General features: G+C 45.9%; 2 protein-coding genes and 1 long non-coding RNA gene across 6 annotated transcripts; 2 read left to right on the top strand and 1 right to left on the bottom strand.

Annotated features, from left to right (window-relative positions):
- Positions 1 to 2,410: 2,410 nt before the first annotated feature.
- LOC105488954 (aph-1 homolog B, gamma-secretase subunit) lies at positions 2,411 to 28,131 on the top strand. Of its 2 annotated transcripts, XM_011753500.3 has the most exons (6): positions 2,411 to 2,543; positions 3,972 to 4,142; positions 11,342 to 11,412; positions 12,207 to 12,329; positions 25,749 to 25,876; positions 27,842 to 28,131. In XM_011753500.3, the coding sequence occupies exons 1-6, from the start codon at positions 2,431 to 2,433 to the stop codon at positions 28,007 to 28,009; spliced, it is 774 nt and encodes a 257-aa protein (XP_011751802.1). In that variant the 5' UTR covers positions 2,411 to 2,430; the 3' UTR covers positions 28,010 to 28,131. The 2 variants fall into 2 exon arrangements, with proteins under 2 accessions (XP_011751802.1, XP_011751810.2); XM_011753508.3 differs by lacking the exon at positions 25,749 to 25,876.
- A 17,438-nt stretch (positions 28,132 to 45,569) lies between these two features.
- Positions 45,570 to 105,366, bottom strand: LOC105488928 (carbonic anhydrase 12). 2 transcript variants are annotated; one of them, XM_011753450.2, is made up of 11 exons: positions 105,204 to 105,362; positions 99,198 to 99,218; positions 69,304 to 69,483; positions 68,252 to 68,394; positions 64,198 to 64,293; positions 62,943 to 63,006; positions 62,511 to 62,668; positions 61,046 to 61,172; positions 50,109 to 50,141; positions 49,154 to 49,238; positions 45,570 to 48,352 (listed from the first exon to the last, which is right to left on the bottom strand). In XM_011753450.2, the coding sequence occupies exons 1-11, from the start codon at positions 105,286 to 105,288 to the stop codon at positions 48,280 to 48,282; spliced, it is 1,065 nt and encodes a 354-aa protein (XP_011751752.2). In that variant the 5' UTR covers positions 105,289 to 105,362; the 3' UTR covers positions 45,570 to 48,279. The 2 variants fall into 2 exon arrangements, with proteins under 2 accessions (XP_011751752.2, XP_011751758.2); XM_011753456.2 differs by lacking the exon at positions 50,109 to 50,141 and having other exon boundaries at positions 105,204 to 105,366.
- Positions 102,743 to 116,697, top strand: LOC105488941 (uncharacterized). Of its 2 annotated transcripts, none has more exons than XR_011626453.1 (3): positions 102,743 to 102,852; positions 111,587 to 111,765; positions 116,449 to 116,697. It is a non-coding gene; the product is annotated as an uncharacterized lncRNA (long non-coding RNA). The 2 variants fall into 2 exon arrangements; XR_011626452.1 differs by lacking the exon at positions 102,743 to 102,852 and adding an exon at positions 110,275 to 110,726.
- Positions 116,698 to 129,370: the final 12,673 nt, after the last annotated feature.

The following is a 129,370-nucleotide window of genomic DNA, read 5'->3' as shown; positions in this document are numbered from 1 at the left end:
CTTGGCTTCCACAGCACCACATTCCCCCAGTTTTCTTGTTACCCTCTTGGCCACTCCTTTTCAGTTTCTTATGAAGCTCCTCTTCTCCTCATACCTTTAATGTTGGTATTCTGGCATAGGCCTTGTTCTGGCTTTACTAGCTATCTAGGAGATTCTATGTACTCTCACAGCTTCAGGTATTCTGGTCTCAGCTCTGATGTTCAGTCCATTTCTCTCCTGATTCTGTTTATGTAGTTGCCTACTGAACACCTCCATTTGGAGTGCTACAAGTATCTCAATCTTAAGGCATCCAAAATGAAGGCCGGGCACGATGGCTTACACCTGTAATCCCAGCACTTTGGGAGGCTGAGGTGGGCAGATCACTTGAGGCCAGGAGTTTGAGACTGGCCTGGCCAACATTGTGAAACCCTGTCTCTACTAAAATATAAAAATAACCCAGGCATGGTGGCATGTGCCTATAGTCCCAGCTACTTGGGAGGCTGAGGCAGGAGAACTGCTTGAACCTGGGGGGCAGAGGTTGCAGTGAGCTGAGATCACGCCACTGCACTCTAGCTTGGGCGACGGCGACAGAGTTAGACTCCATCTCCAAAACAACAACAAAATAACAAAATGGTACCCATTATCTGTCTACTTTGCCATATTCTCTCCTCCTATCTCCACAGCATCCACTTAAGCCCGAAATCTCTAGAAGCCCTCATCCTTGACTCTTCCCCCATCTCACTCTGTGTAGCTCATTAGTCACTAAATTCTGTTTGTACAATTCCTAAACTTCTATTAAATTTGTCTGCTTCCCTCCAGAGTCCTGCTAATTCCCTGATTCAGGCCATTACCATTTCATGCCTGCGTTATGCTGAGGACCTCCCGTCTGGAATCTCATTTTCCGTACCTTTACAAAGCAGATCTATCACTCTGAACTGTTGCCTCAGCCTGAGTTTTGATAGGTGTGCTGGGATCCGACCATTCAAAATACAGTCACTGGAATCTGAAGAAGTATTCTGTGGGAGTGAATGGAAATATATATGACTTTTAAACGGGCAAAGGTAATGTTTTTCTGTAAGAATTAAATATCTGCAGTTGTATTATTTTAAGGACCATTTTGAGAGGTGAGCTGCAAAACACCGGTCAGGTCCCAACATCTGTCTGCTGGTGTTTTTTAAAATGTGGATTGCCAAAATCTTTATTCATGATGGGCATTACGTAGGAGTGGTTAACACTTACACAGCACTTACCTGTGTCAGGCACATTGATCAAAACAACCGATGAAGCATTATTCTTATTCAACATAAAAGAAAAATCTAACTTGGATGTGAATGATCAGAGAACTTTTAATTTTTAAACCTTTCAGAAATTAATACAGGTGTTTATAACTTCCACTTTTTAAATTATTTCACTTACTGAACAGATATTAGTGAACTTCTAGGTGCTGAGGAAGCAACAAAGAGCAAAGCAAACTCCCTGTCCCCCAGGAGTTCGCATTTTAACGGGGAAGAAAAATAAGCAAGTGAAATGAACGACAGTGAGAAGACGGAGCAGGGAGATGTTACTATTGCTTGTAGGGTGGTCACAGAATGCCTGAAAAAACAACTTTTTTGAAGATTTGAGAAAAAAATAAAAACCATTTGGCCAAAACAGCCCTGAGGAGGGCAGCTTCTTCCACCACTCTTTCATCATTTTACCATCTGTGGGTTTTCGCCGGGGTCACTGCCATCGCAGCCTAGGTTTTATACAGGATGGAGTACGAAGTTCCCGCAACTATCCAAACGTGCTAAACAAACAAACAAACAAACACTATTTAAAAAGGAATCCTGCTTGTGCCTGCGCTACGTTTTTCTTTAGTCTCTTTAGTTGACTTGGAATCTCTGCCTGTTCTCGGTGCATGCGGCTCGAAGGTGGGCTGGGGAGCTCCCTTTCTCTTAGCCACCTCGCGGCCGGCACTGGAACCCGATCGGGGTGTATCTGCGGGGGTGCGGCGATGGTTCGGGCCCTAACGTCGCCAAGGACGCCCGCTTCGGCAGCAGGAGCTGCGGCGTGCCCTGGCGCTACTGAACACCCGGTAGGACGGAGGGCCCAACGGTGGGGGTCCGCACTCACAGCCTTGAGCCCGCCCCTGCGCCCGGCACCCTCAGCCCACGCTCCGCCCTGTCCCCACGGCGCTAGCGTTTAACCCCACGCCCCGCCTCGCCCCGCGACCCACGTGCCCCGCCCCCGCCCCCACGTGCCCCGCCCCCGCCCCCACGTGCCCCGCCCCCGAGCCCCGCTCAGCCCCGCCCCCGTCCCCTGTCCGCCCCCGTCCCCTGTCCGCCCCCGAGCCCCGCCCCGCCCCCCGCGTCCGGCTCAGCCCCCCACCCCGAGCCCCACCCACCGAACCCCGCCCGCGCCGGGAGCATCTTGCGTACCCAGCGGGCCCCCGGGTCGGTTTCCGCGGTGGCCATGACGGCGGCCGTGTTCTTCGGCTGCGCCTTCATTGCCTTCGGGCCTGCGCTCGCCCTCTATGTCTTCACCATCGCCACCGATCCATTGCGTGTCATCTTCCTCATCGCTGGGTGAGGCGGTCGCGTCGGGAAACCCGGACGCCGGGGCTCCCCTCCCCCGCCGGGGTTACCCGCGACCCTCGGCGCCCCCACCGCGCGGCTCGACCTTGTTGCGTTTCGGACGGGAGGAGGGTTGAGAGGGGGAGAGCGGAGATCCCGCTCCCCAAAGGCGCCTCGCCCTCTTAGGAAGAAGCGCACACTGGGGGTCTGGGCCTTTTGCCTGGGGCCCATGGCTAGGGTTTAGTGATCCGTGAAGCCACTAAAGTTGTATAAAAAAATTATGGATAAGTTCATATATGCATCGTCAGCATCCTTCATTTTCTGGAGAGGGAGTCCCTAATTTCCCTCAGATTCTCAAAAGCATCTGTAATCCCCAAAGGGTTAAGAACCATTGGCGTCTAGGATAGTAGTGCGCGACCTCTGCCAATTAGAATCACCTGTGGCCAGGTGCTTTAAAACATGCCGATGCCCACCCCCACCCCGATCCGTTGAATCAGAATGTCTAGGGGATGGGATTCGGGCTTCAGAAAAAAATTTTTTAAAGCTCCTTTTGAATGGTTCCGTTGTGCAGCCGAAGGTTGGAAACCTGTAAAAACACCGAAGCACCTGACTGTACATCTCCTTGTGGGAGCTTGATAAATACCGGACTGTGTTGTCCCATCCCAGTCATCACCTGGCTCTTCCTTGCACATACCACATCCCCCTCCCCTGATGAGTCTCTCTTGGCACCGCACTAGGCCAGTGATTCCCACTTTTCTGCGTTTCTTCACCTCCCACAAACGAAAGTGGTTCGTTGCATGTCATTTAAAAAACAATAGAGACTTGGGGAAAGGTCTGTAAAGCTTGCTATAATCATTAGAATCCCCAGGGGTGCTGTAAGACCTGGAGGGCTTGGATACTGATCCAGACCAGAACACAGGTTTTCAAGTTGAATTTTATACCAATCACTTTAATAGAGATGTAGATATTTTTCTGGAAAAGATACTCATCTTTGCAGATATCTGACCCGTAAATCCATAATTTCTTGTAAGTTTTTAGAATATGAAAATTGCAGTAATCAGTTGTATATTTTCTTGTTTTGGCTCTTCAGTGGGCAGAGCATTGATTAGAAAGAATAACAAATAACCAAGTTTCTAGCTAGACAGCCCTTGGCAGATAGAGTCTGCAAATGTACTTGCAAATAGCAGGGTCACTGAAAAAAGAGTAATTGTTGGGAAACCTCAACATTCCTCCTGGACATGTCTGTCTCACCAAGGAAAATGCACCGTTAAGAACAACTGATCAGAGCATCACTATGAGGACTTTTTTTTTTTTTTTCCTTATTAAAACGTCAAGAAACCTCTTCCTTCTTAAGCAGGTTTTTTTTTTTTTTTCCTGCTTTTAAACATTATTAATCCTGTACTGATGTTCACTTGTAACATTTTTTCCCCTGTTTTTCAGAGCTTTCTTCTGGTTGGTGTCTCTACTGATTTCATCCCTTGTTTGGTTCATGGCAAGAGTCATTACTGACAACAAAGATGGACCCACACAGAAATATCTGCTCATCTTTGGAGCGTTTGTCTCTGTCTATATCCAAGAAATGTTCCGATTTGCATATTATAGACTCTTAAAGTAAGTTAAATACCTGCGTTACCTTTTTTTTCCCTAGTTAGATTTTAGTTATGATTTGGTCATTTGAAACATGAATATAAGTATTGTATTTGTGCCCTCGTACATAGTACTAAGCCAAGAGATTGGTACATTTCCAGCCTGAAAATATTGAGTGTTCTTTTATCTTGTGGAAATTTCTTCTTTCCTTCCTTTCTTTGTTTATTCAAAAAAATATTCCTTGAGAATCAATCCCGGACACTATCCTAGGTACTGGGGATACATCAGTGATTAAAAGACCGGGTCTCTGGCTTCATGGAGCTTATATTATAGTAGGAGGAGACAGACAATAAATGAATGAACAAGAAATACACCGTTAGGGTAGATAAGTGTCATGGAGACAAACAAGCTAGGGAAGCATTAAAACAACTACATAAATCATTCCAGTTTAGAGTGTATATATTCTATGTTCTCCTCTTTGCCACCACCTAAGATAATTCTTTTTTTTTTTTTTTTTTTTTTTCCGGAGACGGAGTTTTCATTCCTGTTGCCCAGGCTGGAGTGCAATGGCGCAATCTCGGCTCATGGCAACCTCCACCTCCCGGGTTCAAGGGATTCCCCTGCCTCAGCCTCCCAAGTAGCTGGAGTTACAGGCGTGTGCCATCACGCCCTGCTAATTTTTATAATTTTAGTAGAGATGGGGTTTCACCATGTTGGCCAGGCTGGTTTTGAACTCCTGACCTCAAGTGATCTGCCCAACTTGGCCTCCCAAAGTGTTAGGATTACAGGCGTGAGCCACCACGCCCGGCCAAGATAAATAATTCTTATGGAGACCATGCCTTCCATTATTTTGACTGTAGTAGGGGAAAACCGGAGTTCATTTTGTGATATTTCCGGTAGTTTTAAATCTATAATAGAAAATTACATTTTAAAAAACGCCTTGGGCTCCCTTGTTGGGCCAGAAAGTAGGTCTTCTCTAGGACTCATGAGGACCTCACATGAAACTGCTGGTTTGAAACACAGCTGGAACTTGGAACCATATTTCCTTTCAGGCAGTCATGAGATTGGCTTTGATTATGTAGTAAGACTTAGTAGAGTGATAAATGTGCTGTCTTTTTTCATTTCTACAAATGAAGTAATTAAGACTGTCCATGAATTTCATGGATATAACCAAGAGTAACCTCAACAACAACTCTTTTTCACAGGCTTCTGAGAACTTGTTCTTGCCAATATGCTAGGTTTTCTGTATTTGTTACTCTTTGCTTTTAATACCAGATACTGAATTCCCTTTTCATAATGAAGGAATTTAAATTAGAAATTGAAAACCAGGAAGCCATTGCTTAGAAGCAAAAATCATAGAAAAGTTTCAAAAATGAAATTCCCATTAGTACCTGGAAATATTACACGGGAGCAAATAAATATCAAAGGTAACATCGAAATTTCCATGTAATACAACATCCCTAACAGATGGACATCTAACTGTGTTTGTTTCTGGTATGTGGCAGTTACTACCATTCTATGATTTTAAGCTTAACCGTAGAATATTAATAAGGTAATCAAATCTACTTCCGCTGGGCTTGGTGGCTCATGCCTGTAACCCTAACACTTTGGGAAGGCAAGGTGGGACAATCGCTCGAGCTGAGGATTTCGAGACCAGCCTGGGCAATATGGCAAAACCCTGTGTTTACAACAAATATAAAGATTAACTGGGCATAGTGGTCCCAGCTCCTTGGGAGGTTGAGGTGGGAGGATCACTTGAACCCAGGAGGTGGAGGCTGCAGTGAGTTGTGATTGCACCACTGTGCTCCAGCCTGGGCAACAGACCCAGACCCTGTCTAAAAACAAAACCAAAACCTCCCCTCTTGTGACCTCTGCCCTACTCGAGTACCAAGTAAATGAAGCCTCTGCTGCATGGTTATCATTACCTCCTTTTCAGGGTTGAACAGTCCTCATTTCTTCCCCTGGACCTCAGCAGGCATGGTTGTGGCTTCCAAACCTTTCCAAAAGAAAGGCTGTTTGTTCTTTTGGATCAGTGAACGTGACACTTTTTGTCAGCGCCTGGTTTCTGCCTGTGCTCAGGACCCAGCATGGTGTTCTGCAGTGCGGTCTGAGTAGTGCCCCTGACTGGGCGCTGCAGTCTTCACAGCTCAACCTTACATTGCACCGGGTTTTCCTGTCAGTGACATCACTGGCTCATATGCATTTTCATACCATGGGTCTAATTTTGGGGGGGGAAAAAAAAAAACAGAAACAAACAAACAAAAACCCTTAATTTCTAATACAGAATTAAAGTTTAGGACTTGTATGTTCTAAAACCTGAATTACCAGAGTGACAAAATGAGTATGGGCTGTTCGTCACTCCCTTGCATCTTCATGGTTTCCACCTGAAATGGCAACATTTTCCTAGCACTAGCTTAGCGCTCCAAAGGTCTGTAGCTGAACATAGATCCACATTTTTGTTCCTCTTTTTTTTTTTAATTTTAATTTTTAAAATTTTCTTTTCACAGTGAGGAGCAAGGGTCCACTTTTTAACGAGGGCAGGAAAGGAGTAGGGCCACATGAGGAAGAAATTACAGCTGTCAGTCCTTAGGCTCGAATGCCAGGAAGTTCAGAGAAGCCTCTTTAGCCTCCTAGGGAAACCATGTTTGCTTTTCTGAAAGGACCTTTGGAAATTTGCAAATGGTAGGACAGACTTGTACTGACAGGTACGTTTGTTTCCATTTGCAAAATGCATCTTTTACAAGCCTTTAGAATATTCAAAATTTTCCCAGCAAATTTGAGCAATGTAGGATGTTATGTAGTTGTATTAAAACAATTTAAGAATTATGATGCTTTATTTATGACTGACATTTGTATGGATACGTTTACATTGCCCTTTTATGCTATATTACTTTCAAATATAGGGACTTTGGTTTAATCAATACTTTATCTCCATTGCCAAAGTAGGTCTTGAACTTTTAAATTTAAAGTGCTACCTCAGACTTTTGCTATCAGAATTTGGTGCCAAGATTAAAATGCAGAGAGTTTATACCAGTTTTTAGAAATATATGGAATTGTATCAAAATATTCATTGCAATCTAATAATAATTTTATTTCATGAGTTAGGCCTTAGTCACTTAATCTTACTAATCTTATTCTTACATGAATGAATAGAAACTTTCAGCCTGGAAAAGCCTGGCATAATGAGAAACTGGCATGTGTGGCAGCCCTTTCTACAGTAATTTCTTTTTAAATCCAAGTTATGTTGCTTAAAACATAATCATATTTTGCCAAAAACATACAGTTTAGGCAACTCAATGTTGCTTGAAGCTCCTGTATGTTGTCTAAAACAGACATTAGGATTTTTTCTGTTTGGATGGAAACTTTTGTAATTTAATTCAATTTTGTCTTAAAATGTTGATACCATAAATATTTTGTAATTTTAGAAAATCTTCCATGTATAGAAAAAACATTAGGATAACCATTGCTACAACTTTTAAGCAGCATGTCTATTTTCAAAACTTCCAAAAATGGTGTATTTAACTTGTATTCATACTCCTTTCTTTCTCTCATACACACATTCAAAAAAAGGATAGAATAGAAAAGAAAGATGGTATGATTTAGCAATAGTTTTTCAAAGTTTATATTTTTGAAATTTGAATTGTTTCTTTTTTGTTCTTGGGAACACAATAATAAATGCAAACAAAGAATTTTCCACTTCAGTAAAATGGAAGTGAACCCAGAAACTGATGATGTTTTGTGCTTTCTCACTTCCTGATGTTGACATTGAGAACTCTTAGTGCTGTTACTTTTCCTCCCACGTACTTCCCCAATATAGAATTAGGAAGTTTATTAAACTTTTGAATTTATTTATTTAATATATTTGTGATAGTAGTACTTTGCTATATCAAATAGCTGAAATCTTTGATTGATTCACTGATTGACACAGTCTCACTCTGTCACCCAGGCTAGAGTGCAGTGGCGCAATAATGGCTCACTGCAACTTCCGCCTCCGGGGCTCAATCTGTCCTCCCGCCCTCAGCCTCCTGAGTAGCTAGGACTATAAGTGCATGCCACCACACCCAGCTAATTGTATTTTTTTGGTAGAGACATAGTCTCCCTCTGTCACCCAGGCTGGTCTCAAACTCCTGAGCTCAAGCAACCCGCCCACCTCGGCCTCCCAAAATGCAGGTATTGCAGGTGTGAGGCACCATGCCCAGACAATTTATCTCTTAAATCGGGTTATTTGTCTTTTTATTATTGAGTTGTAAGAGTTCTGTAGATATAAGTCCTTTTTCAAATATGATTTGCAAGTATTTTCTCCCATCTGTGTTGTCTTTTCACTTTCTTGATAGTGTCCTTTATAGTATCAAAGTTTTTAATTTTGATGAGGTTCATCTGTTTACTTTTCCTTTTGTTGCTTGTGGTTTAGGTGTTTGTATTTGAGAAATCATTACTCAACCCATGGTCATGAAGACTTAACACCTATGTATTCTTCTAACAGTTTTATAGTTTTAGCTCTTACAGCTGGACTTTTCACTCATTTTAGTTTTTATATATGGTGTAAGTTAAGGGTCCACCCTCATTCTTTTGTATGTGATTATCTGGTTGTTCCATCACCATTTATTAAAAAGACCATCTTTCTTTCCTTGTTGAATCATCTTGCACTCTTGTTGAAAATCAATTGACTGTAAATATAAAGGTTTATTTCTGGACTGTCAATTTTATTCTGTTAATCTGTGTGTCTGCCCTTACACCAGTATCAGATGGTCTTGAATACTTTACTTTTGTAGTAAGTTTTGAAATAGAGAAGTGTAAGTCTTTTAACTTTGTTGTTGTTTTTTTTACAAAAAGCATTAGCAGTTGTTTGTGATCATTATGAAGGATTATATACTGTACATAATTGAATGTGCTATGTGTTTTTTTTTTTTTTAGACAGGGCCTCTCTCTCTGTTGCCCAGGCTAGAGTGCAGTGGTGCAGTCTCAGCTCACTGCAGCCTCCACCTCCTTGGTTCAAGCCATCCTCCCACCTCAGCCTCCCAGGTAGCTAGGACTATAGGCACACGCCACCACACCTGGCTCATTTTTGTATTTTTTATAGAGATGGGGATTCACCATGTTGCCCAGGCTGGTCTCAAACTCCTGGGCTCAAGTGACTTGTTTGCTTTCATCTCCCGAAATGCTAGGATTATAGGCGTGGACCACTGCACCTGGCCAGTATGTGCTATGCTTTTTTATGACTGGCAGTGCAGTAGGTTTGTTTACACCAATATCACCACAAACACAGGAGTGATGCGTTATGCTACGACATTATGACGTCCCTAGGCAATAGGGATTGTTTAGCTCCGTTAGAATGACGACTACCATCGTATGTGCAGAGATCATTGTTGACTGAAATGTTGCTATGCAACACGTAACTGTATTTTATTTTATTAACTTTTAGGTTGAAGGGTACACGTGCAGGTTTGTTACCTGGGTCCCTCCTCCCACTCTAGTCTCCACTAGGCCCCAGTGTCTGTGGTTCCCTTCTTCGTGTCCACATGGACACAAGTCTTTTATTTATTATTGAGGAATTTATAGAAAACAGAAATCCTCCCAAATTTTTTGATTCTACTCTATTGATATATTTGTTGACAGAGATTTTTACTATGTGTCCCATAAGCTTTAATTCGCTTTTAACAATATCACTATGAGGGGTAAGTTTATTTTATTTAGGAAAATTGGACATTTTAGTTGGTTACTGCTTCAGAGAAAGAAGATGGTCACTTAAATTTCTGGCTCATGTCCTCACTTCCAAACACTTCCGGATGGAGAGCACCAAAATGGCAGATGGTTTCTTTTGAGTCTAGAAAAGTACCCTCTTCCCCAGGCTTATTCCTATTTTGGTTGAATTCTATATTGCCTTAATGTAATCAATGATATTTATATTTTTGTAATGAATAAGCTGACTATAATGAATATCCATACCCTGAATTTAAAATAACATAATGCCCAGAAAATAAGTATGTTCTGGTTAATTTGTCTATTCTTAGAGTTAACCTGTCTTGTTTCAACATTTGCTAAAAAGTCATTTTCAAAATGTTTTGGTTCTTTTGTTGCCTTAAATATACTTTATAGTAAATATAATTTAAATATTCTTTGAGTCAGGATCTTACATTATTGCAGTTTTCTCACCAACAAGAATTGGTAATAGGGATGCTGGTAGAATTGACCAGCCACACCTAGCATGCCTAACATATCTGCGTGGCACTCATGGTAAGTTTATAAATTGGCCACAACAGAAGCATGCATAAGAGCACTCTGAAGATCATTTCTTTATTTTATTTTATTTTTTATAGAGACAGGGTCTCGCTGTGTAGCCCAGGCTGGTCTCGAACTCCTGGATGCAAGTGATCCTCCTACCTTGGCCTCCCAAAGTGCTGAGCCACCATGCTCAGCTGAAGATTATTTTCTCTTGAGCAGTATTCTGTTCTTTCATTCAAGGGTTCATTTATCTCCTATTCTGAGGGTAGCATTGTATTCTGCAAGATACAAAGAAAGTATAAGATCACTTTCTCCCTTGAAGCCTTATTTACATATTTGTGATAAAAAACAAATATGTAAAATGTTTTAGAATCAGAAGATCATATGATTAAATACTCATGTGAGAGTTCAGACCATCGGTATTATAGGATTTAAGAATAAAGAGAGATTAGTGATTACCAACCATTGGTAGAGGCAGCTTCTTTAACAAATTGCTGCCTGAAGTGGACTCTGAAGGATGAGTGTAGTTTAGGTTCTACAGAGTGGAAGGTACAAGGGAGGGTGGCGGAGCAAGTATAGTCCTGGTAGAAGATAGAACAAAGTGCCAAGAAAGCAGGAATAATGATAGAGTACTTTGGGAAGGGAAAAAAAAATCAGAGTGGTAGATCCCACAGGATATTGAATTAAATATTTGCCGAGTTCAGAAAGCAGTTGAAAGTGTTGTGGTTTTTATCTTTTTAAATTCAATTCCTGATGGCTTGTTTACTTATATTTTTCTTATTCTTTTATGCGAATGTCAAAAGGTAAAAATTAGTTGTTTATTTTGGTTGATTTTAGTTCATTGAAAATTTGCTGGGTTTTGTTTAAATAAATTATAGATTTAGAGTATAACCTGATGCAAAGCCTCAGTGAGTATCTGGGTTTGAAGTATCTTATTGGACTTTTCTGATATATTGCCCCCTTTTTTTTTCTTCTTAATTACATATGTGGTTTTATTTTAGAAAAGCCAGTGAGGGTTTGAAGAGTATAAACCCAGGTGAGACAGCGCCCTCTATGCGACTGCTGGCCTATGGTAAGTTAGAAACACATGGTTTCATTAAGGAAAACAAATCAGACTTGGCATAAAAGTCATTTGTATCTTTTGTATCTTTGTAGATTTCAAGTAGTTTTGTTATTACTGCCTTGGCCTATTGGTGTACAGAATTGCTTATTATCCCTGCCTTCCAGGTTCCTTTTGTAAATGAAAGTGATTACAAGTGACCCTTACCTGTATGTCCATTATATATTAACCAGGTTTGAAAGTTAGATTTTTAATGTGTATGTACCCTAACTAAGATTTTCTAAGTGATGAAACTGTTACTTTCTCCGAATCTTACTTTGGCTGTTCTAGGAGTAGTCTTCATATTAAAGCAGTTAATATCTCTGCATATTATACTTGGAGAATTATGTTTAAGATTGGATCCAGGTTCCCCAGTTGGACTCAGGAATACATCGTTCCCCTTTACACTCAATTTCGGTTCTAAGCCATCAAACTTGACTCTGAAGGCTCTGTTATCATTAAGTAAAGCCAGAGTTTTGGTGTTGTATCCTCTGTCTCAACTATTTCTTCTGTGCCTTTCTAGACCCTTTTCTCCCCTTTTTCATGACTCTGCTGCATTCAGCCATTCATTGCCTTTCCTCTTCCCCCTTCCCTCTCCGATTTGTCATTTAGCCAAGCACATGCCTTTCCAGAGCCAGCTGTCTGCTGCTTCAGGCAGAACATAAGCACCCTTTCCCCTCCAACACACTTTATATTAACTAGTCCTTGGAAATTTGACTTGAAATCTTGGCAGGAAAAGAGTTAACAGTGTTTTTCTTCCTGTTTAGTTTCTGGCTTGGGCTTTGGAATCATGAGTGGAGTATTTTCCTTTGTGAATACCCTATCTGACTCCTTGGGGCCAGGCACAGTCGGCATTCATGGAGATTCTCCTCAGTTCTTCCTTTATTCAGGTATGTCTCTCATAGCTGTCAACATTCAGGCTTCTAGTCTAAATGATCATTCTTATTGGGGTTCACTGGCTTAGGAATTCCAGTGAATAGGAATTTATGTTATGTCTTTTAAAGGCGAAATACCCTGAGGCACTGTGAAGTAAAAGACTTAATTTGGAAAATAAAAATTTTGGTTAGAGTGTTTTAGAATTTTAGAGTGGAATTTAGCTTGCGTTAAATTTATTTTTATTTTGCTGTACTAACAATGTTGCCGTATAGTTGAAATGTTAGAAGTGGATTTTTAAAGGCCATGTGCTCTTTTTGGTTTTTATGATTTTATGTTATCTTCAGTAGAAGCCCTAATCTGTAATTGTCATTGTGGTGCCTTTTGTGGGAATAGGCAGTATAATGTAATCTCGAAATTGAGAGGAAAAATGGGATAATAGATGATCATTTCATCCGAACGATGCAGCGAAAAGGACCGACTCATTTCAAATTGCTTTTTCATCCACGAGCTAAAAATTGTCATCATGATGCAGTGATCACAAATTTGAGAGTTGGCAGTGTACATAATTAATGTAGATTTCTTCTAAGTTCCACAAGAAGACTCTTTTAAAAATAGGGGGGAAACACCCACTGTATTTTTAGTCATTTCCACAACAGTTACGCCATTGAAATAACTGATTCACATCATGATTTGTACATTCTTTTAATAGTATCTATGCTAAAACTCCTCAGGGAGTTTACCCTGTAATACGGGAATAAGAGAAAAAAAAATGTGAGTAAGCATTCCAGTAACAGTTTAAGGTAATAATAGAAAAGATATAAAGAGGTATGACCGATTTTTAAAAAATTTCTCCAATAGTTTAGAGGCATGCTGAATGTCATAGTGATCCCCAAGCCCAATGCATGCTCATTCACCGTTCTCAGTAGACCTTTTGTTTCCATTTCAGTTCAGGCCTTGACATCTCCTCTCTGGCTTACCACCATCTGCCCTCAACTGGTTAGTCTTTCCTTAACACACTTTCCATGTGAATCCTGTATGCAACTACCAAACTAATCCTCCCTGTTACAAAAATGGTTTGCCTTTTCAGGACCTACAGGATAAAGTCAAGGCCCTTTAAATCTGGCTGCAAGTTAGAGGACAAGAAAGTGTGTTAATAGGTCGTACTTACTTAATGATGCTTCCAACATAGCAAATTATCTTTGTTTTGAACATTTCATCATTGGAATACTTCTGGCAAATGTGTTAAGGATTGATTATAGTGAGTGTTAGGTCTTTAAAACAAATGTAATATTAGTAAAGTCTGTTAGAACCAGATATACATTAATAAAACATAATTGTAAGGGATGTTAGTGCTACTATTTTGTTTTCTTTTTTCTTTCTTTTTCTTTTTTTTTTTTTTTTGAGGCAGAGTCTCACTCTCTTGCCCAGGCTGGAGTGCAGTGGCCAGATCTCAGCTCACTGCAAGCTCCGCCTCCCGGGTTCACGCCATTCTCTTGCCTCAGCCTCCCGAGTAGCTGGGACTACAGGCGCCCGCCACCTCGCCCGGCTGGTTTTTTGTATTTTTTAGTAGAGACGGGGTTTCACCGTGTTAGCCAGGATGGTCTCGAACTCCTGACCTCGTGATCCGCCTGTCTCGGCCTCCCAAAGTGCTGGGATTACAGGCTTGAGCCACCGCGCCCGGCTGTTTTCTGTGTTCTTATGCAGTTAACACACGGCTCTCCCTGCTACAGTTTTCTTTTGATATACAAGTTTTGCCAGCTTTGTTCGCTAGATGGTGCTAATTCCCTTTAGTGACCTAGGCTGTTTTCGTAAGACATTTGAAATGATTCTTTTGGTAGTAAAAGAAAGATTTGGTACCAGTTTGGGGACTGTATTTGTAATTTCTAGGAATTAAAGGAAAAATTCAATATTCAATAAGCTATCTTAATGTCTTTAGCCAAGTTAGGATGGCAGACTGGCTATGTTATAAATTTGTATCTATAGAATGAAAGAACAGTGTTTTTTATCATGTGCGAGTTTCTTACTGTTACAACATCATTCTTTGAAGCATAAACTTTGAAGAAATTAATTTGTATTACATTTAAAAATAAGATCCCCAAATTTATATTTATTGTATTTATGTTGTTTGTAACTACTTGTAATTACCATTTATTTAGATACAAGTCATTTTTGCCAGGTAAATCTGTAACTTTATATGTTTAGCATACTCCATTACAAATGCCTAAATGATACTCAGAATAAATAAGGAATATAGGGTCACTATTTACAGATTGAGCATTTTTAATCCCAAACTCCAAAATCCAAAAATGCTCCAATGTCCAAAACTTCCTTCACCGACACGAAGCCACAAGTAGGAAATTTCATACCTGATCTTATGCGCTGGATCACGGTCAGAACAAGAAAAAACTGTTCCATGCAGAAAATTATTTAAAATATTGTGTAAAATTATCTTCAGCCTATGTATATCAGGTATATATAAATGTAAATGAATTTCATGTTTTGGCCAGGTGTGGTGGCTCATGCCTGTAATCGCAACACTTTGGGAAGCCAAGGCAGGAGAATCATTTGAGCTCAGGAGTTTGAGACCAGCCTGGGCAATATAGCCAGACCTTGTCTCTACTAAAAATTAAAAAATTTAGCTGGGTGTGGTGGCGCACACCCGTAGTCCCAGCTACTCAGGAGGCCGAGGTGGGAGAATCACTTGAGCCCGAGAGGTTGAGACTGCAGTGAGCTGTGATCATCCCACTGCAATCCAGCCTGAGTAACAGAGGGACACCCTGTTTCAAGAGGAAAAAAGAAAAAAGAATTTTATGTTTAAACTTGAGTCTTATCCCCTAAATATCTTGTTATATATCTATATACACACAAATATTTGAAAATTTGAAACACTTCTGGTCCCAAACATTTCAGATGAGGGATATTCAATCTGTAGTATGTATCTATCTGTACTAGTGTGTGTTAATAAGATCCATACTGTATGAAACCTGTATGTACATAGGCTCTTATGTTACAAATAGGCATAGTTTATAAATAATGTTTATGTATAGGTTACTTCTTTTTTTTATTTGTGGTTATGTTGTAGGCTAGCATTACATTTTACTAGAATCATTACCATTTCTTGGTAATTTTGTATAGAGACAAAAGTATGGGAATTGGAATCCTAGGTTTGAATCTTATCCTGGCTCATTAATTTAGTACTTTGGGCAAGCCCGTTTGATTATTGAATCACTCATTCCATAAATCATTATTAAGTGTTTTTAGTCTAAAGGAGTTACACCAAGCTATGAAAATAGAGCCCAGTTACCATGCATAACGTCCATTCATAATGGGGAATAAAGACCAACAGCTCATTACAATAAAGCATGATCAATGCTACAGTGAAATGAGGAAGAGCCATGGGGCACAAAGGACAGGCTCTAACCCATGCTCCTAGGCCACAGTACCTTGCCTTTGCAGCATTTATCACAGGCGTGATTAAGTACTGGTATAGTTATTTGTTGAATGTCTTTTCTCTCCAGTCAGGTGCTAAGCCATGCAAGTGCAAGGACGACATCTGTATTGTTTACTGCTGTGTCCCCGGCATCTTGTGGAGTCCTTTGTTTCTAGATGGCACTCAATAAATAACTTACAGAAAAATGAAGGCCAGGCGCAGCTTATGGAGGAAGTGCCATAATGAGTAGAGATTTACTTAAAGGGTGAATAATAGCTAGGCAGGCAAAGAAAGGGGTTGTCAGGAAAAGATGTTCCAGGCAGAGGGACGAGGCCTCTTTGCTCCAGGCTGGGAGGTAAGAGCAGTGTTGTTCACAGGGCAAAGGAAGTCTTGTCCTGCCATCTAATCTTCAATTTCCTGATCTTTCAGGAAGGGCAGAAATAATGCCTAGCTCAGAGTTGTTGAGAATTAAATGAAATTAATTTAGAGAATATGTATTTAAGTGCTTTATAAACTCTAAAGTGGCCTAAGGATATTATTAAGGTGGAGAATTTAGCACTTGAGATGAGAAAACAGAATTCAGAGAAAAGATAATGTTTCTAGTATTATATAGAATCTGGGTTTTTCATTCTGAATTACCTCCCTTATGCTTTAGAAGAAAAAATGTCTTTAGCTAGTACCCCCGTCTCTACTAAAAAATACAAAAAACTAGCCGGGCGAGGTGGCGGGCGCCTGTAGTCCCAGCTACTGGGGAGGCTGAGGCAGGAGAATGGTGTAAACCCGGGAGGCGGAGCTTGCAGTGAGCTGAGATCCGGCCACTGCACTCCAGCCTGGGCGGCAGAGCGAGACTCCGTCTCAAAAAAAAAAAAAAAAAAAAAAAAAGAAAAAGAACAGCTGACCATTTTATTTTTAAAAATTCCCCAGACCATTTCATTTCTATTATATTTTCTAGATAGTGCACTTAAAACCTAGGCAAGGTTTTAAACTTTTTAGCCACTAAACCTTTCACTAGGGAAAACCAATACGGGTCAGACTACGTGTGGAGTGTTGTATTGTTCCATGCATTGTGATTTAACCGGAATACTGAAGAAGTAAAATTCATATAGAAAGAATGTTGTCAGTGTGGTAGAAGATCTAGAAGCCACAGCCTATGGGATATGATTGAAGAAAGAAAAATACTGAGCTTGAAGAAAATAAAAGAGGAACGTGGGAGATTGTTTTTGTCCCTGTTTGTCGTTTTCTGTGATAATACATCCACACACATGCCTGGTCTCATGGTGGCTGGAGTGTGTTCTTTTCCACCCCTTGACTTTGAGCTCAGTCATGTGACTGGAATTGGCCAATTAGTGGATATGATGTAAGTTAGAGGCTTAAAAAGTATTTGCATGATTGGACCTTCCTTCTTGGACTCTGGTGCCATGAGAAGAACATACCTTGGAAAGTTTATGTCCGCTTAGCCTGGACCCTTGAATGAATACACCCAGAGCCACACAGGGCCCAACCCAGGAGCTTGCAGCGGAGTTTTCCAGCTGAGCCCAGCCTTTATCAGCAATGCACAGTCAGCCTTTAGACCTGGGAGCATGAGAATAAATTTTTGTTATTGTAACCCAATGCAATTTTTACTTTTTGTTCACTGTTCTATTCATAATATTTTAAGAATAATCTCTACAGGGTGGCAGTTTGTGAAAGTTTAGACTCTTGACTGAAAGCTCTTTGTAAGCAAGGCTATCTCAATACGTACATTTCCAAATTCCAAAGTGGTAGAGAAAGTATAACATCTCTTAATGATACAGAAAAAATGATTAACAGTAGATTGTAACCTGCAATTCTTATCCTTTTATGATTTCATTAGAATCTTAATGTCTTATAAGTTGTCACAGCTAACTGCTACTGTTTATGATATAGTGATACTCGATATGCTGTATATATCATCGAATATGTATTTTTCATTATCTGCTTTCTCTTCTCTCTCTCTCTCTTTTTTCTAAGAGACAAGGTCTTGCTCTGTCACTCAGGCTGGAATGCAGTGTTAATGACCTTGGCTCACTATAGCCTTGAACTCCTGGGCTCAAGTGTTCCTCCCACTCAGCCTCCCAAGTAGCTAGGACCACAGGCATGTGCTGCTATGCCCAGCTAATTTTTGTATTTTTTGTGGAGATGAGGGTCTCCTTATGTTGCTCAGGCAAGTCCCAAACTCCTGGCCTCAAGCAGTCCTCCTGCCTCAGCCTCCCAAAGTGCTGGGATTATAGGGTGTGAGCCACCACGCCTGGCTTGTTTGCTTTATATCAATAGTGTAAGTCTTTCCTTCAAGCTGCTCAAATAACTAAGAATAGAAAATTGTACTTTTTGGAATGCACTTTCGTTAAATAGATATGACCTATCATAGACTCTAGCAGCTTGTGATACATCATGAAATGTGCACACCACAGGCGTCGGTCTTCAGGCAGTGTGGAAGCAGGCAGCTCGGTGTATTGCTTCACAGCCTCTGGCTGAAAGAATGACATGGGCTGGGGCTGTAAGACTTGATGGCTCTCCTAGGTATATTTCAGGCCACCCGAAATCACTGATCTCTCTTTCCACGGATGAATGGCTAGGCTCTGCTGACTCCCTTTTGGTGCAGTTGAATGACTTGCCCTTCTCCATTCTCTGTAGACCTTGTTTCTTCTTCATGGGTAAAATGGCCCTTATTTTCATCAGCCACTGCTGCCTTTACTTTTATTTATTTATTTTGTTTTATTTTACTTTTTTTTTTTACTGAGACCGAGTCTCACTCTGTCACCCAGGCTGGAGTGCAGTGGTGTGGTCTCGGCTCACTGCAACCTCTGTCACCCAGGTTCAAGTGATTCTCATGCCCCAGCCTCCCCAGTAGCTGGGATTACAGGTGCCTGCCACCACACCTGGCTAATTTTTTGTATTTTTAGTAGAGACGGGGTTTCACCATGTTGGCCAGGCTGTTCTTGAACTCCTGACCTCAGGTGATCCTCCTGCCTCAGCCTCCCAAAGTGCTGAGATTACAGGCGTGAGCCACCGCACCTGGCCTATTTGTTTTTCTTCTTTTTTTTTTTTTTTTTTTGAGACGGAGTCTTGTTCTGTTGCCCAGGCTAGAGTGCAGTGGCGCGATCTTGGCTCACCACAACCTCCGTCTCCTGGGTTCAAGCAATTCTCCTGCCTCAGCCTTCTGAATAGCTGGGATTACAGGTGCATGCCACCTTGCGCAGCTAATTTTTATATTTTTAGTAGAGACGGGGTTTCGCCATGTTGGCCAGGCTGTTCTTGAACTCCTGACCTCAGGTGATCCTCCTGCCTCAGCCTCCCAAAGTGCTGAGATTACAGGTGTGAGCCACCGCACCTGGCCTATTTTTTTTTTCTTCTTCTTTTTTTTTTTTTTTTTTTTGAGACGGAGTCTTGTTCTATTGCCCAACCTAGAGTGCAGTGGCGCGATCTTGGCTCACCACAATCTCCGTCTCCTGGGTTCAAAAATTCTCCTGCCTCAGCCTTCTGAGTAGCTGGGATTACAGGTGCATGCCACCTTGCACAGCTAATTTTTGTATTTTTAGTAGAGACAGGGTTTCGCCATGTTGGTCAGGCTTTTCTCGAACTCCTGACCTCATGATCCACTCGCCTCGGCCTTCCAAAGTGCGGCCTATTTATTTATGTTTTGAGACAGGGTCTTGCTCTGTCGCCCAGGCTGGAGTCAGGTGGTATGATCATGGCTCACTGCAGCCTCGACCTCTGAGACTCAAACAATCCTTCCACTTCAGCCTCCCAAGTAGCTGGGACCACAGGCACGTGCCACTAAACTCAGCTAATTTTTTTTTTCCTGTAGAGATGGGGTCTCACTATGTTGTCCAGGCTGGTCTTGAACTCCTGGGCTCAAGTGATCCTCCTGCCTCAACCTCCCGAAATGCTGTACCTAGCCACTGCTGCTTTTAATTTTTGGTGTTTTGGAGGTTTTGTTTCTTATTCTTCAATGAATTTCACAGACTTTTTTTTTTTTTTGTAGCCATGATGAGCAGGATACTGTATTACAGGTTACTGTCCTGTAAATATGATTGCATGAGACAAAAGTCACATTTTAAAAACATCATCCAGTATGATATCACTCTTCATTCAGCCTCACAGGAATATATATTTTATTCATTACATCTAACATTTATAATTTGAAAGGGAAAAAAAACCCACTATTTCCAACTTTATTGCTCAGTCTGGCCCTCCCCAGCAACCTCAGCTTGATCCCCTGCAGCTCCATGGCTATGCTGAGAAGTTGGGCTGGGAATCCCAGCATTTATCAACTTACTCCATGCCCACTTCTTACCGAAGATGCTCTTTAGTACCGGGACCACTTGTACCAGTTCCCTTTTCTACCTTTCCACAGCTCTGCTAAAGAGAGTCATTCTGCATTGCCCCGCTTCTAGGGGAATCATTCATACTATAACATATTTCACTTACTGTGCAGTGTTCTAACACTATTTCCTGGAAACAAACTTATTTGCATAAATGTTTGGAAATCTCTTATTTCTTTGGAGGAATTAATCAACTTTGAGGTTTACTTTTAATGGGTAGATTTATTGGATTTTACTGCCTTTTATCGTTATTCTAAACCCTCACCAAAGACTTACACTTGAATATTTTTCTTGAGATCAAAGTCCTTTGTTTCAGGTGGTAAGCTACCTTTTCACCTCTAGTGGGACTTTTTCCCTACATTCAAAGGAACAACAATTTTTTTTTTTTGGGGGGATGGAGTCTTACTGTGTCACTCAGGCTGGAGTGCAGTGGCACGATCTTGGCTCACTGCCAGCTCCGCCTCCTGGGTTCACGCCATTCTCTCGCCTCAGCCTCCTGAGCAGCTGGGACTACAGGCGCCCACCACCACGCCCAGCTAATTTTTTGTATTTTTCAGTAGAGACAGGGTTTCACCGTGCTAGCCAGGATGGTCTCTTATCTCCTGACTTCGTGATCCGCCCGCCTCGGCCTCCCAGAGTGCTGGGATTACAGGCATGAGCCATGGAACAACAATTTTAAATACTGCTGACTTCTTATCAGAAGTTCTGGAAGGCAGTGGAATAAGATCTTTAAAATGGTACACTCCTGCACCCTTCCTCATCTCAGTTGATGGAATTCCATCCTTCCAGGTGCTCAGTTATTTCTTAGAATATTTCCTGATTCTTCACCTTTCCTCTCATAACTCGCATCCAATCCGACTATAAACCTTACCTGCAATTTCCATTTAAATCTTCATCCAAGGTCTTATGGGCTTAGTTTTGCTTTATAAATGGCATAGATCAGGTTTGAGAGCTTGTTTGGAGCAAACATTTAAAGAAATGGTAAATCTGATTTTGCTGAAACTATTCTAGGCCAGAGACAAACATAGAAATTAATTAGTTTTGTGAAGTCAATGAAGCATTAATAGAAAGTAATAGAATCCCGAGAGCCTGTATGCATTGCCGGCTGCCTGAAGGCAGGTCCCCCATTAGGGGGTTATACTCCAGGCTGCCTTGGACCTCATGATCCCAATGGCAGCTCTAGCCTATGAGTTTAGGCCTGTTTGTTGTTGTTGTTGTTGTTGTTGTTTTGCAGCATTTTTGTGACAGTAGCTGGCTGCTGCAGGGAGTTTCAAATGTTTTTTAATGTGCTACGTATAGGAAAAAAGAGTTGACTTGTGTTTCTTCAAAGAGCCTTCTCAGGATCAGTGAGCAGGGGTTAGAGCAGGGTTTCTCAACCTCACCACTATTGACATCTGGGGTCAGATGATTCTTGGTTGGGAGCTGACGTGTGTTGTGGGGTGTTTAACAGCATCCCTGGCCTCTGTCCACTAGATGCCAGAAGCACCCCGTCCCCGAGTGGTGATAACCCAAAATGTCTACAGACGTTGACATATTCCCCCTATGGGCCAAATCATCCCAGTTGAAAATCACTACTGAGTTAAAGCAGATTTGGGTTCAGTTTAAGAAGGAACTTTCTCATAGTGGCCATTTAATGAAGCGAGATTGGAAGTATTTAAAGTGGCCCATGTGGGTTTTCTTCATTGCGTAGAGGACGAGATCAGACAACTTCTAGCAAACCTCCCAAGGCGGACTCCACAGTGATGAGCTAATTTGAGGCGTGTTTCATCATTCTCCAGCATTTTCTAGGGGGACTTTAACATTAAAATAGTATCTTAGAGAAGGTTATTTGATTAGTAGTCTATATCTATATTACAATAAATCAGGCCACAGAATTCTCTTACATTCTTTAAAACAAAAATGTTAAATCCCCATTAGGGAAAGTCATTTTCTTTTTTTTTTTTTTTTTTTTTTTTTTTTTTGAGATGGAGTCTCGCTCTGTCACCCAGGCTGGAGTGCGGTGGCCGGACCTCTGCTCACTGCAAGCTCCGCCTCCTGGGTTTACGCCATTCTCCTGCCTCAGCCTCCCGAGTAGCTGGGACTACAGGCGCTCGCCACCTCACCCGGCTAGTTTTTTGTATTTTTTTTTAGTAGAGACGGGGTTTCACTGTGTTAGCCAGGATGGTCTCGATCTCCTGACCTCGTGATCCGCCCGTCTCGGCCTCCCAAAGTGCTGGGATTACAGGCTTGAGCCACCGCGCCCGGCCGGAAAGTCATTTTCAAAAGCATTGGTTCAGCCCTGGGGCCCGACTCCCACTCGTGCCAGCTGACTGGGGGATCTCTCAAGCGTTTAGCGAGTTTCTGTGGCCAGGATGGATGGAGGAGCGTCTCCTGCTTCACGGAACCCTGAAGCCCCTGACCTTTCTCCTACTTAGAAAAAGAAGCCAAAAGCCCGTTGATCTTCGCATCCTGCCTCTGGGCAGCTGCGGCTGAGCTTTGGCCTGGGAAGTCCTCCTTTGTCTGTGGCTGCCACCACCCAGCAGCAGCCTTTGGCTGGCTTTGACCTAGGTAGAGATCCCCTGCCCGTGTTAGGGAAGCCAGGTGATGGCAATTTCTGTGCTGGCAGGAAGCCGGTATTAGACGCAATTGCTGTCGTAGGCCATTAGCTTTGCAAGGACAGAAAAATAGGTATCAGGAATGAGGGAAAGGAACACGTGCGAAAATGAAGGTACTTATGAATCTGTGTGTTAGAGCATTTGGGGTATATTCAGGAAGGGTGAAGGAGCCAAATAGTGTTGTTTCTTTTTTTTTTTTTTTTTTGAGACAGAGTCTCTCTGTCGCCCAGGCTGGAATGCAGTGGTGCCATCTCGGCTCACTGCAACCTCTGCCTCCTGGCTCAAGCGATTCTCCAGCCTCAGCATCCCAAGTAGCTGGGACTACAGGCGTGTGCCACTACGCCTGGCTAACTTTTTGTATTTATAGGAGAGATGGCGTTTCACCATGTTAGCCAGGATGGTCTCGATCCACCCGCCTCAGCCTCTCAAAGTGCTGGGATTACAGGCGTGAGCCACCCCGCCTGGCCCGTGAGAGGATTTTTAAATGAACTGTAGGCCTTGACTATAGGAGCATACACTTCTCTCCCCACTCTGTATTGGTCACAAAGAAAGAACATCCAATTGGAAAAGGCAATCAGGTTTTATTCCCTGGCCAGAGAACAGAGAAGGTGAGCTCTTGTGCTAAATGTACTTTCTCCCCCAAGCAATGGAAGTCATAGGGGGACTAGATGTGGGGCGGGAAAGGAATGTTAGCATGTGCGGGATGGGACTCCGGACGTTCAAGACTATTCATGAACATACGCCTTCATATGTTACATGTACACGAAATGGCAGGGATTTTCTTTCAGGGGAGGGAGTTTTAGCATTGCAAAGATATGCTGATAATCTAAAGGCAAATAGGAGTCACCTGTTCCAGTTTGTGCTGGTTTTGCGAGGTCTTCCTCTGGTATCTGGTCAGGGGTCAAGAAGCTCTGGTGCCATCTCGCGCCATCTCGTTTCTTTAAGCAGCTAAGCCTATAGATGAAGGAACTAAAGAAAAACAGTTAAAAAAAAGAAAACAATAACAAAAACTAAGGACCTTTCCCGGTTATTTCATCAGGGCTGCCCTGGTAACATCAATATTCAGAAAGAATGGCAAACATAAGCTGCCAAACAGATGACACCTTAATGGTGTCATTGCTTTCTCTTGACATTTGTCATCTAGATTCTGAAAAACCCTTAGAGTATGAATACTTTATGATTTTTTAAAAAATCAGTGTTTCCATTTGTGTCAGTTTCTGCCTTGATCTTTTCTGACACAAAAACTTTAAAACCTAAACTGTACTCCTGGGCGTCTTCAGTGGTCTCAGCTCCCCGCCATCACCAAGCATCTGTCTCCAGGAAGCCTTCCCTTTCCAGGGTCACCACCGGGATTAAAATACATCGCTTTAGCTTCATCTGCCGTAGCGTCAAAACTTTGGAAACTATTTCTCTTCTACTTTAGTTAAAATATCTACCACCGTTTACTGAAATGATTACACTTTTACACCAGATATAACAGCTTTCTTTCCTCTAATCACAAGTTACGTCTTTAAATATTGTTTTGCATGTTTTAGAATTCCTATCAATGAAATAATACACATTTTTCCCACAATACGGTTTTCTTTTCTACATAACATTAGATTCTTGAGATCATTTATATTGTAGACCATATAGTATTCCACTGTGTGACTAGAGCATGATTTATTTATCCATTCTAGTAATGATGGACATATTTCATTATTACAGACAGTGCTGACTTAAACATATATATGCTTCTTGTGCAGATGTGTACGTGTCTGTAGAGCAATGCCTCTGAAACAACCATGTCTCAGAATCATCTGCAGGGCTGTTTAAACACGGATTGCTGGGCTCCCACCCCATTGTTTCTGATTCAGGAAGTATGGGGTGGGTCCCCATAATTTGGAGTTCTCACAAGTTCCCAGGTGCAGGTGATCTATTAATTTCAGAACTAATTGCTTCAGAGTGTAGCTCTAGCTGCAGAATTGCTGGAGTGAAATAGGGAATGCAAATTCCACTTTAATTTGTGATGCTAGACTGTTTTCCTATCAGCAGTATGAAACAGAGTGTCAGACTTGAATTTTTGCCAACCTGGTGGGTGTTAATGGTTTCTTATTATGTGGCTGAAAGAGGAAATCTAGGTGCCTTTTTGTTTTCCATGTTAAACTTCGCAGAATATATAGGGCTTGCCCACTTTAAATAAAGACTGTTATCCAGCACACAGGATACACAAACGACACACACACAGAGATAGTGTTCCCCAGAAAAACCTGGTGGTGCTGATCAAGTTCAGTGCCAGTTGCTTAAGAAACATCGTAGATAATTACTGTGATTTTAAATATTTTTCTTTTCTTTCTTTTTTTTTTTTTTTTTTTGCTCTGTTGCCCAGGCTGGAGTACAGTGGCATGATTTCAGCTCACTGCAACCTCCGCCTCCCAGGTTCAAGTAATTCTCCTGCCTCAGCCTCCCTAGTAGCTGGGATTACAGGCATGTGCCACCACGCCTGGCTAATTTTTGTATTTTTAGTAGAGATGGGGTTTCACCATGTTGGCCAGGCTGGTCTCGAACTCCTGACCTCAAGTGATCTGCCTGCCTCGGCCTCCCAAAGTGCTGGGATTACAGACTTGAGCCACAGCGCCTGGCCATGATTTTAATATTTTTCCATTGGCCTTTTTCAAAAGGATCCGAGGGAAAATTCCACTTTAGTGAGGAGTCTTGTTTAAACAGAAGATACTCCTTTTCATTCATGTCTCTCTTTACTCATGCAGAAGGCTCATTGGGAAAAAGCGGGCTGGACATCACAATCATTTTATTGCATTCCTCGGGGAAGCTGCCTGAAAGCCAGATCTCAGTTGACCTTTTATTGAACAGGTTTACATTCTAGACAAGAAGCTGTAGCAGTCAGTCCCCTGTTCCGCAGTGTTGCTTTTTGAGTGGGCAAACGCGTGTCAAGGCCCTGTTTCCGTCAGGAGGTGTTAAACTCTCTCGCTGAGGTGTGGTGGACACCCTGAGAGTCCGTGCACATGCCAGGGCCCTCCGTGGCTCTGCTGTCCGCAGAAGTGACACTCATGGTCGGCTGTCTTTCAGCTTTCATGACGCTGGTCATCATCTTGCTGCACGTGTTCTGGGGCATTGTATTTTTTGACGGCTGTGAGAAGAAAAAGTGGTGCCTCCTCCTCATAGTTCTCCTGACCCATCTGCTGGTGTCAGCCCAGGTGAGTGTTGCCGCCGTGCTCAGACTGTACTTCGGAACTCAAGTCTGTGTATCTAAAATGGTAAATTCTGCTCTAGATGAAGTGCACGCTCATGAGAACATGAGGAAATTCAGAAAAGCTGTTTAAGGGAATGAATGAGTCATCTCGGTCTTACCACAGAAAGACCACCACTGTTCATTTTTTGGTAGGTCTTATTAAAAGATTTTTTTCCCCTGCTGTTTATTTGCAGTGATTCGTCTCTCCCTAACCTAGGTCAGTGTGGAAACTGTTCATTCTCTGTGACAGCTGCATGGAAAAGCTGCGTATTCCAGACTCGGCACCATCACCGGACCTTATTCCTAGCTCTCGTATAACACATGTCCTTGGCTAGCATATTTTATTTAATAGAGTTTTTCTCTCTCTCTCTTTCTAATTAGTGTTTGATAATCAAGGATAGGGCCTTATCTTATCAGTCTTTGTATCCTCAATTCGTGGCACCTAGTAGGTGGCCAGTAAATGTTGGTGAATATTGAAGAGTTGATACTATTCTTTTTAATGATCAAAAGGAAGGAACCTAGTGGTGGTGTAAGTCAGCATCGTGGTCACCCTTAGTGGGGACAGTGACTGGTGGTGGAACAGGGAGGCTGCTGGGGGCTGAGAATGTTTTGCTTTTCATCGAGGTGCTAGTTACACAGGTGTGTTCACACCATGAAAATAAGGTTGAGCAAGTCTTCAGATGTTTATTGGTCATTCGGATAATTCTTTTGAAGTGCCTGTTCGAATCCTATGTCTATCTATTGGATTAGCTTTTTCTTTTTGATTTTTATGAGTTCTTTATGTTTTCTGTAAAAAAAAAAATCTTTGGTCAGATGTGTGTATTGCAAATAACTTCTATGACGTGGTTTGTCTTTACATTCTCTTAATGTCTTTTGATGAACAAAAGTTCTTAATTTTATATAGTCTAATCAATTTTTCTCTTTATGGTTTCGCTTTTTGAGCTTTTTAATAACTATTAACTTAGCTGAATTTTAAGTTTTAAAATTTGTTCTATTTTTCTCATTTTGGGGTTGTAATTTTCTACAACAATCATGTACTGCTTTTGTAATTGTTTAAAACAGGAAAATGTTTTCTAAAGAAGAAAAGAACAATACAAAAGAGTGTAGCAGTCTGTAAAGTGAATTACAATTCAGTGGATTTGAGGTGTAGAATTATTGTGAAGAATAATCTAGAAAATGCTCAATGCCTGCCTTTCCCAAGAGGCGTCTTGAGAAGAGCAGTCTTTCTGCATAAGGTGCTACCTGTAAAATCTACCACTTTCTTGGGGCCTCGTTTGACTGCCCTAAAGAGATCACCTCGTTTTTATCCATCCTAGCCTCATCTCAATTATAATTATGCTGTCCTCGCATTCATCACAATTTGTAACTAATTCTTTCTTCATTTGTTTCCTGCCTCCCTTACTAGTACAGAACCTCCATTAGGATAGAGACTTGGGTCTCCCCAAGTTGTACCCAGTACCTCTCAGCATTCCATTAGTGTTCTTTAGATGAATACGCTTTTGGAACCCACAGCAATTGTGCAACTGAAAAAGACTCTATTTCCTCATGTTCCCTTGAATACTAAGGATTCATATTAAAGTAATTTGAACTTGTCTCACTTGTCTTGCAAATTCTAAGAACCAATTTCACACAAAAACGAATAGAAACTAGTTATATGACATGCATCTTGTATTGTATACTCCATTAGGTTCTGCCTAATGACTGACTTCTAGGGTTACCGTTTGAATACAGCAAAGCACGGGACCTGCAGTGTCTGTTGACCAGCTTAGTTCTACATGCCTTGGGGCCTTAACACATGACACACATCATATGTTTGGTGAAACCCACCCAAGTTCTTGAAAGTATTCCATGCTTCCCTTTATCTTTGGTTATTCCACATGTTTAATAAGCTTGCTGTTATTACCCCAGCTGATTTATTTTTCTTTTGCAGACCTTCATAAGTTCTTATTATGGAATAAACCTGGTGTCGGCATTTATAATCCTGGTGCTCATGGGCACCTGGGCATTCTTTGTTGCGGGAGGCAGCTGCCGAAGCCTGAAACTCTGCCTCCTCTGCCAAGACAAGGACTTTCTTCTTTACAACCAGCGCTCCAGATAACCTCTGGGAACCAGCACTTCCCACACTGCAGACTCCATCTTTAGAGGAAGCACAACTGTGCCTTTTTCTAAAAATCCCTTTTTTCTGGTGGAATTGAGAAAGAAATAAAACTATCCAGATGCAAGTTCCATTCCCTTGGCTTTGCCGCAACTGCTCTCCGAAAGGGATGCCTCAGCGGTGTGCGTCCTGGCTGCATGAGAATCACCTGGGACAACGTAAAGCCTACTGATTCTGGGCTCCACCTTCTGGAGCTAATTGGCCTGGGCACGTGGTGAGTTTTAAAAGCTTCCCAGGTGATTCTGATGTGCAGCCAGGTAGAGACCCACTGGTTTGGTATCCAAATAGGAGCTTCCTGAGAACACTATAAGTGAATGAGAATCTGGTGTTTAACTGTCTCCTAACTCAACTTGTGCTGAGCAAGTAAGTATCAGGATGTCAAATCCTGGCTATCTTTTGTCTTTCTAAGTTCCGAAGTCACAGAAGGCTGAAGGGCTATAACCCCTGTTCACCGTTTTCGTGTACTTCACCATCTTAGGAGAACACGGTAGGCTGGGCTTCTAAATGCAATAATAAATTACATTAACTATGATAATTTAGCCAAAGTAAGATACTGATTAAGCCGTATTTTTCTGAAGTTCTTCCATTCTAGGTTTTGCTTTCTGAGGCATTACATTGTTTGTGAGTATAGATTGCGTTTTATTAACTAAAAATGACTGTTTTCTGACTTCCTTGGGAAGGTATTTTAAAATCAGGAAGTTTTATACAATGTCTGTAAGCCTGTTTAAAGCTTTCCATGGGCTCTGCCCCAAGGCCGTTGGCTGCAGCGTTCACCATCTGAGTGCCAGTTGCTGGGCTAGTTGAGGTGAAGTGCATTGTTTTATCTCTGAGCAGCTGTGCAGGGAGCTGAGCGATGTGCCCTGGGACAGGCGTCGCTGGAGCTGGTGGAAGTACAACCAGAAGCACGAGGAAATGAGCCAAAAGGGTGTCGTTGACACTTTTCATTTGCTCCTGTGATACTAACAGCACTTTCACCCAAATGCTTTAATGTAAAATTGGAACTAGATCTTAAACTGCCAGATCTCACACTATTGCATAATCCGTATGGTCTTTAGATCTAGTCAATGTCTCTGGGTTTTGGTAGCAGATACAGCGTTCCCTTTTCAGGAATACCTAAGGTGTTCTTTCAGCTTCCAAACAGGCCCTTTGATTTCCTTTATAAAGGGAAAATGTGGGCAAATCATGCCTTTACAATTAGAAATTGTTCCCAGTTGATGTCTTTTGGGGAACTGGTGGCGTGAAATGCAAATGACCTGTACATTAAAGTCATGTCTCAGTGAATACCATACATGCAGTACAACATTCAAAAGAGAGGAGCAGCAATCCTGAGGGGCTGGGGGAGTGACAGCGGCAGGACAGATGGGTGGGTTTGACAGATTGTGATGGCAAGAAGAATGATCATGTTTAAAACAAACATGGCCAGTGTTTTGGGCTAGCCACACATCATTCCAGAGACCAAAACCTTACGAGCTAGACCTTTATCAATATCAGTGAACCCCCATGTTTAAAATATTAGAATGTTTAGAGAAAAAATAGAGATAATGGAGAGAAAAGAAGAGGAGGGCTCCTAGCAATGTTGTAAACAGTCTGATAGGCAATTGTGGTTATTCCCCTAAAGTTTACTTCAGCACTAACACTAGTGCTTCCGCTGGAGTTTGCATTTTTCCAGCTTTATACAAGATTTTCCTTTGACTGGAAGAGTCAAGGATATACAGACTCAACAGTGACATTTATTGTGCACCATCAAGAGGAATAAGATACTCATCAAACCGGGATTATTCTTATCAAAACATGGTCTTCTTTGAATAAGAAAAATACATAGTTGGTTATTATGGACTTAAAACTGTTAAATGGATATTCTGATAAAATATTTACTGATTCGTAGAGTGTGGAAGATCTGAGAATATTGGCTTCACTCGTCTGGAGCTTTGAGGATGCCTGTACGCTGATAGTTTCATATTGACTAAAACTGGATATTGTAAAATCTCATTTATAAAAACTCAGCTGAGAAGAAAATTTTCTTCGATGGTGAGACTGTTGTCTTAGTTCAGGAAATTATTTAATAATCCTTTATTACCTGTGAATGAAGGAACTCTGTAATTCTGATTTCTCCTAAAACATGAGCCTTTCCAGAGTCAGCTTAGACACTGTTGTTGCAAATAGCCATGCTTTGCCTTATGCCAAGGAGGCCCAGAGGGAGGGTGTAGTCTTCCTCTGTTGCTGTGTGTATATTGAAATGCTTTTTTTTTTCTTTCTTTCTTTTTTTTTTTTTTTTTTTTTTGGCATTTGTTATCTATAATGAGCTTTCTGAGCCCTGATAATAAGTGAGACAAACAGGGGGTATTGATGTTATACACTCCCTTCCATTCAGGATTTTCTGCTCGGAGGGAAATGTGGATATAGTTAAAGTTGACCTTGGAGAATTGTGAATATTGTTGCAATTCTTGAATATATTACCATGTGAATAATAGAAACTGTGTTGCTCTCTAGTATAAGCTATATTTATTTTTAATGCATTTGAATTACTAGTTATAACTGGAGAAGTTTTTTTTACCTCTATCCGGGCCTGCCTGACTGGCAGGATAATAGCAGCAGCCTCTTTTAGAGCATCTTAATGAAAACATGGCTGAAAGGAATCAATGATGATATCTGCAGACTACATAGAAAATGGCTTTCGTTCCCAGTGTTAACATTTTATTCTCGATCACATTTCAATGCTTGCGGAGGGTGGCAGATTCATACCAGAAACATTAGGTGTCCATATCCATAGCGTGGATGCAGAATAAGCAGTTGTGACAGAAGCTTCTTCCTACTTGGTACTCCTCCCATTCACCTCAACCCAGCCCCAGACAGGCATTAGCATTCAGTGTGGGCCCTGGGGCAGCCCTGAAGCCTGGCTGGGCCCCCACACGGGGGCAGCCTGTGACGGGCACCAGTGGCCTAATTCCGGGGAAGAGTTCCTGGAGGGTGTTGGCCGTTTTCGTTAGCTCAGTTTTTTTCTGGGCTCCACCATTCCTAACCCCAGGTAGACAAGATAGACGTCACACACAACAATTTTTAAAGTATTTTGCTTAGTGCATTTTGTTCATGATTGAAATGTTTGTTTCTTATTTAATAGGCTTTTTACATCATTCTATTAAATGTTAGTGTTTAGAAGAGGCAGGTACTGTCACTATGTAAAATATGTAATATTTTATATGTTATACTATGTCATATATACTTGCAATATCAGACCTTGCATTCAGTACACAATGCAATTGACTCTTTGCAGACCTGCATTTTTCAGTGAACAATAAAGATTGTCTGGCACTCTTCATTTCCTGTGTTTCCTGCTCTGTGGAATGGTGTATCCTTTAGTATCTGTTACTACCGTGTTTTGTCTCCTTATGAAACTTGGATGTACATTCTGTTGTTTATGACTGATCAGAGACATTTTTAAAAGAGGAATTCTTGATCTGATTTAAAACTCCTAAGGCTAATTTCATATCTGTGTGTTTAGGAACAGTTTGGTGCAGAGCATTTCCTTGAGGTATCTTAAACTAAGTCGGGGGAATCCTCAAATATCCTGGAAGCTTGCTTTGCAAAATCTCCTAATTGTAAAATGGTGAATTTAAAGATTGTTGCATAATAGTGGCTGAGGATTGGAATCCGGTGAAGAGGAGAGTACAATTTAGCTTTTACCTGGTGATTCTGAGTAGCCTAGAGAGTCCTTTTCTGTTTCTTTCCCTTGGTGAGGAGGCAGTACAGCTAAAGGGCTGAGCTTGGCCCTCACCATCAGACAGGATACATAGGGGATTATGATACGAAACTCAAAACCATTTGATGCTGGTTCACTCTGACTTGAAATGAGGCTGTTGCAAGCTATGTTGATGATATTATTGGATGAAATGTTCTCAGGGCTCTTTGCTTCTAACCTGTAAACCAGTGGAAGAGGTGGGCATTCCTCAGGTATCAGCCCAGATTCCTGTACAATTTCATTGGCCCTTAAACAGTGAATTTTGGTTCTAACTTAATTGTTACTTGTTTGGCATTTCGTTGGAATGGAGATTTCCCTGTGACCAGCCTCAACACATGAGAAACCTCTAGTGGAAAGAAGTGCATATTTTACTTTCACCTCTTTGAAAATGCCGAATAGAAGGAACCGCTGGACAGGTTGTGGTCCCAGTCTCAATAAAAGAATTAGATACATTCTAAGGTGACTATAATAGATTATGAGCCCCAAGCAGATCATGGCTTTAATGCTCAATTAATTTATAAGTGGTACTTTTTGCCTCAGTGTGGATCACTGTAAATCCTTCTACCTACTAGTAAAATTACACATTTTTTAGAGCTTGCACAAAATCAGTTGGAGTTTACAGTGCTTATTCGGGGCTTACCATGCACAGAATACTGCTTAGACACTTCAAAAGGAAGGAAAAGAACAAGACGGTGGGGATCTTTGTCCTTGGAAAACATATAATCTAACTGCACAGATTAAAACACCTAAGTATTATTTTAAGGCAACTACAAAATGCACTACAAATTATGGAATAATATAGAATAGCTTGACTACTAAGATGATGCTTAAAATTTAGAAGTGGATGAAGGGCACTGGGTAGTGGATATAGATAGGTGATAGCTGAGGAGTGAACCCTGGGGGCAGTCAGTTGAAAGGTTGGAAAGGAGAGAAGAAGGAAGGAAAACCAGAGGCGTGCAGTGGCTTGACAGCCGGTGGGGAAAGGATGTCAAATGCTACTGGATAATGGATAAGAAGAGGAGAGAGAATTGATTGTTGTGTATGGAGAGATGGAACTTGCTGGTGACCTTGATAAAAACAAGATGGAAATCAGAGTGAACACCTGAATGGAATGGATTGTACGGAACAGGAGATAAGGAAGTAGACACAGCATCAAGAACACAGATGTTGTACAGCAGTGGGGTGATAACCTAAGGAGGATGTGAGGGAAAGAGAGTGTGTTTTTCTCTTTTTTTTTTCCTTATGATATAGACTGTAACTGCATGTTTATATTAAGATAAGAGTGACTCCATAGAAAGGAAAAAATTAATGACATAGGAGAAGGATAGGATAGTTGCCAAAGCAAAGACCTGGAGGAGGGAATAGAGAGGGAAATTCTTTTTTTTTTTTAATTTTTTTGAAACAGAGTCTTGCTCTGTCACCAGGCCGGAATGCAGTGGCATGATCTCGGCTCACTGCAACCCCTGCCTTCCAGGTTCAAGCGATTCTCTTGCCTCAGCCTACCAAGTAGCTGGGACTACAGGTACGTACCACCATGCCCACCTAATTTTTGTATTTTTAGTAGAGATGGGGTTTCACCATGTTGGCCAGGCTGGTCTTGAACTTCTGACCTCAAGTGATCTGCCCACCTCAGCCCCCAAAAGTGCTGGGATTACAGGCATGAGCCACCGCGCCTGGCCAAGAGAGGGAAATTCTTAACATTAAATGCTTATATTGGGTAAGTAAAAATATTCAAAATAAATGACCTAAGCCTCTAATTAAGAAACTCAATAAAGAAGAGCAACTGAAGCTAATATAAGGAGAAGAAATGAAATAATAAAAGAACAGGAACCAAAGAAATAACATTAAACAATGGGGAAAAATGAAACAAAAATCTGGTTCTTTGAAAAAACCAATAAAACTGGTAAAGCTCTGGCCAGATGGAAAAAAGAGAAGGCACAAATATCAGTAATGACAGGAGACATCACTGTAGGCCCTACATTAATAAATAATAAAGGATATTATGGATAACTTTAATGCCAATAAATGTAAAAACTTAAATGGACAAATTCCTTTTTAAAACCCACAAAATTCACTCAAGAGAGGCCGAGGTGGGTGGATCACCTGAGGTTAGGAGTTCGAAACCAGCCTGGCCAACATGGTGAAACCCCATCTCTACTAAAAATACAAAAAATAAGCCAGGCATGGTGATGGGCACCTGAAATCCCAGCTACTTGGGAGGTTGAGACAGGAGAATCACTTGAACCCAGAAGGCAGAGGTTGTGGTGAGCTGAGATCGCACCATTGCACTCCAGCCTGGGCAACAAGAGTGAAACTCCATCTCAAAAAAAAAAAAAAAATTAGAAAATCTCCATATCCTTCTATGTCTTCAGACTTTGTTTTTTCTTGCCTCTTAATATGCCTTGTAATTATTTGTTGAAAGCTAGACATCGCCTCTTGGGTAATAGGATCTGAATTTTAAAAGCCTTGAGTGTAAATTTTATGTTAATCTAGGTAGGAGTTGGACTATATTTAATGTTTGCTGTGGCTGTGAGTGCCAGAGGCTTCGAATTCCTCTGGTGGTCTTGTTTTTGTCTCCCCTTTTGACTGTGGAGTTCCCTCAGTGCCCCTTTTCAGAGAAACCCTGTGTCTTGCAACTCGTTCAGCTGTAATCCACTGTAAATTACACTAGAGCCCTGTTGGTATGGCAGTGAGATGTGGAGGAGGGGACATGCATAATAATAAAATTATAATAATAAAATCTAAATCTCAGTATTTTCATGGGCCTGGATCCCTGGGCTGAGTGTTTCTTAACTTTTTCCCCCTTAGATAAGACAGGAAGCTAGAAGGTGGCTGGAGAAGAAAGGTACCTTTCCTCAGCTGGGACAAGGCTTTGGTAAAGTCTTTTTCCTTTGTTATGGAGAACACTCTGGATGTATTTTACAATGAAGACAGTATTTCCCACCCTTGCACTAGTCCATACTCAGACTCCAGCAATTTGTCAACATTAGCATTTAAGTGTCACTACCAGTTTATGGCTCCAGCAGCTTGCATTCCAGGTGAGCAAATCTCAGCTATGACTCTGGATTCACCTCTCTCTCCAGATTTCAGAGTGGTGGTTTACCCTGAGACCTCAGTTCTCTGATGGGTTCAAAAGAGTTGTTGATTTTTCCATTTGCTTAGCTTTTTCTTGTAAGGACGAGAGTGATGATTTCCAAGCTCTTTATATGATAGAGCTAACTGGACATCCACTATATCTTAAATAAATTGAATTTGTAGTTTTTATAAAGAAAACAATTATTAAAATGTACATGTTTATAGGCAATATGGAATCACTATTACACATAACTTTTTGTTCTGTAAGACAACAAAATGTCACGATTGAAATTGCAATTCTCCATATTAAATGGCTATATATACACTTTGACAGAATTCTTGGTATATTTAAATGTTTTGATAATTTATCAAAGGGATAACTGAACTTGTGTCCTGTTAATTTACTTAATCTAGATCACATTGATAACAGTGCCACTCTCAGGGAATAAAATTGTGTGAAATGTTTCTGTTTATCCTACTAGATAACAACGTGTATCACAAATCTATAGTCATGGATATGAATGGAGAGTTTCACAACAGGCCTGGGTATATGTGGGAATTTCATATATGGTAAAATTGGCATTTTAAATCAGTGGGGAAAGCATAAGTTATTCAATAAATGTGTCTGTTTGATTATTTGATTATATTTGGGGAAAAAAAGAGCAAAGCTAAGTTTTCACTTTCAGTTATTTAAACATATTAAAGATTCAAATGCAAAAAATCATAAAATCTTTTAAAATTAGAATAGTTTTATCATCTAAAGGAGGAGAGTTTTTCTTGACATTTCACTGAGGCTGCAAACCACAAAGAGAGAAGAAAAAACAGATTTGGCTACATACAACTTTAAAACTGCAGTGCAAAAGACATTCTAAACAAAGAAGATGGGGAGAAACATTTTTGACAAATATAGAGTTGTCACCTATAATACATAAAAAGCTTCTATAATTAAAAAAATTAATGATACAGTAAAGAGATCAAAGCATATAAACAGGTAATTCACAGAAAAAATGCAAATAGTCAATAAACATAAAACAAAATGCTAAACCACTAATAAAAGCAAAACAAGCAAATAATTTTGGACTATTGGATTATCAAAGGTGAAAAGGATTGATAATAACAAGGATTGTTGAGCATATGGTAGAAACGACATATTATGAAAAAGGAAATTAGTACAACCCTCTTGGGTGGTAATTTAGCAAAATCTGTTATATTTATACAGTTTTGAGATGTGCATATTTTGAACCAGCAAATTCCTCTTCTAGGAATTTGTCCCATAGAAATGGTGTGTCAGAGGAAAAAGACCACCAACTCACAGTTTTTTCTGTTCTCTCACTCAACAAGCGATCAGTTCTGCTGCAGACACCAGCTGGCTGTCCTCTAGTTCAATTCCAATGCTGTCTACCTGGAGATAGCATCAGATCCCACAGGTTCAGGGCTCAGTCCCCAAAACCACGCCCCCTTCAGACACCAGTTGCAAATCCAGGCCTCCTGAACTTCAGACTGACCCACTTCAAGTTGGGGTTCCCACAACCCCACTTTGGGGCTCAGTTAATTTGCTGGAGTGGCTCACAGAACTCAGGGAAACACATTTATTGGTTTATTATGAAGTATATTACAAAGGATACAGATGAAGGGATTCACAAGGCGGAATCCGACACAGAGCTTCCCTGTCCTCCCCGGGTGTGCCACCCTCCAAGAACCTCCACACATTCCCCTATTGAGAAGCTTCCCAAACTCTGTCCTCTTGCACGTTTTATGGAGACTTCATTACATAGGCATGATTGATTAATCCTTTGGCCGCTGGCTATCAACTTCATCTTGAGCCTCCTCTCCTCCCCAGAGGTTAGGGGTAGTGCTCAAAGACCCAACCCTGTAATCCTGCCTCGGGCTTTCTGGACACCGGCCCTATCCTGAAGCTGCCTAGGGACTGCTAGCTTTCAGTCAGTCATCACATACAAAAAGACATCAGTTTAGAGATTCTAAGGTTTTAGGAATTGTTTGCCAGGAAACAGAGATGAAGATCAAATATATATTTCGCCATATCACAGAAATACATCCAAGTACATGTGGATCTGGTAATAGTCTCGTAACAGTAAGGAATTTGCGGCAAGTGTCTACCAATAGGGCATTGCATCAAGCAGCGGAACACTGTATCGCCACTGAAAAGAATGAGGATATCCAGGGTGTGCTAGAAAACAAAAGCAAGAATAAAAGATCAGTCTTTCGTCCGACAGATATTCCTTATGCCAGACATTGTGCTAGATACTGAAAATAGGCATGATGCTGTCCCTTCTAGAGCATATAATATAGAATCCTATTAAACCATTTTATTAAAAATTTAAAAATGAGTGTAAAATACATACGAACAAACATAACATCTGGAAAATTGTTAGATAAAGATAATTGTTTAGCAACACTAAATTGTGAAAAGTGACTATTTTGAGAGTTAGGATTATGGGGGACTTTCTGCTTTATACACAAATTCATTGTTTGCATTTTTCAAAAAAATGGGCATGCATTATTTATGTTATCAGGCAAAACCATAATCTAAGCACTTTCACGGTTTCTCTTTGTCCTTGGTAGAAAGTAGATGTTACTCAAGGTCTTTTGTAATCTGATCCCAACCATTTTTTTCTGTCTCCCACCTGTAAACCAAAGAAAAATGACCGAGGCAAGCCTCAATTTAGAAGTTTATTTTGTCAAGGTCGAGGACGCACCTGGGAAAAAGGAACACAAATCACAGGAAGTCTGTGATCCATGCTTTTTCCAAAGAGGGCTTTAGGACTTCAGTATTTAAAGGCAAAGAAGAGACTGGAGGGGAAAGAGGAAAGAAAAAAAAGGAGGAGGGGGACTGGGAAAAAAGGAGGAGGGGGACTGGGCGTGGTGGCTCACTCCTGTAATCCCAACACTTTGGGAGGCTGAGGTGGGCAGATCACGAGGTCAGGAGATCGAGACCATCCTGGCTAACACGGTGAAACCCCGTCTCTACTAAAAATACAAAAATTCACTGGGCGTAGTGGTGTGTGCCTGTAATCCCAGCTACTTGGGAGGCTGCAGCAGAAGAATTGCTTGAACCCGGGAAGCGGAGGTTGCAGTGAGCTGAGATCGCGCCACTGCACTCCAGCCTGGGTGACAGAGTGAGACTCTGTCTCAGAAAAAAAGGAGGGCAGATAAAACAGGCAAGAGGTTACATTCTCTCAAGACTTAGATTAGGCTTTGGTTAATGCTCACTAAATTCACATTTTACTCATGAAAGGAGGGGCTAGAGGAACAGTCAATTACGCATTCATCTTGTGCTCAGAGCATCTGCACTTTTATGTAATATAAACACCGAGTAGAGGAAGCAGTCAAATATGTATTTGTCTCAGGTGAGTGAAGGGATGACTTCTGTCCGTCTTTCTCCCATACCTGTGAAGATATGCTGTTAATTTACATTGTCAGCGGGAAATTGAACAGAATTGTTTTAGGGTAAAATTCTTGGGGCGTACAAGGAATTTCCTTGTAAGCAAATTATGTGGAGGGGGGCTCTTCCTGGGGAGGTACGTGGCCTTCTATTTATGCAGCTAGCTATTTAGAAACAAAGTGGCAGGCAGTTTTTGCATGACTCGGTTCCCAAACTGAACTTTTCCCTTTGGCACAGTAAGTTTAGGGTCCCAAGATTTTTATTTTCCTTGCACACACCATCCCCAACCTTCCTTTCTCAGACATTCTCAAACACATCCGTGAGGTCTCCTCTACTGAGATGCACGTCAACTCTCATACCTCCACATTTTTAGTTCTGTTTTTAGCTCCAACCAGAAAACCTCCTATTCCACCTTCAAGATCCTGCTCAAATGTCACTTCCTTTGGGAAGTCTTTCCTGATTAGTCCCAGAAAAGCAAATAGCTTTCTCCACTGTGGTCTCTTTACACTTTCCTTTAAAATCAAGGAAAAATTTATATACAACAAAATGCGCAGATTCAAAGTATACAGCTAGATGAATTTTGCCAAATGTGTACACCTTTGTAAGCTCCACCTCAATCAAGATATAGAACATTTCCTTCCCTGCTGGTTCCATCTCCCTTCCAGTCCATCCACAGGGGCAACCGCTAGTTCCCACTTCTGTTGCCATAGATTAGTTTCACTTGTTGTGTGTTTCTGTTTTGTTTTGTTTTTTAAACGGAGTCTTTGCCACCCAGGCTGGAGTGCAGTGGCACAATCTCAGCTCACTGCAAACTCTGCCTCCCAGGTTCAGGCAATTCCTTGGCCTCAGCCTCCCAGGCTCAGCTGGGACTACAGGCGTGCGCCACCACACCTGGCTAATTTTTGTACTTTTAGTAGATACGGGGTTTCACCATGTTGGCCAGCTGGTCTCAAACTCCTGACCTCAGGTGATCTCCCTGCCTTGATCTCCTAAAGTGCTAGGATTACAGGCATGAGCCACTGCACCCAGCCAGTTTCACTTGTTTTTGAACTTCATTTACATTGAGTAACACAAAATGTACTCTTTTGTGTCTGGTATCTTTCACTCAACATAATTTTCTGAGATATCGTCTATATTTTTGTATATATCAAGAAATTTGCAATTTGTATTGCTGAATAGTATTCTATTTTACAGAGATACTGCAGTTTGTTTAGTCACTCTTCTTTTGGTGTACACGTAGCATTCTGTACATACTGCTCTTCTGTATAGTGGGGCTGGCAATTTGTTTGTGTTTCGGGAAAAGCTCTCTCAAACCGTGTTTTTCCTCTGCTCTCATACCACCACAGTAATCATCAACGCAGAAGAAGACTTCCGTGACCAGAGGTGTAGGTTTTTTCACCACACACCAAGCAGCAGACATGGGCTGGGTGCCCTCCAGTTCAATTCCAACGTGATCTACCTGGAGATAGTGTCAGATCCCACAGGTTGGGGATTCAGTCACTTGAGTCTATCTAACCTGCCCCCTTTTTTCTTCTCTCTCTCTCTTTTGATGGAGTCTTGCTCTGTTGCCCAAGCTGGAGTGCAGTGGCACAATCTCAGCTCATGGCAATGTCCACGGGTTCAAGCAGTTCTGCCTCAGCCTCCTGAGTAGCTGGGACTACAGGCACCCACCACCATGCCCAGCCAATTTTTGTATTTTTAGTAGAGATGGGATTTCACCATCTTTCCCAGGCTGGTCTCAAACTCCTGATCTCAGGTGATCCACCCGCCTGGGCCTCCCAAAGTGCTGGGATTACAGGCATGAGCCACTGCTCCCAGCCCCTGCCCCCTTTTTTTCATTCCTCTTTTCCAGTAATTTAGTCCTTGTATCTAAATTATGCTTGAATCCCGACCACTTAATCTGTGTTTAGCAGACAGTAGTAGTTCTTTAAATCTTTACTTTTGAATAAGGAGGTATGAGAAAACAGTTAGTTGGAAATTAGTTTGAATAATAGAAGGGGGTTAATCCAAATTTTGCCCATTGATTAAGGAGTGATAAGCTCCTGGACTGCGCTGCTTAGTGGCTGTGTGCTCCTCCATGGAAAGGATGTACCATATTGAGGAACACTTTTCAAATGGTTATGTGTTGAGTGGTTGAGGGGAGACACTAGATGCATGACATCTTTGTTGGATATCCAGGTAGCTTCAGAAACTAGTTTCAGCAGATGAAGGAACTGGTTATGTTACCTATGTCACTAGAAAGGTCTTTGTTTCTTCCAGAGAAGGCCAGTTGACTATGTCATCATCAACGAAATTGCTATAGGTCTCAGTCTGCCCTTGACCCCATGGACCCTGTGTTTGTTGTCTTCATTGCTGGTCATTCAAAGTTAATATTTGAAATGAGTGAATCCAAGCAGAAATAATGACTTTGACTTACAATACTGAGAGGTCATAGCCAACCATGTGAATAGAGCATGGTCCTTTCTGGCCTCCCACCCACAGTGTGAGTCCAAGGGAAGTATGGACTTGCCCTATGGCTGGGAGCCCAGGAAGGTGCATTATACCAGCCTTTGCTGAGCTTCTTCTCTAGAGGGGCCAGGAGGAGGTAAGCTCTCAGTGGAAATTCCAGGATGGGACTGAGTATCATTTGGCTGTGTGTGGGGTGGAGGTGGTGGTGGGAGGGAGTTTTTTTTTTTTTTTTTAACAGATTTATTGAGGTATAATTGATATAAGATAAATGGCACATATTTAAAGTATAACATTGGAATTGTTTTCACGTGTGGAGAAACCACTGCATCAAGATAATGAACATATGGATCACCTTAACCATTTCTTACACACTTTTGTAATCCCTCCATTCCCCACTCCACCTCATCCCTAGGTGAGGTGATCTGCTTTCTGTCATTAGCACTGATCTGCTTTCTGTCATTAGACTGTACATTTTTAAGGAATTTGTATTAAATGGAATACAGTCATGTACCGCATAACAACATTTTAGTCAGTGATGGATGGCATATACAACAGTGGTCTCATAGATTATAATGAAGCTGAAAAATTCCTATTGCCTAGTTATGTCATAGCCATTGTAAAATCTAGTGCAGTGCGTTACTCAGATGTTTGTGGTGATGCTGATGTAAACAAACCTACCGCACTGCCAGTTATATAAAAGTTTATAGCATATACAATTATACTATATAATTTATAAATGTATATGCTATACAATTATATAGTATAATTGTATATGCTATAAACTTTTATATGCTAAAACAACTCTGTTATGGTTTATGCATTTACTACACTGTACTTTTTATTGGTATTTTAGAGTGTATTCCTACTTATAAAAAAAAAAGTTAACCCTAAAACAGCCTCATGCAGGTCCTTCAGGAGGTGTTCCAGAAGAAGGCATTGCTATCATAGGAGAGAACAGCTCCATGCGTGTTATTGGCCCTGAAGACCTGCCAGTGGGACAAGATGTGCAGGAGGAAGACAGTGATGCTGATGATCCTGACCCTGAGTAGGCCTAGGCTCATGTGTATATTTGTGTCTTAGTTTTCAACAAAAAAGTTTAAAAGTAAAAAAAAAATTTTAAAGCTTATAGAAAAAGGATGTCAAGACAGAAAATACTTTTGTACTGCTGTACAATGTGTTCAAAGAGTTCAAAAGTCAAAAAACTTGACACTTTATGAAGTAAAAATGTTAGAGTAAATTTATTATTGAAGAAAGAAAAGTTGGCCGGGCGCGGTGGCTCACGCCTGTAATCCCAGCACTTTGGGAGGCCGAGGCGGGCGGATCACAAGGTCAGGAGATCGAGACCACGGTGAAACCCCGTCTCTACTAAAAATACAAAAAATTAGCCGGGCGCGGTTGTGGGCGCCTGTAGTCCCAGCTACTCGGGAGGCTGAGGCAGGAGAATGGCGTGAACCCGGGAGGCGGAGCTTGCAGTGAGCCGAGATCGCGCCACTGCACTCCGGCCTGGGTGACAGAGCGAGACTCCGTCTCAAAAAAAAAAAAAAAAAAGAAAAGTGTTCAGTCAATGTAGTGTAGCATAAGTGTACAGCGTTTATAGAGTCTACAGTAGTGTGCAGTAATATCCTAGGCCTCATACTCCCTTCACTTATTCACCCACAGCAACTTCCAGTCCTGCAAGCTCCATTCATGGTGGACCATTTTTAATCTTTATAACATTTTTACTGTAATTTTTTCTGTGTTTAGGTACACAGATACCATTGTGTTGCAATGGCCTATAGTATTCAGCGCAGTAACATGCTGTACAGCTTTGTAACCTAGGAGCAATAGCTATACCATCTAGCCTAGGTGTGTAGCAGGCTGTACTACGCGGGTTTGGTCACACGACGACGAAATCTAATGATGAATTTTCCAGAAAGTATCCCTATTGTTAAGTGGTGTGTGACTGTATATATATGTATATATGTACTATATATATATACACTATATATAGAGACACACTATTTTGTGTGTGTCTGTGTGTGTGCATGTGTGTGTATTATTCCTTCTCTCTAGTTCAGCCTTAGGAAAAGGGAAAGCTTGTGAACGTGTCTTCGGGAACTTGGTTTGCTGAATTAAGAGGTGAAGGTAACGTCTCAGGAGCTCAGTAGACTCCTCTGCCCAAATGCACTTGGCAGTCCTTGGTCAGGCTTAACCCGAGTGGAGGCCAGGGGTTAGAACTACCATACAGATTGCAGGTGGGAGGTTGTGGTTGACTTTTTGGAAGTCATTAGTATAAATGCTTTTAGTGCCTTTAGCCCGTGGGGGTTTTACGAGGTCAAGTCATTAGTACAAATGCTTTTAGTGCCTTTAGCCGTGGGGGTTTTATGAGGTCACGGCATGATTGGGATAAGCATGGCAAACTTTACCACCAGAAGGCGTTTCCATGTCACTGGGGCTGTGCAGGGTGGCCCTAGCACTGTCACTGAAGATCCTAGGGCTGTGGGAGCTCTGGGAGCTCTGGGAGCTTGGCTTAGCCAGAGCCAGCTCCTCTTTCCCACTTGGAAGCTAGGGGCAATGCTGCGCCTGTCCCTGGGCTGTGCAATGGAGTGAAGGGGACTTGGGTCAGTCAAGAGTGAGAGGCATTGCCACATCCCTGGGTGGCTTGCAGTCCTCGTGATACACTGACCTGGTTGCAATCATTTTTATGGTGAATTATTCAAAAGCAGTACTCTGGCCCTTATCTCTGCCCAGTCATTCTATAATGAAGAGGCATGGGGTGGAGCCCGGGGACACCTTTGGTGGCATTGTCGGGCCACACACCTTTCCCCTCACATCCTGCGACAGCTGAATCCGAGCCCGAGGACCACGTGCGGGGCCGTCTCCAGTGTGGATGGCAGCCCGGCTGGAACGCACTGGCAGGTGGTCCCTGCTCCCCAGAGGCCCTGTTTCCTTCCGGAGGCGAGGCTGGAACTGCTCCAGATACCCAGCAGGAAGGCCACGTGACAACGGGAGGGGCGTTCGTGTGTGTGTGTGTGTGTGTGTGTGTGTGTGTGTGTGTGTGTGTGTGTGTGTAGGGGCGAGAGGGTAGGGGTGCCAGGGTCCTGCCGTTCACCAGGCGCCCACGTGCCTGCCACCGAGCGCCATTCACTCCGGACCGCGGGACCTGGGGCACGGCCGGGCCCCCTGCGGCGAGGCGAGGAGGTGGCGGGAGAGGAAGAGCGGCGCCCACGATGTGCTCCTTTGGGCTTGATGTTCCTCCTGCCCTCCCGTCTCCCTTCCTGGCTTCACCAGCAAGGCTTTCTTCCCGGCTAATTTCTGTGGGACCTCTCTAGGCAGAACCCTCAGAGCCTCTGAAAGGCGGCTTCGTCGTCTTGGTCTGCGCAGGGCGTGGATTTTGAGCGCTTGGAATGTGCCTCAACTGAGAAACGCTATTTTAATAAGTTTACATCCAAAAGCCGATCATTGATTCCATTATTTGGAAAACGACTTTTCAGTGTGTTTGGAACAACTCGGATATTGGAATCTTTTAAACTGTAAATTTTATGAAATCTAAATAACGACCAAATATCTGCAAGCAAAATCTAGCATCTGAATCGAGTGTGCTGTCAGTGTAAAACACACACCGGATTTCAAAGATTTTACTGCAGAAAAAACACATGAAAATACTGGTTACATGTGGAAATGACAGTGTTTTAGATCTGTTGGATTATCTAAAATTAAATTTAAATTAATGTTACTGGTTTCTTTTACATTTTCTAGTGTGGCTACTGGGAAGTTTAAATTTCATATGTGTCTCATGTTATATTTTATTACATTTCTCTCGGCCCTTGTGCTCTAGGTGGTTGATTTAGGGGGATTGAGATGAGGTAATGGCCAACCTAAAGAGGGCCTGAGTTCCCTCTGCCGACCTATGGCTCTCACTGCTACCCCTCCCTGATTATCCACCCAGTGGATGTGGAAGTCAGGGAGACGTATTCAGAGATGCTCACTGCCTGCTCCGGGAAGTGCTGTCCCTAGTGGGGTGGGAGCAAGTCCGAAGAGTGAGTGCTTCATGGGAACTCTGGCTTCCTGGCTGTCTTCATGCCTGTGCGTCGCCATGACACCTGGCAGGATGCCAGAGGGGGAGGGCCGAAGTGTCCTGTATTCTAGCAGAGTACAGACCATCAGAAATGTTTCAATTCCAAAGCCGGGCCAGGTGCTGTCACCTACTGGAGCCAAAGTACCCTTGAACAGTTCACCTCGCTCAGGCTTAGGGTGATTAGTGAAAATTGGATGCTTTTCTAAATAACTCAAACAATGATGGTCTCTATTTACAACCTTTACTAGACCGCCTCTTTTCGCCCCAATCAGAATGTGAAGTCTGGATTTAGACAAAAGATTATTTGGAGGGGGTGATAGTATCTTTTGCAAAAAGAATTCAAAATAAGGAAACCGGCAACCAAGAGGGGCTGCCCACCTGCTAGGTTTAATACTCTCAGGAGTAAAGAGACATAGGACCTGTTCCCTGTGTCATGTCCCCTTGGTTGGGAACATCTACCTCTTTTCCATCCATCTGTTCAAATCTGAATTATTTGTTCAAGGTGCAGCTCTGATCCCACCTCCTCCAGCGTCTTTCTTGGATTCCTCTAGGCTTCCCAGCACCATTAAGCAGTGTCATGACCTGCAGCCACACATGCCATAGGCCTCCATCCTCAGGAAAGTGATTGAGTCCACCGGCATACTTGCCTTTGAAACCAGGTTCTAAGACGTGGATGCGAGTGACATTATTATTCTGATTAGTTACCTATCCCCATAACGGGGAGCTACAGAGTGCTTTGCAAATAGTAATGCTTTAACCTCACCTCCAAGAAAACAGAACAGTCTGATGTGAAAAACATTTATAATTTCTTGTATTTATAGTGTGTATCTTCATTATAATCATTCTTACAATAAATACAGAAGTGCTAGACCATTATCACAGTGGCCTACGGGCTGAGGCACAGGAACTGAGGATTGTGCCTATGGGCTGAGGCACGGGAACTTGAGACCCCAGTGCTTCTCAAGGGCTGGCCAGGACGCTTTCAGAGAGGCTAGTGAAGAGGAGAGGAATGTAGGGTGAACTTGAAATGTGATTAATAGACTCAATGCAGCACACGCTAGAAACAGATACAGAGTTTTTGGTTTTTGTTAAAAACTTTTACCAGATGATACTACAGAAACAGAACAAAGAAAGAGATTCAAGATCCCACATGAGTGAGAATCTAGGGCCTTCCCCCATGGCCCTGGCCCCAGCCTGTGCCTTGTTTTTGCTATTTCCACCTAGGCATCTGCCATGCAGCAGAGTTAGGAGCGTGTGGGCGGCCGCTGAGCATCCTTCAGGGGCAGCTGGCGTCAGTGGAATGAGTGCGGATCTGAAGAAAGGTTTCCCAGTTCCAAAGCTGGACCCACAGGAATCCTGTGAGGATTTGCAGACATTGACAGTGTTGGTTCTTGGAGCATCTTTCTGCCTCCCTGGCTTTGTCTAGTCTCAGCCTGGGGGCTGCAAGCCAGGTCTGTGCTGAGCAGGAAGAGGAGAGGAGAAATGCCACTGTCTCGCACCTCCCAGTAAGTCTCCCTTTTCATGAACAGCCCTTATGCCAGGTACAATGGTCTCTCTGTTCTCTCACAAAACTCATCCACAAAAGATATACAGAGTCTTTTGACAGACAGTCCCACTGCTCTGGAGCCCTTTCTGTTAGTTTCTGATTGACAATTTTGAACCAAGGCCAAGAGACCCCCTAATTCATGTTGCTTCATCATGAGGGTTGTCCTTGTCATCTGATGATGCATGAGGCATGCTAATGGCACGGCCGGGATGCCACCCCAGGCTTCAAGGCTGTTAGAGGTCTTGAGTGCACACACACGTCTGAGCCTCCATTAGGTCACTTGAAACTTTGCCTAGCAAAACAGGCTCCCGAGACATAAGGCTTGCCATCATTACGAAAAGTTGTGATGGTACAGAAGAGAGAATTTTTTTTTTTTTTTTGAGAGAGTCTTGCTCTGTCACCCAGGCTGGAGTGCAGTGGCATGATCTTGGCCCACTGCAACCTCTGCTTCCTGGGTTCAAGCAATTCCAGAAGAGAGAATTCTTAGAGTCAGAGGGAGGAGTAGAAGGAAAAAGATATTTAAAAAGCTATGCTTCAAGGGGACATTGTGTGCTGTCAAAATGAGACTGTGAATCAGAAAGTTCTCGGGGAACTGCAAGGTGCTGTCAACTAGGGGTCAGTTACTTCTCAGTTATGGCACTGAGTCATCACCTGCGGGAGGAAAATGGAGGAGCTGCACCTGTCAGAAACTGTCTGTGTGACTCAGGGGGAAGAATATGGAGTATCTTAGTAGCGTTCCATTATTACTGGCCCCTGAATACCATGATGATGCCAACCCCTGCACAGATAACCTCCTGCTTTTATAGCTTGAAATATATTTGATCTAAACCATGATTTGACATCCACAGAGAGAGAGAGAGGAGTAGATAAGTCCCCATTCCAGGTTGGCAGTAGGGATCCTGCAGAAGTGGCTGAAATGAAATTTGGCCAAAAGAGATGACGTTCTACAGTCATTTTGTTTCTGCCTATTTCCTCCAGATTCAAAGGCAGATTGGGTCATCTCGGAACTCATGTCTCCTCCAGGACCCAGCAACAACAGATTTTCGAGGAATAGCCTTGTTATTTGTAAAATCTGTAGAGTGTAAAACATAACTGCCCCACTGACAGGAGGTTAGATTTGGACTTAGTATTGTATTGTTCTGTCCTTACATTGTGGCTTGATAAACAGAATGGGATTCCAATTCTGATTCCAAAGTGAGACTCTTCCAAGATCATCCATGTCTTCTCATTTTCTCCCTCCCTCTAGCTGCCTCTCCCTTCTCATCCCCACCAAGAAGTGGAACTTGAACCTGCCTTTCCCTAAGGTCTGTGCAGTGTCTGTGATCCCAAGGACAGGACTGTGAAAGTGTCCCTAATATATCACAATGTATAGCTCTTGTTTTCTTTTTCTCTCTACAACTTGATCCTTCCTGTCCCCATTCGTCCCCGAGTTGTAAGGTGCAGATTAAAGGTTTTGTCATAGCAGAAGGAAATCAGAGGGAGATGCCCCGTCTCCAGAGGAAAGAAGTTGAATTTCCCAAACAAAACCTAAGCAGAGAGTGCACATTCTTGTCTAAAAGCTTGGAAAAGCAGCAGGATTTCCAGGACACTTGAAAGCATGCTCTGGCAAAGCCCTGGATGAAAGCGTTTTCCAACCATTAATGGTCCACCAGCATGGCTTGGTTTGTGATCCCAGAATTCAGACCACTTCACAATCTCACACAGATACAGCGAGTGGCTTAGAGTTCCTGCTGCTTGGTCTGAGAGTGTATCCCATCCATAGATTGGATGGTGCTGGGGTGGCCATGGTCCCAAGGCAAGGAGGCACCCAGCAGAGGATCCCCTGAGGCCTGTCATGTTTGCTTGAGCTACAGAGAACACCTTGAGGTGTTGCAAGTGTCCAGTGAGCTGAAGTGTGTAGGGTCCAAAGTGAGGTCCTTCCTGGATGTGCCCAGGAGCTCCAGGGACCTCAAGCGTGGGCCTCAGTCTCCTCCTTGATGGCTGGCTTGTAAATGACTCCCTTGTTATCACCTTTCTTGATACTAGAACAAAAAGAACACATAAGTCTTGTTAGAGAGGAGAGCGAGCAAGCCAGAGAACAGACTGACTCAGGTAGGGAATGAGGCCGTTTTTAAAAGTTGGATTCCTCTCTTTGGGACCTTTCCCCAATTCTGTTGGTCTTGGGAGGGAATGTCACCAAATAAAGCTTTAACCAAAACAGGACGTGTTCGTTTTCCAACTGTTCTCTTCCACACCTAACAATACTAGACCTGTATTTTGAAAGAGGTCTCATTGTCACCCCCGCTCTCCAAACCCTGATTCCATAACAGGGTTCCCAGAAACCTTTTTATTTTTCATACCCCCAAAATAAATTAGGTTTTAGGAAAAGCCAAATGTGACAATAAAAACATGGGCAAAGGGCATGAAGAGTTAGTGTGAGTGGGAGATCAGGTTTTCCTTCATCTTCCTTTTTGGATTCATAGATGAAAACGTATATGTAAAGATCTTGATAAGAAGACAGCTTTGCTGCTTAGCTCTAGGCACAAGAGACTCATCTAGGCCCAAGTCAAGAGACTCATCCAAGGCTGTACAATAGCAGTAAGCAAGGCACACACGCTTCCAAATCTGAGCACAGTGGCCCTTGAACCCCTTGAAAGACCAGGGTCACGTGTGTATCTCATGCAAAGGAGGCCAGGGCATGGGTGCTTTGGGGACAGCACTCCTAGGGTAACTTTTGGTCCAGGTGACTGCGGCTCTTCATGCCACAAAGCTGCCTTCCCAGGCAGACTAATCATCATGGACACATGGCTGCCCATTCCCATTTTGGGCCCAAACCAGCTCACCTCTTCCTTCTGAAAAGCCAAATGGACACTGCCATCACAATACAGATGCCAAGAACGCCAGCCAGGGCCAGCGAGAGGATGATGCCTGGTGAAGAGGCAGAGGGCACACATTACACTCCTTCCTTCCCCTCCATCTTAGCTCATGGCCCCTGGGTGTGAAATCACGGCCCAGCTGCATAATCATCCACAAAAAGGAATAATTTCCCCATCCCTGTTCTCAGATTCTGGTCTTTGACTTAGTGGGACTGGCTAGAGTATTTTGAGGGGGCCATTTGCAAATTCTAATGGTTTTCCAGCAGGGGCTCAAATTTGCACAAGGGTCAGCTGAAGAGCTTGTTTAAAATGTAGGGTTGTTTTTTTTTTTTTTCTTAGCCCAACCCCCAGAGATTCAAATTCAATCTGTTTGGTGTAGGGCCCAGGAATCTGCATTTTACCAAATACTTGCAGCTGATACTAATGCACGTGGTCCAAGAACCACACTTTGATAAGCCCTGGGCTACACAAATAATACTCTGTCTTTGCCTGCTGGATTTAAGGCCCATTGGCTGTCTCTATCAGTTTTGCCCCCAAGTTCCATTGCACAGTCCTAAGCAGTCCCAGACGACCAGTAGTCCATTGCCAAGGTCATACGGCCTGTCAGCTGACCTCCACACTGGGCTCTGGCATGTTTTCAGCAACAGCCTCCCACCACGACCAAAAGAAAGTCTTAGATAGGTTCTTTGAATACACACATGCTGCAGAGTGATTGGATCTTTCATTAGAGGAACATTGATTAGCAGTTCATCTTTGAATCAGAGAGCGACTTGAGGGTAAGACCCATAGCAAGGAGAGGGCCAGGAGCCAGAGCAATAGTACAGAGAAGCAGAGGATGGGCTGGATCACAGACCCAGATCACACCAAGAATCACAGTGATCACCCAGCTGCAACATGCATGGCCGGCTGCCCAGCCACATACCCAGACTCAGTCCTGCCGCAGTATAGGCTTGCACTTAAAAGGGGAGAGGAAAAGACTGGAGGTTACTCTAGAGTCAAACCACACTGGATTTGAGCAATGTCTTGCGAGATGCTTGCTCTACCTTTTGTTTGGTTGGCAGTACGGGTCTTAGGCAGACACATCTCTAGGGGTGTTCACCCTTGGCTCAGGGATTACCTGATGAAGTAGAGGAAATTGCCTATCTAGGGAATTCATACTGCAATCCCTCCTTCCCATGCTTTTTTTTTTTTTTTTTTTTTTTTGAGATGGAGTCTCACTCTGCTGCCCAGGCTGGAGTGCAGTGGCACGATCTCGGCTCACTGCAACCTCCGCCTCCCAGGTTCAAGTAAATCTCTGCCTCAGTCTCCCGAGTAGCTGGGATTACACACACCCGCCACCACACCCGGCTAATTTTTGGATTTTCAGTAGAGACAGGGTTTCACCATCTTGGCTAGGCTGATCTTGAACTCCTGACCTCATTATCCACCTGCGTCAGCCTTCCAAAGTGCTGGGATTACAGGCATGAGCCACCGTGCCCGGCCCTGATGCTCCTTTATCACAGCAGTTTCCTGGCTAGGGCAAGACTTCACTTCAGGCTTTTTTTTTTTTTTTTGAGACAGAGTCTCGCTCTGTCACACATGCTGGAGTGCAGTGGCACAATCTTGGCTCACTGCAACCTCCACCTCCTGGGTTCAAGCAATCCTCATGCCTCCGCCTCCCAAGTAGCTGGGATTGCAGGCGTGCGTCACCACACTTGGCTAATTTTTGTATTTTTAGTAGAGATGGGGTTTTGCCATGTTGGCCAGGCTGGTCTCGAACTCCTGACCTCAAGTGATCCACCTGCCTCCGCCTCCCAAACTATGGGGATTACAGGTGTGAGCCACCACACCCAGCCAAGACTTCAGTTTTTAATACAACATGGCCAAAGAGGAAAGGTGAAGAAAGGTAGGGATCCAAGCCTGCTTGGGCAGGCACCTGTCCAAGTCCCTGGTACCTGCCTCTCTTTCTAGGCAAGGGATCCATCACCAGACTTCTCCCCCAGCCCATCCAGCTTGTGGTCATGGTTTGGTTCTATGTTTGCTTTGTCCCTCCTGGACAAACTCCTTCACCATACCAGCCCCACTTCTCTGCTCCATGGAACCAGGGAATTATGGCTTCAACCAGCAAGTTACTGTTGGGGATAAATAAGGTGAGAGAGAAGTCTCAGTGGGGCTGAACCTGTGCCCAGTTACCTAAGTCTCACAGTCGGCCTACTAGGTACCTCCTGGGGGGAAAATCACATAAGAATCCATTGTCTTGAGTGAGCAGAGGATCCCAGTCATGAAGTCTCCCCAGGAAACCCCCAATCTGTTTTTTCCAAGGTTCCCACAGCCGTTCCCCATTCTCCCAATCAGGTCCTCTATCTAAAGAAAGTGTAGATTTACACATACCCTGTCTGGTGGTTTTCTCATCTCAATGGAAACTTCTGGCATGTGTGTGTGTCTTGGAGAAAGAAGGGGTATTTGTTCTAACTCACATTGGGAGCCACAGTTGTACAGATGGTGGCCACCCAGCCTGACACAGAAGATCCTGTGCCCATAGAGCCCACAGTGGTGGCTAAGGCCCTGGGAGAGCCCTGGTCAAGTGTAAGATGCCAACAGGGGGCCAAGGACTCTCCCTTGGTGCCCTTGACACCCTGGGGAACCAGATCTGAGGCTGCAGCGTGAGGTTTTGCTTATGGCCCCTTCTCCTGTCCTACGGCCCAAGTCTAGCTGATTCCCCAGGAGCCATCAGCCGCGTGCTTTTCCTATTGCCTTTTTCTGCAATTTCACATTGAACCTGCAGAGCTTCCCTGGTCCAAGGCTGGGCCCTGGAGGTTCCTGATCTGGCTTCCCCAGGTGGCACCGGGCTCTGCACCCTCACAGAGGGTTAGCAGAGCAGGCAGGGAGAAGAGCTGTCCCCAAGGACAGGAAGGCCTATTCCCCCTGCTCTGCTGGCCACCACCAGGAGCTCATGACCTCCCAAGTGGCAGAGAGTGGCTCCACTGGCCAGACTCCCTGCCCCGGGCCTCTTCATGTAATCTGAACACAAGGACCAGCCTGTGGCTTGCGGGGGGTGCTCAGGACATGAGTCTCCACCTGGAGGGAGCTTCCAGTGTTTGCACAGCACAGGCTCTATTTCCTGCAGGGCCTGTGACCTCTGCACAGTGGAACTTGGCATTATGGCTGGTTGTTTCTTTGTAAAATGTAACCAGAGACCATGGTCCCTGGAATCTTAAAAAAACAAACATAACAAACCTAGCCGTGGTTTTTCTTCCCAACCCTTTGATGAAATACACTCTCGTTCTTTGTTCCTGAAGCTCCAGATGCTTGTGGTGCCAAACCAGTTCTCACCACCTGAAGACTATTACTAGGAAGCCTCGCCACCTGGCTGAGCCATCCAGGCTGGATGGTTTCTAAGGTCGTCTCTTTCACAGTCACCTCAAACATTCTGAGAGCCACACAGGCCCCAGACCACTGAGCAGCCCAGTCTGTGGCTGGCAGAAGTACCCTTCATGCCTGGTCTTGGGGAGCTGAGCAAAGTTATGGACAGCAAGGCCCCAGCAAGGGTGGGGCTTTTCTCAGGGCACATGCCCTGCATGGCGGCTTCTCGGGAGGGCGAGTCTGGCTTCCCCCAGTTATTATGCAGGGCTCCTGTTGCAGGCCCTGTAAGCAACAGCATAGTTTAACCCAGTGCTCTGACCCGGGATCCTTGCTCCTCGATGACCACCTGTCAAGGCCTAAATGGACTCTCCTTGGAAACAATGAAATGAGACCAAACAGGCATGAAGACAAAGAAAGCCCCAGAGCCTGGGACAGACACTTTTCAGGCAAGACTTTGATACAGCAAAAACGAAGCAGCTTGACTGAGCCAACATCATAAGCTGCTAAGGAAGAGGAATGCCGGCAAGGGTGTCGCCTGATAATTCCACCACCTCAGGAAGCCCAGGGCAGGAAGGTGTCGTTGGAACGCTGTCCCCGCCAATGGAGACAGCACCAACCATCATGGAGGTTCAGCTTTTTTGCAGAAATGGGCTTGATTCCCATTGGAGGCAGATGCCAAAACATCTGTTATCTGATGGGAGGGAGAAAGTGAGCGAGACTTTGAGGACACAGGGAGAACTGTCAGGGCAACCAGAGAACCAGAGCCTGAGAGCGAAGCCAAAGCCTGTTTCCCAGCAGAGCCTCGGCTGGGTGAGAGCCCAGCCTCTAGGATGCTGTAGAGAACAGGCATCAAAGATGGTACAGGGAGGGGCAGAACTAGAGAAATTCACTTTCAGGTTAAAGAAATGGTTTGTTTCTGAATAGGAAAGAAGGCAGGCAATTCCCATGGAAGAACAATGGGACAGACAGCAGAAATGGAGACACGCTGGGTCACAGAGGTGGCCTACAAGAGGCATCGAGTGACAGCCCGATAGAAGGAGCTCTCAGGCTGACTGGTAAGAAGGTGCACACTATGAAGACGTGGGAGAGCTGCCTGTTCACAAAGTGCTTGGATATGAGTCAGGGCGAGCAGAGAGACGGCAGTGTGACACACACGCGGAAACCACACAGATATAGAAAAGCTCGATGGTCACACGCCTTGCCCAGGAAGGTACAGATACCCAGAGAAGGTTGGTGAGCTGCTTGCCACAAGGGCCTTGCTACCTGTTCTGGCGGGCCCAGGAGCTGCGTCTTCCACTGGCATCTTGCTGGACCGAGGGATGCTGGTTAAGGGCTTTTGAGGTCTTCTGAAGCCTCAAGCATAAACACAGAAAAGTCCAGCAGGAGGAACAAGCACCTCACTTTCACATCTGGAGGTTCCTGGAACAACAGTCTAGTATTTTCTAGCTCTATTTACAATTCTGTTTGACTGTAATAATCAATCATCCTTTTCAAATATTAAAGTACGCACTGTTTACATAGATGGCATGTTATGTAGTGATATCCTTAGCCGTCTCCAGCCTTGTAAAAGAGGTCAGAAGAGTTTAGATTTGTCAGGGGTTTAATAGCTTAAATATACAAAATCTGTTTTAGACAGGTAAAAACTCCCATTATTACACTTTAAAAATCATAGAGTCAAGAAACTGCAATGCCAGTGCTATTTTCACATGATGCTTTGCTAAGACAAGCAAGAAGCCCTCACCACAGAGTGAAGCCATCTTCAGAGGACACATTTAACTGGGGAGTTTTCCTTATGAACACTATGCAATCCAAAAAAGAATTTCTACAAAGAAATCTGCCAACAAGGCCGGGCGCGGTGGCTCAAGCCTGTAATCCCAGCACTTTGGGAGGCCGAGACGGGTGGATCACGAGGTCAGGAGATCGAGACCATCATGGCTAACATGGTGAAACCCCATCTCTACTAAAAAATACAAAAAACTAGCCGGGCAAGGTGGCGGGCGCCTGTAGTCCCAGCTACTCGGGAGGCTGAGGCAGGAGAATGGCGTAAACCCGGGAGGCGGAGCTTGCAGTGAGCTGAGATCCGGCCACTGCACTCCAACCTGGGCGAGAGAGCAAGACTCCGTCTCAAAAGAAAAAAAAAAAAAGAAAGAAAGAAAGAAAGAAATCTGCCAACAAGATAGTACCGGAATACATGGGGGAACTGGTTTTATACAACCATGGCTTTGCCTGTAGATTGCAGGAATGCAGGCCCTGCAGATAGCACATTGATCTGAAGGGCCTAAATCCCAGAGCCTCAGGGGCAGGTTACAATGCTGGCACTGGGTGCTTGGCACTCTAAGCTGCCTTCACTGTCCCTGCTGAAGGAATGGGTGGCAGGACGGGGGCCTTTGATCCCTATCAAGCCAGAGCAGAGAAGGTACAACAGCATCTCTAGGCAACTTCCTCCCAGACCTTCAAAACTGACAGCTAAGTTCTGATCTTTAATTTTTCTTAAACAAATGGGTTGATTTTTAACACTGTTAACAAATGGAGACCATAGGAAAATAAGACAACAAAACTAAAAGGCGACAACTGGCCAGGCTCATGTGTCAATCATTCTGCAGAGAAGACACTGGCGAGGGGAGGGAACTGGAGATGGGTCAGGGACGTTCTTTCAACAAGTTTATAATGAGCGCCAGGCACCATGCCAGGCATAAAAATGAGTAACACGTCAATCATCCCTGGCCTTAAGGAGCTTGTAGTATGAGTATAATATATACATATTGTTATTTTTCTGTTTGTCTTCGCTGTGTGGTAATAATTACTCTATGGTGTGTCAAGTAACATCACAGTGATGGAGAAGTGGTTCTGGCTGCACTGAGGGAGATTAAGTCACCTTTGGGGGAATGGAGAGGACTTCCAGGAGGACATGATTACAGTTGGGTCCTGAAAGAATTTTCCAGGTGGAGGAGGGAGGGGGCATCTCAGACATCAAGTGTGTGTGCTTGAAAGCATCTGCCCTATAGTTTTGGGGGCTGAGGCCAAGAGAGCAGGGATGGGGCTGTGGGGAGATGATGTGGAAGGACCAGCTAGGGCCCCGTCACCAAGGGTGGGTCCAGCCTTCTGCCCGGCCCCTTTCCCCATTGTCTTTCCTGAACATAGTCTGCCCTGTGCCACGGGCTGTGTTTACCAGCAAGATGACACCCACCATGGGGTTTTCTGTGCCCCATAGCGCATAACTCGGGCTGTGCTCAGGAAACATGTGGTATGTTAAAGGGACTAGTACCTCACTTCTTAGCACCTTGGACCAATGCTCCTGACTGCCCTGACCCAGGCCAGCAATCAAAGGTGGAAACGATGCTGGCTAATCATTTGGATCCTTTGGGAGAATCGATGACATTCTTCCAGCTAATAGCTTTTATTTATAAATAGAAACTTTAAGAAATACAAGGTCAATAATGACAACACATGCATTCTAGCCTCAAAAAATTAGATAATTAGCCATCTTAGCCATGTACGATTTCTTTCTCCCTCCTTTTAAGGTTCCATAAAACTGCCCAGGTCTATGCTTAAGCAGATCCTAATTGCACGACTATAGATTTGCCCTTGCAGTTGACCACCTGGCACCCTCGTCTGAGTGTGCCTCAGCTGGCTCTGGTGGGTGACATGCAGTTGCTCAGAGCAAGCCCACTAATGATGTGATTATAGAAACTTCTTGGCTTCCTTTCGTCCCTCAAGTTTCCATGGCCCTGACGCGTTGAACACAGGGCTAGATGGTGTTAGCATTTCTGTCTGATGGGCTCTTGCTTTATTACCCAGCATCTGGGCCCAGTGTTGGTGCCACTGGCTAGGAGGAGGTGAACTCAAAGGAACCAAGAACTAGGCCAAAGCCCTAAGCCTGAGGCCCTGTGATGTCCACCTGCCTCTGCCATCTTTCCCCTTCTCCGCTAAGAGCACCCGACTTGAAACCCGAACTGACCCCAGGACGTGTCCCCTCCCAGGGGCCCACCTTGAGGACAACACGTCTTGCTTTCTCCTTCAGCTCAAATCTTCCATCTGTTACTTGGAAGAGGCCCTTTTTTTTTTTTTTTTTGAGATGGAGTCTCGCTGTGTCGCCCAGGCTGGAGCGCAGTGGTTCGATCTCGGCTCACTGCAAGCTCTGCCTTCAAGGTTCAAGTGATTCTGCTGCCTCAGTTTCCACAGTAGATGTGACAGGCAGGCACTACCACGCCTGGCTGATTTTTTTTGTACTTTTCTTTTTTCTTTTTTTTTTTTTTTAGTAGAGATGGGGTTTCACCATGTTGGCCAGGCTGGTCTTGAACTCCCGACCTCAGGTGATCCACCTGCCTTGGCCTCCCAAAGTGCTGGGATTACAGGCATGAACCACCACACCTGGCCACTGGAAGAGGCACTTTTTAAGAATGGAAAAAAGTGCCTGGCATGACTTTCACTTTCCCATACAGAGTGGATGTTTTAACTAAAGACAACAAGAAACATAGCATACAAAAGAGAAAAACTCATACAAAAGGGAGAGAGAAAAAGAATGAAGGGGGGATCCTGAAGAAGTTGCTACTTCAGAGGCATCTGTGCCCAGATAAAGGATTTGTACACTCCTAAGGGTGCACTGTTCTCTCTCATGCCACGTCTCTTGGTCTTACCCAATCATGTGAAAAGAATCTATACTTGAATTCTAAAGGAAGATGGGGAACAAGGTCTCTCTTGGGTTGGTTTGTTCTGCCTCAGTAACTTCAGCCTTCCTGTTTCAGGGATAACCATCATCACACTGAAATGCTCATGCCATAAAAGAATGAAGACCAGGGCATGTGATATAAAACTGTAGACTCCTATGACATGAGCAAAAACAATGAGTTCTGGGCCACAGAAACCCTGAGGCAGTGGTTTTCCATCAGGGGAAACCTTGCCCCTCCTCCCCGCACAGAGTTGGCAATGTCTGGAAACACTTGTGGCTGTTACAACTGGGCAGGTGCAGCTGGCATCTACTGGGTAGAGACCAATGGTACTGCCAATGCTACAACACACAGGACACCCCCCACGTAAGAATTATCCTGCCCAAGTTGTCAATAGTGCCAAGGTTGAGAAGCTCTGACCCCAGGCTAAGGTATAACTGGACCATAAACCTCTTAAGACAGAAACCAGGTCCTGTACCCCTTTTCTAAGCACAGTCAAGGAAAATAGCCGGGTTAAGTTAAATGATTCAGTCCCAATTGTCCCAACCTGGCTAAACTTCAAATCTTTCCCCAAAGTCCATGTAATTTCTCTCATAGGGAATTGTTTTCATTTTTACATTTTAATTATTTAAGAGGCAGGGTCTCACTGTGTCACCCAAGCTGGAGTGCAGTGGTGTGATCGTGGCTCACTGCAGCCGCAAACTCTTGGGCTAATGCGATCCTCCCGCCTCAGCCTCCCAAAGTGCTGGGATTACAAGCATGAGCCACCACACCCGGCCATCCTAGACGGCCATCCTGACGCCTAGAGTTTTTAAGCGTCAGTTTTCTCCTGGCAGAATTTTCTGACTCTATAGTTGTTATCTTCCAGAGAAAGCCCTGAGTAAGCCAGACCCTATTTACAAACATGCCTCAGTGGATGAGGCTACAATTTGAGTCCAAACTGCTCATGGTTCACACGGACAAAGTCTCACACCATAAACCTGAAACATCATGTTACGGTCTGAGGCCCGCTCCGAGCTGGGTGAGAGGGGCCTCGGGAATGCAGCCCCCTGGGCAGATGAGGTTCGGGCCTCCACCCCTGTGGGGCTGCCTCCTCATTTCTCCTTGGAAAGCAGCCCTACTTGCTGCCTGTGCCTTTGGGAAGCGAGAGGGAGGGGAGAATTCTGGCCAAGCTTCTATAATCAGCCTCTAAATGGACAGGTTTTCCTTGGACTGCCACAGAGTCTCACTCAGAGGAGAAAGCTGGTCCCAGCCTGAGCCTGTGGAAGCACCAGCTCTGGGCAAGCCATGCAGGAAAAGCAGGGGCAACGCTGCATTTGGGCTTTGATCTTGATGTCCTAAGCTGGGAGCTGGTCTCCAGACTTCTTCTTAGAGGCCCCTCAAGCTCCCCCATCCAGACTGGGAGAATCTACTGAAGCGCTTGGCTACAAACCTGCCCGAACTGTCCCACTACCAGCAGCTGCTTAGACACAAGCTGGTCTAAGAAGATGGCTAATTATCCCCAGTGCCACAGTCCATCATTACAAGTGGGGGTTACTTTTGGATGTCAGAGTCAAGTTCCTGCCCGGTTTCTTCCGATCCTCTGTAACTGCCCTCAAACACTGTCCCTGCAATGTAAAGTCAGGATGGGCAGTTGTTAGTGTCCACTTAACCATCACAACATATTAGCACCGAAAGGACATTAGATCACCTAATCCAACCTGGCTTGCTTTTTTTTTTTTTTTTTTTTTTTTTTTTTGAGATGGAGTCTCACTCTGTCACCCAGGCTGGAGTACAGTGGCATGATCTTGGCTCACTGCAACCTCCACCTCCCGGTTTCAAGCGAGTCTCCTGCCTCAGCCTCCTGAGTCGCTGGGATTGCCTGGCAACTTATGGCTGAGGAAACCAAGGCCAAAGAAGGGACATGATTTGTCCACAGCATGCAGCCAGGAGGAAACAAAGCCAGACCTTGAACCTAGGCCTCCTGACTATAAGGAGAGTTTGCGTTCCCCCTTCCCTGGGTGTGCATAGCTGAGCTCAGAGAACAGAACCAGCAATGGGGTCCTGGGATCACAAGCAAAATTCTACCTGATCTATGTGGGCAAAGTTCCTAATCTCCTGGCAGAGTTTTTATGTTTTTGGTTTTAAGAGTTGAAGTAGTTCCATTTCACCCTTGGATACTACATTCTCCACTCAGAAGAATGAGAAAAGATAGCGTTGTATCCAGAACAGATACACAGGGATAATTCCATGCACTCAGTTCATTTCATAGAAAGGAAACTGTTAGTTATCATGACATGGATTCTGAATTTTCAGGAAGGCCATTGTTCACAGATTCTGTTTTCCAACCGAGAAACTGAGGTAAGAGGGAAATGATCTTAACTAGTGGTACCTGGAGAGGAGGAAACACAAAAAACAGATTCTTGGGCAGTTCTTCATGAAAAAACAGAGAATGACATAATCCTGACCGTAAGGATGGGTCAGTTTCTCAAGCTTCCTGGAAAGGGCTTCCAAATACAGTCTCCATATGTTCAACTAAGTTTAGGAGGTGATAGTTATAACCTCATATAATAAGAAAGGAACCCCAAAAAAAGTGCACCAGTGAGACGAAGAGAGCAGATTCTAACAAGTGTGTTAACAGGTTATCTTTTTTTTTTTTTTTTGGGACGGAGTCTCACTCTGTTGCTCAGGCTGTAATGCAGTGGTGTGATCTCGGCTTACTGCAACCTCCGCCTCCTGGGTTCAAGCGATTCTCCTGCCTCAGCCTCCCGAGTAGCTGGGATTACAGGCACCCGCCACCACGCCCGGCTAATTTTTGTATTTTTAGTAGAGACGGGGTTTCACCATGTTGGTCAGGCTGGACTTGAACTCCTGACCTCAGGTGATCCGCTTGCCTTGGCCTCCTAAAGTGCTGGGATTGCAGGTGTGAACGGGTTATCTTTAAATATGAACACCTGGCCCTGCTTGGGCCACACGTGATGCTGGGGATGAAGTGGAACTGCACAGACCAGCCATGAAGATTCCCAAGTTGGGAACCAGTTGAGAATCTACAGTAAGAAAGTGAGCCTGAAAGTGAACTCAGAGATCTGACGAGAGTGCTCCCTCGCCCCTTTCCCCTGACGCCCAGTTTCCAGCAGTGTTGATGTAGGCAGTGAGCAAGGAAAAAGGTTAACGTCCTACTGGGGAGTTATTGGTTACAGCTGTAAAAGGGAGACCTGAGCCCTAGTAGCATTAGGAAGAAACCAAGCTATTAAGCTTTGTTCAATTGGGAACTTATGTGCTTGTGCTTATGCAAGCTCCAAGGAGGTCAGACAAAAATGCAGTGCACAAGGGTGCTTCCTTGTCTAACGGGCCCTGCTACATTAGTCATGGATGTGGGTTACACCCACTGTTTTACCTCTAACATAGGAACATTCCTGCTCATTCGGTGGTGGTGTGCGAATCACCCGGCCAGGCCTAAGATAGGCTGGCTGCAGCCTTTGATGCCAAGAAAGCCTAGGGAGGGAAGTTAGAAGTCTGATCTCATGGAAAGGGTCCTATCCTGTGTCTTAGGAGAAGGGATCATTGTCTGGAACAGAGAAGTCCCCAAGGAATTCTCTCTTCCCCATCTGTGCAAGACTCCCAGGCTTAAAGAGGGCTCTGGTCCATCTGCCTGGGGGCCACGGCTTTTTGCTTCTCTGCAAAGACTCAGTGAAGGGGGACCCCAGTGAGCCCCGCACCTAGTCTCACAAGGCACCTGGCTCCCGTGGCAGCCAGGAGCTCTCAGCCAACTTCTTGAGGGCATCAGTGCCAGAGCTGAATTCACACAGAAGAGTCCAATGTCTTGGCACCACACTCCCACACCCCCTCCCCCAGCACTACCTCTCCTCACCTTGGGAGAAGGAGGTGTATACCAGCCTCTCATCGAACTTCTGGACCTGCCGGAAATTGTTGATCATTTCTCTGGGGGAAGGGTCGTCCATGTGTGTGCAGTACAGGGCTGTCTCCAAAGCCAGCAGCTGAGGGCAAGAGCAGAAATAGCCCGCAGGCAGAATGACCTCCTCGCCTGACCCCCTGGGAAGAGGCTAGCTCTCACCTCTTGCACCTGGAAGAAGCCTCGGGAACCAGCTTCTGTGGGGCTGGGTGGGAGATATTAGAAAGCAGCGGGAAAGCCGGACAACTGCTTCCCTCCACAGTAGGTGACTGGGAGCTGCGCGGCGCTGGGTTTGCCTTCCCAGCACCCGAGACTCCAGGGAAGGGCAGTGCTGTTAGTTCCCAGTTATACCCGGAATCTGCCCTGCATGGAGGGAAACCCGGGGTGATGGAGTGCTCCTTAGCCTCCCACGGAGACTGCGTTCCTCTCATGAACTTAAATTAGAGCCCAGCTCTCAACCAGAGGGTCGCAGGGCTTGTTCTGATGGTCACATCAGAAGGAATAAAGGAAGGAGGTAAGCGTTTCAGAGGTCATCTGACTACAGGTTCCATGGCATTTTCATGCACCTGCATAGATTACATAACCCGTTCCCAAGGCAGTTTCTGGGGTAGGATGTTGCTGCTTCCCCACATGTTTCATCCATCTCTTGGTTCATCACGTCCCCATTCCTGTCCACCCACCTGCTGCCATTTACCAGGTGAGTCAGAGCAGAAGCTGATTGTAAAGGAAAGAAGCAGCTGTGAGGCTGCCTTGGCCGCATGAAGCTGGGGTGGGGCTGTGAGCCAGGATGCAGTGCTGGCCCCAGCCCCGTCTCCTGGGGAGCCATTTTTCTTCTCATGAATTTAGGTTGTGGAGTACAGGTACGAGCAGTGACATGGAACTCAGATGACCTAACTTTGGGGCTCAGCTTTGTCACTAACCCGCAGGTCATCCCACAAACTTCTACTCTTCTCTCCCATCTCCTATCAAATAAGAAGCTTTAGCGACGATGGCTAAGGATTTTGTTCCCCAGTTTGCATTAGACCTTGAGCTTCTTGGGGGGCAGGGACCCTCACTTAGTCATTGCTGCAATCCCATTTGTTAAATGATTTCATCTGATCCTGTCTTTATTCTACCCTGTAAAGGAACCAGACTCTCTCCTGCCTGGGAAGAGAATGCCACCTCAGCCACTGAGGATATATTAGCAAATGCAGCTTTATAGCTCTTTTTTTAAAAAGAATTAGGAGACATGTATTCATTTGCCTAGCCTGACTTCTTTTGAATCTCAGCCTGGAATTTCGGCAGTGCTTTCAGACAACTGTGATATTTGGAGAGGTTTTGAAGAGCTGCCAATGAAACTAAATCAAGTCGTTGATTATGATATAGGGGATGATGGGGACTGAGGTGCCGTGTGGACTCTGGCTGAGTTTGGCACGACAGTTACCTGCTCCTGGGAAATCTGCACGGGGTTTCGGAAAACTGTCCAGAGCACAGTAGGGTTGCAAGGGGGCGTGGTCAGGGACCCCCGGTAGCGGTAATATTCAGCCGTCCTCTCCGGAAGCAGCTCTTCAATGTTGAATCCCGGAATGAATGCTTCCTGACCTAGAGAGACACGTTGCAGAGGTGATGCTGTCAGTCTCCCTCCCTAGGGCACAAGTGCAGCTGAACAGGGTGACTGAGCCTAGAAACATGAACTAGCCCCTTTCAGGGTCATCTAACCCCAGGACCTGGTTGCAACATCGTTCAACAACTTGCTCCTCTTAACCTGGTGAACACAGACAACTCCTGCCCCTTGCATTTGTTTTTCTTAAAGTCACCCAGGGCTGACTACCTCCTTCTCCAGCAGAGAGTGAATATACACGCAAGGACCCCTCACCTTTGTACTTTACATGTTGAAGGTGACTGAAGATCTTGTCGTAGGACGGATTGAAGGGGCCCATCTGGAACAGAGACAGGGCAGGTTACACTGGGACAGAACAGGACAGGCTGAGCCGGGATTGATGGGCAAGGCTGTGGGTATGTTGCCACCACTGCCTGAAGGATCCACTTTACTGGACAATTAGGATGGATCACTAGGCTCTTGGGAGTTAGTGTAATGGTCCTGCCTTCTTGCATCTCAGGATGTCCTGTTTTCAGCTTAAGGCATTGGGCTTGAATGTCCTGGGATATGGGGTACAGTATGTGCTCTTGATGATCCAGAGGTGAGCCTGAAGTCTGTGACTAACATCCATGTCACCCAGAACTTAAGGAGCTCTGAGTTCACAAAAGCCACGTCAGACCAATGAGCATGTTGGGAAATGAGGTACATGCTGCCTCATTCGGACATAAAACATGCAAGTCAATCAGAAGACATTCCTGTTTCTTGGGATAAACAAAGAATTCATTCCAGGGTCCATATAGAGCAGGGGTCCCCAACCGCCAGGCTGTGGACCGGTACCAGTCTGCGGCCTGTTAGGAACCGGGCCGCACAGTAGGAGGTGAGCAGCGGGCAAGCAAGCATTATAGCCTGAGCTCCGCCCCCTGTCAAATCAGCAGAGGCCTCCCATTCTCATAGGAGCACAAACTCTACTGTGAACTGCGCACGCAAGGGATCTAGGCTGTGTGTTCCTTGTGGAATCTAACTAATGCTTGATGATCTGAGGTGGAACAGTTTCATCCCAAAACCATCTCCCTCCCTGCTCCCTGGTCCGTGGAAAAAATGTCTTCTATGAAACTGGTCCCTGGTGCCAAAAAGATTGGGGACTGCTGATCTAGAGGATGGAGCTTGGATAGCAGGAGTTGTATCAAGAGTTCAGGCATCTGATGGGTCAGATGGAGTATCATGACCCTTTTCCAGCACCGGTGCTCCCCAACCGGGCAATTCCATGCCTTATGCAACAGAGCTAGACGTTGGGGCCCGTGTTTCCAATGGACCAAAGAACATTCCCCATTTCTGCTGCCCAGGCACAGAAGGTGCTGCCTCCAGGCCAAGAGAAAAGGTGCACTACAGGAGGATACCCCCTGCTCTGGAGTTGACACAGAGCCGATACAGGAACAGCTGATTGTCAACAGGTATGCATGGAACAAAAGGTGGAATCCCAGTCTCATCCCTGCTTCAAATTTCACCTGAGAACTTTTTAAATAGCTCTTACCTCAATGAGAACAGCTAGGACAGCGAGGCCTTCTGACTTGTTGCTAGCAGTGCTGGCGTCAGGATAAAGGTCTGAGTTATAATGGACAATGTGCAGCTGCAGTAGGGGAGAAGCCACCCATTAGGGGATAAGTGACTCATGGGAGCCTGTCGCTTCTGCAGAAGACTTGAATCCAGCTGTGAGGACAGAACCCCAGCCCCCACAGCCCCCCAGACTAGGTTAGGTATCTCAGACCCTCCCCTTATTTTGCCAAGGATAAGGACATGTGCCCAAGGTGGTCAGGGTACGGCTTGTTTTGATACATTTTAGAGACATAATACATCAATCAATACGTGCAAGATACACTGGTTTGCCGGGCGCGGTGGCTCACGCCTGTAATCCCAGCACTTTGGGATGCCGAGACGGGTGGATCACGAGGTCAGGAGATCGAGACCATCCTAGCTAACATGGTGAAACCCCACTTGGGAGGCTGAGGCAGGAGAATGGCGTGAACCCAGGAGGCGGAGCTTGCAGTGAGCCGAGATCATGCCACTGCCCTCCAGCCTGGGCGACAGAGCGAGACTCCGTCTCAAAAAAAAAAAAAAAAAGATACACTGGTTTGATCTAGAAGGGCAGGACAACTCAAAATGGCGGCTTCCGGGACACAGGTAGATTTAACTTCTTTCTGACTGGCAATCAGCTGAGAGTTATCAATAGAAAGGAATGTCTGGGTTCCAGTAAGGGGTTGTAGAGAACAAGATTTTATCATGCAGATGAAGCCTCCACGTAGCAGGCTTCAGAGAGAATAGACTGTAAATATTTCTGATCGGACCTAAGGTCTGTGTTGATGTTAATGAAGGTGGGCTTTTCCTGAATTAAAAGGGAGGAGGGTATAATGGGTCATGTCCAACTCCCTCTTCCCAGCATGGCCTGAACTAGTTTTCATGTTAACTTTGGAATGCCGTTGGCCAAGAGGAGGGGTCCATTCAGATGGCAGGGAGGTGGGGTGGGGGGCTTAGAATTTATTTTTGGTTTATACAACCCACGCATTTTTGTTGGTTTTTTGTCCTTGAGACTATGACATATGGAGATTTTATCTCTATTTCTTTTCTCTTTTCATTCATCCTTTTCCATCTCATGTGTTTATAAATATAATTCAACATATATTATTGAATACAGCTTAATTCCCCCATTTTGAACTTTAAGTGGCTCCTTCTAATTTAAAAAAATTATGTATCAAATTATTTCTTCTTTTAAGTGGTCCTCTATTAAGGATTTCTTAAGAGCTCCTGCTTCACCATCTTCCCCTCAAAGGACTTAGTCTGCCACACTGCCCACACCATCTCAGCCTGGCATCACTTTGAGAAACAGAGCTGAATTCTATATGATTAAAACCTCTGAGGTCCTAAGTCCCTATTTCCTTTTACAGCTGACCTTTCAGCTTGTGGTTTGTCTGTACTTTCCTTACTGTGTTCAGAGGAAGTGAAGACTAATCCAAGCATAAAGGAGCTCCCTGTTGAGGAGATTAAGATAGAAAGAATCTCTTTCTTTTTTTTTTTTTTTTTTTTTTTTTTGAGTTGGAGTTTCGCTCTTGTTGCCCAGGCTGGAGTGCAATGGCATGATCTCAACTCACCGCAACCTCCGCCTCCCAGGTTCAAGCGATTCTCCTGACTCAGCCTCCCGAGTAGCTAGGATTACAGGCATGTGCCACCAAGCCTGGCTAATTTTGCATTTTTAGTAGAGATAGGGTTTCACCATGTTGGTCAGGCTGGTCTCGAACTCCCAATCTCAGGTGATTCACCCGCCTTAGCCTCCAAAAGTGCTGGGATTATAGGCGTGAGCCACCGTGCCCTGCCAGAATCTTCTTCTATGGACTCCATCCAAAAGAACCACTACACTTTCAAGGTCCTTCCTTAGAGGACCCACCTGAGGGACACCTTGATGTCTTTTCTCTAGTATTGGCATTTATGGTTCATCTTAACCAGACCCTTGGTCTGATGATGTGACTTAAGAGCAGAAAATACAAGAAGTAGAAATATTTTTAGGCTGCGAGCAGTGCCTCACGCCTGTAATCCCAGCACTCTGGGAGGCCGAGGCGGGTGAATCAAGAGGTCAGAAGATCGAGACCATTCTGGCGAACACAGTGAAACCCCGTCTCTACTAAAAAATACAAAAAATTAGGTGGGCGTGGTGGCAGGCACCTGTACTCCCAGCTACTCGGGAGGCTGAGGCAGGAGAATGACATCAACCAAGGAGGTGGAGCTTGCAGTGAGCCAAGATCGCGCCACTGCACTCCAGCCTGGGCCACAGAGCGAGACTCCATCTCAAAAAAAAAAAAAAAGGAAATATTTTTAAATACATAAACCCTGCCAATCTACACCCTAACCTCCTTTGTGAAAGGAAAATAAATCTCGAGACCCCCAAATCACTAAGCCAAAGGGAAAAGTCAAGCTGGGAGCTGCATCAGGCAAACCTGCCTCTCATTCTATTCCTAAATAAGATGGCTACAAAGATAAAAAAAGCTACACATCTCACATTTTGCCCACTAGGAAATTCACTGTGGGCCGCAAGGTCTTTACCCGAAAGCAGTTCTGTTGAATTTCACCCTGACAGTGTCAATGGGTAACTTATCTTCACGGATTCAGGACAAAGGACAGAACTCAAAGTCATCCCTCTGCTCACCTGAGACAAATGCATATCTAATTGCTTCCTCTGCCCATGTCTATTTCATCTTGTAAGAATGCAGATTCGCTGAGCTACATGAATGCACAAGTGACTATTCCTCTACCCCGTCTCACATGTGAATGGCCGATCAAAAACTCAGAAGACTGCGACCTCTTGCCTTTTACCTCCCCACACCTTTTAAACATTTCTCCCTCTTTCCCCAGTATCTGCCCTTTCCCCTTTAAATATTGAAGCCCTCAAGATCATCTTTGGCGAAAGGCACAGACTTGTGCCCCTGTTTCCCAGGCATGCGTCCTTAACCTTGGCAAAATAAACTTCTAAATGGATTGAGTCTCAGACACTTTTTGGTTTACACCTTCTTTATTCCCCATGGGGGAAGCAGAAGTCTCAACACTGCAATTAGCCTGGAGGAAATTTCAGTTCTTGAGCTTCAGGGAAGGGCCTGCTCTGAAATATGTGAACCTCCAGTGGTGCCATCCTTTTGAGCCAGATCCAATCCCTTCCATGCTTGCAAGTAGACCTATGATTAGCCTGACACATTAAGCAGTTCAGCAGTTATGAACGGAGGGGAATAGTCGCTATTGGCCATGGACTCCCCTGGCTGATCAGTCAGCAGCATTTATCTCCTTGTATTTCCCTGTAAATATTCAGAGCCACACCCCCAGTTCAGGGCTATTGGAGTTCCAAAGTCAGCATCTCAACCCCCTCCTTGCCCCACCCCATCCTGCAATTGCACAGGGCAAACGCTCTGCCCTTCTGCTAATTTTCTTTTGGCATTTTGGGGTAGCACCTCAAGGCGACATGACACGATGCTGTGCTGGGTGGCATCTTGTCCCTAGTGAGTCTGCTTGCCATCATGCCCAACACATTAGACTGTCAGGCACCCCTAGACTTGTGGCCAGGTAGAAGAGTGGCCCTAGACCCATGGCCCCATGTTCTAAACGCAACCCGTGCCGAGAGAACGGAAAGATAGCATCAAAAAGATGCGAACAGCATGACATGTGAAGAAAGGCTGAGAAGTTTGGGGGAGCAATGAGCCCAGTGTGAGTCAGCAGGAGATTTTCATCTGCACAGATAGGAAGGCAATGTCTAAAAGAAGGGCATGTGTGTCCCTCTGGGCCACCCTGGGAATACTGCCTCCCCAGCAGCATCACTCAGTAAAAGACACAGGGACAAACTCAGCATGTTCAGGAGAAGAAAGGGACCAGGACAGTGCAGATGAGCTGCAGGCTGGCGTGGCTGCACCCCCTGTGCCAGGGCCAAAGATGGGGCAGATAGCCTGAAGGCAGCCTGTCCCAGGCTCTGGTGTTATCTGCACAGCAGCCAGGTCGAGAGGGTGCCACACCACCCACTGCAGAGCAGCCTCTGCCAGACTGGCAGCCCTACTTACCTCGGCGGCGAAGTGCTGTCCGCTGACAGTGTGCTCAGAGCCGTGCGGGTCATTCGGGTTCCCCCAGTGCAGGTGCAGCTGTGTGGCACTGTAGCGAGACTGGAGGCCCTGGATGTGCATGTCCGAGGGCAGGTTCAGCTTCACTGCGGGGAGTGGAGGAGCAGCCTTCAGAGCCCCGGCCAGCTGTGCACTGCCAGAGAGCAGTCAGGTAGGCAACACTCCCTCCACCCCCGCTGCCAGCCCCTGGAGCCCAGAGAGAGGCAGGTGGATGGAGTGAGGTGCAGAGCAGAGATGCAGCCTAAAGGTCAGACACCTGGGCTCTTTCCCTGAGAATGTCCCCTTTTCCCCAAAGCAACTCCAGTGGCACCCGCACCTTCTTGGTTCCCCCTGGAAAATGATGCCAGAAACACTAACACTAGATCAACGGATGGGTGTTTATTTACATATTGATGGATCAGACACCTGGAACCTTTAGTGAAGTACCTTCCGAGCTTTAGAATTATATAACAACAATGTAACTGCTATTTATGAAGCATTTACTTCACTCCGCGTGTCAGACCCCACCATACATAATCTGCAGTCTTCATGGTACCCATTAATATGTCCATTTCCAGATGGAAGTTCAAGGAGGCTAAAATTCTCACCTAGAGGCTCATGGCTCATAAGCAGTCAAGCCAGGGTTCAAATCCAGGTTGGTCTGACTCTAAGGCCTGGGTGCCCCTCCTAAACTGTGTGGTTCCTTGAGTCATTTATGATGGTCCAGAATTCACTCCAGCCGCACAGCCAATGAACCACGGGGCTCAGGTCTGTCTCCTGCCCTATCCTGAGAGATGTGCTTCTTCTGGGAAGTGCAGCCCTGGCAGGACCATCAGAGCCCAGGGCCTCCAACATCCCCTGGAGAGAGTGCTCCTGGAATCTCTCAAAGGCGCCCCGGCCCCATCCCTCCTCCTGGATGCTTCTGCAGAACCCTTCCCTGCCAGATGGAAAAGGACAGGCCTGACAGCCAGGGAGACCCAGACATACTCCTCAGGTCTCCAAGGCCTCTCCCTCACCTGAATGGCCATTGTTGGTCAGGAGAAACTGCTCGTTGGCAGACAGATTGTAGCCTTGGAACTCGAGGGGCATGAGGCTGGCGTCATACTGGAGGATGTCACTGTGCAGGTCTATGGGGGACTGCAGCAGGCCCCCACAGGACGGGTACTTCTTGGACCAGCTGTTCTCCCCATCAGGACCTGGACACAGAGATCCATGCTCAAGATTTAGAGTTTCTCACAAAGGGATTTTCCTTATCTTCTAATTCTCTGTTCAATACAATTACTCCTTTTCTCCTCTTTTCTGAATCCCCAGAGGTAAATCTTCAAGGCCCAGAGTCTCGGCCTCCAGATTCAGGTCCAGCAACCACTCAGGACCACCTGCTCTTAAGTGATGTGGGGAAAGAGGGACTAGGGCTGCCCAGGCCAGAGCCAAGAGCCCACCGAACTCTGCTTTATTTTGTCCATTGTTCCTATCGGACACACAGGTCAAGACCTGTTGACTTTCAGTAATTCATCATCTGCTTAGTCAGCACCTATTATGAGCCAGGAATTGCTCTGGGTCTTGGGCCTGCCAGGTTGAATACAATAGAATCCCTACTCATCCAAGCTGGCGTTCTAACGGGGAAGAATTTAGCAAACCTGCAGGGCCACCCCAGGTGGGAAAAATTAGTGTCTCACTGACCACAGCGCCAAGTATTAAGTTGGTGCAAAAATAATTGCGGTTTTTGCCATTACTTTCAGGCAAAAACCGCAATTGCTTTTGCACCAACCTAAATAGGTCTTTGTGGCTGCTGGCTTTGCAAGTGTGACCTTCCTGATGAGAAACCCCTGAGGACATTGACTCTTGATACCCACATTTAGGGTAACTATAGAACCCAATCTGATAGGGATGCTTGACAAATGTTAAATAATTATAGGACTGGAATCGCAGAGTGAAGTACGGAGTTTAAGCTGGAAAAAAATATGACCACACTGTAAACTAATTATTACAATATAATTGATGCACTATCAGCGAAGAGGAACAGACTTTAAAAAAAGAAATTCCTCCAGGGCTCAAGCTTCTTGCTAACTACTAGAAAACAGTTCCTCCCCTGGAAATGAAAATAAACATGCTACGTGCAGATGAACTTTCCTACTCCCACAGGGAAAAAGTCTTTAAAGAATGTAAATCTATGTTTAAAAGATTATCTCCATGGTAATTAAACAGACTTTCTGGCCAAGGTTTCTCCAGAAAAGCAAATAATTGGCAAGTCATGGCTTGTTAGGGTAGACCCAGGGTGTCCTGTGGGCTCTATCAGAGTTGGGGATCAAGCTTTGCCATCTGGGGTCCGTTCATCAGTATTTCAACACAAGGAAGGTGGGTAAATAGAGAAAAGGGGAAAGGAACACCACGTCTTCTGGAATTCTTCCGTAGACCACCACACTGTCTCACAAGAGTGTAAATGTTACATTGGCCCCGCAGAATCCCAACCCCCTGCGCCGTGCTCTCTAACTAAGGGACTTTATCTGAGAGTGGGAAGAATCAGAAGCGATAGCTGGTACCCAGGTTCATTTAAAATGCTATGAGGCGTTGGTCCCAGGCTTAGTTCTTACTTCTAGGTCCGGACACACACATTGGAACCCTACTGATTTTTCCGGCTGTCAACCTTAGGCTATGCATTTTCAGAAATGTTACAGCATGACGGAATGGCAGACCCTCCAGTCCAACCTTTCACTGGACACCAGTCTTCTCACTTGGGATACCAGAGTCTCCACTGAGCTATACTCTTCTTATTTTCAAGGCCTCAAAGTAACTCAACTACACCAAGATGGTGACTAGGGAAGAGGGAGTCTGGAGGATATCAAAGCAGGCACTCCGGGCCAAACTGGAGTAAGACAACCGTTCAGCTGGGGGCCAAACCGAATACTTTAGGGGCAGCAGGGAGCAGAATGAAGCAACCATGAGGCCTCATGTAGACCCCCGGGGTCAGGAAGAGACACAGCACAGGGTAAGACTCCCTAAGTGAGGCTGTCAGCCTTTCCTGTGCTCACAATACTGCCTGGGCCCACAGCCAGCAGGGCGGAAGCTGCCAGCCAGGCATGAATGCAAAAAACTCAAAGTAAAGAGATGTAGCAATGAGAAGGTTTCTCTTTGCACACATGACTAAAGGGAACTGGATTGGAAGGGTTTTCTTTTCCTGTAGCGGGGATTCAAAAAGCTTTCATCAAGAGGGCACTTTACTGCTAACTAAACAAGAGCCTTGTGAAGATAGGAACCCCTCATCTTCGTCTCTGTGAACCCGTATTATTAGTAGGGTCACATGCCCTCATGGGCATTTAGGAATCACTTTCCCGAAGAATGAAAAAGAACAGAGGGCTTGGGAAAATGTGACTTGGGGAACGTTTCCTTTTTCTCTTGCCCTAAATACACTTTATTGGAAGTTAGGACCAAATGAGGTATTCGGGGGCAGGAAAGACTAAGGATATTAAAGGCAGTAGAGTTGGTGTTGGAAAAACCTTTCTTGGAAAGAGAAGCAGCTATGTTGGACCAGGGGAGTCCAGAGAATGAGATTCCAGCATCAGCTGTCCCAGTACCACAGTGGGTTATGTTCCCTGCTGGAGCCTCCATGGCCCTTCGTACAAATGGTGGGGGTGGTGGTGGGGACGGGATGTGTGTGGATGCTATGTTCTGGAAGCTTCCTTCTGGCTCTTAAGCTCTGATATTTATTAAGAATACTAGGACTAAGCACCTTCACCATCTGTCAGGCGAATTTGAACAAGTCAGAGAGGTTGCTCATGTCAAGGCAGCTACTGGGCCTGTGACAAGGTGCCCAGGGGAACCAGCTTTGGGAATGAGGGCACAGGGCACCAGTGCTCCAGGACTGGCTGGGAGTGGACAGCCATCTGCATCAGGAACATGCCCTGGTCCTGGCTGCCATCCACAGCGGAGTTCGTCCTTGGGCACCAGTCACAGGTCTGTAGGTCAGCAAGGTCAAGAAAGCCTTGTCTCCTCCTCCTCCTTCCTCTCCCTCCTCCTCCTTCCCCTCCTTCTCATTGTTATTCTATTGTAGTAGCTTTGATCCTTATAACTCTATAACCTGATGGGGTAAGCAAGGCAAGAATTACACCATTTTATAGGTGAAAAATAGAGATTTAAGTGATTTGCCCGAAGTTTGACTTTGGCTAAGTAACAGTTACTTCGCTTGGGTCACAGGACTTATGTGTCCTTCAGTATTTATCTAGGAGATTTTGTGCACCTGGAATTTCCTGGCTCCCCCACGCTCTCCTTGAAGGCAAGGACCACGGCTCATCCATCGCTGCACTTCCCACAGTGCCTGGCGCAGAGCGGGCCCTCACATGTTACTAACCGGAACTCTCAACACCTGTTTCATGCTTGCTCCTTTCCCAAGGAATGCGCGCCCACCTTAATTCCCTCATATATTTCTTCTCCTCAAAAAAGAGGAGGAGAAATGAGATCACTTGCTCAGGTTCAAAATACACCCTCCTAGCTTTCTAGCTTACCTGTGTGCAAATGGCTTCTGTTTGGGGCCACTCATTGAAAAAGAAATCTGGGCCGGACACAGTGGCTCACGCCTGTAATCCCAGCACTTTGGGAGGCCGAGGCGGATGGATCACGAGGTCAGGAGATCGAGACCATCCTGGCTAACACGGTGAAACCCTGTCTCTACTAAAAATACAAAAAATTAGCCGGGGGGGGGGGTGGCGGGCTCCTGTATTCCCAGCTACTCGGGAGGCTGAGGCAGGAGAATGGCGTGAACCCGGGAGGCGGAGCTTGCAGTGAGCCGAGATCACACCACTGCACTGCAGCCAGGGTGACAGAGCAAGACTCTGTCTCAAAAAAAAAAAAACCAAAAGAAAAGAAAAAGAAATCTGATTTCTGCCCTGTAGCCTGGGAGATGGCCTGCCAAGGAAGTTCATAGGCCCTCCCCCCGCATGACACTGTCAGAGCAGCCTCCTGTCTTTGTGGCATGTGAGAGATAGAGGTGCCATGAGGGTGGGCACCGGGACAACCAATATCAGAGGTGACAACAGCAGGCCTTTCTGTTCCCTGAGCTGTGACATGTGACTGCATAGCGCTGGCCTTATGCTGGCCGCTACACCCTGGGCTACCATTTTTCAACTCGGTCTCAGCTTTCACACTCATGCCAAGTGCTCTGCTGCCAGAAATCCTCCACTGGGACTGACTTTTCTAAGAGAAGCATCTATTTCCAGCTAAAAATTTGCCTTTGCTCTTCTGAGTTTTGACTTTGCCTCCAGTTGGTTGGACTCCTCCCATGATTCTGACACAGGGGGATCACGTGTCTCTCACAGTTTGTTTTTCCAAATAAAGCCAAGGCATTATTTCTTCCCCATCTATGCGTTTTTCCTGCTCTAAGCAAAACAGAAGTGGCCAGAATTCCTGTTTTGAAAGGTAACAAGAGATTAACATGGCACAGCTCAAAATGCCTCTCGTGATTTCTGATTGGGAATCGTGAGGCCCAGGGTGTAGGACCTGCATTATCCAAGGACCAGAATGTTTTTACAGAAAATTTCAAATGTATACAACGTAGAGAGAGGAGAGAAACGAACCCCATGTCACCCAGCTTGGACAGCTTACAATTCACAAACAGTCCTGTCTCATCTATGCTAAGCCCATTCTCCCCTTATCTACCTGGATAACTTGGAAACAAATCCAGATATATTTCATCTGTACATATTTCAGTATGTTTCTCTAAAACATAGAGGCTCTTAAAACCACAGTACCATACCCACACCTAGAGAGTTAACACTTAATACCTTAAGATTATCAAATTTAATTAGAATTCAAAATTTTCCAAATAGGTCATAACTTTTTAACAGTTTGTTTGTAAAATTCAGGGTTCAAATACAGTCCATGTATTTTTTGCAATATTGCAATTAGAGGATGTGTTATGGCCTAGATTATAGCTTGATGGTGGAATGCCTCATCAGAGAACACCTGGGCCCCACTCCTCCAAGGCTCAATATCTCAGAGCCAGCTCGGTCTATCCTTTGCTCTTAGTGGGTCATGAACTCCCATGTTTCCATGGGTTAGGCCCTCGCCATGCCGCACTGCAAAGGCTTCCCACAGGCAACCAGTCCCAGCCTTCCTTGTTACACTGCCAGACTGGCTCTCCTGCAGTAACCAGATCAATCTTGTCACAGCCTGGCTTGGGTGGCACCACCCCACCACCCATCTGTACACTCCCTTTCTCCCTAGCACGCCCTGCCCCACCCCACCAACACAAAGCACAGCCTAGCTGTTTTTCATGGCCTTGAAGTGCCCCAACGTGTCAAAGTCTTCAAAGGCCCCCACATCCCGCCCCAGCCTGCCCCATGGTTCAGCCAACTCCCTGAGCCTAAGAGCAGGCTATGCCAACCCACCTTCACAAATGCCCTTATGAAAAAACTCTGCTCAAATGCCCTCTTCTTTCCTCTGGACCTTTGCAAATTTCGTCCACTCTTCGAAGTCCAGCTCAGGTCCTGCCAAAGCTACCCCAGTGCTTTCTCGTCCCTGGCTTGAACTTCTTGGCCAGCTGACTCGGGTTGTGCACACTAGCAAGCACAGCGATGATTGTTAGCATACCTCGCCTGTGACTGTTAGCGCCAGACTAGTACAGAAGCCTATTACAGACTAGAGCTCAGACTATGAGTTTCAAAGATCTTAGGAAGACCAGAACTTTACGTCATATCCCTACTCATGTCTGAACACATCCTTGAAGGGATGTGGAGGGTTTTTAAAGCTCATTTCAGAAATTTAGCCATAAAGAGAGGAGAGAAGAGTGTATGTGTGGTGGTGATGGTAAGGTGAGGGTAATGTGAAGGATTTTGGTTTTGGTTTCTGTTTTTGTTTTTGAAACGGAGTCTTGCTCTGTCACCCAGGCTGGAGTGCAGTGGCGCAATCTCAACTCACTGCAACATCCGCCTCCTGGGTTCAAGCAATTCTTCTGCCTCAGCATCCCAAGTAGCTGGGATTCCAGGTGCCTGCCACCACGCCTGGCTAATTTTTTATATTTTTAGTAGACATGGTGTTTCGCCATGTTGGCCAGGCTGGTCTCAGACTCCTGACCTCAAGTGATCCACCTGCCTTGGCCTCCCAAAATGGTGGGATTACAGGTGCGAGCCACCGCACCCAGCCTGTGTTTTTGTTTTTTATGAAGAGGCTTCAGCAAACTGCTATGCAGATGGCAAAACAGAGCAGAGAAGAAAGGTTGGAGACAGAAGGAAGAGGGGCTCACTGATGAAAGGTAGCCCCGGGAAGACTGGGGGAGGGATCCAGCCACCGGGGTCAACATTAATTCTGCCCCATAACACTTCTTGGAGGTCATACTCTGAGGTGGACCCCCCGGGTCTGTGTCAGTGCTCACTGCAGGCACCTTCCTGGAGAAGTTGCCTGGGCCCAAGCTCCAGGGCACATCTCTTTGGGCCAGCTACCAACACGCAGTCAGAACAGAACTTGCCCCAACGGATACCGCTGTAATGGCAAAGTTTACACATTCTAGATGATGACACATCCTTTTTCAACAAATAGGCAACATTTCAGGACAATGATAGCTTTTGGTTAGTCCTTCAAAATTTGTTTTGTAAGGAGATCTGACCATAATAAAAGGCATGTATATCTATATGAAAATGATCAAAAATTATCTACCAAATCTGAATATACATTTAATACGATGGATTGTATTTGCAATAAAAAACGAGTACTCAAATGTTGAATGAAGGAGAAAACTCTCTAAATGCTCTCCTTCTTGGAGTACAATTTAATTTTGAAGTTAATGCATTCATTTCTTCAACAAATGTGTCTAGTATGTGTCAGGCGCTGTACCAGGTGCTGAAGATGCAATGGAGAACAAAACAGCTCTAGTCTCTGGCCTCGTGGCACTCACAGTTCAGTGTAAGAGACTGATAATAAATAACAAGTAAACCAACGCACAAAGGAAATAATTAGTCTGCAATCAGCGCTACGAAGGAATTAAACAAGGGCTGCAACAGAAAAACGGAGGGATCCCTGTTAAGCGGATGATGCAGGCAGGCTTCCCGGGGGAGGTGCCATTAAAGCTGAGATTTAAAGGACAAGCAGAACCAACCATGAGTGAAACCTGAGGAATGGCATTCATGAGAGAGGGCCCAGCAAGCTCAGAGGCTCTGCTGCAGTGGAGAGCTGTATATTCTAGGGACATGTGATGCATTGACTCAGAAAGAGCCTGGGATCCATCTGGCCTCCCTTTGCCAGGTCTGGGTCCTGCCGTGTGCCAAGGCTGAGCTGGGATCAATTGACACCTGCTCGTGTACATTCCTCCATCTGTTAGAAAGGTCTTCCTGTTGGGGGACTAGTACCTGCCTCTCTCTGGGAGTCATCCAAGAGTCCCACTCCTGTGGCTAGAGCCACAGAGAACACAGCTAAGCCACAGGACTCCGAGGGGACAGCAGCCTTCATGTCCCATTAAATCCATCTGGAAACCGGAAATCTTCAGGATGGTGTCTGCATGTAAAAGTCTTTTTTTTTTTTTTTTTTTTTTCTTTTAAGAGATGGGGTCTTGCTATGTTGCCCAGGTTGGTCTCAAACTCCTGAGCTGAACCGATCCTCCCACCTCAGCCTCCCAAAGTGCTGGGATTATAGGTGTGAGCCACTGCACCCAGCCTAGAAGCTACATTTTAAAAACATGTTTAAAAGACATTTATAGGTCCTGCGGTTCACTTCTGAAGCTGATTAAAATATCTACGTCTTCTCATAAAAACCCAGTGGGTTCAGCCAGTCAGTAGTGTGGCGTTCCCACCACATCACCTTGGTAAGAGACTGACCCCCCGCATAGAAGGCCACAACCTGCTGAATTCTACCTGTTTTCCTGCCTGGTAGGTGGAGAGGCACAGTCACAAACCCCAATGTCCTGCCTAGAAGGAAAGGAGGTGACCAGGGGCATGGGTTAATAATCGATGGGTGAGGTCTTATGATTTTATTATGTACAAACAGAGGGCAAGGAATCAAACTGGCATTAAGAGTTTTTCCTTTGTCAGTGTCACCACCGAATCAGAGGTGGTCCTGGGACAGTGAGGGAGGGCTAGAGGGTGAGGGTTACTTATTATGAATAAAGCTCAAAGCTGGACTGCCATAGCAGCCACTCTTTTTCCTTAGATTTTACATTATAGATCAATAAAAATAAACACATTTTCTAAAGATGCTTTAATCCACACTTTGCATCAAACTTTTGTCTTTATTATTTCCATTTTTGTTTGGGTCAGCTGGAGAAGGAGGGTTGAGACTTGGGCTTGGTAAAATCCACCCAAATCCACTCTTGGGGAAGCAGGAGGATCAGTTGAGCCCAGGAGTTTGAGACCAGCCTGGACAACACAGCAAGACCCCATCTCTAAACAACAACAACAAAGTGGCTTCTACATGCAGACCCCATCCTGAGGATGCCTGGTTTCCAGGTGGATTTAGAGGGGACATGAAGGCTGCTGTCCCCTCTGAGTCCTGTGGCTTAGCTGTGTTCTCTGTGGCTCTGGTCACAGGAGCAGGACTGATGGATGTATTAACACAGAGAGAGATGGGAATCATTTCCCATCCAGCCATGGTTGTGGGGGCCAGGAGTGCAGGCTGGAGGCCAGAATAGGTGAACCATAAGGCTGGGGCTGCCAACTCAGCCCTCCACCCGCCCTCAGGAAGTCCTTCTCCTCCACCCCGCCAATAATCCCCGTCTAATATTGCTGGGTGGGGGATGAGGCGGGGACAAAAAGGCTCCGCAGTCATTTACACATCCGTGTCAAGGCCTGTGTCGGGTTCCTTCTGGAGGCGAGGTTTATTACAGGGAGGCGGGTGGGGCTTCCAGGCTGCCAAAGGTAAAGGGTGATGATTTATTTGCTTTTGCTTCTCCAATTCTAACCCCCTCCTAGGTTCCCACGACCTGTGGCCTTAGAGTATGTTCATCGTGGAGAGGCTCTGCCCACCTCTCTGGACTTCTCTGTGTCTGCTCCCAGCCCTCCTTTTCATTCCAGCAGCGCTGAGCTGCTTGCATCCTGCGCACACACCAACCTGCTTCACATCTCCCTGAAACACTCTCTCGCCCGCTGGGGCAGGGTAAAGGGTTTCCCCTCTTCTGTGCTGCTATGCAGCCTTTGCATTTCTCTTCTACTGCAGCAGCCACACTGATCAAAACAATATTGTCTGCCTTTCCACCCCAGTAGTCCAGTGGTTCTCAAAGTGTGGCTCCAGACAAGCATCATCATCACCGCCTAGGAACTCGTTCGAAACGCAGAGTCTCGGGCCCTAACCCAGGCCTCCGAACCGGACACTCTGGGGGTGGCGCCCAGCATCTGCCGTTGGACACGGCTGCCAGGTGATGCCGCTGCGGGCTGAGGCTGAGAAGCGCTGCACTACGTTGTCAGCTCGCTCTCTGCATGCGTGTACCTGGCTCCTGCTACAGAGCCTGGCACACGGAGGCCTTCAACAAATGACTCTCCAGCTAAGCAACAAACAACAACAAACCACTAAATTAAACAAACCGCTGACATGCGAACAGCCTAACCCCTGTCATGAAAACTAGCCAGGCCTGAGCCCCCTGTCAGTGCTAACCATGTGTTATCCTCCTTCATCTTCCTTGGCCAATTCATGTGAGGAATCGTGCTAGATGTGAAAGTGCTAAGTCCACAGCAGAGCCCTGTAGCCACCGCCCTCGCAAGACATCCTGCTCTATCTTTCTTCAACACAATATTCAAAACAGGGGGTTCCAGGCCCAGTCAAGGACCGGTAACCATCTCTGCACGGAAAGGACCGCAGAAACCATCTTTTTCATGCACTGTTATATGCATAACATTTACATGATTAAATATGGTGTTTGAAGTGATATTTATTCAGTGTTGACCATGAGAAACATAACTTCCTTTTCTAACCATGTTTTCATGGCTTAATCGCTTTTTAAAAATTGTTGGCTGGGCACAGTGGCTCATGCCTGTAATCCCAGCACTTTGGGAGGCCAAGGAGGGCAGATCACCTGAGGCCAGGAGTTCGAGACCAGCATGGCCAACATGGCAAAACCTCGTCTCTACTAAAAATACAAAAAATAGCCAGGCATGGTGGCATGTGCCTGTAGTCCCAGCTACTTGGGAGACTAAGGCAGGAGAATCGCTTAAACCCAGGAGACAGAGGTAGCTGTGAGCTGAGATTGCACCACTGCACTCCAGCCTGAGTGACTGAGTGTTTCAAATAAAAAATAAAAAATTGTAGTAAAATATACATAACAGAACTTTTTCATTATCTCAAACATTTATTGTTGGTGGGAACATCAAATAGTTTGGTGGTGCCTTAAAACGTTGAAATAGAATTACCATATAATCCAGCAGTTCTTTTTTTTTTTTTTTTGAGTCTCACGCGCTGTTGCCCAAGCTGGAATGCAGCAGTGTGATCTCAGCTCACTGCAAACTCTGTCTCCTGGATTCAAGCAATTCTCGTGCCTCAGCCTCCCAAGCAGCTGGAATTATAGACACACACCACCACACCTGGCTAATTTTTGTATTTTTAGTAGAGACGAGGTTTCATCACTCTCGATCTCGTGACTTCAAGTGATCCACCCACCTTGGCCTCCCAAAGTGCTGGGATTACAGGTGTGAGCCACCATACCTCGCCTGATCCAGTAATTCTAATCCTAGGTATAGATCTCAAAGTATTAAAAGCAGGGACTCAAAGAGATACCTGTACACCCATGTTCATAGCAGCATTATTTATATTAGCCAAAAGGTGGAAATAAGTCAATGGTCCATCAGCGGATGAATGGATAAACAAAATGTGGCACAGACACACACAACAGAATATTGTTTAGCCATAGAAAGGCTCATCTCATTTTAATGCACCATTTCTTTTCCAAGAATCTAACCCACCAGATGCTTGAGAGGAGCTGGGATAGGTCTTTTTATTTTCACGACACCGTTTATGGAACCAAACTTATGGCAGATGCTCGGTGACTACTCACTGGTTGAGAAAAACCCTGTAGTTTACTTGGCCTAGACTCGAATAGTGGTTGCCAGAACTTGAGTACACATCAGAATCTCCTAGAGGGCTTGTTCCCACACAGACTGCTGGGCCACACCCTCAGAGTTTCTGATTCAGTACTTCATGGACAGAGCCCCAGCATCTGCATTTCTAACACATTCCCAGGTGCTGCTGCTGCTGCTGGGTTCAGGAACCACATTTGGAGAACCCCTAGCCCAAAGCCATATTTCTCAACTGCGGCTACACACTGGAATCTCCGAGAGCTCCTGATTTTGCTCCCAGCCCCAGTCCCTGAGATCAGGATTAATTGGTCTTGGTGTTGAGGTGGGAGGGGTTTTAAAAAACTGCCCACATGATTCTCATGTGCAGTCAAAGCAGAGAAGAGCTGCTGTGAAACCCTCATCACATTGAAGGCCTTGTGGTTCTTGTGAGCAGAGCCAAGCCCTTTTTCTCTCCGGTCTCAGGGAGAAGTTGCTTTCTTTTCTTTTTTTTTAATTAATTTTTTATTGTGGTAAAATACATAGAATATAAAACTACCGTTAGTAAAATTTACTATATTCACAACGTTGTGCAAACATTACCCCTAGTTAGATCCGGAACATTTCATCATCCCAAAGGTAACCTCATACCTGTGAAGTAGTCCCTTCCCACTCTCCCTGCTCTCAGCACCTGGCAACCACTGATCTGCTCTCTGCCTCTGTGGATGTGCCTCTTCCGGATAGTTCATATAAACAGAATCATACAATATATGGTCAATTGCAGGTGGCTTCTTTCATCTAGCATAATGTTTCCAAGGTTCATCCATGTTGTAGCATTCCTTTCTATGGAATACAAATGGCCTTCATGCCTTTTTATGATTGCATAATATCCTATTCTATGGATATACCACAATTTGGTTATTCATTCGTAGGATTGCATTTTATTGTAGTTTAAATATTTGACTCTGGTTAAATTGCTACAGATTCTCTGGTGTAAAATCGTTATTGACCGAAATAAAATGTTGGTGTTTCTCCTGTTTGAGTTTTAGAAAATAAGCGGTGCAGAGTGCTGCGAGGCAGCTGGAAGGAAAGGCAGACGGAGAAAATACAGCCTGGTTTCCAGAAAATGAGGGCCTGGGGTCAACGAGGCTATGATTTGCGACAAGCTCTTGAGTGAAAAGAGAGAACTTCAAATGATCATGATCATAAAGCCATATTCCACACAGGGTGATATACCAATGTTCCCTGGCACTCACAGGAAACCAGTGGGAGAGCGAATACTGTGGGCAGAGGCTGCTTTTGTGACAGGCTCCTTTCCTGGCAGAGAAAGATTCTTGAAAATGTCACAGGTGCTTTTCATCACTGGTACTGCCGTCTCCCCTGGCTGACAAGAAAACGCTCCCTCTCCCCATCCGCCTTCCCAGCACTCACCTTTGTGAAGAGTGTGAAGCAGTAGGTGGGAAGCCATGACTTGATTTGGCATTTAGACAGGAGGCCAGGGAGAAATCGGGGTATCTAAATTGAATGTGACCTTGAACTAACTCTCAGCCATGGACATCCAACGTCTACTTCCTCAGGCAGGTACCCCTTTTTGCCCCTGACCTGATTACTCTCGTCTCCTCAGCTGAGCATCTTCAAAGAACCGTGTGCCTGCCCGCATCTGTGCCTCCACTTCCCATTCAGACCTCCCTGCTCTTCCACGCCCACGTCCCACTGAGTCCATATAGATTCTTCGGCCCTCGCACTTCATGCAGCCCTTGACCCTGGTGGCACTAACCCCCAACTCCCGATTTCTGAACCCTCTGTTTCTGGGGACCCTGCTTTGCTGAATTGTCCTCCCATTTCCCCGCCCTGTCTCAGATCTCTGTGGCCATTTGCCCCTCAATGCCAGCTGTCATGGTGGTTTTATCTTGGCCCCTTCTCCTTCTTACAGACACACTCTCCTGGGGCGAAGCTGTCCCCTCCCATGGCTTCAACACCAGCACTACCCCTGCCCAAGTTTCCTCTGAGCTCCAGACCACTTGCCTACTGGGTACTCCCTTTGGATAATCCATGGGATCCTGAAACCAGACATGGCTGGAAGGGGACTCAGGCAGGCAAATCATTTTTTAAAATAACCAAACTCACCATCTTTTCCTCCCCCTTCCTCCCTCCAAAGCTCCCCTCAACTCTCTATGTCAGCTGGTAATACCACCCACCACACCAAATGCCTGGTGATCACAGCTAACTTGTTTCTCTCCTCTCTTTCAACCCTCACTTCCAGCCATCACCTAGAATCACCAGTTGTTAATATTTTGCACACATGCTTTCTCTCTCGTGCTCTACTGTGTATATGTATATGTACCCTAACCCTAACCATATATATGTACACACACATACACATATATACACATACAACCTCACTCCTGTCCTGAGAAACCCTCAGACAAATGAAAATCGAGGGACATTCTATAAGATCTATAGGCTATGTGCTACAAGGTCTGTTCTACATGCTTCAGAAATGTCAAGGGCATAAAAGGTCTAAAGAGAGAACACAGATAAATGCTATCTGGATTGAATCCTGGATCAGAAAAAAAAAAAAATGCTATCAAGGGTAGTACAAAGTTTGTTTTAAACTTGGCCACCACTCTCCCAACTGGCACAGCCCTTGTTCAGACCACTTGCCCCACAGCTGTACCCCTCATTGGCCGTGTTTCTCCAGGTTCACCCTCCAGCTCTCCACTCTCCACAACAGTGCACACTAGATCCAGACAGTTTTCTGCTGAAAGTTCTTCAGTGGTTCCTTGAGATAAATGTCAAGCTCTGTCATGTAGCACACAAGACCCTCACAATCCCACTCACTTCTCCAGGCTTTGCTTTCCCCACTCGTCACCTGTCCACAAGTGCGGAGGGTCAGAGCTTTTATCCTGCTTGCAGCTGACAAGTTAGTCTGCCAGTTTCATGGATATTGGCAGAAGACATGAGATGCCTGGGTCAGAGACAAAGGATGCATCTCCTGGCATTGAGGAGGCAGGACATGATCACTGCCCTCAGGGAGCACTGATCACACAAACAGCTGTGTTAGATGTTCCCTTCGGGTTGTCATTGTCTAAGCATTCATCATAGGATCTCAGTTTAATACTCACAGCAGTAGCCAGAGTAACATTTGCACCTGTTTCCCCAGCCATAATTCCACAGAATGATATGTGGACCAAGTGATGCTGGCACATGCAAACTGCTCAGCATCATTGACTGAGGAACTCAAGGTTCGGGAAACCTCAGTCTTAAAGGTGGCAGCTAGCAAACCTGTCTAACATTTACCCCTGAAGGGAGACATGATCTTTATTATACTGACAGCAAAAAACTCTGCCCTTTGTCCTGCAGGGAGATATTGTCACTATCATCTAAGACTGTTTGTTACATAAACATTCTGTAAAAGCAAGTCTGGAACAAAACCTGTCTGGTGTCTCTGTTCACAGATAGGCTGAAACATGAAAGACCCATGGAGAACTGTCTCCCAACACCACCCCTCAAACACTAGGCTGCTGATTCTCTAATTGGGCCACGTGCTCTCAACTGCTTTTTGGGGCCTCTGTTGCCTGCAATGGGATGCCATCCTCATCCCTAAAACACACACCACCTATGCACATAAATACTCGCATATTCTCCGTGCCCTGCTAACTCCTGTGTGTTTCCAGAATTAGCTCCTCAGGCAAGCCTTTGCTGACAGCCACACATGTCCCCGAATTGAGGTTATTTGTCCCCTTTGTGTTCCACAACACCAGCACACATCATCATAGCACTTAATGTGCTTCATTGTAATCACCTGCTTATATGTCTACCTCCCCCTCACCTACCAGCCCATTGAAGGTAAGGGCTCTGTTTCCGGTTCCCTGTGACCAGCCCACAAAGGGATTCATTAAAGACTGGAGGAGAGAACAAAGGAATCGGTGAATAAACTATTATTTTAAAGCTGTCAACAGTTTCTTCCTGACACTTGAGGTGGCGTCGGATGTAAATACAGTGAAGCTGGAAAGCTAGCATGGGGCCAGGGGTGGGGGGATTCGCAAGCATCTTCCACACTCTGCGGGAGGCCCTCTCTGGGCTATGGAAGGCAGCTCTTTGATAGACCTTCCTAGCTACACAGATGTGAGGCGGGGAGCTGCCCAGCGGAAGTGTAGCCCCTGATGGAGCAGTCCAGATGCTGCTGCTTCGAGCTGAGATGCTCTGTGCTCTGTTTAATGATACAATAATACAAACTGGATGCATCTGTAGCAGGTTTGTGCCTTTGCAAAGAACACTGTTTTTCTAAGAATGAAGTTAAGCCATCCTAGACCGGATTGCTGTTGCTCCACCTGTGATGTTATTTTAGACTAAGCCAGTGATTTTCAACTGGGGCGATTTTGCCCTTCAGGGGACATTGGCAATGTCTGAAGACATTTTCAGCTGTCACAGCTGGAGGGTGCTACTAGCATCTAGTGAGCAGAGGCCAGGGAGGCTGCTAAGGATCCTGCAATGCGCAGGACGGTCCTGCACAACAGAGAGTTATCCTGCCCAAAACGTCCACAGGGAAAAGACTGGAAGGTCGAGACTGAACTATTGTGATTGTCCCCCTCGTGGCCGTGAGGAAAGAGGAACCAGAGCATGCCCCATAGCGGAGGTTGATCTTGAAGGAGTTGGCTATTCTCCCTGTCAGTCATTCTCTGGGTCAGGAGAGAGTGGTGGGAGAACACAGTCAGGAGGGACTACAGTCCATGGAACACAGCATGATGGCAGCATCTCCTGGCATTGAGGAGGGAGGACGTGATCACTGCCCTCAGGGAGCACTGATCACACAAACGGCTGTGTTAAATGTTCCTTTTAGGTTGTCATTGTCTAAGCAGTCATCATAGGACCTCATTCAAGTTTTGTTAAACTCCAAGAACTAGTGAGGTTTCTTTCCCTATTCTTTGTTTAAGCTACCACTTAATGAGCACTTTCTATGTCCCAGGCATTGTTCTTATCAGGGGTTGGCTAACTTTTTCTGCACAAGGCCAGAGAGTAAGTTTTTGAAGCTTTGCAGGTCTGTGGTCTCTGTCACTACCAGCTCTGCTATTGTCACCCAAAAGCAGCCACAGAGAATATGCAAACAAATGAACATAGCTGTGTTCCAAAGAAATTTATTTATAAAACAGGTGTTGGGCTGGATTTGACCCATGGGCCACAATTTGTCAACTGCCATTCTGTAAGCTTAACATGTGTTAATTACTGCAATCTGCATAACAATGTTACCATATAGAGACTATGTTCCATTTCATAGACAAGGGAACCCAGGCACAGAAGGATTGACTATATGGCCAAAGTCACACTGCCAGTGAGTAGCAAGCCTGAGTTCTGAACCGTGACAGTTCACATCCTCCATGACAGCAAACTCTCAATGCTCTTTGGAGGGTCCAGAGCCCAGGCAGTAGCAACGGCTATGAGGTGGTGAGAGGTGACCAGCAGATAAACCCTGGACAACGGTCCAGAGCTGGAGGGAATGGAGAACCAGCCACTTCGTGAACAATCCCTGGGGAGTCAGGAAATTACCCACAGAGGGGATCTGATAAAAGACAGAAACTTCCTGCAGTTCCCCAGGATGGAGCCCGAACTAAAGTGAAGGTTGACTGGCCCCTGAATGTTGACCTGGTGCTGGCTCAATGTTTCACGTTAACAGCTTTCACAATAAGGATGTTCTTTCTGATACCTGACCTATAGCACTCTTGCTATTATTTAACGTTTTTCTTTATAGTAAAAAACCACAAAAACAAAAATATTTTGCTTTTTCATAGCTCTTCTTAAACCTGAAGACCTTCATCCTGGCTACTTCTGTCCCTTCTCTAGAGATGCGTGAAGTATCTCTAGAGATGTTGACCTTCCCAAGATGGGAAGGTCGAGGGCTTTGGAGGCATTTGACCAACCTGCCAATCACAGCTCTGCCACCGACTAGCTATGTGACCTCGGGCACATTTCTTCACTTCTCTGGGCCTCACTTACAAAATGGAAGTGGCAGTACCTATCTTACCAGGTGCTGTGAGGAATCACTGCATAAGAGCAGAGTCTAGACAAGGTAGATTCTCACGCATGCTGGGTCCCAGGCCCTCCTGGGCTGATTGGTCTCAATTCTTTCTTGTTTTCTTAGGGGCTGGTTTCCAACCTTTTAGAGCAAATTCTCTCTGTCACTTCACCAAAAACAAATCTAAGGTTTCCTACATGTCTCCTTTTACTTCTAATGAGATGCGCATGGTGATGTGGCAGTTCCTTTCAGGTCAGTTTCACCTCTGAAATCCGACCATCCCAGATCAGTGTCACCTTCTCTCTGGTGCCTTCCCGGAGTCCCAGAGCCAAAAATAAACAGAGAAATAGCCCATTCTTTCCTCATCCATCAACAAGTGTTTCCTGAGCACCTCCCCTGGGCCAGGCTGTGTGCATCTATCTGCTTATGCAGCTGCTGTGGGGACGCTGACCCCAGGCTGTGCAGACACACCCTCCTTCTAGATAACTCTCCTCGAGGGTACAAATGGCTCCTTGCTCACCCCCTGTTCCTCTTGGAAGTCCTAGAACACTGCTGTGCATGCAGCAGGCTCAAGCTCTAAAACCACGATTGACTGAAACAATTCAGCAGTGATCATTTGACAAGTGAAAATCAGCCTTTGCAGGAAAGCCAACACTTGATTATTAACCCAAGAAGTACCCATGCCATCATGAGACAGTTATGTGGCTGGAAACATTCGATGCTTGTAATTCTTAACTTTTTACCAGGGCATAACAAGTTTTCTGACCAGGCATCTGTGCAGATACAGTCCGACTAAGTGATGAGTCACTCCCTGCTTCATCCTTGCCGATGTACAAGTTAAGCATTCCACTAAAAGGCTTATCAAGAGTGGAAGACTTGGCTGGATGCGGTAGCTCACAACTGTAATCCCAGCACTTTGGGAAGCCAAGGTGGGCAGATCAGCTGAGGTTGGGAGTTCAAGGCCAGCCTGACCAACATGGAGAAACCCTGTCTCTACTAAAAATACAAAATTAGTTGGGCTTGGTGGCACATGCCTGTAATCCCAGCTACTTGGGAGGCTGAAGCAGGAGAATTGCTTGAACCCTGGAGGCGGAGGTTGCAGTGAGCTGAGATCGCACCATTGCACTCTAGCCCGGGCAACAAGAGCAAAACTCTGTCTCAAAAAAAAAAAGGGGGGGGGGCGCGGTGGGGAGACTTGGCCAGGTGGGATGGCTCACAATCTTAGAGCACTTTGGGCGGCCAAGGCAGGTAGATCACTTGAGCCCAGGAGTTTGAGAGTCACCTGGGCAACACAGTGAAACAGTGAAACCCCGTCTCTAGAAAAACAAACAAACAAAAAACAGTGGGAGACTCTTAGGAAACTGCCACGAGGAGTCTCTTTAAGATTTCACCCAAGCATGGTTCCAAGCAGTGAGCTATAAATGCACATATGAGTAACTTGGAAACCAGCTGAGAGGCTGGGTCCCAGTTAAATTGCACAGGAGATGGAGCTGTGAGTGTGTGTGAGTACAGACACATCTAAGAGTACAGACACATATGCAGATGAACAGATAGGAGGGTGTGGGCGCTCCTCTTCCATCAGGCTTTGCAGCCTGGACTCTTGCCTCGCAGTGTGCTGCTCTCACATGATATCTGCTCACTGAATCACGGCTTGCTGCCCAGGCGCTGCAGTCCTGGCCCATCGTCCAGGCACATTTCTGGCATATGCCTCTGCACTATGCATGGCCTCTCCTCTGTGTTCCCTCTTCCAATGTGGTCCTGTCCAGTGCTAATCACCGCACTCTCTCTGCTGCCCGACCTCTTCCTAAGACGTGTTCCTGAGGGCACTGTTTCCAGATTGTTCCTGGAGGAACCCCTGTACCTCTTTCAGCCCCGTGCTGCTGACAGCAACAAGGACTGGATTCTATTTTGTTTTCCTAGCAACTGCACTGGTGTGTGTGTATGTTTGTGTTGAGACAGGGTCTCTCTCCGTTGCCGGGGCTGAGTGCAGTGGCACAATCACAGTTCACTGCAGCCTCAACCTCCTAGACTCAAGTGATCCTCCCACCTCAGCCTCCCAAAGTTCTGGGATTACAGGCGTAAGCCACCTCACCCGGCCACACTGGTCTTTGATCCACATTTCCCATGAGCATGTCACAACGAACAGTGTAAAATATTTATTTGTGTCAACGGGTATGAAGTCTATTGTGTTTTCTTTAACTGCTAAGCCTTTGATCCTGAAGAGAGAGAAGAAAAGCAAGTGAACTTGGCATAATTTGTTCCTGGCAAATCTACACTATTTACTCGTTTAAAAAAATCCCTGCATTTCCTCAATGGCCTGAGGTGTAGTGCAGGGCACACAGTGCCTGGCATAAAACAAGCATCCACCAAAGGACTGGGAAAGAGCACCAGGCAGCAGTCAAGAGGCCCAAGTTCTGACTCTACTCCTCAGGCTGCTGGAGCCACCTGGCAGTTCTGAGCTTTCCTGGCCTCAGTTGTAGACAGGGGCAGGGCTTAGCGACATGAGCTTCCCCTCCCCTGCCTGGAGCCCACCTAGGCAATAATGGCTGTCTGGGTGCCTATTTGAATACTTTGTGAAGCCCAGCAGAGACAGGGCATTCAGCCACAATCAGGCTGCTCCAGGCAATTGCAATGTTGGGTATCTACATTTCTGGCCCAATTATATCAAAAGGTCAGGACGCCCATTGCTCCTCCCTTGGTCCAGATCCTCTCCCTTTCCCCCTACATCGCTCTGGTCTCCCTTCCTCCAGGGTTTCACGCTCAATCTATTCTCCACCTGCAGCTGGGATGATCCTCCTAAAATGTTAATCCCAGTTTGTCAGTGTTCTACTTAGAAGATCCAGCAGTGGGCCAGTGGCAGTGGCTCACGCCTATAATCTCAGCACTTTGGGAGGACAAGGTGGGAAGATCACTTGAGGTCAGGAGTTTGAGACCAGCCTGGCTAATATGGTGAAACCCCATCTGTACTAAAAATATAAAAAATTAGCTGGGCGTGATGGTGCGCGCCTGTAGTCCTAGCTACTCGGGAGGCTGAGGCACGAGAATTGCTTGAAACTGGGAGGCAGTGGCTGCAGTGAACTGAGATTGCACCCCTGCACTCCAGCCTGAGCAACAGAGTGAGACTATCTCAAAAAAAAAAAAAACAAACAAACAAAAACAAAAAATAAAAAACAAAAAAACCAGGTCCTGCAGTTCCCTGCTGCCTCTAGAACGAGGTCCCAGCTCTTTGGTTGGCTCAGCTCCTCACGCTCTGGCCCCAAGCCCCTTCCCTCCTCACTGAGGTCCTCGGTAATCTCCAGAACATAGCAGCTTCCTTCTTTACACAAGCTGTCCCTTTGTCCCATCCCCTGCCCTTTGCCTGGCTTGCTCTTATGTGTCCTTCAGGTCTCATCTTGGACATCACCTCCCCCAGGAAGCCTTCTTTAATCCTTTCCTCCAAAATACTGGTGAGGTCTCTCTCCTCTGTACTGTAAGGCCCTGCTTACTTGCTGTGTCCTCCAGATTCTTAGTCTTATGATGGTAGGGACCAAGCCTTGTCAACCATTTCCTGCGCACCCATACTTATCCATTTCTTTAGTCCAATATTTGGCGCTTAGTATTCACTCAATAAATATTTGTGGAATGAATGTGAACCATTTATCTCAGGCAAGTTGAAAACTTTGGTTGGTTTTTACATCTGCCTTTGATTAATAACAAGTGGGAAATTTTAAACCATTTCATTACTATATAAATTTGTTTAAAAACTGTTTAAATCATGGTATCCATGTGGTGGGGGAAGGTAGAATAAAAGAGTGGTGAAATGGAGGATACCACTAGTCTAAGGCTCTTTCTAGATGAAAATCCAGAAATCTATTTGTTACAAGGTTTTGGCTCAGGATCAGGAAATAAGATCCCCAAGCTAGAAGGGTAACACTAAGGTGATTATTTATTTATTTTATTTTATTTTTTGAGATGGACTCTTGCTTTGTCACCCAGACTGGAGTGCAGTGGTGTGATCTTGGCTCACTGAAGCCTCTGCTTCCCAGGTTCCAGCGATTCTCCTGCCTCAGCTTCCCAAGTAGCTAAGACTACCGGGACATGCCACCATGCCCGGCTAATTTTTGTATTTTTAGTAGAGACGGAGTTTCACATGTTGGCCAGGCTGGTCTTGAACTCCTGACCTCAGTTGATCTGCCCACCTCAGCCTCCTGAAGTGCTGGTGGGATTACAGGTGTGAGCTGCCTTGCTTGGCATCTTTTTTTTTTTGAGATGGAGTCTCGCTCTGTCACCCAGGCTGGAGTGCAATGGCGCGATCTTGGCTCACTGCAACCTCCACCTCCCAGGTTCAAGCAATTCTCCTGCCTCAGCCTCCCTAGTAGCTGGAATTACAGGCTCCCGTCACCATGCCCAGCTAATTTTTGTGTTTTTAATAGAGATGGGGTTTCACCGTGTTGGCCAGGCTGGTCTTGAACTCCTGACCTCAAGTGATCCACCCGCCTCGGCCTCCCAAAGTGCTGGGATTACAGGCGTGAGCCACAGCGCCCAGCCAACGTGGCTTCTTTAGATTTGCAGGTCATAGAAGAATAGACATTTGCTCAAGTTGGAGACATCAGTTTGCCTCTGGGCTTCCTGGTGACCAAAGCCAAAAGAGTAAACAGTAAACACTGCCTCATACTTGCTTCAAAACTTTGTTTCACGACATTGAGAGTTCCATCTTTTCTCCTTTCTCCATTTCTGATAGAGTTTCCAGAAAAGTGGTGTGCCAACGAGGGGCCACCCTGGGAAGGCACCAGGCCCCACTTGCCAATGCCACCATAACCTTATGTAAGGAAATCTCACTGTCATCTTTACCGAGGAGACTTTGCAGAGCCCTGTGTCCTAGAAGGAGGGGGCAGCATGTGCCATTTGTCCTGAATCTGCGGGTATCATTCTGAGAACTGGATGGGCTGCATCCATTTCACCCAGAATCCATATAGCTGACCTAGTCACAAGCTAATAATTGCAAAATTGTTTAAAAAGTTAAGATGAGCTAAGTGATCCATGTATTTGGAGTTACACCAGCTCTGAGTCAACCTTTATAGACTCAAGGAGGTGGCAGCTAGTATTTGTTCCTTCCTGGTTGGCATAAATTGAATGCTTGTCAGGTAATTAGAAAGTTTTCTCCTTAAATGAATACTTATATAAACTAAAAAAACTGGTGCCTAAATTACTTTGTTTTTACATACTTGTGATAACGACCCAACATCACCAAAAAGTATATGTGAACCGTGAATTAAGTGCAAATTGGAAAAAGCTGTAGTTCAAGATCTGACATGATTCCCCATCATACTTCTGTGCTATGTCAGACCAGGTGCACACTGGCCGTATTTTTATACCGTTTTGCCTCCACTGTTTTCGGTATTGTTGAAATTAATCATTTCAGCCCCTTTCTGTGTGTTCTTAGCATCTAACATGGTGCTTCTCTGTATTTGTGGAATAGCTACCATATTTCATTGCTTCTCGATGCAATTGATAACATGATATATCCCAACTTCAGAGATGCTAAAATGTGGGGAAAGTGGACATCTTAGAACCAATAAAACAGGACCTTTGACTGTAGCAGGTGCAATCTCTCTTTCTTGGCCTGGTGGTGTGGCCCCTGGAAGAGTCTGGCCATGGTGCCTGGGCTCCACCGTGGTGCCTACACCCTTCACCCAGCAGTTGCCCCTGCAGAGGAAGAGAGTAACGGACCAGGAAAGAGGCCCCTGCTCCTTCTGAGACTGCAGGATCCCGTGGAAACATTCTCTGACCTCTTCTCTTCCTCATGGAAAACGAGGACTTTCTCCCTCCTGCCTGCAGCCACCTCCACACTCATGCTTTGAATTCAGGCTTTTTGCTTGAAAGCTTTCTTTTGAGCAGGTTCACAGGGCAGCTCACTGGCTCCTCCTCTTAAGGGGACAGGTTGCCAAAGGCTCTGGCCGGCTCTTGGAGAAGCCGTGCCCTGCTGTCACCTGAATGCCCAGGACTCAAGACCTGCAGGTAGCAAGTCGGAGCACAGCCATAGGCCTGAAGGGCCCTGGCAGGACAGCCCCCCAGCTCCTCCTTCCTCCTCACCTGCCAGCCCGCTGCACCTGCGGTTCCAAGGCTTGCTGCTGCCCCAGTGGGAAAAGGGCGCTGCATGGGGCTAGGCTGGTGTAGCTCAGAACCCAAATAGCTCACCCCAAGTTTCTTCCTAGGCTCAGGCCTCTACTCCTGAGCCCCAAACCAGGCTCAGCCCCCATGGGCTAGATAGGGAAGCAGAGGATTTGCCTGCTCTCTGGGAGTCTTCAGGAGCATGGCTGAGGCGGCCATGGTTATGGAACCAGATATCTGGTTCCTGGATTCCAGGAAGGCACCAGGGAGATGAGACCTGACTTCACCTTGGTCTGAAGGACCAGGCTAGAAAGGACATTCTGGCCTGTGAGACCCTTGGGACAAGAGCTTGCAGTCCTTGTGATTTTTACATTCCTTCCTTACTCAAAAAGGAAATACCTTTTGTTTATTCAAAATATAAAAGGAGTATTTCCTGGCTGTAAAAACTCACAATTCAGAAAAGTGTGAAGCAGAACCCCTCCTAACAAAAACAGAGCTCTCATGTGTTTGGTGCTGTAGAGTTTACAAGGCCTTTCCCTCCATATTAGTTCATTTAATCTGCACCATAGCTCTGCGAGGCAAAGAGAAAGAAATGACAATCAGCTTTGTGAGTATGTGCTAGACCCTGTGTGAGCCTCTCGCCATGTGTTATCTTATTTGATCCTTACCACAACCCTCTGAAGCACAGCTGGGATTCTCAAACTTGAGTGAGCAACAGAATCACCTGGAGGACTTGTTAAAACAAATTCTTGGGCCCAGCTCCCCAGAGTTTCTGGTTAGGAGGTGGGCCTGGGATGGGCTGAGAATTTGCATTTGGCCTCAGGTGATGCTGATGCTGCTGGCCCAGGAACCACACTTGGAGAACCACTGATGTAGACGCCATGACTCTGATTGTGTAGCTAAGGAACCAAGGCTCAGAGAAGTCGTTACTTTCCTAAGGCCCACGGACAGAAACGCCTAGCAGGTATTTCCATGGAGGTCCGCCTGGTTCTGGGGTCTGTACAGTTTCTGCTTCTTCCTCCTGGTTTTCTGCCTCATCCTCTGTTCCACTATGCCTGTCTTTAGGAACTAATGCTAGCTTCCCTGTTTTTAACTCAGCTGGTGAGGCCAGCTGTGAACACCAAAATGTAGGCGTTTTGGCAGCCACAGGCCGAGAGCCTCCAGGATACGCACAAACCCCAATTCTGCAATTCAGGAAAGATGAGAAGTAACTATGAGTGGGCAGGCCTTACCACATCCAGACAGACCCTAATGTCACAACTTCAATTAGAAGTAACTGGAACTACAGCACAGATTTAATCCAAGATAGGGGGTCGGATCGCTACCCTCAGCAGAAATCCGTGGGACTCGGGGATAGGGTTTCGGCGTGCTGGTATGAAAACCAGGCACGGCAATCACCGCTGTAATCCCAACACTTTGGGAGGCCAGGGTGGGGGGCTCATTTGAGGCCAGGAGTTCGAGACCAGCCTGGTAACATAGCCTGTGTCTACTAAAAAATTTAAAAATTAGCCTGGCATGGTGGCACATGTCCTAGCTACTTGGGAGGCTGACACAGGAGAATCCCTTGAGCCCAGGAGATGGAGGCTGCAGCGGGCAGAGATCATGCCACTGCACTCCAGCCTGGGCGACAAAGCCCTGTCTCAAAAAAAAAAAAAAAAAAAAAAGAAAAGAAAAACATATCTGGGCTGGGCACAGTGGCTCATGCCTGTAATCCCAGCACTTTGGGAGGCCAAGGCAGGTGGATCACCTGAAGTCAGGAGCTTGAGACCAGCCTGGTCAACATAGTGAAAACCCATTTCTATTAAAAATATGAAGATTAGCCGGGCGTGGTGGTGGGTGCCTGTAATCCCAGCTACTTGGGAGGCTGAGGCAGGAGAATCACTTGAACCTGGTAGGCAGAGGTTGCAGGGAGCCAACACGTGCCATTGCACTCCAGCCTGGGCGACAGAGCAAGACTCCATCTCCAAAAAAAAAAAAAAGAAAAGAAAAAGAAAAGAAAAAGAAAATCATGTCTGGAGTTTTCTGGCTCTCCTAAGAGTACTTTGTACCCCTATTCATCCTCAGGATGGCAGCTGGGCGTGGCAAGAAGTGGCTGGAGTGTTTTGAGATGGCCAAGCCTCTCTACTTTGATAGAGACAAGAGCCCTTGGTCTATTAATTGCAGGTGCTCTCTGCTGTTTTGAGTTCTCCCCTGAGCCCTCACTGCAGCCTGCTTTTTATATTGCAATTCAGGTGTGAGGTCACACAGTGCCCTTATCACTGCTGAAGAATAGAAAGTCAAGAGTTTGCTTCCTGGCCTCCTTTCATGTATTCCATTTCTAGTTCTGTGTGGGAAGAGGTTGAAAGGGTGTCTGGAGCCCCAAGAAAGTTCATTACAGAAACTAAATATTTCCAGATACAGGACAGAAGGCAGGTGGAGGCGTGGGCCTGGAGGACTTCTGGGACATGAGAATGAGGTTTGCCCCAGTGGAGGATCTCACCCTGCTTTCCAAAGGAAATTCTTTAAGACGGACAATCTATTGTCTGGGAGACGAACCGAGGAGCACAGCACAGGGAATGCACAGCGCTGCCAGGGTCACACCGAGTCCTGCCACAGCCGAGGGCTGCAAGGGCCGGCCCGCCACAACAGAGAACTGAGCAGGCTGACCTGTAAGCAGGTGCCACTACAGCCACAGCCACAGCCACAGCCACAGCCAGCCACCTGGCACCCCCGGCCAGGCCACCCTCTTTCCAAGGTTTCCTGAACAGGATGGAGGGACTGGTCTCGCAGGTGCCCTGTGGGGCTGTGACAGGGGTTGGCGCACCCTGCAGGAGAAAGGCTTGTCATCCATGTTCTTCTGCCATCTGGAAAGCCTTTAAGACTTTCCAGATCTTGAGCAAACAGGGATTTTCATCTGTTTCTCAACCAGCTTACATCGAAGAAGCAGCAAGCCAGTATCTGATATCATCAGGGATGAAACACCGCGCCCATTCTCAGATCGCATGATCTGCTCTCGGGTCTAGCTCCAAGACAGTCATTCTTTCTGGTTGCTGTGTTTTGAACACACTGGGTTTTGTTTTGTTTTTTTTTTTTTTGGGGGGGGTGGTTTTTTGGTTTTGTTTTGGTTTGGTTTGGTTTGATTTTTTCTTGGGGAAGGACTAAAAAAGCTGTCAGTGTAAGGATGACTGTCCCAGCCAGCTGGAACTTTTAAACTCTTTATTGAATATGAAATACAGAAAAGTGTGTAGCCCATAAGCAAACAGCTGGATGAATGCTCAAAAACTGACTGCAGCACCCACACCAAGGACCTGAACCTGCTCACAACCCTTCCTGCCTCCTTCTGGTCATCTTCATCCCACACAGGGCACATATTCTGATACCTTAGCCGGCTAGAGTTTGTCCTCAGCTCATATGACAACCTGACCTGCAGCTGCCCTCAGTTCAGAGTAAGTGAAGCTGCCAGGCTCAGCGGGATTGATGCGGGACTGATTTCGGGCGGGGAGGGTCCATGTCACACCATCCCCAGCCTCTCTCTAGTGATGCCACGTCAGCCATGCTAAGCCCAGCAGACTTTCAACTGCTGCTTCAGCACCCTAGGAGGAGCGCAAAGAGGTGGTGCTGGCCCCATCTTGGCAGTCAGATGGTCTTCCTCTCTCCAGGGAGGAGCCGTCCATGCAGTCAGCCTGGTGACTCAGCTATGAGGATGTAGGGGTAGAACTCCCTTTTTTTGTACTTTTAGAAGTCTTACCATACCTTGTGTGCCAGACAGTGGGAGGCCCCTGGAGAATGACTCAGCAGTGTACGTGCAGAGAAGCTGAGTTCTACACCTAAGGAATACCAGCACGGAGCCTTTGGTTGAACTTGCCCCATTTAGTGCGGCCCTTACTGCCTGGAAACTGTTTCCCTCCAGCACTTATGCTGGGCCCTCTGTCTACCTGTGCAACTCTGAGCACAGGTGCCAGCTGCCAGTCAGGACATAAGGAGGAGCTAGCCAGGACCCCAGGAGGAGTTTGCCTTCTTAGCTGTCTTCCTTCTGTCCTCTCCTACACGTCCCCTCTGAGGGCTGACTCCACATTACATGTGCCCGTGTCACTAATAAAAACCAGACTTGCCTTTGTGCTTACCCCATGCATGTTCATGCGTCATTAGACTCTGCCCTCTGCTTCCTCAGCAAAGAGCTGCTCTAATTGTGCGGGGCAAGAGGGACAGAGGGCTGGCCAGAGCTAGTGGTCAGGAAGAAATGCTTCTGGACGGGTCAATGTGGCTGCACTGAGAGGCCCGCCCTCAGTGAACACCACGTCATGATGAAGTTAAGATTTTCTTCCCAGCCAGGCGCAGTGGCTCATGCCTGTAATCCCAACACTTTGAGAGGCTGAGGTGGGCGGATCACTTGAGGTCAGGAGTTCGAGACCAGCCTGGCCAACATGGTGAAACCTCATTTCTACTAAAAATACAAAAATTAGCCGGGCATAGTGGCAGGCATCTGTAATCCCAGCTACTCGGGAGGCTGAGGCAGGAGAATTGCTTGGACCCAGGAAGCAGTGGTTACAGTGAGCCAAGATCATGCCACTGCACTCCAGCCTGGGTGAGAGTGAGACTCCAAAAAAAAAAAAAAAAAAAATTTTCCTCCCACACCTTGACACAATGTCTCTGTTCCCTGTCGCCATCTCATTCTGCCCAGGTGGGCTGTAACAGAGAGACAGGACCCCGTGGAGATGTGATCTGTGTTTCTATCATACCTGAGAGGCCAGCAGAAGAGGTGGGACAAGTTTCCTCTGATCTGGCTGGACAGATCTTGGGAACCATTGGTCAGTGATTCTCTGAGAGAGTGCAGCTAACAGTCAGTCGGGGAGTGTGTTAAGCATACAGGTTTTTCAGGCTCCCTCTCTTTCCCAGGCCTAGCCCAAGGCCTAGAAATCTGCATTTTGGGGAAGCATTCCAGGTGATCCTGATGTGGGTGACCCCAAGCCGTAGTCTGAGAAACACTGGTCTAGACAACCCCTCACCCAGGTTCCAGATGGGGAAAGTAAGGTCCCACGGCTGAAATGGCTCACTGGGGATCATATGGAATAAAGCCCAGAACCCAAGTGCCACTTCTTTCCATGCCTGTCACCTCCCACACACAGAACCTGCCATTCTCACTTTGTCAGATCTCTTGTTCTGGCCTTGCCTTCCCCCTCACTGCCACCACTATAAACTGGATGTGAAGACACGTAACTGGGTTTCTCCAAAGGCCGAACACCTTCCTACCTCCCTCCCATCCTTCCCCCTCCACCTCCTACCACCAAGTAACTTCCTAAAATACAGACTTACTCCTTGCCCTGCCCCCTCCAGGAGCACGACAAAGTGGGAAAGGCCTGCTCTGCCCCTCCACACCTCCCATGTTTGACCCAGCCTATCTCTCTGACCTTAGAGCCAGTGACTCCGCTATAAACCCTTTTCCACATGCTTTCCTCGAACACCACCTCTTTCTTGCTTCTGCTCATGTGATACCATTATCGCCTTAGCCAACCGCACCTCCTCCCTGCTCACCGAATTCTCCTTATCCTCCAAGGCCCAGGTGAAAGCCCTCCTCCTCCAGGAAGCCTTCCCTGACCATCTAGCCCTAGCACACTCATCCTCCTTTGAGCACTCAGAGCTCTGCAGCATTTGTTTATGATGTTATTATTACCTATTATGTTCTGCTTTGAATTGTGAGCTTTAAGTAATTCCCAGCTACGGACCACAGCCTACCCTTCTATTACCCACCCACTTGGCAATGGGCTGTGCACATAATACATACATAAGGGATGTTAGAAATAACGGAGCCATGCAGTGCTAGGGCTGAGGGGACCTTGGCCTGTAGGTAGCTGGTTGGTCAGTTCAGTGACTTTTCTATGCATCTTGGGCTGGTGAACCTCCAAAGGCTGACCTGTGCAAATTGGTATCAGATCTTTCTCCGGACGGTGCTTGCACTGTAGTCATCAACTTGCCGCCTGTCCCCACCCACAGCCATTGCATCCCGTGGCTTTAACTTTGATCACATCCCTACTTGCTTAAAATGTCTCCCGTGCCAGTGAGTCAGTTCCACCCTTCTACCAAAACAATCGGTCTTGTGCATCTTCTGTGGCTGTGCCCCAACAAGACGTTATCAACACTCCCGCACTTGCCAGGGGACTCAGGTGCCTGGCCTGCCACATCCATTCCAGCCGGTGACCAATGTCTAATTCACTGCAACTCTCCAGCTAAGCTGATTTCCAGCTGCTTCTCTGGCAGGTCTGCCAGATGGGGCTAACGTGCTCTTGAGACAGTCCCACAGAAAGCCCGGGCAACAAGCACACTTCGTGTTCCTCTCGCTCCATTTAAGACAAGCATCCCTCTTTCACTAAGGACTGACCAGCACCTCCTCATCCATCGCTAGCTTACAATCATGGCAACAAGAAGTTAATTCTAGACATACTGATAGCTTAAGTTCTGGGACCTGAGCCAAACTTTCAGAAAGGAGCCCTTTCTTCTTTGTTTATTATAAGATATGTGTCCTGCAAGGGAGAAAGGCTCTCTCCTGCCCAGGACCCTTGCAGTCTGGAGGTGGGGCAAGTTACCTCCAAATCTTGGAGGTTTGGTAGAAATCCTTGCCGGAATCTGAAGGCTTGACGCTATGACTGACAGTCCAGTGTCCGGAGCAGGCTCTCCTGCCTGGAGAAAGTGTGGTACGCAACCCAAGTTGAAGCGTTCCTAGGAGATGCCTTTGTACTCTCTTTCTAGAATACCAGAACTGTTCTTCTGACCCCTCAAAATCACCTCCACAGAGCATGAAGTTTCTGTATTTCTCATTAAATACAACCATTTCTGTTTCCTTTTAAACAAAAAAGTATTTAAAGTCTCTACTTACCAAGATAAGTCCACTTGGAACCTACAAAGAACAAAACACAGTAAGTAAGTACAGTGGAACCAGATGAGTAACGGATAATACTACAGATTTTATTTTGATATGAGTGAAATTGAAAAGGAGGTCGATGCCCAGAAATTGAAACTTTTTTTGGGGGGGGGTGGAGTTTTGCTCTTATTGCCCAGGCTGGAGTGCAATGGCACAATCTCAGCTCACCGCAAACTCTGCTTCCTGGGTTCAAGCAATTCTCTTGCCTCAGCCTCCTGAGTAGCTGGGATGACAGGCATGTGCCACCACACCCGGTTAATTTTGTATTTTTAGTAGAAATGGGGTTTCTCCATGTTGGTCAGCCTGGTCTGGAACTCCCGACCTCAGGTGATCCACCCACCTTGGCCTCCCAAAGTGCTGGGATTACAGGCGTGAGCCACCACTCCCGGACAAATTAGAACTTTTTCTGAGTCTGCATCAGAACATCAGCTTCTCAGGGCAACTGTGCTCCAAACAGCAGCACAGGCAGTTGGTTCATGCAGGGGCTCATAGAAGCAGGAGGGGGCTTGAGTAGGTGCCTTCCAGACATCTTAGAGAAGCTAAACTTTATTATCTGAATAATAATTTCATGTGGCTCAAAACCCAAAAGCCATCAAAGGGTATATACAGTGAAAGCTCTTCCTCCCACCCTATCTTCCCTGCTTCCATTAGAAGCCTTCCATTAAGGAGGCTAGCAGATGATCGGGAGCCCTTTCACAGCCTGGCTGCACACACATACGCACTGATCGCCCGCTTTCTCCTCACACAAACATTGGCACACTGGAAATAGGGTTCTGCGTCTTGCTTTTTCACACTTTACATTTTCTCTCTCTCTCTCTCCCCCCCACCACTCTTTCTTTCTTTCTTTCTTTCTTTCTTTCTTTCTTTCTTTCTCTTTCTTTCTTTCTTTCTTTCTCTTTCTGTCTTTCTCTCTTTCTTTCTTTCTTTCTCTTTTTTCTTTCTCTTCTTTCTTTTTTCTTTCTTTCTTTCTTTTTCTTTCTTTCTCTCTCTCTCTCTTTCTCTTTCTTTCTTTTTGTGAGACAGGATCTCACTCTGTCACATAGACTGGAGTGCAGTGGTGTAATCGCAGCTCACTGCAGCCTCAACCTCCCGGACTCAAGCAATCGTCCCACTTCAGCCTCCCTAGTAGCTGGGACTACAGGTGCACACCACCACATCTGGCTAATTTTTGTATTTTTCATAAAGATGGAGTTTCGCTATGTTGCCCAGGCTGGTCTCAAACTCCTGGGCTCAAGTGACCTGCCCACTCCAGCCTCCCAAAGGGCTGGGATTACAGGCATGAGCCACAGCACCCAGCTGGGAAAAAGGTTCTATTTGAGGAAGCTGCTATCTACATCTGAGTTAGAATTCCAGGGGTAGTAGGAATGTGTAGGCAAAATCCTGCCAGAAATAGAACAAAAGTCACCTACTACTTCCCACTCCACACCCTTCATGCATAAAGGTTCTTCGTTCCTATGTCAAAAAGGTCTTTTTCACAAGTGCAGAACGGTGCTCTTGTGACCCTGCTTGCCGGCCTTCCTCTTCATCTCCGAGGAGGGGACCCTGAGTAGAGACGCATCCCACTGTGTGTCTCAGGGCACTCATCCAATGAGGGGACTGTGCAACTCCTAAATCCCTCCCTCCCAACTTTTCCCAGGGTCTCCATGGTTATCGGCCCACGAAGGTACTGATGGAAAAGCGTTTCTCTCATGGGAATTAGTTTGCAGTAAAACTTAACTGACAAGCAATCTGGTCACTTATCACCCCTGGCATTTCCTACTCAAGCAAATTGTGTTTTTTAAAAGTTAAAAAGTGAACTTGCCTTTTTTTTTTAAGCTGGTTAAATCTCATATTTTTTGTTATTCTGTTCCATTTCTTTGCCTCCGTGTTTGTAATTAGTTTCACTTTTAATTTTCAAATGTAATTGGTAATTTTTATCAAATTACACTTGCACATGGTTTAAAAAGTCAGATGGTTCTCCAAGGCTGTTTAACAAAAACCTCAGTTCCCTGACATTCCCTAACCGTGTACGGCTCCCTAGAGCAACCACTTTGGATCTTTTTAAAATGAATCTTTTGCTGTTATCTCCGTATCTCCATATAACATGCTAATACTGTTTTACCTTGATTGTTTTAGGTTTGGGAATTATTTATTGACATCCCACTCTGGAAGAGGAAGAGTTTAGATCTCTTTCTTTTACTCATAGCCCGTCTCCTATATATAGGTGAGGAAATGAAAGTCCACCAAGGTGAAGTGTCCTGCCCAATATCATATTCCCATTAAGAGGAGTCCCACCACATTTACCATTAATTTACCATTAGTGCCGTGAACTTAGGGAATCTTCAAATCTCCTCAATCTTTGGAGTAGTTAAGTGGAGGAGGCCAGAGCCCCTGGAGGATCTGATGAGTATTATGGACCTCTCCCAATAAAAATGTCCCTAAGCTGGCCGGGTGCAGGGGCTCAGGCCTGTAATCCAGCACTATGGGAGGCTGAGGCAGGCAGATTACCTTAGGTCAAGAGTTTGAGACCAGCCTGGCCAACATGGTGAACCCCTGTCTCTACTAAAAATACAAAAATTAGACAGGGGTGGAGGCAGATACCTGTAATCCCAGCTACTCGAGAGGCTGAGGCAGGAGAATTGCTTGAACCTAGGAGGCAGAGGTTGCAGTGAGTTGAGATCATGCCATTGCACTACAGCCTGGGCCACAGAGCAAGACTGTCTCAAAAAAAAAGAAAAAATTCCCTAAGCTTAGACACACACATTTTTATATACAATTCATTTCAGAAGGTCCACAGACCCCCCTGAAACCAGCTATGGGCACATTGAGAGTTGAGGGTCCAAGATCAACCTCTCTTGAATTAGTAATTGGATGAAGACATTCAGAACCATAGGGAAACCAAACTTGTATGTGACCCCCAAGTTTACTGCTCACCCCTTTGCTGAAACAACAATGAAAAGAAATAAAGAAAGCATTTCTTTAAAACCAAGCTATAGAAGACATAAAACCTCTTCTGGACGTTTTTCTTCAGTCTTTTGTGTGAGGGGTTCACTAGTAAGATGTAATCCCGGACTTTAGAGATATAATAAGCCAGATCATTACTTCTTAGCAAGCAGAACAGTTGTAGGCCCAGGATGCAAAATTCCACAAGTAAGAGAGGAGTTCACCCTTACTTTTCCCCTGAGGAGGCACAGGCCACTCCAGTGATCCTGGAGGCCACTAGAAGCACATCTGCTGCCTGAGCACTGCTACTTTGCCAGCAGTTTGCATTGCACCTGCTCTCATTCAAATCACAGCCTTATACCCTACATCTTCTTCTATCCTCCCCACAGCTTGCTAATCGAGGTTTTTCCTGTTGTTGGAGCTCCCATCCTCAGATGAGGCCTCAGCATCACACTCCGGAAAGTTCAGGGATAAAAGTCAGAGTTGACACCTGGGACTGTGAGGTCTCAGTGATGACATAGAACTGGGGACTTGTTGAAAGGCAGCAGCCTTCAGAGCAACATTCCCTGCCCTCCTCTCTGTGAGTGAGCTGGCTTGGGACTCCAGACTTGGCACGTTGGGTATAAATGGCAGTGTCTGGAGGGGCTCAGGAGCTGGAGAAGGGGAGAAGCGGCATTGTAAAATGAAGGTGAGGATGGCGAGTCAAGGGGGTTCATCGGGTGAGGATCAGGGCCCCAGCTCAGATCTGACCTCAGGAAGACTTTCTAAAAGTGTGTGTATGTGTGCGTGTGTGTGTGTGTGCATGTGCATGAAAGTGTGCTTTATTCAGGAATTGCACCCCCTGGTTCCCCACCTCTAGCTGTAAGAACAGAAGGCTTAACGGGATTAAACTGATTCCACAGGCAAGGCCAGACCAAGGCCTCGGTGGCATCCTGAGGGAGCAGGCCCTTCCTGGAAGGGAATAGTTTTCTTCCAAAGGAAGGTTATCTGTTCCATCTGGGAAACCTGGGAGGCTCAACCTGAAGCCTGTTAGAACCTGCAGACCCAGCTGGTACTGAGCAGGGAGGTTCCCCTGGAGGGAATGCCTGAGAAAATGATATTTACCAAGATCCATATCAGAGGTCCTGGGCCCTGCCTGCTTCCTGTGCTGGGTGCTAGAACTTTCCCTGAGTAAACATCACCTGGGTAGCCCAAGACTGCCTGGCTCTCCACACCAGGTTTGCGCAGAGCAAGCTCTGCAGAATTCACTGAAATGTCCCCCCAAATCCACGGCAACTAAGAATTCCAAGGGTTTCTCCAGAAGACACTTGACTTCACCTTATTATGCTCCCTCCTGGGCCCCTGACATTGTTCTTGAACATTCTCCAATGCTGGAAGTTTAAATGCACCAGGCAGAGGGCAGACTGCACTTTGACCCCATTACTCTGCTTAACTCCTCTCCACCCCCAACTTTGGGTTCATACTGACATTCTACACCTCAGTGATTTTTGCTTTGACCTGTCCTCTAAGGCAGTTAAAAACCCGAGGAAGCTGCATGAGAATTTACAGAATAAAAGCTGTGTTCTTAGAACCCAGGGGTAGGCAGGCTCCTTCCTCAGAGTGAGGTGAAAGTGGAGTTTTGACTGCAAGCTTCCCCAGTCCCAACTTGGAGAATTGGGAGAGGAGATAGGAAGGAGGGAAAGGGAGAGGGGAGGAAGAGGGAGAGCAGGGAAAGTAGGGAAGAAAGGAAGGGGAGGGAGGGAGGCAGGAGAACAGGGAAAAGCAGGAAAAGAGAGAGAAGGGAGGGGGAGTTGCCCCAGAGTGAGAGGAGCAACCAGCTATAGGAAAGAGGGCCAACTAATGGCTGTTTCTCCCTTTTGTCTTGGAGCAGTTTAGATTTCCAGGGAAACTTTGGACTCAGTGAACCTTGCGTAAAAGGAGGATACATGTAAAGTTTGTGGTTTTAAAACTTGATTTTTTTACATCACTTTTACATCACTTTTACATCACTCCTTTCTCCCACCTACCTTCTGTTTCTCCCTGACCAGATGAGGGAGATAATATCAAACATATCATGCCAGCTAGTCGATTGGAATTTAATTAAGAGTCATCCAAAGCCTGGCTCCCCTGCCCTTCCCCATGGGCACCGTGACCTCCAAGAGAGGAGGCTCAGAGCTTTTATGCTGCTGAGCAGGATGTATTTCCCACCACTGCTGCCTAGCCAGGAAGAATCCATTTTCAGCCATTAAAATCACTTTCGGTCCAAAATCACTTTCTTGTTCCAAAAGATTAACGAACCAGTCTTGGCTGTACCCAAGTTAGCTCACTGGCCCCGCATAAGCCTACAGTTCGGGTCCCCCCGCCACCTCCTCCTGCCACCCCACTCAGCCTCCACCCAGTCCCTCAGCCTCCAGTCCTTTGGGATTTAGTGCTCTAATTACAATCAGAAATAAGGGTGTGTGTGTGTGTGTGTGTGCGCGCGCGCGTGCATGCATGTGTACGTGCACACACATGTACGTTCAGCATAGTACAGCCCTCCTGGAGAAAAACAATGATTAAGAATGGGATGCATCATCCCTTTGACTTGTAGGTAAGACTTAACGGTAAAGATCCTGTTATCCAAAGAAAAGCGCCTACCACTGTCTGTGGATTCTGCACAGGGGCACAGCAAACCTTTCTCTGTGCTTACCCCACTCAGAATGCCACAGTCACCTCTCTACTTTCAAACGTGGATCGGGGGAACACTGTTTTAAATCTTGTCTTTGCATCTCCTCCCTGGTTAGCAAGTTCGCAAGCCACATCTTCAGAGCTGGCGGTGCTCGGGAGTACACGCAAACATTTTAGCACTAAATCTGCGCCAACCGCCACTAGAAAGCAAAGTGCTTCCAGCCCCAACCTTAGCAAAGGAAAACGGAGCATCCTTTCTTGAGACTGTACTATCTGGTACTACACCTTCCTTGCTCCCCCCAGCAAAGATTTTACTTTATCATTGAAGAGCCTTCAGTCCAGGGGCGGCTGAGCGCTCAGGAGTGTTAGGAAAGAAGCAGGCGGAAACTTTACCGTTCGCTGGGGCCGGGCTGGAAGGCTGTTCCTTTAAGATCACCAGCAGGAGCACGGCCGCCGCGTGCAGGCTGCTCCGGGGCATCTTCGCGGGCTCCTGCAGGGCGGGCGCGGGCTGTCTCGGGGGCTCCCGGTGGCCGCTCACGCTCCAGCCGCACACAGGGACCGCGTGCGCGCAGCCCGTGTGCCGTGGCGAGCACGTCCGCCCTTCGCTCTCCTGGCTTCCCCGGGCTGCTTTTATGGAGCAACTCAACCCCAAACACTGATGTCATCGTGCGGGGAGGGGGTGGGGGAGGAGAACGCCCTGCCCACCGGAGGGCTGGCGCCCCAGATCCTAGGTGAGTTGTAGCCTTGACTTCGGCCGCGCTCTGCGGGTCCCGGGCGCTCCTCCGGGCCAGGGCTGATCTGGGAACCCAGTTCTCCGAGGAGCTGCTGGCAGGCATGGGTGAGATCCGCCTGCCTCCAGAAGGGTGCGTCTAGGGATCCTGTCAGTGGCATGCCCTTGGTCTGTCACTGGTCCTGTAACAGCCCACTGTTCACCTTGCCCGCTGCTTAGACAGAGCCCATTTATCAAGACAGGGGAGTTGCAGTGGAGAAAGTAATTCACGCAGAGCTTGCTGTGCCAGAGACGGGAGGTTTTCCTTCGTTTGTTTGTTCGAGATGGAGTCTCTGTTGTTGCCCAGGCTGGAGTGCAACGGAGCGATCTTGGTTCACTGCAACCTCCGCCTCCCGGGTTCAAGCGATTCTCCTGCCTCAGTCTCCCGAGTAGCTGGGATTACAGGCGCATGCCACCACATCCAGCTAATTTTTGTATTTTTAGTAGAGGTGGGGTTTCGCCATGTTGGCCAAGCTGGCCTTAAACTCCCGACCTCATGTGGTTCACCTGCCTTGGCCTCCCAAAGTGCTGGGATTACAGGCACCCACCACCGCGCCCGGCTAATTTTTGTATTTTTAGTAGAGACAGGGTTTCACCATGTTGGCCAAGCTGGTCTGGAACTCCTGACCTCAAGTGATCTGTCTGCCTCGGCCTCCTAAAGTGCTGGGATTCCAGTACTCAAATCAGTCTCCTCAAGCATTCCGGGAGTTGTTTGTTCGTTTGTTTGTCGAGATGGAGTCTCCCTCTGCAACCAGGCTGGAGTGCGGTGGCGCGATCTCGGCTCACTGCAACCTCCGCCTCTCCGATTCAAGCGATTCTCCTGCCTCAGCCTCCTGAGTAGCTGGGATTACAGGCACGTGCCACCATGCCCAGCTAATTTTTTTGTATTTTTAGTAGAGACTGGTTTCACCACGTTGACCAGGCTGGTCTTGATCGCTTGGTCTGGTGATCAGCCCAAAGTGCTGGGGTTACAGGCTGCGCCCCGCCTCTGGGAGTTTTTAAAGAGTATTTGGTGGGTAGGGGCTTGAGACTTTGGGAGTGCTGATTGGTCAGGCTGGAGATAGAATCACAGAGGGTTTGAAGTAAGGTTTTCTTGCAGTCTTCTGTTCTTGGGTGGGATCCCAGAACTGGTTGAGCCAGATCACACAGGGTCTGAGTGGTGTCAGCTGATCCATCCAGTGCAGGGTCTGCAAAATAGGTTTTACAATAGTGATGTTATCTCCAGCAGCAATTTGGGAAGGTTTAGACTCTTGCAGCAGGGCCCCTAAACCATAATTTCTAATGTGGTAACTAATTGACTAGTCTTACAAAGGCAGACTGGTCCCCAGGCAAGAAGGGGGTCTTTTCAGGAAAGGGCTATTAATGATTTTGTTTCTGAGTCAAACCATAAACTGAATTCCTTTCTAAGGTTAGTTTGGCCTGTGCCCGGGAATGAACGGAGACAGCATAAAGGTTAGAAGAAAGACTGAGTCATTTAGGTCTGATCTTTGTCACTGCCATAATTTCCTCAGTTACAATTTTTGTAAAGGCTGTTTCAGCCCTACTCAGAATCCCCCAAGCACAGTGCTATTTGGGCAAAAGCCTCCTTCACGCTTTTTTTTTCTTCACGTGCCCGTCTGAACTTGGCACAGGTTAAGGAACTGGACAAGACAGCTGTGCTCAGATGAGTTCAGTGCATCCTGATTAGGTTCTTACCTTCCAAGTTTAGATGCAAAGAGATGAACTGAGAATAGGAGAACAGCACCGTGGGCTACACACGAAGAGCTTATTACAATTCCCCCTAGTAACAGGTAAGTAGAGGGGGCTCATGCTATGTCAATACATCATTCCGTCCTCACTAGGAAGCTGGGGGAGAGGGTTCCTCTTCTGGGGTGGCAGCAGAAGAAAGGGACTTACATTATTTACTGAGGACCTGCTGTGTCAGGCACTTTTTTGGGGGCTCAGAACACAATACCCCAAAGTAGGGCACCTTGGCATGCTGAGTACTTTGAACTGTAGGAAATGAAAAGGCCCCAGAAACAAGGTCTCTCTGTCCTTCTCCCATCCTCCTGTCTCCTTTCCCTCCTTCTCCCGCTAAGTGAATGGCAGAAAACAGCATCCCTCCTCCCCAGGCAGCTCATAGAAACTAGAGCCCTCTCCTCCACAGCAAGCATAAAACCCAGAGCGGCCACTCTCCCCTCTCCCTTTTCCCTTAAAGACCCTCATTCGGGAGGGGTCCTGCCCCACACCCAGGAGAAAGCAATGCTACACAGAGAGGTCAAGAAGAATCGGAACAGACAGGCCTCGCTGGGTTCCCCTCAGCCTATCACTGTGAGATCACACCCTTCTGTCCAATCACATTTCTACACAGCCATCCACATTCTTCGTCCAACCTAAGCAGAAACACAGTTCTCCCTGAGTCTTTGGGTCTTCGTTTCTGAAGTCTCTTGTGTCACATAAAACTGAGATAAATACAGTCATTGTGCTTTTCTCTTGTTGGCCTGTCTTGGTATTTGAGTGTCAGCTGTGACCTTTATGATGGGGGAGGAAAGGGATCACACCTTTCCATCCCTACAGGCTGTGCTAGATCTTGTGTATCTTGGTCTGGCTCAGTGTCCAAGCTCTGTTTCCAGTGCACATTATCATCACCTGTTGCTCACTTCTGCCCACTTTTCTCACAGGTCTGAATGCTTTGAAATGTGTGCACGCCACTATCCAGTCATACACATGTGCTTCTGATGCCTTTTATATTCAGCCCATGTCCAGTTGTTAAGTCAAAAGTCTTCTTAACCTGCTGCCCCTAATACCCACTAAATCTTCCCGCTGCTGTTGCCACCACTGTGGTCATTTGTGCTTCTGGCTTCCCCGGGCCCTCCGCCTGTCTCTGCACTGCTGCAGGTGCCAGGCTCAGCTTCCTCCCCTCTCTATGATTCTACCCGCTGCTGCCTATGCATACTGCTCAGGCCACACGGGCTGTGGAAGGGTGTCCACCCCAGTCCTGGTACAGGACCCCTGGGTTTGTGATCTGGCCCGTCATGCCCTCTTCTCTTGGCCACAGCAGCCAGACAGGCCTTCTCTGATCTCACGTCTGTGCTGACCCTCAGCCTGTGCAGACTCTCAGGCCAACCTTACTGACCAATGAAGCCACTTGTCCGTGGTGGGTTTGGAGGGATGGAGTAGCTTCTCCTCCAAGAGCCACCAGGAAGCAGATGCCACCCACATTAGGGTGTTACTGCTCTGTCCCTACCAGCTCAGCTACTGTGTGGGTTAATAAAGGGCTTTGAAGTCTCCTTAAGGAAGTTGTTACAAAGACAATCTTGTTACAAGCGCTTCCAGACCACAGTAGGCTTAGGGATAATCTTTTCTGCCTGATAGAGAGCCTCGAGTGAGCTCTGGAGTGGTGCAGGAGTGTTTCTCTTGTTCTGATTTGTCATCGAGGGCAGTCTGTCTGTTTAGAAGACTGCCTAAACAGTCTTAAATGGACTAGAGGAACACAGCTTGGGGAGAAACCGCTGCAGGCTCAAAGAGGCAGAGACTGAACCTGCGGAGGGGAAATCACTCGTTGCGCATGTCACAACCAGTTAAAAGTAAACTGGGCCATGCACACACATCTGGCATTCCCACTCCAGGTGTTCACCCATCATGTCTGTCTAAACATTAAGTTCAATGTCTCCTTGAACATGTACCTCTAAGTGTTCTCCAGAGATCACCAGAGATGGAGAGGTTAAAAAGGCAGAAACAGGCGGACTTCATAGACCAGTAAGGCTAGATGGTGAACTAGGTTTCACAGACAGAATGAACAGGGCTGAGATGTTTACTGCATGTCTGTGTCAGAAACTTGGTCAATTAGTAAAGAATGGATAGCAATTAAAAGGGAATTGAGCATGTAAACTGAGACCCAGTTGCCCTAGTGCTTTGAGAGAATTATTATTATGAATGGAACGACTACAGGTATTCAAGTTGAATGTCAAGGATCCCCCCTGACAAACAGCACAGACCCAACCAGCTTAAGTTCCCAGCTCTGGGAATCCTTTGTCTGCTTCCTGAGGCTTGTGCAGATGAACATGCAAGGGCTTGCTGTGCCATCATCAGCTGCGGCTGTTGTCAGCCAATAAATAACCCATTGCTCAATGAGTTAGGGTAGAAAGTAGACCTTCTGCACTCAAAATGTGGCAGTTGGCCACCAAATGACATGCCTAGACAGGGAATGGTACCCCCTAGGATGTTACCATCAGAATAGACATGAAGGTGAGGCTGGTGAGTCAAGGGGCAGAGAAGCAGGAATGAACAAGGATTTGGTGTTAGGAAGTCTGGGCTGGCTGAAGTGCCTGCCCCACCACTTCCTCAATGGCTGACCTTGACAGTGATGCAAGCTTTCATCCTCTGTAAAGTGACGGTGTAATCCATACCCCCGGGTCATCATAGAATTGATATATGGTTGGAAGGTGATAAGGCCAGTGAACATTTTCTTCATTCATTCATTCATTCATTCATCTTCTATGTGCCAGGCACTATGCTAGGCTCTTGGAGAGTGCACAAACATAAAACAATCTCATGGATAACTATATAATTACAATTCTAATAAGTGCAATAGAAGGTTGAGACATAACTGAGAGGGGCCCACTCTGTCCTGAGGTGACAGAGTGGTGAGGAAGGTGAGGCGGTGAGGAAGACATCGTCAGTGTAAGGATTATGTTCTATGACTTCATAAAACCTTTGAAATGCACAGCACATACCAGGCTCTTCTTTCCCAAACCTAGTGCCATTTGGTGGCATTTGCCCCGACATAGCAAGTTGTTAGCCTTTCAGGCATTAAGGTTAGGGTATAGAGAATTTTGTTTCTTAAGGTGATAATTTTATTTCTTAAGATAAGAATGAACTCTTCAAATGGTGTCACTTAGTTGGGAATGCACCTTTATATGGAGCTAAAGAAAGGACTGCAGAGAGGAAAATGGACATTTATTGCACCTCTGTTTGCCTGCCACTGTGCTTGGCGCTTTATTCTTACAACAACCTGCAGGGATAGTGTTAGGTTTGCCATTTTATAGATAAGGAATCTGAGGCTTGGAGAAGTTGAATCTTTTCTAGTTCATGAGGAATCCGGATGATTTTGTCTCCAAGGCCCAGGCAGACCCTTTTCATGGCTGTCCTACAGATGCCTCAGATTGGTACGTTTTCTTACTGGGTGCCTCTAAGAGGAGGATTCTCCAGTTTTCCTTCTTTTCTTTTCTTTTTTCTTTTTTTTGGACAGAGTCTCTCTCCGTCACCTAGGCTACAGTGCAGTGGTGTGGTCTCTGCTCACTGCAACCTCCGCCTCCCGGATTGAAGTGATTCTCTTGCCTAAGCCTCCTGAGTAGCTGGGACTACAGGCGTGAGCCACCATGCCTGGCTAATTTTTGTATTTTTGGTAGAGACGAGGTTTTACTACGTTGGCCAGGCTGGTCTTGAACTCCTGGCCTCAAGTGATCTGCCTCCCTCAGCTTCTCAAAGTGCTGGGATTACAAGCATGAGCCACCATGCCTAGCCTACGGTTCTCCAATTTTCCAGATGCTGTGATCGTTTATTTGTTGATCAGAGGCACATGTACCAATTCTAGCAATTGAATAATGTTCAGTAGGGAATATGGCTGTGTCTGAGGGACCAAGGGACCCTGTATCATACTGTCTGATGAGTGGATAGAGCATTTGCCAAAAGGAGAGCTCAGAGCTTTGAATCGACACAGGTCTCAAGCAAAGGAAGGAGAATGTGAGCCATACCACATAGCTCTTTTGTAATATAAAACAGAGCTCTGCTTTGACCTAGGAAGGCCAGACAAGACAGAGGCAGAGAGGGAATGGGGAGGAAGGGAGAAGAGGGAGGAAGGAAGGGAAGAAGGAAGGAAAAGGCCACATGGTATCCTTTGGGCAGTGGCTGAGGGAACCTCTAGGCCAAGACTCACATAGACCTATTGATCTGGGTACCAAAGTCTGTGTTTTAAAATATAGCCAGTTTTGTAGTTTTATTCACATTTGCTTCTTCCCCTTCACAGTAACGGCTTGGAGGCATAACCCCTGTGTGAACCCTGGCTGCCCGGCTCGATTTCAAGCAGGATCAGTTGGAGGACAGTGTGACCTGGAGGAAAGGATGCCAGGCTTCTGACTCTGCCAGGAGCCAGCAGTGGAACGTCAGCAAGTCTTTTACCATGTTTCTGCTTCTGTTTTCTAATCCGTAAGTCGGAATAAGAATGTCTAACTCCACACAGGGTTGGCAGTGGAAGGAGGCCGTATACGTGGGATGAGAGCGCTATGGGAAAAACAATAAATAATGGCATTTGTCCTCCATAAGATGTCACTCCTAAGAGTGGACTGCACAAGAAAGGAAGTGTGTTTGAGCTCAGCTTTGGTTTGCTAATCTAAGAAAATAAAAACTGGATTCCAACAAGGGATTGTAAACTCTCACCCCATACCTGACACCAGTTACCACAATGACTCTCGTCTGGTTACTTGTTCCCTGGGTTCTTCAGCTCCTACTTCTGTTGGGGGGGGAATCACAGCTCTTCGCTGGGACTTTTATAATGCACTCTGCGTGATTAATTTAAACATAATAATTCAAATTTCTATGCACGGGGAAACTCAGCACTTTATGTGAAGTAAACCTTGGTGCAATAGTGTCACCTCTTTCCAGGTGCATTATTCACAATGTCATGGTTAGCTGACACTCAGACATTTAGGAGCTATAATTAGGCTGTAATAGCTTAAGGTTTCTCACAGCCTTCTCTTTTTTCACACCTACTGGGGAACCCACTCTCCTCTAGCCTCAGGAATTTGGTCTATATCCTTCCTGTTCTTCTTGTTCTCAGTCTGAAGCACTGTGCTCTCCCACCCATCTTCTAAACCACAGTGTATTCACGGGCCACATTCCAGTGAGCTCACAAGTGCCAACCTGAAGCGAGTAGTGCTAATATCAAGTCTGACAACTTCCACTCGGAGTCAGGCAGGCAGAATGGTATAGGGGCAGAGCTTTGGCATCATATGAACCCGGGTTTTGAAACTCAGCTCCACCATTCACCACCCTGTGTGACTCTGGGCCACTGAACCTCTTTGAATCTCGATTTCCTCCTGGCTAAAGAGATGAGAGTCCAGCCGGGCATGGTGGTTCATGCCTATAATCCCAGCACTTTGGGAGGTCGAGGTGGGTGGATTACCTGAGATCAGGAGTTCGAGACCAGCCTGGTCAACATGGTGAAAAACCCCGACTCTACTAAAAATGCAAAAATTAGCAGGGCATGGTGGCCCATGCCTGTAATCCCCACTACTCAGGAGGTTGAGGTGGGAGAATTGCTTGAACCCGGGAGGTGTAGCCTGCAGTGAGCTGAGATCACGCCATTGCACTCCAGCCTGGGCAACAAGAGTGAAACTCCATCTCAAAAAAAAAAAAAAGAAGAGAAAGCAAAAAATAGAGGGTCCTAGAATAAGTATACCCCAAAGGGAGAAAGGGAGGAATACATTTAATCAGCTAGGCATATGAAAACTTAGCATGGCGGCACGTAATGAGTACTATGCAGCGGTCTTTGTCCTCTGTAGAAACATCCTGACTGGATGATCCTTCATGCTGTTTCTCCGAAAGTTCCAACCCTGGTTTGGGCAACTCCATCAACTTCCATGAACCCTCAGGGAAAAATGAGTAGAGACTTCCAGATATCCGTTTCCCCCACACATTGGCCTCTTATAGAATGTAACTTTGGTCATAACAAACCGAGTCTTACTACTGAAATAAGTTGAAGCCTTCTAAACAAGTAGGCTTAGAACCCCTTTACCACAGGAAATGCCTGATCAGTGGAATTTTGTAGCTAGAAGGTATTCCTGAGCCCAGAGATGCCACATACTATTGAAATTATTAGTAATTTCCTCTTGCTTGGGTACTCAAGCTCTCTACCATTGCAGGAATTCATGAGCTGACTGCTTCATTTCAGGTGCTTCCAAAGAAAACTGACAAGCCACCCCCAGTTGCCTGCATTTTAGTTTGCATTCATCTCCACTGGGTGTAGGGTGATAGGAGCATGTAGCACAATTCTGCTTCTCTTCCAGCTGGAGTTTGTAGACTGAGCCAGGCCACCTTGTGTAGGCTCTAGTGACTGACAAGAGCTCAGTGGGCTGGAAGCCTAGTGCAGTTAACACTGCTGGCTTTGTAGCATGGACAGGTGAAAGCCAGTAAGCTTCCCAGTAGACCAATTGAGCTGCATTGCCTCTCTGGCCAGAAGCCAGCCCTGGCAGGGATCCAACTTCCTCTCAAGCGCTGAGCAAGGGCTCAGGTGTATCTGGTGGCTGGCAGAGCAGGTGGGCAGCCAAGGCTTCATAGTTCTCACCCACAGCAATTCAGCTAGCGAACTAGAGACACTTCCCCAAGGAGACACAGTGTGGCAAGCCCACTGAAATGAGTAAAGAAATCTTAGCTACAGAGTTCCTTCTTTATGCCTGCGCCACTTGAAATGAGAGTCTGGGTCTCCTTTTACTGTGATTAAAACTGGATGATTTATGCTGGCGTCTCCATTTTTTGACACAGCTATGCAAAACTTTTTGATCTTACATGTCTCTGTTTTCTTCACTATCCAGGATTTTGTGGACAGTAGAAATGATAGCAAGATATAGTTGGAGTTCTTAAAGAATGTTCGAAGAATCAGAAAGTTCAAACCCCAGAAACTTGGCCTCTCTTTGCAAACTCTGTTTCCCCTGAGGACAGTGGTGAAGGGGAAATACCTCCTTAACTCCATTTTTATGACAGGGACTATGCCACTTAATCCCATGAACATTTGTAAAATTATTTAGAGACATTTAGGAACGACATCAGAGTCCATAATTACAAAGTGTATTGGTGCTTGTAACTGTAGAGACATTTGCTTTTAGTGGGGGCATCAGACCTGTCTGATAAGAAGGCTCTCTGGGTTCATGTCACCCCTGAGATATCCCAGTTCATAGGAAAGAAGTCAATTCAGAGGCAGTGAATGAGAGAAATCCCATTATAATAGGTCTGACATAACTAGCCGTCAGCAGAAGGAAACTGCTAAAAACTGGGGGAAAGGGCACAGAAAAGGTATGGAAGGAGCGGTGCTAACTTGCAGCCATTGTCCCAACAAGAAGGAAGGTGCAGGGAAATGAAAGATAACTCCGTGGCCTCCTCCAGGGCGATGAGCAACATGGTGCTTTTGTGAAGATTCCACCCAGAGCGTCTGATGCTGAGTAAAGCATGCCTGGCCACGACTGGAAACTGGAAACAGAATTTTTTTTTTTTTTTTTTTTTTGAGTCTGAGTCTGGCTCTGTCACCCAGGCTGGAGTGTAGTGGCACGATCTCAGCTCACTCCAACCTCTTCCTTCCAGGTTCAAGTGATTCTCGTGCCTCAGCCTCTCAAGTAGCTAGGATTACAGGTGCTTGCCACCACGCCCAGCTAATTTTTGTATTTTTAGTAGAAACAGGGGTTCTGCCATGCTGGCCTGGCTGGCCTCAAATTCTGGCCTCGAACTCCTGGCCCCCAGCGATCCACCTGCCTCAGCCTTCCAAAGTGTTGGGATTACAGGCATGAGCCACCGCACTCGGCCTGGAAACAGACCTTTAAATGTTGCACTGAAACAGGGAAACATCTCAGCCAAGTGATTTTTATAAAAAGTTATTAACAGAGAACTTTTAAGAGAAAAAAAACCCTGATAATCCATCCTACCAGATAATGACTCTTCATTCTTACATGTTCCCTTCTTCTTGTCCATGCCAACAAAGAAATTTACCTGGTTACTATGGAGAAAAGATACCCTATTGGATATACTACTTTTTAAAAAACTAACATTGGATTATAAACAGTTTCCCACATTTCTACATAGTCTTAATTATTTTAACATTGATAAAATCTTAAGACAATTTCCAAGAAGTCATGAAGCCTGGAAAGATTAGTGATTTAAACCAGGGAGTCAAATCTCTTGAGTGACTTCCTCTAGAAGGTCAGGGAATTCCTAGAAGAGCAGCAAAGCTACAACTTGAAGGATCCAGATACAGATGACAATAGGTAGACTGTTGGTAAGTCAGTGGCTTGATGGCTTAATGCAGACAACAACAGGAGGCGAGTATACCCATAGGGCTGGCCATGCTGGGGAAGGGAGCCCGCTAGAATGGGTCCAAGCCCATAGCCAAGAGCAGAAACCGCCGTAGTGGCGGTCAAGGAGGCTTCATTCTAAGTCCACATGCTGAACAGTGCTTCATCAGCAGACTCTCTGAAGAAGCTTCTGCACCTCGGAGCTCCCAAAAGAGATCAAAAGCCATGACCAAGACCGAGGGAAAGGGGGAGTTGTGGGAGCTGGACACAAAGAACATTTAACTCCTTGTCCCACTTCCAGCAGCTGCCAATCATCCTCCTCCCACTCACTCCTGGCTCTCTTTTGCTCTCTTCTCTATTTTTCTTTTTTTTAAGACAAGGTCTCACTCTGTCACCCAGGCTTAAGTGCAGTGGCATGATCATAGCTCACCACAGCCTCGATCTCCTGAGCTCAAGAGATCTCCTACCTGAGCCTCCCAAAGTGCTGGGATTACTGGTATGAGCCACTGTGCCCAGCCTTCTCAATTTTATTTATTTCTGTCCCTTTAACTGACTCCATCCCTCAGCCTGAAGAATCAATGGGCTGTGGTCTTTGGTTCCATACTGTACATGCTGTCCTGGGGGATCTAAGGCAGAGGTCAGGGCAGGAATGAACTCAGATATCACGGAGAGATTGGTGAGAGCATTAGGAAGTTAGCAATAAAGATAATGTTCTGGGGAACAGGGTGACATTTTTACTTGTTCCACTTCTGTATTGTTTGGAGATTTTTTAAATGGCAGATATGTTGCAAACTAAAACAATTACATGAAATTTTTTTTTTTTTAATTGAAGGAGGTGAATGTTTTGTTTTCTAAGAGAAAGAAAAGAAGCTGTCGATAGTGCCAATACAAGCAGCAGAGAGGTCACTCAGCGCATGTGCAAAGACAAGGTCTTGGACCAGTTCTGCAAACCACAGAGTGCACAGAAACTAGAAGCCAGGAAGAACACCGAGATGTGAGAAACAGTGACTGAATGACATGAGAAGGGCCATTTAAAGACTTTCACAGAGAGGACAAAGACAGAGAGCAAGAACAGAAGGACCTCCTACAAAAATAATAATAATAATAATAATAATAATAATAATAAACAGAATAAGGAGAGCAGCCATTTCTGAAGCCAGGAGGAAATGTTTCAGATGGAGGGGAGCAGGCAAAAAAGAGAGACAAGAGCAGTGAGGAGAGAGCCATTAGATGGCACTGCAGAGAAAACTGTTTGGAGTTCTGAAAATTTTTTATTGTGGAAAACTTCCCAACCCATATAAAAGTAGACAATACATACCCAGGAGGTGGAGCAAGAGGATTGCTTGAGCCCAGGAGTTTGAATCCAGCCTGGATAGCAGAGGGGGACCCCATCTCTTAAAAAAAAAAAAAAAAAAAGGAGACAGTATGGTTATAATGAATCCCTATATATGCATCACCCCTTCCCCAGATTATTTTGAAACAAATTCAAGACATCACATTATTGTGGTGGCTCTCAAATTTTAGCATGCGTTCGAATCCCCTGAAGGGCTTGTTAAAACATGGATTGTTGGGCTCCACCCACAGAGTTTCTGATTCAGTAGGTCTGGCCTGAGAATCTGCATTCTAACAAGCTCCCATGTAATACTGATGCTGCTGATCTGAGGGCCATGCTCTGAGAACCATTGTAGTTAGAATTTCACCTACAGATATTTCTCTTTAAAAAGGACTGCCCTATTTAGACATAATCATGATGTTATCAGCACACATAAAAATCAATAATAATTCCTTAATATCATGTTTTCCCAATTATCCTCTAAGTGTTTTTGTTAACCAATTGTTTGAACTGGGATCCAAACAAGGTCTATAGATTGCAATTGGTTAATATGTCTCTTTAGACTCTTTTCCTCTATGGGTAGAGTTTGAATGGGCAGCATGAGAGACAGTCTGAGCAATAGTTGAGAGAGATGTGCAGATGTGTGTCATGAAAACAGTATAGGCCAGACATGGTGGCTCTCACCTGTAATCCCAGCACTTTGGGAGGCTGAGGCAAGCAGATCACCTGAGGCCAGGAGTTTGAGATCAGCCCGGCCAACATGGGGAAACCCCATCTCTACTAAAAAAATACATAAAATAGCCAGGCATCGTGGTGGGCGCCTGTAATTCCAGCTACTCAGGGGGCTGAGACAGGAGAATACTCAGAGGCTTGAACCCAGGAGGTGGAGGTTGCAGTGAGCCAAGATCGTACCACTGCACTCCAGCCTGGGCAACAGAGCAAGACTCCATCTCAAAAAACAAAACAAAAAAAGCACAAACTTTGGTTTGGATCCAACCTCTACCACTTACTAGAGATACATGAAGACAATGAAGATAATAAGTCTATTCATGGACTACTTTGACAATTATATAAAAATTACGCCTGTAGAGTGGAATCCATATATATTAGGGCTAAGGAATCAGAAGCTCTGTGACCTAGGGCAAGTACTTAACTTCACTAAGCTTCAGTTTTCTAATCAATAAAAAGAGAGGTTATAGCAGTACCTATTTTATAGGGTTGTGAATGAGCTACTGAGTGTAAACATCTTAAGCACACTATCTAATCTGTAATAAGCACTCGGACTTGTATTGTTATGAAAATAACAATTATTCTAGCCGTACAATGAATGTCACTCCTCTTCCTCCTAAGTAGGAATGCCTTCTCAGAATCTTGATTTTCAAAGTGATGGATTGGGAGATCCCAAGCCATGAATGTGAGTTTGTGTATTTCCCTTCTTATTTATTTCTCAGTTCAGTTAAAGGCACCATCCTCCTCCTAGTTGCCCAGATTAGGACTTTTGGGATCAACCTGAGCTCCACCCCACATTCATCATATCAGTGTTTCCATCTTAAGGTAGCTTCTGGGATCCATCCCCAAACAGAATGCAAGAATCTAACAGTACCTAGCACATGATAGGTCCTTAATCAGCTTTGATTATTCATATTTCTGCTGCCTCTGCTCTACTTCCAACCACTGTCATCTCCCACCTCCACTGCCCCATTCCCTCTTCCCTGGTCTCTCCCACCCTAGCCTCTCAGTCATTGTCCATCCTACCAGAGTGACACACTTTCTGTTTTCCCCACCTTCTCATCCTCTCCCCTTTCTTCTCTCCCTCTCTCTGTTTCTGACTGTAACTGTAGTGAGTGAAGTGTGTGGCTCACTCATTATCCATCTGTGTAAGGAGTTTGTCTTGTTGTATTTATTTGATATCCCCCCCTTCATTTCTAATACTCATTCCCCTTCCCCCCTACAGGCTGTCACTCTGATATTGTGATAATACATTCTTGGGTATGTACATGAACTTACAAAATATTAGAAATGTTTGTTCCCTGGTGCCACAAAGAAATAGCACTCAAACATAAATGTAATTCTCTCAGCAAGGCAATTTTTACTTTCTGCAGAAAGGGTGCTCATCGCAGATGGAACAATGGCGAGAGCACACCTGGACAGGGGAGGGGCAGGAGTTCTTATTCCTGATGCAGGTAGCCCCTGCTGCTGTGTCGTTCACCTATTGGCTAGGGTTGGACAGCACAGTCTAAGCTAATTTCGATTGGCTATTTTAAAGAGGGCAGGCGTATGAGCCAGAGTGGCACCGTGAGTAGTTTGGCAGGAAGGACGGTTAAGAACAGGTAACTAAAAGGTGACTTAGGTCAGAGCAGGTGACCAAGGGTGACTCAGGTCAAAGCAGGTGACCAGAATGAGGCAGGATGGAGCAGGTGACCCAGGGAACAGATGTGAACTACTGATTAAGACTGGAGGGAAAGTTGTTTACTTAAACTAGAAACAAGTGGGCGAAGAGAACCAGGAAGTTAAACTTGAAAATGGAGAATCAAAGAATAAGAGAGCTGAACCTACTGACATGCTGATTCTTTGAAGAGAAACTTGCAGCTCACTATGTTTAACAAGAAATATGTTATTTTGTGTGGTTTGGTTTTTAAACCTACCTACCGCATTTACTTATCCATTTCCCTAGCAAATGTCCCAGCTCCCTCTTACCAGAACTAATAAGGGAGGAGACCACCCCTCATATCGTCTTATGCCCAATTTCTGCCTCCAAAGAAAAGGTAAAAACTAAAAGGCAGAAATGAAAGCCACAGGCAGACAGCCCAGCACCACACCCTGGGCCTGGTAGTTAAAGATCGACCCCTGTCCTAATCGGTTATGTTATCTATAGATTACAGACATTGTATAGAAATGTACTGTGAAAATCCCTACCCTGTTTTGTTCCTATCTAATTACCGGTGCATGCAGCCCCCAGTCATGTACCCCCTGCTTGCTCAATCAATCACGACCCCTTCACACGCACCCCCTTAGAGTTGTGAGCCCTTAAAAGGGACAGGAATTGCTCACTTCGGGGGCTTGCGACGTAGATCCTGACAGCCTGAGAGTGCTCCTGGGTAGGCATGTGTCCCGGTGGGATGCCTCGCCAGAGCAGTGTGTGGCAGGCCCCCGTGAAGGATCAACGCAATGGCTGAACACCGGGAAGGAACTGGTACTTGGAGTCCGGACATCTGAAACTTGGTAAGACTAGTCTTGAGAACTTGCCTACTCCATTTGAGTGGAAGCATGGCCTGATCACCCACGGCGTGCCTTTATCGGCACTTTGGTTTTGGTTTTGACTTGATTTAAACTGCCTGACAGGACTGGTCTTGGGAACTTGCCCACTCCATTTGAGTGGAAGCGTGGCCGGATCACCCACAGTGTGCCTGTACCGGAACTTTGATTTTTGTTTTTGACTTGACTTGGATTGCTTGATATTTTGGTTTTGGTTTTGACCTGGCTTAGATTTCTGGATACTCTAATTTTGGTTTTGATTCTGGTTTGGCATAAACTGTAAAAGTGTGTGTGTGCCCTTTTTACCCATACTTTGTTTTGTGGTGTACCTGTGGTGTGAGCATGGTGTTTTGTCTCAAGGAAACATGGGTCAGGAACAAAGTAAGGCCACCCCACTAGGAACTATGTTGAAAAATTTCAAAAAGGGATTTAAGGGAGACTATGGAGTCACCATGACACCAGGAAAACTTAGAACTTTGTGTGAGATAGACTGGCCAGCATTAGAGGTGGGTTGGACATCAGAAGGAAGCCTAGACAGGTCCCTTGTCTCGAAGGTATGGCACAGGGTAACCTGTAAGCCAGGGCACCTAGATCAGTTCCTGTATATAGATTCCTGATTACAGCTAGTTTTGAACCCCCCACAGTGGTTAAAAGGACAGGCAGCAGCAGTACTGGTAGCAAAGGGATAGTTAGTTAAGGAAGGTCCTTGCTCCACCTGCCGAGGGAGGTCAGCACCAAAAGTCCTGTCCGACCCAACATCAGAAGAATCACGGCAGGAACTGGTACCAGCAATACCCCCTCCTTATCAGGAGGAAGGGCTCCCCACCCCTGAGCCCACAGCACCTACACCTCCACCAGATGACCACACCCCTAGACCACCCAGAGTAGACAAGCAAGGAAGTGAAGCTGTGGGAGAAACTCCTCCCTTGGCAGCTTGCTTACCACCCAAGACTGGAATCCAAATGCCCCTGAGAGAGCAGCAATATACTGGGGTAGATGAGGATGGACACATGGTGGAAAGGCATGCCTTTGTATATCAACCTTTCACTTCTGCTGACCTTTCACCTTTCACTTCCTCAATTGGAAAAATAATACTCCATCTTACGCTGAAAAGCCTCAAGCTTTAATTGACTTGCTCCAAACTATTATACAGACTCATAATCCTACTTGGGCTGATTGCCACCAGCTGCTCACGTACCTCTTTAATACAGATGAAAGGCAAAGGGTGCTCCAGGCGGCAACTAAGTGGCTAGAGGAGCACGTCCCAGCCGATTACCAAAACCCCCAAGAATATATAAGAATTCAACTGCCAGGAACAGACCCCCAGTGGGACCCGAACAAGGGAGCAGACATGGAGAGACTAAGATGGTACCGTGGGCATTAATAGAAGGTCTAAACGAAGGGGCTCAAAAGGCGACAAATGTAAATAAGGTCTCTGAGGTCATCCAAGGCAAAGAGGAGAGTCCAGTGCAATTCTATGAAAGACTGCATGAGGCTTACCGTATGTACCCTCCTTTTGATCCAGGTAGCCCTGAAAATCAGCGCATGATTAACATGGCCTTAGTAACATGGCCTTAACAAAGCGTGGAAGACATCAGGAGAAAATTGCAGAAACAGGCTGGGTTTGCGGGTATGAGTACCTCACAGTTACTGGAAATAGCCAATCAAGTATTTTTGAATAGAGATGCAACAAGCTGCAGAGAAAGCCGTAAGGAAGGCGAATGCCAGGCTAGGCAAAATGCCAACTTACTGGCCATGGCCATTAAGGGAATTCCCCCGAAAGGAGAGGGAAAGAGGGGTTCAGGAAGAATACCCAGTCTAATCGCCCACGCTTGCAATGTAACCAATGCGCCTAATGTAAGGAAATAGGACATTGGAAAGATAAGTGTCTCCAACTGAAGGAAAAGCAAGGAGGTTCGGAACAAAAGACCTCAGACAAAGACGAGCGAGCTTTGTTCAATCTGACTGAAGGGCTACTGGACTGAAGGGGACCGGGTTCAAGCGCTCCCAAGGAGCCCACAGTCAGGATTACAACTGGGGGCAAGGACATTGAGTCTTTGGTCAATACTGGTGCTGAACATTCAGTAGTGACCACCCCGGTTGCCCCCTTATCCAAGAAAACCATTGTTATAATTGGAGCAATAGGAGTTTCCACTAAGCAGGCTTTCTGTTTACCACAGACCTGCTCGGTGGGAGGACATGAGATAGTTCACCAGTTCTTGTACGTGCCTGGCTGTCCCTTGCCCTTGCTGGGAAGAGACTTGCTTAGCAAGCTGAGAGCCACCATCTCCTTTACAAAACAGGGTGCTTTACAGATAAAGTTACCAGAAATAGGAGTTATCATGGCCCTTACAGTCCCCCAGGAAGAAGAATGGAGACTTTTTCTAACCGAGCCAGGCCAAGAGATAAAACCAGCAATAGCTAAGTGATGGCCCCGAGTATGGGCAGAGGATAATCCTCTGGGACTGGCGGTCACCCAAGCCCCTGTACTCATAAAAGTTAAGCCTGGGGCCCAATCAGACAAAAGCAGTATCCGGTTCCCAGAGAAGCTCTCGAAGGAATCCAGTTCATCTCAGGCACTTGAAAGCCTATGCAACCATAGTTCCTTGCCAGTCTCCATGGAACTCCCCCCTCCTGCCTGTCCCTAAGCCAGGGACCAAGGACTACCGACCAGTACAGGACTTGCGCTTGGTCAACCAAGCTACAGTGACTCTGCACCCAGTAGTTCCTAACCCTTACACGTTGTTAGGGCTGCTGCCGCTGAGGACAGCTGGTTTATCTGTCTGGACTTAAAAGATGCCTTCTTTAGCATCAGAATAGCTTCTGAGAGCCAGAAGCTGTTTGCCTTTCTGTGGGAAGATCTGGAGTCAGGGGTCACTACTCAGTACACTTGGACCCAGCTTCCCCAAGAGTTCAAGAACTCCCCTACTATCTTCGGGGAGGCCCTGGCTCGAGACCTGCAAAAGTTTCCTGCTAAAGACGTAGGCTGCATCTTGCTCCTGTACGTGGACGACCTTCTGCTGGGACACTCCATGGCAGTCGGGTGCCCAAAAGGGACAGATGCCCTGCTTCAGCGCCTGGAGGACTGTGGGTATAAGGTGTCCAAGAAGAAAGCTCAGATCTGCAGACAGCAGGTACGCTACCTGGGATTCACTATTTGGAAAGGGGAGCGCAGCCTGGGGTCAGAAAGAAAGCAGGTCATCTGCAGCCTACTGGAATCTAAAACCAGAAGGCAAGTAAGGGAATTCCTAGGAGCTGTGGGGTTTTGCAGATTATGGATTCCAAATTTTGCAGTACTAGCCAAACCTTTCGAATGGGGTTGCAAAGGCGGGGTGACTGGGAGCCTTTTGAATGGGGGACGTCTACAACAGCAAGCCTTTTGTAAGTTAAAGGAAAAGCCTATGTCAGCCCCAGACCTAGGACTACCAGATTTGACAAAGCCCTTTACACTCTATGTGTCAGAAAGAGAAAAAAATGGCAGTTGGAGTTTTAACCCAGACTGTGGGGCCCTGGCCAAGGCCAGTGGCCTATCTCTCAAAACAACTGGATGGGGTTTCCAAAGGCTGGTCACCATGTCTAAGGGCCCTGGCAGCAACAGCCCTGTTAGAACAAGAAGCAGATAAACTAACCCTTGGGCAAAACCTGAATATAAAGGCCCCCCATGCTGTGGTAACTTTGATGACTACCAAAGGACATCATTGTTTAACAAATGCTAGATTAACCAAGTACCAAAGCTTGCTATATGAAAATCCCCTTCAAACTATTGAAGTCTGTAACACCTTAAATCCCGCCACCCTGCTCCCAGTATCAGAGAGCCCGGTCAAGCATAACTGTGTAGAGGTGTTGGACTCAGTCTATTCTAGCAGACCTGACCTTCGGGACCAGCCATGGGCATCAGTAGACTGGGAGTTATATGTGGACAGGAGCAGCTTCGTTAACCCACAAGGAGAAAGATGTGCAGGATGTGCGGTAGTAACTTTGGATGCTGTCATTGAAGCCAAACTGCTGCCACAGGGCACTTCAGCCCAGAAGGCTGAGCTCATTGCTTTAACTCGGGCTCCAGAACTCAGTGAAGGTAAGACAGTAAACATCTACCCTGACTCTCGATATGCCTTTCTAAGCCTCCAAGTGCATGGAGCATTATATAAGGAAAAGCATCTGTTAAACTCTGGGGGAAAGGACATAAAATATCAACAAATTCTACAATTATTAAAGGCAGTTACAATTATAAAGGCAGTATTAAAGGCAGACTGCCCTCAGAGGGTAGCAGTCATGTACTGCAGGGGACACCAGCGAGCCTCCACCTCAGTGGCCTTAGGAAACTCGAGCTAATTCAGAAGCTCAAAAAGCAGCATCTACCCCTTACTGGGCATCGGTATTAGCCCCCTTACTCCCTCAAACACCTGACCCGGTACCTACCTATTCTAAGGAAGAAAAAGACTTCTTCCATGCAGAAGGGGGGCAAGTAATAAGAGGAGGATGGATCAGACTGCCAGATGGGAGGGTAGCTGTGCTGCAGTTGCTGGGAGCCACAGTCCTATTGGCCATGCACGAAACCACTCAACTAGGTCAAGAGTCACTTGAAAAATTGTTAGGCCGGTTCTTCTATGTCTCACACTTGCCAGCCCTTGACAAAGCAGTAGCACAACGGTGCGTTACTTGCCGACAGCACAATGCAAGGCAAGGCCCCACTGTTCCACCCAGCATACAAGCTTACGGGGCGGCTCCTTTTGAGGATCTTCAGGTGGATTTCACGGAAATGCTGAAATGTGGAGGTAACAAGTATTTGCTGCTTCTTGTGTGTACTTACTCTGGGTGGGTGGAGGCTTATCCAACACGAACTGAAAAGGCCTACGAGGTAACCCGTGTGCTTCTCTGAGATCTTATTGCTAGGTTTAGACTGCTTTTATGAATCACTTCAGATAACGGGCTGGTGTTTGTGGCTGACTTGGTACAGAAGACAGCAAAGGCATTAGGAATCACTTGGAAGCTACATGCCGCCTACCGACCTCAGAGTTCTGGAAAGGTGCAGCGAATGAATTGGACTGTCAAAAACAGTTTAGGGAAAGTATGTCAGGAAACAGGATTAAAGTGGATACAGGCCCTTCCTATGATACTGTTTAAAATTAGATGCACTCCTTCTAAGAAAACAGGGTACTCCCCTTATGAAATACTGTATCATAGGCCTCCTCCTATACTACGGGAGCTTCCAGACACTCCCCGAGAGTTAGGTGAAATTGAATTACAGTGACAGCTACAGGCTTTAGGAAAAATTACACAGACAACCTCAGCTTGGGTAAATGAGAGGTGTCCCGTCAACTTATTCTCCCCAGTTCACCCTTTCTCTCCAGGTGATCGTGTGTGGATCAAGGACTGGAACGTAGCCCCTTTGCGGCCACAGTGGAAAGGAACTCAGACCGTTATCCTGACCACCCCCACGGCTGTAAAACTAGAAGGAATCCCAGCCTGGATCCACCACAGCCGTGTGAAACCTGCAGCCGATGAAACCCGGGAGGCAAAACCGAGCCCGGACAACACCTGCAAAGTGACTCTGAGGAGGACGACAAGCCCTGCTCCAGTCACACCCGGAAGCTGACTGGTCTACGCATGGCCCAAGCATGAGGAGAATCATCAGGAGACTCATTTTCCTTATAATTTGGACTTGTATAGTAAAAACTTCCACTGATTTTCCCCGCATGGAAGACTGCTCTCAGTGTATACATCAGGTTACCCAGGTAGGGCAACAAGTTAAAGCAATCTTTCTGTTCTATAGTTACTATGAACGTCTAGGAACTTTAAAAGGAACATGTTTATATAATGACACTCAGTACAAGGTATGTAGCCCAGGAAACGACCGACCGAATGGGTGTTATGACCCCTCTGAGCCTCCCATGTCCACAGTTTTTGAAATAAGATTAAGGACTGAAGACTGGTGGGGACTGATAAATGATACAAGTAAAGTATTAGCCAGAACAGAAGGAAAAGGGGTGCCCAAACACATAATCTTGAAATTCGATTGCTGTGCTGTCATTAATATCAGTAAGTTAGGAAGGAGATGTGGCTCTTTTCATTGGGAAAAAGGCTAGATGACCAAAAATAAGTACATTTGTCATTGATTAGGACTGTGTGGAAATGAATGTGGATACTGGTCTTGTGTCATTTGGGCCACTTGGATAAAAAATGAAAAGGATCCAGTCCACCTTCAGAAAGGAAAAAATGGCCCTTCCTGCACTAAGGGACAATGTAACCCCTTAGAGCTGCTAATAACCAATCCCCTTGATCCTTGCTGGAAAAAAGAGGGGCCTGTGACCTTAGGAATCGATGGGGCCAGACTGGATCCTCAAGTAAATATCTTGGTTTGAGGAGAAGTTTACAAACACTCTCCTGAGCCAGTGTTTCAAACTTTCTATGATGAACTAAATGTACCAGTACCAGAAATTCCAGGAAAAACAAGAAATTTGTTTTTGCAATTAGGCGAGCATGTAGCCCAGTCTCTCAATGTCACTTCATGTTATGTATGTGGAGGAACTGTAATGGGAGATCAATGGCCATGGGAAGCCCGAGAATTAGTACCTACCGACCCAGTTCCCAATGAATTCCCAGTTCAAAAGAATCACCTGATAATTTCTGGGTCCTAAAAGCCTCAATTATTGGACAATATTGCATAGCTAGAGAAGGAAAAGAATTCACTCACCCTATAGGACGACTTAGTTGTCTGGGACAGAAACTGTATAATGGTACCACAAAAACAGTCACTTGGTGGAGTTTAAATCACACAGAGAGAAATCCATTTAGTAAATTCCCAAAGTTGCAAACTGTGTGGACCCACCTGGAGTCCCACCGGGACCAGACAGCCCCCACTGGATTATACTGGATATGTAGGCATAGAGCTTATGCCAAATTACCTGACCAGTAGGCAGGTAGTTTTGTTATTGGCACTATTAAACCATCTTTCTTCTTACTGCCCATAAAAACAGACGAACTCCTGGGTTTCCCTATGCTTCCCATGAAAAGAGAAACATAGCTATAGGAAATTGGAAAGATGATGAATGGCCCCCTGAGAGAATCATACAATATTATGGGCCTGGTACTTGGGCACAAGATGGCTCATGGGGATACCAGACCCCCATTTACATGATCAACTGAATCATACAGTTACAAGCTGTCTCAGAAATAATCACTAATAAAACCGGCAGAGCCTTGACTATTCTGGCCTGGCAAGAAACTCAGATGAGAAATGCTATCTATCAAAATAGATTGGCTCTCGACTACTTGCTAGTAGCTAAAGGAGGGGTCTGTGGGAAATTTAACCTTACTAATTGCTGTCTACACATAGATGATCAAGGGCAAGTAGTTGAAGACCTAGTTAGAGATATGACAAAACTGGCACATGTGCCTGTGCAAGTGTGGCATGGGTTTGATCCTGGGGCCATGTTTGGAAAATGGTTCCCAGCACTAAGAGGATTTAAAACTCTTATAATAGGAGTTATAATAATAATAGGAACCTGCCTACTGCTCCCTTGTTTGCTACCTGTACTTCTTCGAATGATAAAAAGCTTTATCACTACCTTAGTTCACCAAAATGCTTCCGCACAAGTGTACTATATGAATCACTATCGATCTGTCTTGCAAGAAGACATGGATAGTGAAAATGAAAGTGAGAACTCCCACTAATAAAATGAGTGAGAGTCTCAAAAGGGGGGAATAAGGGAGGAGACCACCCCTCATATCATCTTATGTCCAATTTCTGCCTCCAAAGAAAGAAGAAGTAAAAACTAAAAGGCAGAAATGAAATCCACAGGCAGACAGCCCAATGCCGCACCCTGGGCCTGGTAGTTAAAGCTCAACCCCTGACCTAATCGGTTCTGTTATCTATAGATTACAGACATTGTATAGAAATGCACTGTGAAAATTCCTATCCAGTTTTGTTCTGATCTAATTACCAGTGCATGCAGCCCCCAGTTATGTACCCCCGGGTTGCTCAATCAATCACGACCCCCTCACATGCACCCCCTTAGAGTTACGAGCCCTTGAAAGGGACAGGAATTGCTCACTCGGGGGGCTCGGCTCTTGAGACAGGAGTCTTGCCGATGCCCCTACCAAATAAACCCCTTCCTTCTTTAATTCGGTGTCTGAGGAGTTTTGTCTGTGGCTCGTCCTGCTACACTACAGTGAGGTGAGTATTTTTGTCCATGATCCTTTAGGTCTTGTGTAAGAGTTTCTCAGAAGCATATGCCTAGGAGTGGAATTGCTGATGCATATTTATTTTCACAAAGTACGTCTAGGTTGTACCTGCGAACTGCACAACTCTGTGCCCATAATGACTCTGTCCAAACCCCTGCACTAAAAGACTTGATCAAACTCTAGCATGGCTTCTAGCAGCTTAAGGCCATGTCCCTAGGATGATTCCAGCCTCCCTTAAAATGTTTGCCTGGAAGCTCAATGCTGCCAGGAGAATTTACTGTTTATTCTGGCCAAAACCTGGTGATAGGCAGACAGGCCCCTAAGCCCCCTCTTAGAGCAGTTATTTTAGAAAGCTTGCAATTATAAATCTTTCCTTTGCCCTTTGAGATGTAAATCTCCCACCCAAAACGGTCTCCTCAAGGATCTGAGAGCCTTCTCTTTGAAATGCAGATATTCAGGGAGCTATAGCTCTTCTCCCAGGAGGATAAGGGCCTAACTGCTATGGGCGCCTTACTTTAGGAGAAATATGTTTCTCCTCCAGATAAGCACCAATGAATAAATCCAGGTGGCCTAGTCACATGGACTAACCCTCCCTTAACACCCCACAGTGCCTTTCCCTTAACCTTTAAACAGTCTTCAGCATTTTGCATCAGGTGTTGAGCTCTGTTCACACTCTACTCTTTTTCCTTATTGCAATAGTCCCTGAATAAAACCTGTCCTGGCTGCTTTAACTGGTGTCTGGCTTTATCTTTGACACGCCCTAGAATAGACTGTTTGTTTCCTTTCCTTTTTGTTTCCTTACAACCTTGCCAGAGTTTGGTATTATCCAGTCTCCTAATTTTCCAGCCTCATGGGTAAAAAGACTTAATCTTGCTATTGTTTTAATTTTCATTTATCTAAGAACTAGTGAGGTTCACTGTGGGAGGCTGAGGCAGGTGGATCATGAGGTCGGGAGATCAAGACCATCCTGGTCAACATGGTG

Source organism: Macaca nemestrina, chromosome 7, assembly GCF_043159975.1.
Source record: "Macaca nemestrina isolate mMacNem1 chromosome 7, mMacNem.hap1, whole genome shotgun sequence".
NCBI classification, from domain to species: Eukaryota; Metazoa; Chordata; class Mammalia; order Primates; family Cercopithecidae; genus Macaca; species Macaca nemestrina.
Note: the sequence above shows the minus strand (reverse complement) of the source record. Positions and strands in the feature narration are given on the sequence as shown.

Bases quoted from the DNA above. Each gene is read 5' to 3' on its own strand.
- LOC105488954 (XM_011753500.3), top strand. From the start codon at position 2,431: ATGACGGCGGCCGTGTTCTTCGGCTGCGCCTTCATTGCCTTCGGGCCT. The intron at 11,413-12,206 runs GTAAGTTAGAAA...CTTCCTGTTTAG, and splicing joins TATGCGACTGCTGGCCTATG to TTTCTGGCTTGGGCTTTGGA. The intron at 25,877-27,841 runs GTGAGTGTTGCC...TTTCTTTTGCAG, and splicing joins ATCTGCTGGTGTCAGCCCAG to ACCTTCATAAGTTCTTATTA.
- LOC105488928 (XM_011753450.2), bottom strand. From the start codon at position 105,288: ATGCCCCGGAGCAGCCTGCACGCGGCGGCCGTGCTCCTGCTGGTGATC. The intron at 99,219-105,203 runs GTAAAGTTTCCG...TGTTCTTTGTAG, and splicing joins CAGCCCGGCCCCAGCGAACG to GTTCCAAGTGGACTTATCTT. The intron at 63,007-64,197 runs GTAAGAGCTATT...TCTCTGTTCCAG, and splicing joins TCCTAGCTGTTCTCATTGAG to ATGGGCCCCTTCAATCCGTC.